General features: G+C 37.0%; 1 protein-coding gene across 2 annotated transcripts; it reads left to right on the forward strand.

Annotated features, from left to right (window-relative positions):
• The first annotated feature begins 14,442 nt into the window (after positions 1-14,442).
• Positions 14,443-111,387, forward strand: MDFIC (MyoD family inhibitor domain containing). Of its 2 annotated transcripts, none has more exons than XM_012512115.2 (5): positions 14,443-14,924; positions 15,215-15,415; positions 34,892-35,014; positions 72,513-72,788; positions 108,323-111,387. In XM_012512115.2, exons 2-5 carry the CDS (start codon positions 15,322-15,324, stop codon positions 108,568-108,570), a joined length of 741 nt encoding a protein of 246 aa, XP_012367569.1. In that variant the 5' UTR covers positions 14,443-14,924; positions 15,215-15,321; the 3' UTR covers positions 108,571-111,387. The 2 variants fall into 2 exon arrangements, with proteins under 2 accessions (XP_012367569.1, XP_012367570.1); XM_012512116.2 differs by having other exon boundaries at positions 14,808-14,924; positions 15,218-15,415; positions 108,323-108,932.
• Positions 111,388-121,896: the final 10,509 nt, after the last annotated feature.

A 121,896-nucleotide genomic window follows, 5' to 3' on the forward strand; every position in this document is an offset into this window, starting at 1 on the left:
GCCAGGTCAGCCTTGGTGAGTGGAAGTCCATGTTGCTGAGCCCATGTGCAACCTCCATCCCTGCCACCATGGCCACTTTGTTCATGGGTCCATTGGGCAATGACAGGGGTGGCTAGGGAAAGAGGCCGACTGGTGTCCACAGATCAGGTCATTCTATCCACTTGATTATTAAAATTCTCCTCTGCTGAGGCACTCATTGGTGAGCACTCACATGGGATATAAATATCTTTACAGTTTTTGACCACTCAGAGATCCATCCTTATACCTCTTCTCCAAATTTCTTTGTCACCACCTTGTGATTGTGTAAGTTAATACTTAATAAACTCCCATATATAGATCTATAGATATAGATATCTATGGGAGTTTATTATATAATATATATATATAAATGCTGATACTCTGGCTACTGCTATCACTGTGATTAATAAACTCTTCTTCTCTGACGGCAGTCTCTTGTCTTCTGCTAACGTCCATGCAACTATGACAGGTTATCCTGTTAGCTTGCAAGTAGGTAAAATCTCAGATGCTACATAGTTCCTGAGAAACATACTTACTAATAAATACAACAAAAATGTGCCTTGACATTCAAAATTGTAAACATTACTGACATTAAAGAAAACATAAATACATAGAGAGACATAAGATTATTATTGATCAAGAGACTCAGTATTAAGATGTTCATTCTTCCTATATTGATAGATTCAATGCAATCCCTTTCAAAATTCCAGCAAGCTGTTTTCAAGAAATACATAATACACAAGATCATTCTAAAATTCTTATGAAAAGTTAGAGCATTTAAAACAGTTAAATCGATTTTGGAGAAAAAACATTGGGAGACTTGAACTATATGACTTTAATGCTTACAGTAAAACTAGAGACAGGGTGTGGTATTCATGTAATGTCAGAAAAATAATTGATGGAAGAGGCTAGAGTCCAGAAACAGACCCAAGGATTTATAGCTGAGGTTTGACAAAACTGGCAAATTCATCGGATGAGGGAAAGAAATGTATTTAACACATTTTTCTGGAACCACTGAATGTCTATATATAAAAAAAGTTAATCGAGACCCCATCTCAATTAACATGCCCAGAAAGAACGATTGAGATGGATTACAGACCTAAATTTAAAAATTAGAACCATAAAGCTTCTCAAAGAAAATTCACAACCTCAAAGCTGACAGGCTAAGATAAGCATAAACCATAACATTTAAAAAGAGATAATTGGACATTATCAAAACTTAACATTTTGGTTTCATCAAAAGACACTGACAAAAAATTAATAAACAAGCTACTATCTGGGGAAAATATTCACAGCATATACATCTAAATAAAAGACTTATATACTATATAATTACAATATTATATCTAATATTTCATATATAATACACACATACACATATGGCAATAAAACTCCAAGCAACTCAACATAAAAATCAGCAAGACATATATGAATGGTCAATAAACACATGAAAAAGTGAATAACCTCATTATCTATCAAATAAATTCAAATTAATACCACAGCAAGACATCATTTTTAACTACTATGAAGGCTAAGATAAATATGACTGAAAAGATGAAATGTTACCAAGGATGTCAGTCAACTGGAACTCTCCGAAATTTCTAATGGGGTTATAAAATGGAATAACTCTGACAGTTTTTCAAAAAGTTATCTATACGCTTACAAAGAAATGCAGCCCCCAGGTACTTACCAAGCACAAATAAAAACATATATTTACACAAAGACTTGTACTCAAATATTTATAGTAGATGTATTCATTATAGGCAAAACTTTAAATAACCCAAATGCCCAGCAGTAAATGAATGAATAAGCAAATAGTAGTATATCCACTTAAATGAAATAATCTCAGCAATAAAAAATGAAACTACGAATACATTCTGCAACATGAATAAATATAAAAATTATAATGTTAAGCTAAGTGATCCAGACACAAAACACTGCACGGTGTGTTTAAATCCATTCATATAAAATCTACTTAAGGCAAAGCTAATATATGTTGATAAAATTAGATAATTTAGAGTTGGAGAGTTGAATGGGAAGAAATAGTGACAGAAAAAAAATTCAAGAATAAATGTTCTAGGGTAATGGAAATATTCTATGGCTTTTTGGGTGGCAGCTAAATAGATATATATAATGGTTCAAAACTTATCAAACTAAACATTTATGCTCTGTTCATTTTCTTACATATTACTCATATCTCAGTTAAAATATCGTAATATCTGTTTTATGGAAGTAGAAAAATTCACTTATTTATTCATAGGTATGATGGAAAATATTCAGACTCTAGTAAAGTAGGTACACATTTATCATGAAATAGACTGAAAGAGAACTCCTGTGTTTATTTGGTTTGAGAAATAAAGGAACAATGATCCTCTGCTTCGGCAATATCAGCATAAGTGCTGTGCAATAAGACAATTGCCAAGGCTAAAGCTCTCTCCTTATAGTTCTAAATGGTGTTCTATTGTACACTGCAGATTTAGATAGAGACAAGGGGCTAAATGATTATATTCATTATCTATTGTTGCATTGCAAATTACTCCAAAATTTAGTGGCTTAAAACGACACCCATTTGTTATTCCACAGTTTCAGTGGGTCTGGAATCTAGGCAAGGTTTATCCAGGTTCTCTACTTCAGGGTTTCTCACAGGCCAAAATCAAGTTGTCAGCAGGCTGTGGTCTCATTTGGAGGCTCAACTAGGGAAGGATTTTCTTCTAAACATACTCATATGGTTTTCAACAGTATTCACTTTTTCAAGGGCTGTTGGCTGAAAGCCACCCTCAGTTCCTTGCTGTAAAGGAGACAGAGAGAATAAGTGCCAACATGAGGGGGAGAGAGAGAGATAGATAGAGAGAGAGAGCAAGAGAGTGCAAGAGAGTGGAAACATACAAGATGAAACTTTCAGGCTTTTGTAACCTAATCCTAGAAGAAATATTTCTTGATTTTGCCTTATTGCACCCATTAGAAGCAAGTCACTGGGTTCAGCTACACAGGAGGTGAGGATCATTAAAAATTGTCTTAGAAGGCTACCTGCCAGCCTGGGCCACAGAGGGAGACTCCGTCTCAAAAAATAAAAATAAAAAAAAAATCTCCATAGCCTTGTTTTGAAGGCTTACTTTTGAAAATTACACTTAATTTTTTAAATGCCTTTACAAAAGTGATACTAAGAAAATTTCAGACCTTCTCCAAGGACTAATTTATCAGAAGGAAAAAATCTGGGTGGCTTTAAGAAGTTGCTTCTGTCTGGTGTTGAAGGCATCAGCTCCTTTGTATGAAAGAGACTTAGCGTCTTTAACACTGAGCAATCACAGACAATGTCCGTCAGTCAGTATCTAAGAGAAGAGTACTGTAGGTCTGAGTGCATACCAAATGAGATATTCTAAAGTCATTCCAGCAATTGTAAATCGAATGGTTTCATTTTGTAATGGTTAGTTTCAACCTTACCTTTTTATAATCTTTGGCATTTATGTTTATGTTTTACATGGCTTATATATTTCTTTTGACATAGTTTAATAATTATATCTTTATAAGCACCACTCTCTTTCTTTTGTTAAAAAAATTATCTCTTACTCATTAGCGGGCTTTCAAAAAACCAGCTTCTTGGTTACTGAGAGACCCAGAAGAAATTTGTCTGCTCTTCAGAAACTAAAAGATAAAAAAGTATAGGATAAAAAGAGATGGACCAAGGGCCTCTAGCCGAGGTCACACTTTAACAACACTATGGAACCTATGAAGTGAAGCAACACTATTCTAATATTGGTGGTGCAGTTTATAATGTTAATGCAAGTGAGCCTTCTAAGAATACTGTTTTTTTTTTTCTATCATGTGAATTTTTGCCAGCAACACGCAGCCAAGGGTATCTTGGACATACTTCAAATGGGTTTTTGTCTGATCACTTAAGGGGAAATTGCATGAATGGTCTCATTGTTAGGGAGTAAAGCCCTATAATAGAATTCTGAGATGAACTAAAAACTTCTGGAATGTATAAATGCCCTATTTTGATACGCGTTTTAAGAAATACAACAGAGCAGTCATGAGATTTGTTCTCTGAATGTCTCGCTTCTGTCTTCTGTATCTTTGCACACGCTGCATTATTTTCTCTTCCTTTCCTTCTTTCCATGATTAACTCCTACTCAACCAGGGTGTCTTTTCCAAACCCGTTTTACTTCTCAAATTCCTTTCTCTTCAGGTTGGGTTTCGTACTGCCTCTTCCTTCCTTCCACAGAACCTAACTCCTACCTCACAGTGTGAATCTTCCATGAAAATATTTTTTAAGATGAAAATCTTATTTTAGTCTTCTCTTTATATCTTGATCTTCTCTTTACTTGGCCCTTTCCCCTACTCTACTTTTAAGTTCTGTTAGAGCAGGGGCTTTGTCTCTTATTTATTTATTTTTGAGACGGAGTCTCATTCTTGCCCAGGTTGGAGTGCAGTGGTGTGATCTCGGCTCACTGCAACCTCTGCCTCCCAGGTTCAAGCAATTCTCCTGACTCTGCCTCTCGAGTAGCTGGGATTACAGGCACGTGCCACCACACCTGGCTAATTTTTGTATTTTTAGTAGAGAAGGGGTTTCACCATGTTGGCCAGGCTGGTCTCAAACTCCCAACCCCAAGTGATCCATCCACCTCGGCCTCCCAAAGTGCTGGGATTATAGGCATGAGCTACAGTGCCCGGTCCTTTGTCTCTAATTCTATGTGCCTCCTACACATTCTCCTAGCATTCCATCATTTTCATCACTAAACGCTATTTGTGCTTATATATTTACATGTGTGATTACTTGATTAATGTCTATCTGCCTCATGACTAAGCTTTATAGAGCCAGAACACATCAGCTTTCTTTCCCATTTTATTCCAGTGTTTGCAAAGCAACGAATCTGTGTTGTTGAACAAATATATTGCTAGGACCTAACAGGAAGTCTGGTGTACAGTATGCACTCAATATATATCTGATAAATAATTAGATGCGAATTTCAGTCAAAGTCCAAGCTTTTTAACTTATAGAGTGGAGATGACAATACATTTAATACCAGTTACACAGAGTTATCCCAAGGATAAAATTGAGTGATGTGTGGTTAAAAAAAAAGTGTACATTTTAAGGGACTCTGTATATGAAAGTGATTATAATGAATGCTAAGAGATGGATTGGAGCTGCAGAGGTATTGGGACAGATATATGTCATCCTCAAAAAAAGGTTTTTTTGATGAAAGGACTGAGCTCCTTCAGGAATTCAAGAGTAAGATTGCTTTTCTTCTTGATAGGGAAAGAACAGCAAAATTTGAATACTTAACATTAGCACACTGAGCCTAAATCGTCTCAATTTCACTATTCATAAAGACAAGTTGTATTGGTTTCCTGTGGCCACTGTACCAAATTACCCCAAAATTTGTAGCTTAAAAGAACAAAAAATTATTCTCACAATCATAGAGACCAGAAGTCTGAAATTGAGGTGTTGAAAGGCCATCCTCCATCTGGAGGCCCTAGGGGAGAATCCACTCCGTGACTCTTCTGATTTCTGATGGTGGGACAGCTTCTTCTGCTTGTGGCCATTTAACTCTAACCTGTGTGTCCATCTTTATATCACCTTCTCCTCTATTTCTGTCTTCTCCTCTGTGGGTCATTTATAAGGATATTTGCCATTTAAATTAGGGCCTACCTGGATAATCCAGGAGTATCTCTTCATCTCACAATATTTCCCTTAATTACATCTGCAAAGACTCTTTACCCAAACAGGTAACATTCACAGGTTCTGAGGATTAGGACATGGACATATCTTTTAATGAGCCACCATTCAGCTCACTACAACAGTCTATAAAGGGTGAGTATCCCTTATTCAAAATGCTTGGGACCAAAAGGATTTTGAATTTTGGATTTTTTCAGATATTGGAATATTTGCATATACATCATGGATATCTTGGGGCTGGGACCTGAGTCTTAATATGAAATTCATTTATGTTTTATAAAGACCTCATACATGTAGCCTGAAGAGAATTTTATATAATAATTTTAATAATATATGTGACCTGTCACATGAGGTCAGGTATGAAATTTTCCACTGTGGTGTCATGTCGATTCTTTGGATTTTGGAGCATTTTGGATTTCAAATTCTTGGATTAGGGATGCTCAACCTGAGAGAGCTTAGGTAAAACAAACAAACAAACAAAAACCTCACCTTTGTATAGATTTGCTGTTTCAACCAAAATTTTCTAGTGCTGCTGATCTTAAATACAGCCAAACTAAGTAGTTGCTTCTACCTAATTTTAGGTATTTTAGGGATATGTGTAAGGTACTCCTCCCCCAATGTATATCCCTACAACATCTTCATTTCTTCTGATAATTTTATCACATTGCCTGATAATCTATCAATACAAATTCATGTAACACTTTTATTATGATGATGATTATTTTTGGCAGTGATGGTGGTAGTAGTAGTAGTAAAAGTCGTCATAGTGATGGTCATAGTCATTATTTTGAAGCCCTAGAGCAGAGTCGAGTTAATCAGCACCTTGGTATATGGTACATTATCTTCACTGGTCTGTGCAAGGCCTCCCTTTTTATGCCTATGTTTGTCTGCATGTATTTATTTGTTCTCTCTAATTTCCAGTCTCCACTCTCTTCTTTGTCTCCTCATAGGTTAGCATTCTCAGATGTTTATGTACCTTGTTTGTGTGTGTTCTTATAAAATGTGCTCTGCTTTCCCTGCACATATTTTTGTTATTAATTGGTTCTGAACAAAAATCACATTCTGCTTCTTACATGTTTCACTAAGTATCATTTTCAGATCTATTTTGTTTCTACATGTGTTTATCATCTGTTCCTTCTAATAGCTACACAATACGCCATGCCCTTCATCTACATAATCAACTTCCTGCTTTCCAAAGGATGGCTGCCTAGGTTGACTTCAACTCCCTGCTACACAAATAGTGTGGCAATAAATAACCTCTTTATGTCTCCTTGTGGTCTTAAGTTCGTTTTTGAGGGTCTGCGAAGATAGAGACATAACTGTTGCGGGTAGAATTAAGAAGATCATGAGTTATTCATATATTTGTATTTAACATTTAAAATCAAATTTATTCCGTATAATGCTTGGCCCAGATTTGCACACTGTCTAAAGTTGAGAACCTATGGTAACAAGAAAAGAATATACAGCTGCAAGTGCCGGGATGACAGATGGGCTGTTCGAAGTAGGAGAGAGAAGGATGGGAGGTGGAAGGATATTCAGGAAACCTTGACTTTTTCCCAGAGTTCATTATAGGTCCCATGCTTGGGTGAACAATATACAGTCATGCATAGCTTAATTGATGGGGGTATGTCCTGAGAAATGTGTCACTGGTTGATTTCACTGTTGTGTGAGCATCATAGAGTGTACTTCAACAAACCTAGATGGTATAGCCTACTACACCCTTAGGCGGTATGGTATAGTCTATTGTTCGTAGGCTATAAACCTGTACAACAGGCCAGGCATGGTGGCTCATGCCTGTAATCCCAGCACTTTGGGAGGCTGAGGCAGGTGGATCACGAGGTCAGGAGTTCAAGACCAGCCTGGCCAAGATGGTGAAACCCCATCTCTACTAAAAATACAAAAATTAGCTGGGCGTGGTGGCAGACATCTGTAATCTTAGCTACTTGGGAGGCTGAGGCAGGGAATTGCTTGAACCTGGGAGGCAGAGGTTGCAGTGAGCTGAGATCATGCTGCTGCACTAAAACCTGGGGGACTGAGCAAGACTCCATCAAAAAAAAAAAAAAGAAAAAAAGAAAGAGAAAGAAAGAAAGAAACCTGTACAATATGCTACTCTACTGAGAACTGTGGGCTATTGTAACACAATGGTAAGTATCTGTATATCTAAACAAAAAAAAAGGTAGAGTAAAAATACGGCGTAAAAGATAAAAAACGGTATGCCTGCATAAGGCAGCTCTGTTACAATCTTATGGGACCACTGTCATATATGCCATCCATTGTTGATTGAAACATTGTTATGTTGCTCATGACTGTAATTTTGTTGCAATCCTGCTTTCTAAATTTAGCATGTATTTCTTAATACAAAATTTGGAGAAATACGGGCACTGATTCAAATGTCACAGTGGATATTTTCTTTCTTTACCTGAGAATTTAAATGAGTTTAGGGGTTATAGTAACAAAAGAATCCTCATTTTCTACACCATTTTAAACATTTTTGTCATGATCATCAAGCTAACATTATTTTCAACTGCAGTTTCAGCAGATCGGTCATTATTTTCAGGAGCTCCTTGTATTTAAAACTTTTCCACAATTTTTATTCTCCTGGTATATCTAGGTTCAGTTTCTAAGTATGAAGCAAATGGCTACTTATTGTCTACTGCATATGTTATGGCCATTTTCATTTCTGTCTTCAGTCATGTTGCTTTTATCTGACAAGTGCCACTATATGCCTTAACATCTCCCTCCCTTCCTTTAAAACACAAGAAGGAAAGTACAGTGACAGCAAGGAGAGACCCTGAAGGCCAGTGCCCCAGGCCAGAGAAGTCAGCCAACTGAAAGGGACACTAACTGAGACCTTGGAGAGGACTAATTCAACAACAAGAGATTGTATGCCTGGTTCTTTGGTTGCCCATTCACAATAGAAAATCTTTGGAACTTCAAAATATAACAACAGGCATGACATTACTTTGCCATCACTTAGAAATGATGGATTCATTTACATGCGTTATCCAGATAGCTGGAGCAAGAAGCCTGGATAACAAGAAATTTAGGCTCCTAAGACTGGCTCTGTAATTAATCCACGAACTGACCTTTGCCAAGTCATTTAACTTCTCTGGGGCTTTCACATTTCTTTGTCTTTGTAAGTGTTATTTCTATCTGGAATTCCCTAACTTCTTTGACAGACAAACTTACTCATTGACAATACTCAGTTTGGTATTATCTTCTTTCTGAAATGTACCCTGACTCTCCCCACCTACGCCCAAGCTGAGTTAGGTAAGTGCTACTTCCTTTTTGCTCCTGCAGTATGGTGTTTGTGACTGTTCTGCTGCTACATTGCTGCCTTCTTCTGCCTCTGGCCTTATAGACTATGAACTCCCAGAAGACTAAAACAGTATTTCTTCTATACTTGAAACTCTAGTGTCTGGCATGTGGTTTGACATATAGTAAACATTCAATATATATTTGTTGAACCTAGTGAGTAAACTGTATGTCTTTGTATTTTTCTATATGTTAAATGAAGGAGTTGGGTAAGACTGGTGATTTTTAAACTTTTAAAAAGTGGAAGAACCAGTTGTTTCAGTTAAAATTTAAGAGAAGGACTAATACATTATGGAGAAAAGGAAGAAAGTGCTCTACTCTAAGAGCAGGGTTCCAGAAACCTGTGCACCTGACCTTCCCTGCACCTGATTGCACCTGACACAGTACTAGGAGGTGGAACAATGTGATCAAGACAGCTTGGCCTGGAATCATGATTGCTAATTTCCCTTGCAGCTGTAAAATTGTCATTCTGTGGAATTTACTCTTTCAAGTAGCAACCTTTTTTAAAGGAATTTTTGAACATGCTTGAAGGAGTTTTCCCTGCAATGTAAAAAGATTGACCAGACCCCCTAAAAACAGAATATAGCACTCACATAACTAACTGACTCTTTCCTTAATGACTCAGGCTCTCATTAGGAACACGGACTATTTCACGAAGCTGAATTCACAAAGGCCTTGTTACAACATGTTTATTTTCCTGTATCTTCCTTGTCTGTCAGCTGTCATCTCTCCTGCTGTCCGTTTTTCTGACCTAATAGCTCCCTTAGCTAATCCCTTCCCCTCAATGTCCCTGTGCCCTAAGTTTTCTTCTTCTAAAACAATGTGAGCTGAAACAATAGAAAATAAAGTTTGATTAGAGGTGTCTATTCACAAAAGAACAAGTAGGATTTGAGAAGGATTATGTCTTTTGTGTTGGCAGTTTCTGAACATCATGAAGGTTATTTTAGGTATTTAGTATGTTGCTGTCATTTCCTGGTTTCTAGGTCATTGGGTTTGGGGAATTGCCAAAGTGCTGCTTCTAACATAAATTCGGTAAATACATTTTCCAGAAAAACTACCTTTGATATAATCTGGGAATGACTCCTTAAAGGATTCAAAGCATTTAAAAGGTTTTTTTTTTTTAAACAAAGAAACAAAGTATCTGAATGTGAACCCTTAATGTATGTTTACTTATAAATCATACCCAAGTACTTTTGTATGAATGTGCAATACACTGTATAAAAACATACTCAAAAATAGAAATTAAAAATTACAACATAAAAACATATATAAATGCTCACTCTAATATTTTCTGCCCACATTTCAGTAGATTGTCTTATGCATCCCTTGGAATGCCCTTACAATTACACACCCCAGTTGTAGACCTCTGGTTTAGATATCTATGTAAGGAGATTAATTTTGACTTTACTAAGCAAATAAGCCTCTGCCCAAATGAAAACTAATTTAGCTGCTTTTCAAGACATCAAATCAAATTTCTTTATCTCCAGAGCCTAATATGTGGCCTAGCATATAGTAGATGCACAATAAATGTTTGATGAATGTTTAATGAATGAATGATGAAGATTAAGTAGTCCATAAGGATGCTTTATAAACTCTTTTAATTAGTTCTTTATGTTATTTGCTTAGCTCATGTCAGACCTCTTTCACAATGTGTTCACATACTATTATATCATCATTAGTGTGCACATCACTAGGCAGGAATGGTTGTAAGGCACACAAGAATTTCAAAGGCAAGGGGCTTTGATCCGGGCCTAGGGCATTGAATTCCACTGGCAGGCTGATACCCCTGGAGAATTTCCACCCACCCAGATTAAGATAGCTTAAGACATGGCAAAATCTAGCTTAATAAAGACAACCCAGGGGGATCTAGGGTAGCAAGTGGGACACTGACAGTGGTAGTACCTAAACAGTAGTGGTTCTCCAAGCCAAGCGGATAATGGTATTATGTCACTGGGAAGGATGTGGAGAAAGGGAGAGAGGCCAGTAAGGATACATGTGGATTGAGTTCCAAGGCACAGCTGCATCTCAGGGCTTCTGCTTGTACTCTGCACACTTGCCTTGGGCATTCTTATAACCTGCTAGTCAGCAAAGTATCATTTATATGCTTATAATCCAGTCCCATGTCCAGCAGCCTATGCAGGACAGTTCCAATTAGCTGTCTCACACATGCTGCATCATTTGCATGATTAGCTCAGCAGCTTTCCCCAAAAGTGGCTTCTCCTGAATGTTTTCATCTCTGTAGGTCATACCACCACCATCAACCTAAGTGCAGAAAGCTGGCAGTTGCTCTCGATTCCTCTAGCTTCCTCATCCTTTATCCCTATCTACTTGGCTCCATTCCTTCTGCCAGCCATCAGCCCTGGCCTCCAAATTGGACTCCCTAGATCCACTCTCAGTCCTCCAAACAATTTTACGCATAATACCAGAGTGGCTTTTATAAACAGTAACTTAGAAAATATGTCTCCCCCTGCTATAGTCTGAATGTTTGTAGTCCCCCAACATTCATATGTTGAATCCTAATCACCAAGTGATGGTATTAAAAGGTGGGGCCTTGGGAAACTCTTGTGTGTCTTTTTTTTTTTTTTTTTTTTAAGAGACAGGGTCTTGCTCTGTTGCGGAAGCTGGAGTGCAGTGGCTCCCATAGCTCACAGTAACCTCCAACTCTTGGGATTCAGTGATCCTCCCGCTTCAGCCTCTAGAGTGGCTGGCTACAGGAGTATGCCACTAGGCCCTGCTAAGTTTTTTAAAACAATTTTGTAGAGACGGGGTCTTTCTATGTTGCCCAGGCTGGTCCTAGAGTGCTGGCCTCAAAAGATCTCTCTGCCTTAGTGTGAGCCACCACACCTGGCCTCTTGTATCTTTCTGTAAGGACATTAATTCCATTCATGAGGGCTCCACTCTTATGACCTAACTACCTCCCAAAGGCCCCACTTACTAACGCCATGACATTAGGGGCTAAGATTTTAGCATATGAATTTTGGGGAAACACAAACTTTTAGTTCATGACACTGAGTGAAAGAATGAGAGATGAACGTACTGGAGTGCTTGTCAGGAAACAAACTAAGCAATCAGAACAAGCAAGTGCAGCCAGAGATGTGGGAAATGGGAGGCCTGAGGGACACTCAGGAGCCCACACTTAACTCCTGGCATATCAGACACCAGGCTAATGGCATTAAGACTACTTCTAGGTCCTCCAGAAGGAAGACCTGAGTTACCTAGGGGTGCAGGATAGCCTAGAAGAGAGACAGACCTGAGTTCTAATCCTGAAGGTACAATCCTGGCAATTTACTTAAGGGCCGATGGAAGAACATTTGTGTCAGGTGCATGGCATGACAACCTGGTATTTTGATATGACCCTTTTGATACAGTCATTATGCCATGCTCAGCTTTACCCATCAAGATGCTTCTGTGTATAACAGTAATAATAGTTGATACTTTTGAACACCTTTTCCCTTATTTGAGAGTCTTCCAAATTCTATAGGAAAACTACCTTACTTAGTGCTCAAAAAGAAACTCTATGAAGAATTTCATTCTCATATTATGAGGCAACCAAGGTATACAGTGGGTGACTAACTGTCCAAAGTCACACAGCTGAATGAGGTACAGTATTTGACAACCTTGATGATTCTACCCTACAGCTTCTCATTTGCTCCTAATGTTATTTTAATTTTGTGTCTTCTCCATTAAAGAGAAAGATTTTAAAATTTAATTTAAGGAATATCTATGGAATCACCCACCACGTGTGCAATATTAAGGACTGTGTGAAATTAAATGAACAAATATTTATCATTGATTATGACTTTCTAGAAGAAAGCTGTAACTTCTTTATATTATTGGACCTTAACATCTTTGTGAGAGAATTTTAAAAATAAGGCAAGGAATGGTACAGGGATAAAACAGAATTTTCCAGGGCAGGTAAACAACTCCTTTGAGTGCAGATGATGCTGCAGTGGACTCTGAGACATCCTAAATGTTTGTTCTCTAGTGGTGATGAAGTCATCTTCAGAATTGATCTGCTTCCATCAAACAAATTCCAAATAGTCCAGGCTCCTAGACAAGTTTTCAAGAGAGGTAATGCACTTGAATTCATACATTTCTGAAATCTCCAAATGAAAAAAAAATGTTAGTTATGGGTCATGGGGCAAAATGTCATTTGTCTTTTGGGGAGAATGGTCTGAATGACTGTCATCAGCAACTTTGAAAGCTGTTTTATTTATTTTTATTTTTATTTTTTAATGGAGTCTTGCTCTTGTCGCCCAGGCTAGAGTGCAATGGCACAATTTCGGCTCACTGCAACCTTTGCCTCCTGGGTTCAAGCGATTCTCCTGCTTCAGCCTCCCAGTAGCTAGAATTACTGGCGCCCGCCACAATGCCCAGCTAATATGTGTATTTTTAGTAGAGATTGGGTTTCACCATGTTGGCCAGGCTGGTGTCGAACTCTTGACCTCAGGTGATCCACCCACCTCGGCCTCCCAAAGTGCTGGGATTACAGGCGTGAGCCACCGCGCCCGGCCGAAGGCTGGCTTTTTTTACCATCATTGAAATCAAGTTAGAATGCACTGTCTCTTCATAGGTAACAAATAAATCTTTGTAATCAATTGGAATAAATTCCAATGAGCTTTTTGAAACAATGAAATTTCTGGGATATTATTAATGATGCACCTAGAAAGACAGTGAATCCAATGTACATTTTCTTCAATTTTGATAACGTTACTGTGATTCCTTGCTTGTCCAAGAGAATCGAAGAATGAGTTCGTTCCAGCTTTCTACAAATGAATTCTGCATTTCACTCACAATGAAATAAAAGAGCAAAAGTTATCTGAGTATACCATTAAAGTACTATATGTCTGTAAATTACTTTACACTTGCTATTCTCGGCTCATCAGATTAAGCTACAATCAGAATGTCTCATTTACAAACGGAAAGTTGATCAGCTTTTTACTTCCGACCACAAGTTTATCTCCCCTCAGATACCACTGATCCAGTGAGGCATTCAGCTTGCCATGGGCCAGGCCCCAGGGCATCCGCAAGGATGCCAACCTTGTTTGTCTGGATGCCTCCAGCGGATTCGCGAAACTGCAACTGGTTTTACCTGATCAGGAATCCTGTTTGACCGAAGAGTATTTAGGAGCCAGAGATGAAGTGAGTCAACGTTCAACCGAGGGGTCAAGGTTTCAAACGCACACTTTCTCTATCCCACCAGGAAAGTTAGATACTGTAACAGTGTTTTCGTTTTTCCTTGTCCACCCTAAAGGTTTTCCTCAGGATATTCCCAAAGCCTCCGTCGGTCTGGGGGCAGGAGTAGGGAGAAGAGATGAGGTGACTTTTTGGGCGGGATGGGCGGACGTCTGGGCAGCCAGGGACCTGCCCATTCACTCCCCTTTCCCAGCCCCGGGAGGGCGCAGCGCCCGGGTGCGGAGCCCGCGCCAGCTCAGGCCGGCCCTGGCCTCCTGACCCAGACAGCGCAGGGCGCGAGAAATCGCGCGGCCGAGCCCGGGTCGCGCCGCCCCCAGCCTCGGGGCCGCTAGCCAAGTGTTCGAGGCCTTCCTGATCCGGATGTGATGAAAAGGAGCAACAGAGGGAGAAGTGTTTCTGGATTGTAGGAGTGGAAGGGGGGAAAAAGAGGCAGAGAGTGGGAAGGCCCCCTCGCAGGGGAGCCGGCTGGAGTGAGCTGGCTGGAAAGAGGGGGCGGAGTGCGCGGAGTCAGAGCCGCCACCGCTGCCGCAGTTGCCGCCACTGCGGCGTCTGGGCTGAGCCGGAGGGAGGCGGGAGGGACGCGCAGGGGCGGCCGCCGCCGTCGTCAGGCCACCGGGGCGAAAATGCGGCCGCTGCCGGAGCCTCGCTAACTTTCCGGGGCGGAAGAGGAGGAGGAGGAGGAGGAAGGGGCTTGGAGCGACTAGGGAGGGATGCGGAGGTAGGTGGTGGTCTCCGGGCCGGGAAGAGGAGGGGTTTGATCCCCATTCCCGGGGTTCTCCCAAACCCCATCTCTCTTTCCAGCCCCTCCACGCTGGGTCCACCTCGGACCCCCGGGACCCCGCAGCTATCAACTTGCTCTGTAGCAGTTTTCCTCGCTAGTTTCAAATCAAAACTTCCCCGGGGTGGAGTTTGAGGGAGGGAAGTGGAGGGGGAGGGAACGTCCCACAGGGGTGGTGTGCTCTTCTCTAAAAACATTTTTTTTAAAATTTTTGTATATTTTTCCGCCAGAAGCAGTCAGTTCCCTGCACCCAGCACCTCACAGCCCTTCCTCCGTGCGCCCTGCCGGGCGGCGAGCTAGGCGGCAGCGGCGCGGCGCGGGCTCGGCGGAGCGGCCCATGTCCGGCACGGGCGAAGCCCTCGCTCCCGGGCCCGTGGGGCCGCAGCGTGCGGCCGAGGCGGGCGGCGGCCGGCTGGGCTCCACAGCCCAGGGTGAGTGCGCACTTGCAAGTGGCAAGCTTCTTTGTCATTGCTGCATTTTTCAGTTTGCTCACACGTGTACAGATAGGGGTGGGGGGAGTGCTGTGAGGAGGGGCTCCCACTCGTAGTTGAGAACTTTTGCACAGTTCGCGTTACTAAGGCAAGTTCTTCAGGATCCTTGCCCTAGATCAACAACCGGGTAAGAGGGCGGGAACCGTTGGTCCCTCCACTCCCCCTTCCTTTGGTTGCGAAGAAACAGGATGACAGGATTGCTTCTTTCTTAAGCATATGCATGTTTGGGCCTAAGACTCAATGTGTGGGTTCTGAGGCGCTTCTCCTCTAGGTCTCTTCAGCAGATCCAGGACTGCCGCAGCTCTCTGAACAAGCATGCACTCACTCCATTTCATCTTTCTGTTTCTTGTTGGCTCCTCTACGACTCAGTTGATAATTCAGGTTTCTGTGACCAATAGCTTTGGAATGGCTTATGCATGTTTTCAATAACTGGTTTGTTTTGAAATAAATAAACAAGGTTTATAAGAAACACTTTCCAAGAATGAATTAGCTTCTTTGAGTTCTTCCAAAGTGTAAACACACACACAGCCTATAAAATACTCTTGTGTCTGGGAAACTTCCATAACAAGCTTCTAAACGAGTTGAACCTTGCTTCTCTTGAAGGCAATATACTTCAGGTTTCCACTGGTGACAGAGAGGAAGGTTCTTAAACTTCTAATGCATTTTACTCTAAGGATGGTTTTGAGCTAAAGAATTCTGTCACTGATATATCAGAACTAAGTAATTTTTCCAGTGCTCAAAAACCTACCATATACCCCTGATTTTAGGCATAAACTGATAGCTTTATTTCCCACTTGTACTAACGTAGTGAATCTTAGGGATTTTTTTTAAGGCAGCAAAAATTGGGGAAGGAGTTAACTTTCAAGCTACAATAGGTAAAAGCAGAAAACATCTGTGGTTAAATTAAAATGTTCTGGCACCCAGGGCTGTTAAACTGAATTACATGTATCATTATTTTTTGCCTCTAAATGAGTGACTCAGCTTTCTAAACAGAGAAAATAAAAATGATTAACTGCAGAAAATCAGAGAACTAGAATGATAAACATATGTTTTCTGAGAAGCAGCCCGTGTTCTCCACATTGTATTGTCAGCACAATCATTTTCCTGTCATTAGGCATGCCCTTAGTAGTCATATCGACTCATTGATGAGCTGTTTATGCTCACACTTGAGCTGCTAATCACTATTGTTAAACTAGGCTTATGTCAAAAATCAACATCAAACACCCAAGGAAAATGAATTTGATCTGGAAATAGCTAATATCTACAATATCCAACTTTAATAGTTTGCATTTTTAAAATCATCTGGGAGAATGTGCAGTGGTACTTAATGTACCTGTGCATTAGGATGCTGGATGGTGTCACATGATCTGAACTTAAGAACCTGAGCATCTAGAGTGGCCTGAAGTAGCACATTTGTTGGGTACGACACACATTATCAGTGTAGAAACTCTTGGGTTATATTTTACCTGAAAATTGCCTTAGCTTTAGCAACATAGTTATACATTTTTATTATTATTAGTTTTTAACTTTGATCCAAAACTTTCTGTAAATAGAGATCAGTTTAATTTAAATGTAAAGTTGATTTTTAAAGAGAATCTGCAGAATCTTGTTAAAATATGATGCCTTAAACAGGCAGATGTCATAAGATGTATTTAAAGAAAGAAATTCTTGGAGCAAATGGGTAGAGGAAAGCTTCAAGGGAAGCTTGGTTAGATTGGTTTTATTGATAAAGACATTTATGAAGAAGCTTTGCTGGAAGGCCACTCTACTCTTAAGCCCTTTCTCAAGTTCTTTTATCCTCTTGCTTCTGTCCTTGGATTCTTTATCATCCTTTCTGAAGAATAGCTTAATAATTCTGCAGTAGGATATGGCTGCTTAGTTAACAGAAACCTAATTTTTAAATTCTTTATATTAAAGTCAGTAGGAAAAGTGGAATTTTAAATACAAATTAACAGAAAAAAATATTATTTCAGGAACATGAAGGATACGATCAAGTCTATCCCTGCAAAGTTAAATATACATATATAGGTAAATAATGACATTACAGGCTCTACATTTATTACTATACTATATTGTGATGAGCTATCCATACTGTTAACCAAAGGCATGGAACATTACAGTTGAAAGTAATTTTGGGGATTCTCTAATCTGAACTCCACACCAAGTCTAAAATTCACTTCCACATCCTTTTAGGTGTTTTGTTAAAAACCTGTAGTGCAGCCCATTCTAGTATTAGCATTAAGAATTAGAAAGGTTGTTCATATTAAGAGCATACTCTTCCTCCTTAAAATTCCTACTTTTTTGTTGTGATTCTGCAAGCCTTTCTATTGTTTTGAAAGCATTAAAAAGCATTACAAATCTTTCCCATGTGTTTTGAAAACAGTTACAGAGCAGGGACATAAACTTACATGCTCCAGGCTGTAAGAGGGAACCAGGATAGATGTCAGACAGTATGGAGCAATGGGGATTTTGGGGAACTGGAGAGCTCATGGGCCAGGAAACAACATTCCTCAGTTTTAGCTAATTGTTGCCATGTGGGTTAGTATCTTCAGATATTTCAAGTGATACTGGAAATCCAGATTTTTATGTATCATCTCTCTGTTTTTAAGAGTTTGCAACTAATTAAACACAAATTTTGTCCAGGCCAAACAAAACAACCACAACTGTAGGCTGGATGTGGCCTCTGAGCAGGTAATTCGTGATCTCTCATACAGAAAATAGAAAGTAAACATGTAATTTAAAGCTATATTCTTATTTGTTACTACCTTGTGAAATATTGATTTACTTTCTCATGCAAAGTACTTGTATACATGTCTTGATAGGTGAAAAGCCATTTCAGTTATACTTTATTTTAAGAGATAATGGATCTTGTTTGTGTGGTCCCTCTAATTGCCATTTGTCTTGGTTTGATTAAACATTTTAAAATTCATGTTATGGAGCAACATTGAAAATGTAGGTATTTGCCCTTTGGTGCAATAGTTACTAGAACTCCTATAATCGAAAGAGCCTTTGAATTAAGTGCTTCTTTCATAAGTTTGGGATTTGTAACTAGAGGGGTCTTTAGAAATAATTTAATCCAACCTGCTCATTTTTTTCGATAAGGGAAAGGATGTCCAAAGAATTTAAGTGACTTGCCCAAGGTCTCATACACAGTCAGTAGCAAGAAATCAAGGTAGAAGCCCAAATTATAACATAAATTGTATGTCATTGTGATAAATGCAGTTGAAGTAGAGAATCAGTTCAACTTTTTTATAGGGCTGGATGCATTAACAATAGGCTTGGGATATTGTGAATCACTTGAGCTTGTTCCCATCCCTGTATCTTTCCCCCAACCCCCAAGACATTGCATTTGTCAAGACATAGACAGTTGGACTCTGAGTGCTGGAATATACTTTAATGTGATAATGTGTGATTTAATGCACTCTTCTCTCTTGGGAGAGTCCTCTGAGACTATTAGGCGGACTTTTCTTAGCAGGATGCAAAATGCCAGTGAAGTTAATTAAAAATAAAATAGAAGCTGGGGAGAAAATCAAGTTGAAATTACATAAGAAGAGCTTTGATTTAGAAGTTTAGCTGAGTTGTCAGTAGTTTATAGAGGCTAATCAGATTTTCTTTTTGGGAATCCAGTTTATTTCAATGTATATAATGTATACTTGTAAGTATCTGTATTCTTCTATTTTTATCATATTATTTTATCCTTTTGATTAAGGATGGCATTTCACAAAAGTGTCATCTTTGAACAGCTTCTAATCCTGGTTCTCTACTGGGGACAATTTTGCTCTTCAGGACACATTTGGCAATATCTAGAGGCATGTTTGGTGGTCGTAATGGGGGTGCTACTAGCATATAGTGAGTGGAGGTCAGGGACACTCCTGAACATTCTGTAATGCATAGGATAGGACAACCTTTACAAGAAAGAATCACCAGTAATGTTGAGATTGAGAAACTCTGCTATCCTTGAGGCAACTGACGTTTTTGGTTTCATCCCAGACTTACAGAATTAGGATCCCTGGATGTAAGAGCCAAGAATCTGCATTTTAATCAAGCTCCAGGTGCTCCTTAACTCTAGTTGAGAATCATTGTTTTACAGGCTTTAATCTCTAAAAAATGTGTTATAGTGATAGACTTTTAAAAACAGTCCTTTTTTTTTTTTTTTGGGAGGGAAAGACTTCAGAAAGCTTTTTAAAAGTTCACCTTTTCAAGTTCCAAAGTTCAAATTGTTATCACTCCATGTAAACTCTTTAATAATCCTCTCTACGATTTTTTATCATATGCTTCAATTCATCCTCAAAATACTGCTGCATAGTCATCCTCAAAAAAGCTTATTTATTTTCATAATTATATGCACTATAATATAAATATATTTTTAACATTATAAAAGAAATGCAAAAGTAAAAATTAATAAGGATGAGAGACTAAATAAATAGAATTTTAATACTTTATTTCACTATCTCTGTAGATATTCTTGCTACCCTACACTTTGGAGACTCCAACATATGGCAAAACAAGGAAAGAAATCTCGAGTTTTCACATGAGTTGTGTTCCATAAATTGGACTTTTGGAGCCTGGATTCTACTTTCTCATAGAAACAGAGGGATAAATTATATTTAGTTCCCCAATAAATGTCAAAAGATTGTTAGAATTAAGTTTTATTAAATTTTGTGTGCTTATAATGATAACTCACAGAAAACATACTATTATAAAACTGGCAGCAAATACAAATAACCAAGAATAAAAGTAAACTGAATAGAAATTGGTTTAAAACACTTTTTGAATACAGATGCTTGAGGAAGGCCAGGCTTAATTAGAAAAATATAGAAGGGCATGTAGATTTGAAAGAGGATTTGGGAACATTTTCAATTTAGAAAATGAATCTTAGAACTTACACTTCTAACTTTTTATGTCTAAAGGAACTCATGTACATTTTATGATTTTAGTTATACAAGTGGAGGGCTTATCAGCTGGGCATATTCATTTTCCCTTTGTTAAGAAAAAGAACCAAATAAGTAAGAGAAGGAACTGGGAAAAAACTAAAAAGGGAGGAAGGAAGTGGTTAAAGAAGATATATCTGTAAATTTAAGAAAGCATTTGGAGAGGTTGAACTGTTTGAGTTAAGAACTGTGAAAAAAAAGTTCTAAGGAATAGCATGGTACATGCTGAGCCTGTGGCTGGCATGTTAAGGAAATCAGTGCCATAGTAGAGGCACAAAGAAAGTGTGATGGCAGAACATGGGCGAGAGAAAATATCTCTAGTAGGGGATTTGGAAAAGCCTCAAGAAAAGTTTTGATTTGAGTTGGACCAGGAAGCATAGCATGGTTGTAGGACTCAGCTCTGTGGAGACACATGGTAGCAAACAAGGCTTGGGGGAGATGATTACAGAATATTGGGTACTTCACCAAGACATTGTTGGGGCTGTATGAAGGGTCAGAGAACAAGATAGCCTAAAGTCAGTTTCAGGAGGGCCCTGATTTTCTTGCTGAGGAGCTTGCATATCTCTTCTGTAGGAGTTGGTGACCACTGAAGTCTCTTAAGAAGAAAAGGACAGGAACCACTTGTGTTTTTAGGAAAACTGTTCTGGCGACAGTTCATAGAATGGTTTTGGAGGAAGAAGCAAGAGTGGAGGCAGTGATTATAATAGGCCGACAAAAGATTAGAGGACTTAGGGCAGCACTAGTAGGAGTAAAATTGAGGAAATTTATTTAAAAACAATAGCAAAAGTAGGATAGAGCTTTACTTAGCTGTGAGAACCCCTGAGGGAATAGATTTTTACTTATTCATCTTTGTTTTTTTTTGTTTTGTTTTTTTGAGATGGAGTCTCGCTCTCTCACCCAGGCTGGAGTGCAGTGGCACGATCTCGGCTCGCTGCAAGCTCCACCTCCTGGGTTCACGCCATTCTCCTGCCTCAGCCTCTCCGAGTAGCTGGGACTACAGGCGGCCGTCACCACGCCCGGCTAATTTTTTTTGTACTTTTTAGTAGAGATGGGGTTTCACTGTGGTTTCGATCTCCTGACCTCGTGATCCGCCCACCTTGGCCTCCCAAACTGTGGGGATTACAAGTGTGAGCCACCGCGCCCGGCCTACTTACTCATCTTTGAAAGTCCTGAGACCAAGCACAGTGTCCACATTTTGATGAATTGATACGGTTGGGTAAAAAATATAGATATAGATATATAGATAGATATAGATCTATCTATTATCTATCGATCTATCTATCTATCATCTATCATCTATCTATATATTTTGAGCTGGATTCTTACCCTGTTGCCCAGGCTGGAGTGTAGTGGCACGATCTCGGCTCACTGCAATTTCCACCTCCCGGGTTCAAGTGATTCTTCTGCCTCAGCCTCCTGGGTAGCTGGGACTACAGGCACGTGCCACCAAACCTGGCTAATTTTTTGTATTTTTTAGTAGAGACGGGTTTCACCATATTGGTCAGGTTGGTCTCGAACTCTTGACCTTGTGATCCCCCTGCCTCAGCCTCCCAAAGTGCTGGGATTACAGGCTTGAGCTACTGTGCCCAGCTTCCATTCCTTTTTATAATGGAGTTAATAGACTGCCAGTTAAGGGACCTGCTATAGATATGGTGTCTCTGGATTTTGGCAATCAGACAACCTCTTTCATGATAGTTTTCTCGCCTAGCAGGTGGTTGGGTAAAATATTTTATATGGGAGATGGTAGAAAAGTAGAAATTTAAGGTAATCCATAAGTTTGCTTTGGAGCCTGAGTGGAAACCTAGGAGGAGCTGCTGAGTCTTCTTAGTCACAGGAGCATTGGATATTTAGTGGATACAAAAGATGAAAAGAGTTTTGGTTTGCTTAAGAGAAACAGGGTTCATGGAAGACTTCTCTTGCTTGGATGGGTGGATTGAACACACTCACTGTGCACTAATGAGAAGAAAGCTGGAAGATAGAGAGAAAATGAAGATGAAAGGAGATGGAGGAAGGAGGAAGTGGTGCAGCAGGTGTTTGTAAGGGAAAGATAAAAATTCTGGGATGGAATGGGATGAAGGGACCAGTCTTTGGAAAGTTGGGAATATTCCTCTTTAAGATGGAGGTGGGAGAAAAGGATAGGTGATAATCTAGAGAAAATTTGATGTGAAAATGAATATTGAGGGCCTAGATCTCAGCAAAGTAAATGTTAACATTTTCTGAGAGCAAAGGAGGTTAGGATGAATCAAGAAGTTTGAGATGTCTGGAAATGATTTGGAAGAGGGAAGAATTAAAGAGGTAGTCAATCTGGGGCAAATAAAACGCCTGCTGGGTAACACAAAGAGATTAACTAGGACTGAATGGCGTGAATTCTTAGTGGAAGTGATCAGCATGGTTGATTGTCTTTCTCAGCCAGGGAGCATGCAGGAGTTTGGGAAGGGAAGCAGATAGAATGGATTTTGCAATTAGCATAGGGTTGGAGGTTGGCAGGGTGGAAGTGATGAGAGGATGACAAGTGACAAGGGATGCGCATCACGCATGTGTGGGAAGTGTTTATGTTAACTGGTCTTGTATTCCAGGCTGGGAAGAGAATCCAGAGACCAGAAATGCAATTGACAGGCTAAGACCTCTGGCAAGAAAAAAAATTATGGCTGTTGCTTTGTTTGGTCAGTTCACATACGAGGATTTAATATATATGATTGAGTGACCTTTACATGGCTATGAGGAAAGCTGTGGAATTTTTGGGTGTGTAAAGGCTTTTCCTGTTTCTTTGAACCTCGTTTCCTGGATCTTGTTGAGATGATTTCATGGAAAGAAGGCCTAATAACAGTGTGCAATTATTTTATTGGATTATGTTTCTATAATAATAAAAGGCTTGGGAGTAATAAGGAAACATCAGTTGACACAATCTAAAGTTAGGCCATATGCAAATACAAAGTTATTTAGAACAACAACACATGAAACAGATAAAAAAAATTCAACCAGATTATCTTTCTGAGACAATATAAGTATTTTCTTGTACAAAGGCAGAGGATAAATCAAGTGATTTCTATGTTTCTACTTCTAAAAGCATTCAGTTTTTATTAAGAGAATACATTCTATACTGACTAGATTCTAGATTTTGGACAGTTTAACTTCAGTGATTCATGGAGTAGATCAAAGAAAGATGCGGCCGCCCTTCTGTCTTAATCAGTGCTATGTATACGCACCAGTATTTTGGATACTTGATCTCTCTCTCTCCCTCCCTCCCCTTTTCCTCCTCCCTCTCTCTCTCTCTTTGTCTTTCCAGTAACACTTTATTGAAGTTACTTAAACTTTTATTATCTTCTTTTTACATTAGCCTACATGTCCTGAAGGAGGAAAGCTTTTTAACCTTAAGTTTTTGAAGTCTAGTTATATTTTATAGATTCTTCTTCTAATCACTTAGGGTTTGCTAAGTAGAAACTATAAGAAGAGTTATTTTAACATGAATTTAATTTCGTTTGTGGTTTTTACTTACAGTCTACTTCTGTTTTCAGATTCACACCCACATGATCTCAAGTGAGATGATTCATATACATGTGCTTTTATGCCCAATTTTTGGTAGTTTCAGGAATAAAGTCTGAAATTAATTTTTATGCTAGCACATGTGTTTTACTATGGAGAGATTTGAAGGGGAAAACCCTGCCCACAAATATTTTTAGGTGTGCCTACAAGGTCCTGTGAAGATTAAGAATGTTTAGTTTTGCCCACAAGGAATTTCTCAACAGGATGAGAAAGGATGAGACACAAATGTTTACCAAATTAAATTTCAATCTCTTACTGAAATATCAATTCAAGATTAAAATAACAGCCATGTGACAGATTAATTTATGGCCAGATGCCAACTAACTGGTATCATCCTGGAGCAGGTAAATTTATAGGTTGAGAGAGGATTTCAGGATCGCAAGAAGGAATCAGTTTTGTCTAAGCTGGACTGCTAGTGACCATAGTTGAAGAATATACCGTTTGTAGGGTTTTTTGGTGAGAATTATGCTGTGTTGAGCCTTGAAACTAAGGTATCTTGTGGTTGAGCAGGTGACAGGCTCTCTGAAACTAGGCGGCAGAGTATGAAGGAACCAGCTTCCTCTCTTTACTTTTGCCACTCCGAGGCATAGTCCTCCTACTCTTTTACAAGGCGAATCAGCACTGATCTTTAGGGTGTTTGTAAACGTAGACCCTGCTTTTGGGTCTCTATAAACATAGTTCTTATTTCTTTCATTACTCAGGCAATACATAAGATCTGAGGGGTTGTACTATTTATTTCTCATGGGGATACAAGATAAAATTATTAAGCATGGGAAAGTATAGGAGTTTATAATATAAAATATTCTAAAATATCTATGTTCAAATAACTCTATCAGTTTTTCACCAATATGCAAAATGGATATAATTCATACTTCAGCTAAGGAGTAACATATTTAATCTTGGTGTTAGGAAAGTATTTTTGATTGGAGGGTAAAGAGACTGAGGCACTGGTAGTGGGTGTAGAAAAGAAAGTATAGATTTGCGAGAAATTGGGGAGTTGTTACTAGCAGGATCTGGTAATTGATTATTTTGGAATAGGCGACATAAAAAGAAAATAAAGAGTTGAAGGTGATTCTGTAACCACTATTAACTAAGACACAGACAACAGTTATAGAAACAGGCAGGAAGAGAAGAAAAGTGGTGATGAATTTTGGGAAATGTTGAGTCTGAGTTGCTAAAGATATATTTATGTAGAGTTAAAACTTCAAATCTGTAGCTCAGGATAGGTGTCAGGGCTAGTAAAATGGATCTACAAGTTATCTCCCTGCAATTTACTGAAACTGTGGAAGTTGATGAGACTGCAAAGATGGTAGAGCCAAAAGAATATAGGTTGTGGTCTTAGAGGTCTTAGAGGAGAATCCGAAGAACTCATTCTCTACAGCAAGGGTGGGGAGGACCCAGAAATTGAGAGGCTGAGTTAGTGAAGTTTGTAAGTTCCTGATTTGGGCCTTTATGAAAATTGACAGACGACACACCTTCTGATTTCAATTCCATATCTACCATTCTGAAGTCCCAGAAATCAATTTCAGTATACTTCAAATTCACTGACAATTATCTTATTTATGCCTTCACCACTATTTGAAAAGCTCTTCTCTGTCCTCTATTTATTTAATTCAATATCAGACTCAAAGCATAACTCTGAAATGCTCTTACAGATTAAACAACCCCCTTTGATTCACTTTTGATTTCCACTAGCCTTCATTCTTGTAAGAGTGCCAAGTAAGGGTTCTTTGCTTAACTAGAGAGCTCAAGACTAAAAATGTTCTTCATAAAATAACTCTGTGTAACTGAGAGGTAACAGAAAGGTTTTTAAAACTGTGGTGCATATGCAAGTTATCATGCTGAAAGACTAAAGATGGGTGTGAATCATCATTTAAAAAGGGGAAGATGATAGAGTCTTCCATTCTTTTTTTTTTTTTTTCCTTTTGAGACGGAGTCTCACTCTGTCACACAGGCTGGAGTGCAATGGCGTGATCTCAGCTCACTGCAACCTCCGCCTCCCAGGTTCAAGCGATTCTCCTGCCTCAGCCTCCTGAGTAGCTGGGATTACAGGTGTGCGGCACCATGCCCAGCTAATTTTTGTATTTTTAGTAGAGATGGGGTTTCACCATGTTGGTCAGGCTGGTCTCGAATTCCTGACCTTGTGATCCGCCCACCTCGGCCTCTCAAAGTGCTGGGATTACAGGTGTGAGCCACTGTGCCCAGCCTCCATTCCTTTTTATAATGGAGTTAATAGACTGCCAGTTAAGGGACCTGCTATAGATACGGTGTCTCTGGATTTTGGCAATCAGACAACCTCTTTCATGATAGTTTATTCAGCAAGATTAAGAAGGCTATTGTGTCTATAAGAGTGATTAGAATGTGATGCCTCTGAAAAGCCATTGAATCAACTGAGCATATTTAGCACAGAGAAGATAGAAGAACATGAGATACTTTCTAATATGGCACTGTCACATGGAGGGAAGGTTAGACTTTGATTTTTTTACTTTGATTTTGCAAAAAGCAAAATGTGATGAATCAGTGAAAATTTTAGGGAAGTAGATTTTAGCCAAATGTGAGGATGGTCCAAATAATTAAAACTCCGAAAGTGGAGTAAGCTATTTTCTGAGGCCGTTTCTCTATCCCTGTAAGTATTCATATCTACAGTTCTTGGCCTGTTCTTGGGAATGTTGGATGTCGAATGTTTTCATCTGAATTTATTTTATCAGCTTGTCAGAGGGACCTCTGAGAGCACATCTAACTCCAGATTTCGTAAGGCTATGAATGTTTGGCTTTAGTATGAACATATTGTTTGGCTGAATAAACATAACTGAAACTGTATGCGAGAAGGAAGGAGTTTGCTGTGCCTCAAGGTCAATCATCCTAAACATTTATTCTTAGGGTAAGGTACAGTAAGTTTAGATGAAAAAGATGCAAGAGACTAAGACGACTGAGATGTGTCCTGGTTCTTCATATCAGATTGCTGTTATCCAAATGCTTATTTTCTTAAGTAGAAAGTACAGGATTCTTCCTTCTCCCTTCATGAATTTGGAGCCCTGATTTATTGAGATGTATTTTAAATGATTGCTGCACTTTGTACCTATTCCTTTGCATATTTATACTCAATTGGATTTTCATATAATTTTGTAATTTGTTTTCCAATTTGCTGTGTACATATTCCATTCCTTTCCTGTGTACCTATCCCATTCCTGTGTACCTATCCCAAACCTATAAAGTGATTGAACCAATATCATTTTCCCACCATTCTTTTGGGTCTAAATATACCATAAGCTTCTAAATACATAAGAAGCCCTTCAAAGGAATATATTTTAGATCTTGCTCAGAAGTCTTATTATTTTTCAAAATACTGAAACAATGAATTAATTAAATTACGTTGATTTTAGCATTTGATTTACTCAATAAACATTTATAGTGTATGATTATATAACTTCCTTGTGTTTGCACAATCTTGAAGTTTTATGCATATGTTCACTCATCTGTTTAAATGCTTTGGTTATCTTAATGTGTATTTTTGGACAATGCGTTTTTAATCCATTTTAGAATGTTAGGCAAAGCAGGTTGGTTTTGCAATGTTCCTTAAAGGTCATTAGGCTTGAGGGTTTTTTTGTTTTTTTTTGGATCAGTGAAGAAGTAAAATTCCAGAGCCTCAGGTCTTCCTGAAAGCTGCCTTATCTTTGGTTTTTTAAAGGTTACAGTTGGGAAACATTAGCAGAATTTCCACATTATTCTGAACTGCTGGGAAAATACAGACCTAGATTTTTTTTTGTTACTTTTCCCAGAGATTTTAGTCTCAGATTACTTGAAATTTCATAAGCTAGAATACATATTGATCATCTGTAACAATGCTGGTTTTTTAATGGAAGAGTAAATATGAAATTGTTTAAAGCAAGTTTGTTATAGATAAAGGAGGTATGAATATAAACTGTGTATCAGCAATAACAATATACATAATATGCAGATTATAAATGCTGTGTCATAGATTATCATCAAATATTTAATTGAAGTGTATGAGAGCTAACATGCAAAAGTCTCAAAATTTAAACACAAAGAGAACTAGTTATACTCCTTTTTATAAGAATATAAGTATATTTTACACAGATTAAGTTTTATGAGGTTTTATAAAGATTCCTGCCAAGCAACATAATTTGTGTTAGTCTTTCTTGAAGTAAGCAAATAAAGTATGGGTAACAAGTAGAAAATGTATTTTTATTTTTTGTTTTTGCTTTTTTGGTTTATGAGTTTACACACACCTCTGCCTGGTTCAGTAGAATATTTAAGGTGGCTTATAAGAATACTTTTTAAAAAGGATTAAAACAGAATAATGGTAAATATAAGTGGACTAGGAAACCGAAGTCTGGGGAAATCAGAATATACAGGTATAGGCTGTGGGGTCAAACACAGTTATTCAATTTTGAATGTAGATGTGTGTTCAAAAGAAAACTTTTGGGGGATATACTTTTCGTTGTCTGTAAGGAAAAAAAATAACATACAGCTACTCAGAGGAAACAGTATTTTTCCTTGTATTCAGTCTAGAAACATACTTATTGTCTGGTTTTTCATATAGAGATCACTGAATGGATACTGCCCTCACCAGCCTCCTTATGATTTATTTATAGCATGTTTTAAAAAGGTGCTTATTGCAATAACACTTAATGTAATAATAATGGCCAGTGTGAATGAGCTCTTATTCTCTATCAGACACTGTGCTTTCCTGGCTTGATTTCATTTATTTCCACATCCACCTTATGAGGTGAAGACTGTTGTTATTCCCATTTAAAGTTGAAGAATCTGACAAAGATTAACTTGCCCAGGATCCACATCGTTAGTGGTGGACCCAGGCACCCTGATTTTAGATCTTTTGCTTTTAAACGCTTCTCTAGTGCAGTGTAAAATTTGGTGAGAGTCCTTCTGTCCCAGAGATACTAATGAGAATCATTTTATCCATCAGAAAGGCTTCAAGTATTGGACTTTTAAGTGGCAATATTGCCCCCAATTTTTTGGAAAACTGTGACGTGTACAGAAATTTGAAGGAACATTCTCAGGTTCTTCTGTTACTATAATATTATTTGTTGAAAGCATTCAGTTATGGAGATAATATTACTGCTTGATCATAAATTGTTGGAAAAATATCCCTCTTCAATAGTTTGAACAGTTGTCTTATAGAAAAGGTAAAGCGTACATTTCTACCTACAAAGGGCAGAACTAAGAGTAGTTATAAATGACTTGATAGCAGATTTATGTTTAAAAAAAAAGAATAACTCGTTAATGCACCAACCTGACCGAGAATAAAAGTTGTTCCCTTGTGAAGTAGCAATCCTTGAAATTTTGGAGAAGGGCTGAGTATTGCGATAGACCTTTCTACACTGGGTGGGATGTGAAACTAGCTGAGCTGCAGAGGATTTTATCATCCTGTTTCCAACTGAATATCTATCTCTGAGACTGTTTTCTCATCAGTAAAACTGAGCTAAGTTTTTTTCTTTATTGCATTGTTGATGGTTCTGAAGATCAAATAAATATTAAAGTCCTTTGAAAACCTTTAATATTGTAATTGCAAACATTGATTATTCTTTCAACAAAGAAAATTTTTATTTTTTAAAACTTATGTAACAAACATATTAGTTGAATGGCTATTATATGGCATATATCATATTTTGTATGTTATTATCTAATTTATTATTAATGCTCTTAGATTTTTCTGTCTTGCTAATCACCATCTTAGTATTTTATTCCCCAATGTTGGAGACAAGTAAAACTATCAAGTTTTAAATTTAGATAATGCCAACTAGGTAAAATATTATAGAATTTTAAATTAAATGGAAATTCTATTTACCTGAATATTTTTCATTCTCCTTCAACAGGAAGAATTGAGATTGGAGATTGTTTCTTACCATTCATGCCCTTCTTTAGAAACAGAGAAATAAAGGGTATTGATTCTGTAAGATAGATAGTCATTTCTGAGTAGGACATATTGTATTTGAATTGATCATTTGGGACCCTTAGTTTTTCCATTTTCTCTTGCTCAATTCATGTTCATCACTTTCTTTGAGAATTAATTCAAATCCAATGCCCTACAATGGCTTTTCTATGATTTCCTCTACTCCATTCTAAACACTCTTCCTCGTGTGTATGAGAGTTTGGCTCTATTGTTTAGCTCTTGTGAAGAATCAGATTTGCAGAATTTTAGAGCCAGAAAGGCCTCTGCATTCATCCAGTTCAACGCTCTCGTTTCCTGATGAAGAGGATGAAGACAATGAGTCCCAGTCACACAGATGGTCAGCCTTTGAGCCAGAATTATGACGGAGCAGTTGTCACTACCTTCTGTTTTGCAGTTGCTTGATTGTTTATGTGTGTGTGTTTGGTCTTCCCAGTGAGAGGATTTGTTGCCAGGGACCTCGCCTTTTTCCTCATCCAAAGGAAAGTAGTTCTTCCTCACTTCTTTGTCCAGAGTAGACATACTAGGATGCTCAGGAGCTAGCCTTTGGAAGAAGATGCCAGTGGTGTTCAACTATCCTTTGATCTAGTACTATTTTTAATGCATCTTACATTTTTATTTTGATATCTAAAACATATTTCTTTTATCCCATTATTAGTAGAATTGATTAGCATTATATATAATTCAGATTTCGTATTCTTTTTTTTTTTTTAAATGGGATTTCGCTCTTGTTGCCCAGGCTGGAGTGCAGTGGCGTGATCATGGTCACTGCAACCTCTGTCTTCCTGGATTCAAGCGATTCTCCTGCCTCAGCCTCGCAAGTGGCTGAGATTGCAGGAATGTGCCACCATGCCCAGCTAATTTTTTGTATTTAGTAGAGACGGGGTTTTACCATGTTGGTCAGGCTAGTCTCAAACTCCTGACCTCAGGTGATCCATCCACCTTGGCCTTCCAAAATGCTGGGATTACAGACGTAAGCCACCATGCCCAGCCAGATTTTGTATTCTTAATAGTTATCCTTACATAGAGACGGCAATAAATACCTCTATATTAATTAGATGATTAGATACAAATCTATTTTCTAGTACTTGGAATACTGTGACAAGGGGATGAGTAGCAAAGTCTGTATCTCAATATTTGATATACCTAAGTTTTTTTTTAATATAAATAGTTGTATAGTACAAGATAAGAGTTCACTTAGAATAGTGCCCCTCAAGCCTGGCCATATATCATGATGACATCACTCCCCCAGCCCCATACAGCCCTGAGTTGAAATCTCTTAGGTTGGGCCTGTGCATCTTTATGTTTCAGGAGCTGCATAGCGGTTCTAACCCCGAGCCAAAGTAGAGGACCATTGGCTTAGAAAGACAGCATTGTTGAGATTATGAAGGCCCCCTTTTAAGAAAAAATTGCTACTTTGGGTTGGGGGGGATGTATGCATGTTGGACATGTAAATAGAAATCTTATAGAAAGGTACAGACTGATTTCATATGTGACTGAAATCAACTGATTGCCTATGGGTTGTCTTTCAGGTCTACCTACTAGTTGAGTTGCAACTACAAACTTCCATTATCCAGAGTGAAATTTCTTAAAGCAGGGCTGAGTTCTCTGTTTCTCATTTCAGAAATAACATAAAAAACCTACTCTAATAATAAATTGGTTACTAGAAACTTCCATTTTGTTATTGTAATGAGTAGTGGCTGACTCAACCAATTGAAAGCTTTAGTAAGGTTTCATGTTTGGATATCAAGATCCCCATCTTACAATTATCTATCAATAAATTCTGCTCTCTTTTCAGAGCATTTCTTCAGTGTTATATGTAACTGCCCACCATTTATGAGACTGCCATATAGGTAGCTCATTGAAATGAGTAAATAGTAAGACTATATTAATAAAATAACGTGCATACATTAGAAAGTCACAGAACAGTCAAGTGGTCACAGAAGTTTTGTTTATACAAGTGGAGAATTGGCAAAAGTCAATTTAAATTTTTTCATTGGGAACCTTTTCTGAATCTTGCTTTGGGCTGGGTGCTGCGGATCACAGCAAAACCCTGAGACCAGCTTTTGAGCCAAGACATTTAGTTTTCAAGAGAAGCAAAGTTGAATAGACTGAGGATAGTGAATTAATAGTAATTGCTTATTATTTACTATTTATTGAATATAATCAGACAGAGAATGATAGTTTTTTCTTTTTTGACCTGAGATGGACACTGGGAATCACCTAATTCTAGAATTTCACAGATAAGGAAACTTTCTTAAAAATGTGATAAATTGTCCATTAATAACAATTTAGAGCAGGAAGAACTTTATTTTTTGCCTAGAGTGGGTTATATAGTTGTACATCTGTGTGTATATGGACTACATGGCATTTTCATTTATTCAATGGAGAGTTGAGAGGGTCTGTGTTTAGCACTCGAATATTGGACATGATTCAAATATGAGTCAAGTGTGTCTAGAGGCTTTATTCATACCTATTTTCTTTTAGTCAGCAATGCTTCATAATGCCTTGGTTTCATGAATTAATTTTAATGGAATTAAATTTGAACAGCTCAAAATTATATAATTAATTTCATTCAGCTTCAATTAAAGTTACTAATTGAATCAAGCCTACTAGCATGACACCTGGCGGCAGTCAGCTACATGACAATGGCAGCAAGTATGTAGGACTCTGCTGATGAGCTAGTTCGTGTCTACTAGTGAGTTTCCATGAAAAATCTCTTTTATTGATAATCTCAGCATGATCTTGAGTTGACTGTAGCAGTGGAAAGATTTCTGGAGTTGTTTAAAAAAGTAAAGATTTTAATTGAAACTAACATATCTCATGAAGATTGCATTTCTCTATGATAATGCTGAGTAAATGTTACATAAATCTAGAACATATTGGTTTAGCATATTTTCAATTTATATTTTACTGCTATTTGAATATGGTTTTGTTTATAAAAATCCTTGGAAGTTAAGACCCCATTTGGTTCAGAGACTTTAGCCTGTGGACTCAGTCCCAAGTGGGTGTCCATCTATTTTTACGTGTTGAAATTTGTTTCATGGCAGAACTTTTTAATTGTTGTGAAATCCCCATGGTACATGAAAAATTTTTGCATGTGCAGAAATTTTTTTCCTTCCACTGGAAACGTTAACACGGTTGACTAACAACTTCTGTTTGAATCTCTTTCCTTTCTTTGCTTCCATGGCTTGACATCATGCAGTTTTTCTTACTTCTCTAACTCCTTCCTAATTGTACGGACTCTTCTTGGTACTTGGTACTCTTCTTGATATTTCTTAATATATTCACTCTTTTAGTGAGCTCATTAATTTGAATGGCTTTGGAAATCAAGTTTAGAAAGATGACTATTTCTAGCTATATCTTTTTTTCTGACTTGCAAATTCAAATGTCCAATACTTAATTCATCCACTAGACTGTAAACTCCAAGAAGGCCTGGGCAGCATTTCATAATTCATTGTATCCTCATCACCTAGCACAATGCCTAAACATCTACTATGCAAAAATATATATTATTAAAATAATAAATTGGTCTCCTGATTTTTAGGCTTTCCCAGTCAAATCCAAACTGAGAACTTGGTCATATCCAACTCCATCTTCCTTGATAATCTTTACAAACCTCTAGTTAGTTTCTCACATTTACTCCCTATTCCATCTGTTATCCAGGTAATTAAACTCTTATCAACTTCAGTATGGGCTTTGCTAAGTCTCTCTTTTAGTTTCCCTTACTGTATTCTCCCTCTTAGGTGTATCCATACTCCAATGGAATCATCTGAGTTCAGCCTCTTCTCCCTCAGTTGAAATAGAATCTTTGATTCTGGTATCCAGAAATATGTTTTTTGTTGTTGTTTTTTTTTTTAGTTCTAAAAATACTTACAAAAAAAAAAAAAGAAAAACCTCACCAAATGAATTTAAGTGCAGCCAGAACTGAGAATCACAAGTGTGCACAAGTTTATTAATCTTCCTAAGGCGTGGCTCTGATAAGGCATTTCATAAAGCTTCAGTGCCTAGTTTGACTTATTTTTCTTGCTTTTGAATTTCATCCAGATTTCTCACCTTAGCATTCTAATATCCACACAATGTCTCTAATCAAACCTTCACAGTCTTCTCTCCTAATTTGCCACTCATAGTACTTCACAGTCCAAAGAGTTGGAACCTTTGCCCAAACGTCTGCTTTTGGAGTTTGCCCATGCTGTTCTTCCACGTTTCTCCCATCTGGACTTTTGGAAATCCAACTAATCTTTTAAAGACCATCCGACATGTACCATTTTCTTCAGTGCTTTTCTTGATCTCTGAATCCTGATGAGTATTTTTTCTTCCTTTGAATCTCTTTAGTGCTCTGGACCTCTCATAGCATGCATTTTACCTTGTTGCCAGTTTGCTTTTGGCTTGACTTATGCACCCCAAAGACTTTACGTTTCCTTACATGTTGGCTTTCTCCCTGAGAACCCATAAACCCACCTGCGAATCTCTCGTCCTAAATACTCCCTTCTTAGAGGATGCATTACACAGTCCCTGACTTTTTCTTCACTTTCTAGAGAGAGAATGCTGTACTTGCTTTCTATACCTCCTCACTACTCAGTCACTCCTCACTCAGCTGCAGGCTGACTTTCGTCTCTACTACTTATCAGAGCTTCTTCTCTTTCACCACTTTCCCTGCTGCTCAACCCCCTACATGCATGGACTCACTCACTTTCAGGCTTCCTGTAACCTTTCCACATTTCTCTATCATGGCACATCACTTGCTTTGTTAAAATTACTTGTTTACTGTAAACTTAACAGATTATTTTTACCATGAACATCTCTGGTTCTTTAATGCCAAGCTGATAGTAGGTGCTCAGTAAATACCTGTTACTGAGCCAATAACATAGGCAGCAGGCAATAGAGGTATACCTGTTCTATTTCCTTAAATTACGGCAGACTTGGAAGCATTTAGAAAAATGTATATACTAAAAAAGGATAGAAAAATATATAAAATCAATTATATTAAATGTATCTTTTTTAATTCAGGAAAATCTGATAAAGACAATACTGAGAAAGATATAACTCAAGCTACCAATAGCCACTTCACACATGGAGAGATGCAAGACCAGTCCATTTGGGGAAATCCTTCAGATGGTGAACTCATTAGAAGTAAGTATTTTTAGAAAAAACTTTGAGTGATTTTGGGATATGACTATGATAATATATTCTTTGTTAATTGTCCCAGATAATTCTGCTACAAACCCATAAATCAACAGAGTTTATCTAAAAGTGGTTTCATTCGTATTTTAAATTACAGAGCTAAAGCTAGGATATACATAATGCTGTCAGTGTTGTCTTTCTTCAGAAATGAAGAATTGACCCGTAAATATTGGACTCTTCTCAGAGAGATTTAGTCAAAATTCAGTTCCTTTCCTTCCACTTCCTAAGTGGAAGTCAAACAGCTCTAAGTATATGTGGATGGGGAAACTAAAAAGAGAAAGATGGAGCTAAAAGATTAATGCTACTATGGTCTCTGTTCTTCTAGCTGACTCCAAATTTTTTATGATTAATATTTTATCACTGTTTGTTAAAAAATTTTTTTGTGATATTCTTCTTCCTAAAATTGCATACAAAAGCTTTGATCTATTTTCATGTTATTCTTTGAATGCCCTGTAATACCATGTCTTTTGGGTGCTGATCAGAATGCTGAGTCCATGTGAGGTTCTGCTCTTGAGCTTCTGGAGTTTACGTTCTGGTCACTAAGTTCCCCTAGGTGTGTTCAAGATGAATTTGCCATACAATGAATCATTCAACATAGCAAACATGTACGTGGTAAAGATTGCTGCTAAGCCACACCTGGAAGAGCACAGGGAGTAAATCTTTTGATATTCCCCTTTAGAGTAACCAAAATACCATGTTTCCTTCTCAGTTTTTCAGAGTGGATAGAGGAGAATTTACTTCTGGGATCAAATGTTTATTTTATTTTTTAAAACTTATTTCTTTAGTTTAAGTAACTTCATACTATAGATCCTTTACAGTCTTCCACATTACACTTACTTTGAAACTTAGAACATTTATTTCCTCTCTAGAATGCCACTACCTGTCTCTAACTGAAAACTAAACAAAATAAATTAGAAAAAAAGAAGGAAGAGAGTCCAACTTAGGAGAAAATAACAACAATAAAAACACTATTGAAGGAAATTTCCAGGCTTCAAACAAAAGCTCTAAAAATGAGTATGTTTTAGGTTAATTTTAGGACCATTTTGGTTTTTATACACTTTGGTCTTGGAGAAGGGAGTAGGAAGGAAGGAAATGAGACTCGGAAATTAGTGAGGAGGAAGATTTATGTAGCTTTATCCAAAGAATAATATAAACATTATTTCAAGTAAACATTTATCTCAAAAACATATATTGATTAGCGTTTATCTAATATTGACTCTGCTATTGTGAAACACATGATTTTGTGGAATAACTGGCCTATTTTATCTCTGATTTCCTAGCAACCAGAGTTAGTGAGCACTAGAAGAAGTTCTAGAGACAACTTTACCTCTATCTGTTGGGAAGCAAAATGGTTTCCTCACTTTTTTTTCGGTAGTAACAATGTTAAGTGTGTGCTTCATTTAATTGGTTTATTTCCTTAATCTCTTTTCCTAGGGCCCACAATATGAAAATGTGAATAAGATTTCTTAGAACAACAACAACAACAAAAATACAAACACTATTAAATAAGAATATGGAGAGTCATGCTAATGTGTTAAATTTGTTTATATTATTTGATGAAGCTCATATTAGTCATAGAATCCATACCATTAAAAAGAATGAATTAAAATGATTTACTCTCTGGTTTCATTGGTTAAGTGGGTACCAATCAAATATATTGTAAATTGCATGAGTTTCTTTATTGAGATAATGATGTACCCTGTGCTATGGGACTTTGGAACATTAGGAAACAACTGTCTAGTTTCTTACTAATATTTACTGAAGGAATGAAGAGATACAGAAGTTTATACCCCCCTCTGAAAGGGCTGCTGGGGAAACTGACAGTTGAATGGATATACAAAAGATGCTGGCCAAAGATAGCAATGCTACTCCTGCCTGAAACATAAGCTGGCAAGCATTTCCAAATATTTGTGGGTGAAATCTGACTCTGAATTTTGATTATAAATTTCAAAAACTCAATTTTTGTTATTTTCCCAGTCACACTTTTCTAGACAAAGTCTACTTTGTTGGATCAACAGAAAAAATTTGATATCTGGATTTGCAGAAGTGGAACATTTTATATCATCTTTAAAACTGACTCAATTCTGGATAGCTTTTGAGAGTTTTGTATTGTGGTAGCTTCTGCTATTCCAACTCCTTTGATATTAAACTCTCAGAGCTGCCTGACTTTCCTTCTTTGGCCGTCCCCACAGAGTCATTGGCCATCTCTGTGTAATTTAATGTCTGTCTGTCTTAACTCTGAAGTTAGGAAGATGTGTATTTTCCTCTTGCTTAAGCATTTCGCACATTTTGGGGGCCCAAAAACTCTTTTGTAATAACAATAGGCCCTGGAAAAGGAGACTCTGGCTCAGAGCTTCATGGGAGGAGGGGAACATCTGTGTTGAGTCAGGCCCGGGCTGGCTCCCATTCCAGGAGTCCTGTGTGGCTCTCTGAGCACCGTGGAAGAAGCAGACAGCTGCTCTCACGGAATTGATGTTAGTGTTCCCACTGTAGCGCGAGTTTGGCTGAATAGAGGGATCATCAGAAAAATGAGGCTGGCTGGGGTATGGGAACATTTTCAAATGCACAACTCACTCTTTTTCCAAGCTTCCATGGGGCAGCTCAGCTGCATACGCAAGAAGTGAAGGAGACAGACGCGGTCGAATGTGACTTCTTTTTCTTTATTCTTGAAAGTGGTTAGTGAGGGCTTGGCAGCTCGTGTCTCTGTTGTGCCGGATGGCTGCTGCCTTCTTTGCCGGACACTTAGGGCATAATTTATAGGGGACTGTTAGCTGTCAGTGTAATGAGGCTGTTTTTACTTTTCTTTGCTGAGAATAACTGAGCTCTGGAAAGTCAGGGAGTGGCTGCTTTGGAAATTGTATTCTAATTAAAGGGTGTATTCTCAGGCCTCATAAGGGATATTCAAGCTGAGAATAATTTCCAAATTATTCTATGAACTTTAACCCTGACCTTAGCAGACTACCTGCGTGAGCTCATACTTGGTTCATGCTCTACACAGAAGTTTGTACTTAGTCTGCTTTCCCTGGTCCACCTAGAAAACATTGCAGGTGGAAGACCTGGGGTATTATGGTTTTTCAGGGTGTGGATTTCAAATTGGTTGCCCTTGAATTGCTAACATATTACAGAGAATACATTCTAGAAGTAATAAATAAAAAGAAGAAACTCATATGGAATCAAACATTTCGAATAAATAGGCCACACACAATCTGGTCAGAGAACGCACATTTTGGTTCTCTTTCTTATGAAATTTAAATTTAAAAAGACAATTCCAACCACTTAAATTTGCTTAGAAATTTCTAAATCAAATTAGTAAAGAATTAAAAACAATAGAGGTTTTATGAAAAAAAGTTTATAATTGGAAATTCTCTTTTTTTGTTTTATGACTTTTTATCCTTTTTACAGTTCAAAAGGCTTTTATACTCTTAGAACATATTTTGGTGTATAATTTAATTTCTGGAAGGTGGCTTAAATTTTGGAATTTATAAGCGCACCAACTAAGCCTTTGGCTTTTCCCTTCAGATTAGCCTATATGGTATTGTATATAATTTGAAGCTGTGCCTTGTTTTAATTGTCACTATTCCTCTGACTTTGTAAAATAAATGTTACAGTGAAGCGACACCATCAATTAATATTAATTTTTCTATTTAACCCGTAATATGCATAAACCGATAACAGGCAACAGGCAACATTTCATGTTTTAATTAGACAAGAAAAGGAACAGAAGCAACAGAAGCAACATTTTGATCTCAGTCTTTGGGGGGATTTCTAAGGTAGGAAGAAGTGTGTGTGTGTGTGTGTGTGTGTGTGTTACTGTGCTTACACTCAGGCATGGGTAATATTTTCCTTTAATTTAGGTCAAATTCTACTATTCTAATTATTTCCTATAGAGAGCTTACATTTTTCTTTGTTCCTCTTTATAAAGTGCCTCAGGTCTCTATCTCAGGTTTTTCTAGGTCTTTCTGAAAATTCTTATTACTTAACTTTATCCTTGGACATTGCTTTTACATAAACGTCTCCTAATTCTAAATGTCATTACTTAACTCCAGAAATTTTCCTTAGCTTCTCTTCTGAAATAAATTTCCCATTAAATGAAACTGTTTTGTTCAGCTAATTCTCTCCTTTGTGATTTTATAGAATTCCCATGATCTGAAGCAAAGTTAAAATGCTCTACTTAAATGGTAATCCCCCTTCTATTTAACCCATTTATTCATTTTGAAGAGTTTTTAGCTCTCATAATAGTAAGCACTTAATTGGCAGTAGAATGCAAGCTCTTCTCCAGCTCACACTTGCTCACCCTTATGGAACTGCTGTATCATGCCTTTTCACTCATCCTGCTACTTGAAACCTTTCTCTTGGCATCATCTGCAATTCCTCTCAACATCAACAGGCTCTGTTATTAGGAGCTCTATTATTTCTTTCCCTAGCCTTTGCCAACTTAATGCGGATCACCCCTTAACGCATACCATTTCATCACTTTAGGGAATGCCTCCTTTATGTAAAATACTGAAAGAAAAGCAGATACTCAGGTGTGCTATTTATATACTTAGAACATTTTTACTTTGTTGGTAAGGAAAGAGCATTGAGAGGTTTGTATTAAGTTTATTTCACAGCTCTCATTTGAAGGCACATTTCAGTAAGTGTTAATTTGGATTTCTTTAGAATTCACTTTATATGGAAAAGGCCATCAACCAGCCCCTAGATAACTATGACCTAGTTAAGACTGGAAGATATAGCTATCGTATTATGTTTCTTGGGTAATCTAGGAGGTTTTTCCCTAATATTTCATGCTCACTCATTTTTGGGAGCACATGTTGGAAGCAAATAATTCTGACTTTTGCCTTGCACCATGTCTTTTCCTCCTCCATTTGGCTCTCAGAAAAATTCTCTTTTTATTCAATATGTTGGACAAACAGTTGTGTGGCTGTAGTACACATGCTTTGATTATTGTTTTAGAGGAGGATCTTTATGGTCAGTTATTCCAAAATCAAACTAATCGTTTGGGTTCAAGATTGGGTGGATAATCCTAAGTCAGTTTTGATGGGCTCCTGTATTTATCTCATTGGTCAATGGCAGCCATTAGGCTGTATTCTAGAATGGAGGTCAAGTTACTTGACACACTTCTTCTCAAGCTGCATTATTCCATCCTCATCTGGCTTCTGCCCAGAAGCTGGGGAGAACCATTTCATTTTGAGCCGATTTTTGTTTTGAGTATTTAATGTTCTGGGCCTGAGAGGTCAATGGAAACTGACTTCTAGGAGTCAGACCGTGGCTGCATCATTACTGCTAATGCTGGGTCAGTTACCTAGGACACTCTGTGAGCTCTAACTTCTCATTTTTAAAAGGGAGGTGCTAACACTTTATGCCTAATTGTCATTTTGATGATTATACAAGAAAATGCCTATTGTATGCTTCTTTAGCATATAGCCAGATGAGTAAGCACACATTGAATTTGTTGGTTTTCATTATTATTATCCTTGAGCCCAACTATTAGTTCTAAGGCTTGTTTCGTTTTGTTTTTTTAAGTTCATCATGGCTGCATTGAGTTACATGTCCAGACAGGCTGGATCCAAAAGGTCATGTCTTTCTGAGACCCTTGATATTGTCTACAACAATAACCAGCACATTGATTGCTGCATGGTTTATGCTTAATAAATGCATGATGACTTAAGTGTATTGAATTAATGAGGGGGAGGGAAGAGATGCTTTACCTACCTTGCCTCTATTATTTCAGATGTTAAAGTCCTGAGATGAAGATTCTAAATCACTACAGTATTCCATTTATTCTTTCTAACTCCCTTCTTACTCCCAGGCTGCACATGGGGTATTCATGTCAAGTTTGAAGTATGTATAGGTGACTTTTATGATATTAAAGCAATCAAGTTCTGAATTTGACTATCGTTTACTGATAAGGCTACTTTGAAGAGTTTTCAGTGAAGTTCTTATGGTAGTGCTCTGTATAACATTCATTTTCTGAGGAGGGGAATAGGAATGACACTTTATTTATGGCCTTTTTCGCATCCAATGTTCCTTATTTTTCTTGCCTACCTGTAAGAAAAAAAATTCGAGACGACCTTAGTTCCCTCCCTGCCTTTTGCATCCCTCCCTCCAGCTTGGATGGACTTTCCTTCCATGCTTCCTTCTCTCCCTCCCATTCTTTTGTCCTCCTTTTCTTCCTCTTTTCTTTCTTTCCTCTTTTCTTCTTCTTTCTCATATTATTCTCTGCCTTTCTAACAGATGTGTGTAATCCTACTGCATATATAGATACTGTTCATGAGTATAAAGGTATATATAATGAAGTCCATTACTATTTAAAGATTGTAATTGGTAATAAATTCCTTCTCATATTTACCTCTAGTTCTCTGGATTTGTAAATTGGAATTTGCTCATGGATTTTAATGAGTTGTGAAATGACCAGTTATATTCAAACGAATTTGCAGAGTGTAAGAATAAAAAAGAGACTGCTTTACAACTTATGGAAGTAGATGTTTCTATGTATACTTCTCTGCGTTTTCCCCCAAACAAAGCTTCTTTTTGTGTTTTTCTAGATACTTTCCATTGTGCTTAAGTGATCAGATTTGTTTTCATGAAGATTGGATAAGAATATTTTTAAAGGGCTTTGTATACCATAAAGCACAATGTGTGCTGTTATTATTGTCTTATTATTATCATTAATATCATTATTCTAATTTATTACTTTACCTTTCACTCTTATTATATTCGATGACATTTGATTTGTAATCTGTATCCTACTTCTTTGGTTAAAGGTTTTTAATCTCTTCCTGTTATTCCTAAATTATTTGGGTCATTATTGGGGGAAATGAGATGGCATTAAAGTGTAAGTGGTGGACAAGGGCTCAGTGAGGAGGTAGATTTATTCCTCTCCTATTTGAGAGTGTTTCTGAGCCTCAGGAAGGAGCTGAGGCTTGGGAACTGGCTTAGAGATCATCCCAAAAATGCTAACCACTGAAGAAATAAATAACATTTAATGATCAAGACCACAAATGCTGTGGTCTAGATAATTTTAGTTCTCAAACCTCAAACTTCCTGCATCTGAACACTCTGTGAACTTACACATAAATTATGTTTTTGCAGATCATGTTATTATATTGAAATTTGTGAATTAGGAATTAAAGAGTAATTTTAAAAACAAAATTAAAGATTGATTACATGAAGACTGAATGCTTACAGTTTACCAGCTGAGTTATGTTGGAGATAACAGTGATGGGTGTGGGTTCTGCATTCAAAGTTTACAGTCTTGTGGGAGAGACAATTTATTGTGATATGATAATGTGTATTATGAGTGCTCCAGTGGGGAAGTGCAGGCTGTAGTAGGTTCTCATGGGATAACACAAACCCTAATGTGGGGAGGGGGCCAGAGAGAGCTTTCCAGTGGAAGTGTTGTCTGTGATACCTAAAGGGAGTCCACCAACTGAAGCCGTTCATGGGAGGGGCTGAAGCTGGGGTGTTGCAAGCCCAAAGCACAGCACACTTACAGTTCTAGAGGTAAGAGAGGACATGGCCATTTTGAGGGGAGCTGGGGAAGTTTTGTGTAAACTGGGATGTAAATGTTAGATGAGGCGTGGAGAGAGATGAGACAGAAACTGTTAAAGACTTAAGGGAAGATAGAAAGTATTGAAGGGAGTAGTGACCTAATCAACATTGTGTTTTAGTTTGGCTATATTTTAGGATGATGACTCTGGAAATAGTGAGAAAATAAATAGGAATGGGAAGGACTGAAGGCATTAAGAGATCAACTGGAAGACTGTTATGTAATGTCTCTGAGAAAGGAAGGTGTCTTGGACTGGGGTAATGACAGGTAGGATTACAAGGAGGAGATGGATTCAGCTTTCTATGGGATGTAGCCAGTAAGATATATAGGGTTAAAGGAATGACAGGTGCTGAGAATGAAGCCCAAGGTTTTAGTTTGGACAAGTGATAGTTGTGATGAAATGACAGTGGGGCAAGTGATTTGTGGATATTGTCCAAAGAGGGTGTGAAGTGATGAGCCACGGCTATAAAATGGGTAGGGAAGGAAATAAAGACAAGAAGGGCATCACAAATAAGTAAAAACATTAGAGGGGTTAATAGTCCATAAGTTTCCTGTTGTTTCAGAAATAAAACAGGTATAGATATAGTAAATGAATGGAAAACATGGGAAGAGAAGATGCAGTATGAGAATGAGAAATATGAATTTAAGATTTCTGAGTTGGAATAGTCTCAGGGGACGTAAAGGCTCAAGGTATAGTCATAAGGAGGATGGGTGACTGAAATAGTTTCTCCTAAACTAAAAGTGCTCTATTCAGAAAGGGCTGCATAAAAATTGCCATATATAACAGCTGGGGAAGAGGAGATGTAGAGATTTGTTTTAATCAAATATATCCAATAATAGGTAAAGCTGGGTTTTTAATCAATGTTTCTTGAATTTCAGATGCCTCATTGAACATTAAAGGGTCAGAAGGGGCCAGGTGCAGTGTCTCACACCTGTAATCCCAGCACTTCAGGAAGGCAAGGCATGAGGATTGCTTGATTTCAGGAGTTTGAGATAAGCCAGGGCAATGTAGTGAAACCCTGACTCCATAAAACAAAACAAACACAAAAAAGTAATTAGCCAGGCATGGTGGTGCCTGGCTGTAGTCCCAGTTACTTGGGAGGCTGAGGTGGGAAGATAGCTTGAGCCTAGGAGGTCGAGACTGCAGTGAACTGTGATTGCATCACTGCATTCCGGCATGGGTGACAGAGGGAGACCCTGTCTAAAAAAGAAAAAGAAAAGAAAGACAAATGGTTTAGGAAGAATAGCCAGTTGGTCTGGTCATCTCTGGTTCTTTGCTGCTTTGGCCTAAGGTCAGTTACCTGTTGGGGATGAATGGAATAGTAGTTTGATATTCTCTAAGGTGAGGTCCCTGAAATGAATGGAAAAAAAATTACAGATTTTTTGGAACCAGTCTTCATTAGTCTAGTAGATATACAAAATGATAATTTAAAAAAAGACATACGTCATTATGTGTGTGTGTGTGTATATATAGATACATATGTATATGAAGGAAAGATTAATATCAAATTATACATGTGTGTTTATTTTTTTTCTTAATGCAAGATATAGATCCATTTCCTCACAATAGTTACCTTTAGGGAGTTATATGAAGTTGAGTGAAAGCATATGGGTGAAGAGGACTCTCACTTAATATTCTGTATTCTCTTTTCTGTGTATTTTTTTCCCATGAAGTGAATTATTTTATTATGTTAAAATAAAAAGAAAATTATCACATGATATGGCAAAATATCAGGGTGGGCTACCACCTCTCTGAAGTAGCATTAGAGCTTAGTCACCTGTAGAAGATACTTCAGGTTATAGGTAGACCAGGACATTCAGCTTCCTTCAGGTTCTGTAGGAGACAGGACCAGCTACATGATTCGGAAAATGGAGGGCAGTGCAGAGTGAGAATGCAGGGTCTCTTGTTAAAACATTATTATGAATTTCAAGAGAACAACAGCAGAACATTAAGCCAGGCATGGGGGTCCTTCTAAGCACAGGGCTTTCCACAACTGCATAGTTTCGCACCCATGATGCTGGGCCTGGCTGCAAGCATTGAAGGAGTGGGACTCCATTTCTGGTCAACATAAAGTAATGTTCTATACCTATTTTTATGATTGTTTTATCAGTAAATTCCAAGAATTCAGGAAAGAAGGAGTTTTTCTGGGTTTGGGCAAATCAGTTGCTATTCTAGTCACAAAGATGAGAAACTTGTATAGCTATGTGAAACAATTGCCATGAGCAAGCTCCGGAAGGCAGTGGTTCTCAGCTCTTAGCTGGCCACAGCTAGCAGAAGGCAGGAAGACCTGCTTCCAGTTTTATCCAAGGCTCAGTACAGCATGTAGGGGTCTATCAGAATGAGAGGGGCTGGTGGAAATCCCTCTCTAGCAAGCTGAGAATCAGTACCTGATTTGCTATATATATTTTTTTTTTCAACTAGACTTTAAGGAGTTAGTGACAAATCCATGCTCCACAGTTTTCCACCAAAAGCTGGATTTTTTCCAGGTCCCTGAGTTCTGCAGCAAGATACACAAAAGTCAAGGGAAATCTCTTCTAAAACACACAGATGCTGTCTTAGAGGGTGAAAATTACATTAAAGTGAACCATAGAAGAGAGTGGGTGGAGAAATTTGTTCTGCTTTGGAACATTCTTTAATTAAGTATATTTTCCATGGTTCATGAGAACTTGTGAGAACTCCGATTAGAAAATTTAAGAAAAAAAAGATTCCCACCATCTCAAATTGTCATGAATAATTGATTCATGCCAGTGTGATCATAATAAGATCATACTTCCGATGCTGCCCATCATTCCCTGTCTTTATGAAAAAGATATTAATGTATCATTTATGTGTAGGCCTGTCTTTGCAGGTTATCTTGACGATATTCCTTCAGCATTGCAAAGGCGCTGTCATAATTACAAAGGAGACTGATAATGTAGGCAGCAGTGGCAACAACACCACACCCAATGAATGGTGTGATTATTAATAATTACCATTTTCTTCCTATTCTTTGTGAGTTGGGTTCTTATTATTACGCTTCTCCCATATTCAGTAGATTTTTAAGTCTTATCAAATGGTTTTGTGTAAAAATATTTACTACTGAACATGGAAGACTAAACCCATATTCTTACATATTTAAGTTTTCAGTATTTTAGCCAATTTATGATAGTTGATTTTTAGTGTAGCTTTACATTTTTTAAATAACAAGAACAAGTCATTCAGCATTTTTAATTCAAATACATGTAACTTGTTTTTTGATTTCTAAATAAAAGGTTGTCTTTTAAATTTATTAAATTTCAAATATTTTACCCCAATGAAATAAAAAAATATGTATATATAATAAAAATCTTTTTTAAAAAGAGGATTGGAATAATATTGATTTTTGCCATAAAGGCTACATGTGTTTGGACTAATTCAAAGCAGATTGAACAATTTCAGGCTACAAGAACTTCTGATTATTTGAACATTAAATTTGAAGCTAGTTACCAATCTGGGTCCTGGATAGTTGATATGAAGGGATGTTGATATTATATTAATTCCCAGGTGTCACAGAAAATCAAATAGCAGTACCTGAAATTAGTCAATCAGTCATTGTGTGAAACGGTGTTGAGTGTGATATGGCTGTGACTCTTTATGCCTTTTGCTCCACTTTCTAGCTATATGATCTCTACTACAGTTGTCCCTTCGGTATCCATGAAGGTTTGGTTCCAGGGCCCCTGAGCATACCCTAATATTCAGATGCTCAGATGCCTTATATAAAATGGCATGGTATTTGCATAGAACCTATGCATATCTTCTAATATATTTAAATTGTCTCTAGATTACTTATAATACCTAATACAATGTAAATGCTATGTAAATAGTTGTTATACTATATTGTCTAGGGAATAATTAAAGAAAAAAAGTTCGCACATGTTCCGGATAGTTACAACCACCTTTCTCCCCCTGCTGGATATTTTTGATTTGTGATTGACTGAATCCACTGATTTGGAACCCATAGACAGAGGGAGCTGATTTTAGTGTCTTATTTGCCCTTCTAGGTCAGGATTTCCCAGTCTCAGACTGATGTGGAGCTTCTTTTCATTTCTTTGAAATCACATTGATTCTTTAAGTCTAACAGCCGTACCTATTTCACTCATTCCACCCTACACAACATATTGATATACCTTGGACTTTTTTATTATGGAGATCCGCTCCATTCTAAGGTTTTGAAACCAGAAATTCACATTCTTATTTCTCCCTGTCCTTTTCCTTAATAATAATTGTGCCTAATCCGCTAATTACATTCTTTTCCTTTGTAGTATCTTATCCCCTTCTTGACTTCACCTGACTGTTTTCATGTTACTGGAATCTGCAAATGATCTTTCATGATATCCCTGAATTCCATAATCTTATGGCATTTCTGCCATGCTTATGCTGAAACTATGTTAACAGACCACTCATCGGTCAGTCTTCTCACTTCAGGTTCCAAGCCTGTGGGGCATAGAGGAAGAGTGTTATGTAATGGAAGGATTAATTATAGAATAAATATGTGTTCTCTAATCTCAATTGAAATGTCTCTGCTTCTCAGTTTTTAGTTGGTTTCCATTTTTGGTTCAGTATTGCCTTTTGATTTTATGACACTTACTGTTCTGTAAGGATTCAGATTATATTCTAGTCCTCTCATTACTGGGTCATTGTAGTTTATATTTAAGCACAGCTCCTGGTAGTCAAATCCAGTTCTGGTCTACATGCCTGATACCTTAAGCCATCTTGGTCTATGTCCTGGAAGAATTAGTAAATACTACTACAGTAGTGTTTTGAGACTGATAGGTCGTGTTTCCCATTTAGTGCAGTGGGCTCTTCTCAGTCCTTATTCTATCTGTAGCATTTGACAGGACATGTTTTCTGCTTGAAATTCCCTCCCTATCCTGCCACTCCCCTCACCACTTTCTGTCTCTATAGTTCATGCTGACTTCCTTTCAGTCTCTCAGATGCCACTGGGTTCCTTTCTGCCTCTGGTCTGTCTTTTGCATACCAGATCTTCCTTCAGGCTTGTCCCTTCAGAAAGGCCTTCCCAGACCCCCATCTACAATGGTTTTTCCTATTTCTCGCAACACTCTTTCCTGTTTAGCTGTTGCCACAATTCATAATTTATTTGTGCAATTCACATGTCTAATGTCTGCTGGCTCTAAGTTGTAGCCCAAGCAATCAGCATAATTCCAGGACCACAATAAACTTTCATTAAGCAAATTTGGATGATTGATTTTAAAAATTAAAATAAATTGATTTTTTTTCTCTACTACTGCCTTTCATGAACTTTTGCCATAGCCAAAATATGTTATTTGCACCTCTGTCCACTTGTCTAGTATTTTCCTTTTCCCAGGCTTCACTCGTGTTATCTGTCTCTCCACATCTCCTGCCCAACAAGCAAGGCCTGTGTGATTTCCGCCTCATCTGGGACTTGCAGTGTTTAACTGTATCTCTCCTAAAGGACTCATTAATTTCAAAATTGTAATACAGGTGTTTATGACCCTCTTCTCCATTACTGGACTGAGGACTCCTTAAGGGTAAGATTGGTGTCTTATTCAGCTCTGTAGCCCCCACATCCCTCAGCCCAGGGCCATGCACATAGTTTCCCCCAAATACATTTATGTTAATTGTTGAATAAATGAAAGTCTTTACCTTTTGACTACATTTAGCGTCTCTGTAGGAGACTGACAGCTTTCAATTAGTTAAGCTGTGGTAATTTGTCTAAAATGTGGATTGACTATCTTTGCTTCTCTTAAGGAGCTAATTTTCTCAGTCCACAGTTCATGCATATTAAAGGATGTTTTTATTAGTAATATTAACAATGTTATTACCATAGCTTTTTACAGTTAATGAAGTTTTTCATATATTGATCTAACCTGGCCTATCAGCAGCTCAAGCATATGGGATGAGTATCATTATTATTTATCTATGAGACTGAGCTCAGAAAAGTCAAGCAAGTGGCCTAGGGCCATGCAGCTAATATCTTGATTTTTCAGCATACACCCTTAACCCTAGAATGATTCTCAAATGGAGAGTGGGGGAGAGATAAGGGTAGGGTAGGGACTTTGTGATGTATATGGTCCTCTAGAGAGTGTTAGAATCATAAGAGAGGGGACAGTTTTTCAAAGTTATAACCTTATTCCAAGCTCCCAGTTCTAGTCCACTTTCCTAGTTGAAAATTACTGCTCTTTTACCACTAGTATTAATAAGACTGCATTCTGCCCTTGTGTTGGCAAGAGAAAAGTTGGAAAAATTGCAGTATACTATACTCCTTCAGAACTTCATCTTTGTTGTGCTAAATTCAAAACAGTTCTTGGGCTTAATACGTAAATATTATATATATATATACACACACACACGTATATGTACACACACATATATATATTTGACATCTTAGAAAAAAGGCTTTTTTATTCTTTAATACCATTTACTTATTGCCTCCTGGAGAACTTGGTCTCATTCCAACAGATAGGTAGAGAATCTTAGCATATGCCATTTTTAATGTGTGATAAATATGCATTTTCCTTCTGCAGCAAGGCAAAATCTTATCACTGAAGCTGATGATATGAGGTGGGGAAGGCATTATGATTCTATAGTCATATCCTTTTCTGTGAAATAATGGTTCTCAACTCTTTATCTTGGCTTAAAATACGTACCGATGTGCAGAACCCACCCCAGACCAATGAATTTAGAATCATTAGGGGTAGCGCTTGGGCATTTGTAAGCCCCCAGGTAATTCTTAAGTGCAGCACAGATTGAGTATTAAGGTTTTTGATTGAAAAGATTGCCCTAAAACAAAGCTTGTAAAATAAGTTGAATATTAGTCACTTATTTGAGTACTTAAAGACCTTGTTTCAGAAAGTGGTTTCTTACAGTTATGACTGACAGCCCACAGGAACTGATAGGTATGGCTCTCTGTTTGGGATAGTCCATGTATTGGCTCCTTGGCTTAACCCTTAGCTCTTTTGGGAAGTTGTTTTTTCAAGAGATGTCATCATTGTTCAGAATGTGTTTCTTACTTTTAGTTTTACGCTATAACACTTTTACCTAAGTTTTATAATATTACAAAAGAATGATTATAATTTGCACAGGTAGTCTTGCTAAATGGTACAGTGAAAGGACTTCAAAATCTTTCAGATGTAATCATAAGAAATTATTTGATTATCTTAGGATTCTTGAGATATTAAATCGAAATCAAGGTTTATGTTATATTTGAGTAAAGTTTTCAAGGATGAAAACTATTTTGCCTATTTTTTTCTGAAGAATTACAAACACCTGCTTCTTTCATCTTCCTTTGACACTCTGTTCCTGAATTGGAGTAAGCTGTGCTTTTTAGTTAAAAATTTCTGGAATAAGCAGCCTTCCAATCAAGTGTTTGTAGCTATATTGGAAATAATGTCTCCTTAACTATTATAGCTAGAGTTTGTTCTTGGTGTAAAGCAAAGTCTCTTATAATAGAGATACAGTTTACCTAAGAGTCATATTAATAAGTAAAAAAAATCAGCTTTTTGAATAATATATGAATTCATATGGTATCAGTGGTATCTAGGCATTTGGGACAATACATAATTAGTTTCAATTCCCTTTGAGAGGGAGATGTGGATGTTAAAATAAATTGCTGATGAAGCATATACTTGGGAGAACAGTGTGTTTCAAAACTGTGCAATATCAGCTTTTTCTTTCAATAGTATGGAAATATAGCATAAGACTAAGAAGATTTATTAGGGGCAGCTTTAAGCCATTCTTACTGTATAAAAGTTCATAGTTTGCTTATTTAGGAGTAGTTACCAAAACAAAGATAATAGCAAATATTTATAGGCCTGCTAGGGAAACATTGCATCTATACAACTTTTGGCACCATTATGGTCAATAAGCCAATAATAATTATTTGCTTGTGTAAGAATAATCTGTATCACAATATTTAAACATTCAATAGGGTTTGGTCATTTAATTATTAAAAGTTACTCTTTTATTAAGTGAGTCATGGACTTACTCCAGCAAAACTAGCACTCACAAAGTAGGAAAACTTATCATTGTGAAATAAATTTGTGCTGAGAAAGAGCAGAAGGAACACAGTTTGTAATAAGTTGATTTTATTAAAAAAGTGAAGAAACTGCTTCTGTGGAAGGAACTATTTAGCTACCAGGAATAAATATTATAAACTAAACTGTTCTTGCAGAGTAGAATTCTAATCACTCTCACGTTGAGGGAGTTCCTTCAATGGCTTTAGTGTTTCTGTGGAAACTAATTAGGATACAACATACACAGTCCATGTAGTATAAGACCATATGCAAGCGCAGTTTACCATATACTCTGGATTTTTTGGAGACACACAAACAAAATACACTCTCTTCTTATTTTTTGCATAATTCTGTGAAGTCTTTACTCTGAAATTGATGAAGGTTATCACTGTTACCTTAAATATGTTTAAAACTATTTTCCCGGCCGAGCGCAGTGGCTCACGCCTGTAATGCCAGCACTTTGGGAGGCAGAGGCAGGTGGATCACCTGAGGTCAGGAGTTCGAGACCAGCCTGGCCAACATGGTGAAACCCATCTCTACTAATAATACAAAAATTAGCCAGGCATGGTGGTGCACACCTGTAATCCCAGCTACTCGGGAGGCTGAAGCAGGAAAATTGCTTGAACCCAGGAGGCAGTGGTTGCAGTGAGCTGAGATCATGCCATGCGCTCCAGCCTGGGCGGCAAGGGTAAAACTCCATCTCAAGAAAACAACAACAACAACAACAAAATAACAAACAAACAAACAAACAAACAAATGATTTTCCCTAAAATATGCAGCCCATTACTTAGCTAAGGATTCACCACTCCTCATTTGTTATCTTCCTCAGGTGCTTATTTTGATAAACATTAGGTTCATGATCAGTTCCTTGTCCTCATTAAGCCTAGAGGAAATGAGGGGTTTGTTGTAGCACTCACTGGGAAGAAGTCTTCAATTTTGTTTGTTTGCGTTATGACATCTACAGTGTTAAAGTAAAAATATTTAAATGATACAGTTCACAGAGTACATACTTAATGTGCAAAAAGCACAAATGTGTGGGAGTGTTCATTTTCTGAATTTAGTTTTTCTTTTTACTAAAAATGAACAAACACAAGACCAACTATTACTTCTTGAGCCTAAAAAACAAAATTAGATAACTAAGCTCTCAGAGTCAGAATCTACAGCTCTGGCATGACTGAGTAGGTGTGATCATAGCCTGGTCAGTAATAATGACAGATTTTAGTGTCCATTTTAGTGTATGAAACACTAAATTACAGTGAATTGAAAAATGGGTGGTTTATAGTCCTAGAATAATATTTCTCAGAGAGCAAATAAGACATTAAATCATTTGGGGATGGTTTTATTCTTCCTTGTAATTGAAGGTGTAGTGTCATTTTCACATCTCTGTACATTAATACAAATGTGAAAATATTTATGAAAGTTTTCTTGGAAGACAGGCTCATTATCATGTTCATCTCCACTTTTGACATATCTGCATGATATTGTATTGGCATACAACATTAAAACCTAGTCTTTTGGAAAATGCCATAAAGAAGTTTCATTACTCAGATAACTGAATTTCAACTTAGAGAGTTTCCAGTTAGTCAGGCCTATTGCAGTCCACTCTAGTGTGCCTTGGGAAGTAACTGCTGAAATTTCACACACATAGTGATTATGTAGGAAGACTTTGGAATAAGTGGAGGCATCAGTGACTATAGATACAAACATAGAATGGTGCTTAAAAAAAATAATGGAAGATATACGTGTGTTAAGCTGATTATCTTGACTCCCACATTCTAAATAGACTAATAATTATAATAATAACGTGACTGGAGGAAAAGTGAAAATAAAAGAATGGTTAAAAGTGTACCTTTCTCATCAGCCACTTCCTATTTAATAGGAGTGAGGCACTTAGTTAGACATTGTAAAGGTGCAGGCAGCACATAACACCAGTGTACAGTGAAAGACTATGTGCACCTACAGAAGGTGAGGTGTGGAGCTCTGTGATTCGGATACTAATCCTCACTAAAACTCATTCACTGTGGGACACTGGGTGAGTCACTTTGTCTTTTAGCTTTAACTTTTGCACCTTTGAAATGTACTTGGAGAAAATCCCTTTCCTCATTACCTCATGGGGTTGGTGAAGGGTCAAATATGAAAATTGAAATGGAAATATTTTGTTAAGTCTCAAAGTATCTAGATGGATATGAGTTACACAGAGTGATGAGAATAACCAGCACTTGGTTAAAGGAAGAAGTACAGGGCCATTGTGAGTTATGCCATGGAAAGCATAGAACCTCTTCCTTACTGCATTTTCAGGCTGATCCAGAGATGCTAAGCAGAGAACCAGGGAGAAAAGTAGAGCTTGACCCCTGGATCCTCTCACTGATTATCCAAGAGTAAGTGGGAAAGAGTCCATCCAGTAGGTGTACCATGGCCTTTTTTTTAATATGGTCTTAAAAAACCCGGCAAACACATATCAAAAGGGATTTCTACATATGAGGAAATGAGCCACTGCACTGAATAGACCCCTTTTATTTAAAAATTAATTTTCTTTTAAATATAATGAAAGATCCCAATCAGAAAAATATGCACAAAAATATTATAACCACCAATGTCCCAGACACTCAGATTTAATAAGTGTTAACATTTTGCCAAGTTTTCTGGAGTTTTTTGTTTGCCTCTTAGGAAATAAAACATATTTTGTTCAACATGCAGATTCAATAGGTATATTCTATGATTTTTGAAATCCCACTTAAATGATAGTAAATTAGTAATACATTTTAAAAAGGTATACGTTTAAAGAGAGGCACAGACAAGGAAACAATAGTGGATCAAATATGTGAAGACATTTCTTCAAGGCGGCAAGTAGATGGAGAAATAATAACTAATTTTATGGTTCTGAAAATCTGGAACGTAAATGTCAATATGACACAAAACACAGTACTACCGCAAAAGGCTCAAGATTTGGAGGACCCAAGGCTCTTGGAAGATGGGATGAAATTTAGACTTGAGAAGAAGAGTGTGCAAGATTTAAAATATCAGGTTTCCTCTGCACGACCCCTGCCCACTCTGGGCACTAGGCATGGCAGAGCAAGCATGGGAGTGTCATACTAAACACAGGGTGCTCAGTGAAATTGACTACCTAGAGGACAAGACACAATCCTTTCCCCCCACAACACATGAACAGTCCTAACCTCTTTCTCTCTTGATCAATGATGGCAATGAGCCAGAGATTATGAATTAGAAAACGTCTTAGTTTTCATATTCTCTTTTATTCCCTAGTTCTTTAACTCGAAGCAAAGAAAGGAAGAGATTTAATCTACCTCCTCCTGGTTGCCATTGTCACTAGTAGCAGCCCTGAGCTCCTGACACCAGGCTGAAAGCAGAGGAGATTATGACACTAGTATAGTTAAGAATTGTTGGCTGTAGGTAGACAGAAAAGTGCTCAATCACTACTATTACTCCTTATATGAGTCCATTCTTACACTGCTATAAGAAAATCCCTGAACCTGGGTAATTTATAAAGAAAAGAGGTATAGTTGTCTCATACATATGCATGCTGTACAGAAAGCATAGCTGGGGAGACCTCAGAAAACTCACAATCATGGTGGAAGGTGAAGGGGAAGCAGGCACATCTTACATGGCTGGAGCATGAGGAGGACAGCAAAGGAGGAGGTGCTACACACTTTTAAACAAGAAGATCTCATGAGAACTCACTATCATGAGACTAGCAAGGGGGAAATTTGCCCCCATGATTCTATCACCTCCCATTAGACCCCCTCCTACAACATTGGAGATTGCAATTTGACATGAGATTTGGGTAGGGACACAAATCCAAACCATGTCACTCCTGCAGGTTAATTTCACTCTAACTGAATGTTTCGATTGAAGATATCATACCTTCCATCCTCTGTTACTTGTTTTTCTAGAAAAAGAAGAAAATTTTAATAATGATGTTGATAAATATTATTTAGACGACTTAGATTCTGAATTGCAAGGCATAATGAAGTGGGTCCTTACATTGATTCTTTCTAGATTTTTTTCTAGATATCATGTCATATACGCATTGTTTTTCTACATGTTGACAATAAATCAGGGATCTATACTCTTGTAATTTAAAGATAGGGAAGGTGATCAGAAATCAGTGTGTTCAACCTCTGTGTTTCTCAATGGACAAATTGAAGCAGAGAAGTAAGTAGTTTGCCCAAGAATACTCAGATAGTGGCAGAGCCGGAGCTATAACTTTTGAAAATGATCTTTGATAATCAATGAGAATATGTAGTAACCACTTGCAATTTGTAAACCATGATATGGGATTTGAAAGGCTATATTAATAGAAAGTAATTACTTGAAATTAATGGGAGTTTTTAAGTTCCCAGATATATAGACATTTAATTCACTGTCAAGTTGCCTATTTTGTTCTCCCATAAGGGTTTGCCTTTATGATAAAAACTGCCCTTGGTCATCATTCTAACCATCCATGTTCCCAGTATTAGAATTATAATTCTCCAGTGAAGTGCATAAAGCAGGAGACATAAGAATCTCTGGAGGAGGAGTCTGTTTTTTTTGAACCACACAGGATATTACTAAAGGATGTGCAGTGCTCAGATAAACTCTGTGGAGTTGGAAAAAGATTGAGAACTACTGCTAGAGAATTATGTGTTTTAACCAAGTAAAGGAACCAGATTTACAAAATTAGACAAAAATATGAAGTTAGATACAAATCAGAGTAATAGTGTCATTTCTAAAATCTGAGCAGATTCATAAGAATGGCAACATGATGCTCTCACAACTATTCATTTCGTTATTAAAGCGCATCAAATCATTCATACTATTCTTTCTAGCCTAAGAACAATTTTCATTCAATTTCAATATAAATAAGTTTGTATATTTCAGAGAAATGAATGTATGTGTTTTTTTCTTGGAAAGTAATTAAAGTATAAAATTTCTGTAAGTGTTTTCTAATATTCCAAATTGTGGTTGTATTTTACATTTATATACAGTCAATGGCCCCTTTATGTAACTTCAAAGAATCTTTTATTGGGAGTGTCTTAGTTTGCAGTAAATATTTAAGCCAATTTCTGGTCAGTTATACTGAGAGTGGTCTTATAAATGAATAATTTATGATGGTAATGGCTTATATGGTAAATAAGCACAATATTTGGGAGACTATTGCCGGGAATGGTTTATGGCAGTACATTCTGTGATTTTTCTAATATATTTGTTAATGTTTATAATTTGAATTAGGTATTAAATATACGTCCAGAGGACAGTGTGTGTATTCTCTAGCCACACTGGCTTTCCATCAGGTCAGCAAATGTGCTGAGCCTGGTTCGGCTTCAGGGCTTTGCAGGTGTTGTTAGTCTGGTGTGAGACTCTGTTACTCCTTGTCTTTGTGAGGGCCCTTCCCCTTCAGATCTTTGTTGAAATGCCATTCCTTGCTATCCAAACTAAAAAATTTCCCTTGATATTCTCTCTGCCAGTAGTACTTTTATACAGTTGCCATAATTTAAAATTGCGTATCTGTTATTTGTTTGTTTTTGAGGCAAGATGTGTCAGCCTGTCACCCAGGCTAGAGTGCAGTGGCACAATCAAAGCTCACTGCAGCCTCAACCTCCTGGGCTCCAGCTATCTGCCAGCCTCAGCCTCCCAAGTAGCTAAGAGTACAGGCACATGCCACCATGCCTGGATAATTTTATTGTTTTTGTAGAGATGGGGTCTTGTTATGTTGCCCAAGCTGGTCTTGAATTCATGGCCTTAACTGATCCCCCCGACTTGGCCTCCCAAAGTGCTGGGATTACAGGTGTGAGCCACTGTGCTGGGCTTTGTTTACTTAGATGTTTAGTGTATTTTTGTTTATCTTTATTTAACTCATCTTAGCACTGTGTCTGGTACTTTCTAGAAAAATGTCCAGTAAAAGAATGCATAGCATAAATAAAACATTATTTTATATATAATGGGTATTTCAACTTCCTGTTTTTCTTCAAGTGCTGAAATCTTTTTATTGTTCTATTTTTTTATTAGCTTCATGTATTATTCATGTTTTTGTCTACTGTTGAAATACAGAGTTATATTTTTCTAACTATTGATGAAATTAATGTGAGGTCTATGGTGATGAATACATTTGACATTGTCATTTTTCCAACTAATTTGAATTAGAAATAATAATTGGCCTTATGAATTATGTGCACAGGATGGTTTATAGGGGTTTGAAAGAGGCAGACACTTGCTACACGTTTTAAAAATCATCAGGGTTAAGTAGAAGAAGTGTTATATCAAGGAAGTACAGGGAAAGGCAATTGCATTATTTTTCTTAATTTGCTTTTCTAGGTAAGCAATATGTACTTATTAACATTTTATTTAAACAATTGAAATGGGGAGCTGCAGAAGAACATTATTGTTTCTTTCTGTTCTTCCTTGATGTCTCCCCCTCCCCTCCCCTGCCCTCCCCTCTCCTCCCCTCCCCTCCCCTTCCCTTCCCTTCCCTTCTTGACAGAATCTCACTCTGTCGCCCAGGCTGGAGTGCCATGGCACGATCTTGGCTCACTGCAACCTCCGCCTCCTGGGTTCAAGCGATTCTCCTGCCTCAGCCTCCTGAGTAGTTGGGATTACAGGCACCCGCCACCACGCCCAGCTAGTTTTTGTATTTTTAGTGGAAACAGGGTTTCCCCATATTGGCCAGGCTGGTCTTGAACTCGTGACCTCATGGTCAGCCTACCTCGGCCTCCCAAAATGCTGGGATTATAGACATGAGCCACCATGCCCGGCCCCTTGATGTCATTTTTCTAGGTGGTCACTGTTCTCAGTGCTGGATCAGAAGAATAGCACTGTATGTATGTGGGCTTCCATGTGTCATTTAATAAATGTTTGTTGAGTGACTATATGAATGAAGGAGTGGAATGTTTCTTGTTATGGAAAAGCATACAGTTTGGTGGAGAGGACAGATCTTTAAACAAATTTTGCTCTAGAGGCAGAGGAGGGAGCCACAAGGTTCCCAGGGGAACAATTTAGCAAAGGCAGATAGTAGATGACATTTCACCTAGGTGTTGATGTAAGAGTAAGAGGTAGTGAAGGGCATTCCAAGGAGAGGAGTAGTAGGTGCAAGGCCTAGAGGCATGAAAAGATTGTGGTAAGTTTGGGAATTAGAAGAAATTCAGTGTAGCTAGAGTGTGGAAAAATAAGAGAAAACAGTGGCATAGGAGTTTGGAGCAATACTGTGAAGGGTTTGGAAGAGGCTACTGAGTTGTGATTTTATCCTGGAGATAGGTACATACTGCAGCTTTCATCTAGGACATTTGTGTAAACAAGTTTTGTTTTTGGTTTTATTTTTTAGAAATGTATTTTTGGTAGTGAAATGGAAGATGGGCTGGAAGAGAAAATCCGGAGGCCCGGAGTTCAGGTTAGGAGACCAAGATAACCTAAATAAGAGATGATGAGGACTTAAACTGATGTCGACCAGGAAGACGGAGGGGAAAGGATGGATTATGGAACACAGTTGACATTTGAGAGATACTTGTGTGCAAGGCACACAGCAAAGGCTACTGATTCAGTTAGTGATAGGTGGTGGGGGATGAGCAGGGATGGGCCAGTTTTGTAATCTGGGAGAGTTTTCGAGATGTATTCCCTCTCTGACCTCTTTTAACTAGCACAGAGTCTTCTGGATATTATTAGGTGCACAATAAAAGTTTATTATATGAGAATAAGTAATATTTTCTTTATCTCTCATTTGGTTGTATCTTTCCCTACTTTTTTATTCCATTTCTTCTTACATTTCTCCCTTGTGTTCTGACACTATTTCTTAGTTTTGCCTTTGTTTTCCCCAGAAGAGTACTTTGGTTAAAATGTATCACTTACAAAATAGAATAACACACCGCCATACAGTGTTGCTTCAGGTTATAATTTTCCATATGTGTACAGTATGCCAAAAGGATGCTGTTTCTAGAGAGAATGTTAAAACTCACTTCTCTAGATTTCTTTAAAGTTACTTTAGTGTTTCACATATTTGCCAGATGTCATTGTCATTGAAGATAAGCATTGATTAAATTTCAGAATTTAATTAATGAAAGCAATCTTTTGAGCAAATTTAGAAAATAAATTTAGTTTTGGTAGGGTATATTATTTATTTTTTGTAGCGAAATTATTTCTTCATAATGTCAAAGATAATAGTCAGTGTTTTACATTATCAAAGTAAATTCCCAAAGGTAAAGAATGATTTGCGAGTGCCACTGGGCTTGGCTGTGCTGAAATTGTGAGCCTGTTGTTACTTCTGATTTATGACTGGGAGAGTCTGTGTTCATTGTGCTCACTCTGATTTCCTAGTCAGGAAACAAAAAAAAAAAAAAAAAAAAGAAAAAGAAAGGAAAAAACACCACCAAACTGGGTGATGTCATTTTAATATGGTTATTTTTTCTATCTTCAAGACAAAATCACCAAGATAACATTTTTGAAGCACCAACCTGCACTTCAGCCTGATGAGTACTAGTGGAAGGCGTCATCTTGGAATTTTACAACCCACAATCACATGACTACAGCTCCCACCAACAATATATCAAAAAGAACAGGTTGTTTGTGTCACTAAACACTATAATAAAAGAACAAAATAATATTTACAGAATAACAGTTTATACTAGAGCAATAGTTTAAAATCTGGTTGTATATCAGGATTACCTGAAAGCTTTTTTCAAATATTGTTTCTGGGTTCCACTCCCTGGAAGACTTTGATGCCACAGGGCAGGGTTAGGCCTGTAGAGTGTATGTAGAAGTTGATCTGGGAAGCATGGTTAGCAGCAATAGGACGATAGGGAGGACAGACTATTCTAGGAGATTGTTAATGGACAGAGTTTAGCTTCTTAGTGATGTTAAAGGATGAAGGTGCTAATATTCGGTCATTCAAAAAAGCGTATTGGATCTTTTTTTAAAAAAATTAAATATATCTACTTAAAGCAAATATGTAAAAAGTTCATTAAAAATTCTGGTAAATTTCTGGGTGTTATATATTATTCCCAATACTTTTCTTTGTTTAAATTTTTTAAAAAATGTCGATGCAGTTGAAATTGCTTGTTGCTCTCTGAACATTTGCATCTTTCTGAAGAGATTACAGATTTTGTTCAGATGCACAAAAGTCAGGTGAAAAGATTCTGATTAGTTTCAGCCAGTCATGGTCATCCTGTTCCCCTTGCAAGTGATTGGTTTGGGGGTCAGCCTGTGACTCAGTGCTGACCAATGAGATGTGAGAGGACATCTCCTGGAGGGTTTCTGGAAAAGGGTTTTTAAATATTTTTAGAAAAAGACATTAAGGGAGAATGCCCCCTTTTTTCAAGGCTTGATGTCATTCTTTGATGAAATGCCTGAAGCTGCATCATAGACTCATAACTATGAGGGCAACAGTCAGATGAGAAAGTTGACATGCTGGAGATGACTGTAAACATATGGAACCTTTGTCTTTCATGATATGAAACTGTGAAATAAATAATAGTAGAGCTGCCCTATTTTCGAATTTTCTGTTATATAAGATGATAACTATTTGTAAGTTATATGAGAGCCAGGTCTTTATACATTTATTCTTTGTAATATCCCTTATTCCAAGAATGGTTCCTGGCACCATAGTATATAAAACAAATATTTTATAATAATGTATTTAAGTCGGTTTGCAGCCAAAGTTACCTTGAGAGATTTAGTGGGTTTTAGTAGCACAATTAGAGGAAAAACATCTGTGTAAATGGTCTCGATCATGTTAATCTTTTATTTCTTTTCTTTTTTTCTTTCTTTTCTTTTTTTTTTTTTGATGGAGTCTGTCTTTGTTGCCCAGGCTGGAGTGGTACAATCTCAGCTTGCTGTAGCCTAGACTTCCCAGTCTCAAGTGATTCTAACACCTTAGCCTCTCAAGTAGCTGATACCACAGGCACATGCCGCCACACCCAGTTTTTTTTAAAAGACAGGGTCTTGCTATGTTGCCCAGGCTGGTGAAAAACTTGTGGGCTCAAGGGATCCTCCTGCCTCAGCCTCCCAAAGTGCTGGGATTACAGGCGTGAGCCGCTGTGCCCAGCCTCAATCGAGTTAATCTTGAAATGTGGTTAATGAGTTTGTCTCTCTGTGCCATTTGCAGATGCTTGTATGTTAAGTAACATTTTTTTTCCAGGGAGTTTAAAATCGTCTTGCTACTTTGATGAAGACAAAATCTAAAATTCAGGCGGGGTGTGGTGGCTCATGCCTGTAATCCCAGTACTTTGGGAGGCCGAGGCAGGCGGATCACTTGAGGTCAGGAGTTTGAGACCAGCCTGACCAACATGGAGAAACCCTGTCTCCACTAAAAATACAAAATTAGCCGGGTATGGTGGTGCATGCCTGTAATCCCAGCTACTCGGGAGGCTGAGGCAGGAGAATTGCTTGAACCTAGGAGTTGGAGGTTGCAGTGAGCCGAGATTGTGCCTTTGCACTCCAGCCTGGGCAACAAGAGCAAAATTCTGTCTCAAAAAAATAAAATAAAATAAAAATCTAAAACTCATACTCCTCAAATCATGCTCCAAAAAATTAAAACATGGGCAAGATTTTAATCTCAGGAGAAAGCAAATGAGAATGAGAAAATAGTGTCATTTTTACTTATTCATTTATGTGCTAGAAATTTCCATTATGTTGAACCTATCTTTCACATATAAAAAAGTATTTAAAATTAGTATATTTGAATCTACTTCTGCAAGTTTGGAAACTTTTGTTGCACGATTTATCGGAATATTGTTGTTGATTATGTGGGATAAGCAGCTTGTTCATTACTTCTTTATGGAAGAAACTCACCAGGATTTTCTATATGGGTTGGACAAGATAATTAGCACCATCCCAGTTTTTTCCTAAGTCAATTCTTAGAACTTTGCTTGCAGTCCTAAATTATCAAATTATGTCAGACAGAGGGTCATCTATAATGACAACTGTTATTAGAATTAAAGCACAAAGATTTCCTTTTTTCAGTGCATTTTAAAGGAATTCATGGAAGCCCTCCTAGTATCAACTACTCACCAATGAACTTTGAGGGCTGTGAGCACTACTTTTAAAGTTTTGGAAATGTATAATAATAGAATTGATTTTCTTCTGATTTGCCTTGTGTGAACTACCAGAAATAAATTTAATTTTGTAAATGTTCAGTTAGCAATCTGTATGTTCCTCTATGTAATTCCGTATCTCATAACTGGAACTTCATTTACATTCCCACTGCCCTAATCTCAAAGAGATACCAGTTTCACTTGTATATTAAGTTGGGTTTGCTTTTATTACAAGGAGGAAAAAACTTTTAGATACATAATTTGACTTTGACTTTTCTGACGCTGTTTTCAAAAAGGTTACTTAACTAGTATTTTTCATGCATTTCTCTACACATAGTATGATATCTGTAACTGAATCTTTAATTCCCTAGTTACAACAGAGTGAATTTCTTGAATCCTTGCTACACTTCCACCATCCTCATATTATGCTTTTACAGCAATTCCCTAGACTCATGAAGGTGAAGGATGAAGTTTATAATGGTATTGAATACCAAACTGTTGCTTGATTTATTCAGGAAGGTTGTTATATGCTGGGATCAAGTGACAGCTTAAAAGCTAGTATAATTCATCATCATCAGTTAATTTTCACTGGGTGTCCACTGGGTGCTGAACATCGTACAAGGCTCTTTGTCAGCATATATGTGTCTGATACGGTTGATGGAATTCTAAAAATATAGGATCTTGTACTGAAGGAACTCTATATAAATCAAGGCAAGTCAGCAAATGCCCAGTATTGTCAAACTCTGTGTACAAAATGTATTTTATTAAAAATACTTTATTTTTGTGAAGGGTTCATGTCAGTAAATTGAGGTCCCAGACGCAGTATCTATACTGCTACCAGAAGAAAGGGGTGATATTGGATAGACCAAGAGCAGTTATCTACTATGGTCTTGTTTTTGGCTGATCAGCAAACATGCAGATAATGTCACAATGTTTCTACTTAATGAGATCCAATGATCCCTCACACAAACATATATGTACTTCTCTCCCTAATGAGAAACAAATCAAAGTAACATCCAGATGAAGCATCTAGAGCTAGAGTCATGTTATTCCACAGACTTCTAGGTGATGTTTGTTCCTCCTCTGAAGTAATTCAGAAATCTGTCCTAAATCAAATTTGGAAGTAGCCGTTCATGATCCTGCAACATATGGCTTAAAACACCTCTGGATAGGCAGAATGTAGGATAGCCACAGTGCAAACTTTGAAGTACAGTGCTGGTCTAGGGAATGCACCATTTTTCCCTGGTTAGGGCTGGTACAGAAGATAATATGGCCAGGGACTATCATAAGCATCTTGTTGTTGAGTTTCTTCCCTGACCTTGGTCTGGGTTCTGTCCCAGTGGATTTGTTTACTGCAGGATTATCTGTTAAGAAGATGCCCCTTGTTTGGGGACCTTCATAGCCATCTCTGAGAAGGGGTTCAGGGAGGATTCCCTTGGAAGGGCCTTAGCAGTTCTTTCTTTGTTGGCAACAAGGACTTGTATTCAGATTCCCTTAGGGTAGAACAGTCATAAGCCTTTATTTGCTAGGCTGGGGATGTTTCTAGCAATACAATTTCTTTATTATTTTTGTTGATTGCTTATCTATCTTATTTTTTGGAGGTGGCAGTAGAGGATTTCATTTTCTGGTTACTGGCTCCAAATTTGTGTCAAATAATGATCTTTGACTCTGGTTCCTTGCTTCACCACTTTCGTTTTTGGGCTCTGGGCTATCCATATCACCTTTTGTATCAATTTAATAGCTTCCTATCCCTAGCTCTACTTCTGCAAGTGGTGAGGCTTGACCCGGGTTGCTGCACCTTCCCCAGGATTTACTCCTTGTGAATGAATGATCTGAATGACTTAAAGGCAGTGATTGGGGGAGGCACTTGATTGAGCCTGGAGTTTCAGTCTTCAATAGTTCATTCTCCTCCCTAATATTTCCAGTACTTTAGTTAGCACACTAAATTCAAACAAGTAACTTGGCTGCTGAAATTCAGCTAACATGTATATGATTATTATAACTTTAGTGGTCCCAGATCCCTGGCTACCAAGACTGTTCCTTAGTTTGTACATGTGTGAATTGCATAAAGCCAAGTGTGGGCTGAACTTCAGTTCTTCCTCTACTTACCAGTGCTTGAACCACAGCAAGCATGACTTTTTGAAATGTGTCTATACAGAGGAGAGGACCTTTTTGAGTTTACACAATAACAAATTTATTTGCACGTTGCTGGCTATGGCTGTATCATCTGTAGGTAAAAAACAGCTTTTAATAAAGCTGTCTACTTTTTCTAGTTGGCTTTTACTTCAACTAGTTAGAATGAAGTTTATTGTTTTGTTGTAGGAACTTCTGAAGGCGATAAAAAGTCTAACATACCAATACATGGGCAGTTTTCTGCAGAGTACCGTGAAGATCCAGTCTTGGTATACACATTTCAAGAACTGATGAGCTGCTCTTTAATATTAACTGCTGATTTTTGAGGATAGGATGGAGTAATCTCATTGTTCCCATTCTTGCCTTTACTTAGCTAACTTCACATTTCAACAATCTACTTCTGATACAGGTGTTTGTATTAGGTCAGAGTTCTTGGTTTCAAACTTTTTGATATATATATCCTTGTTTTATCAGAGAGCCTGAATCACAGAGAGGAGAGTAAAGGGATCCAAAAGCAGGGCTGGGTCTGGGACCTATATCGGAAAAGCGTTCTGCATCTATCTAAGTTTGTCAATATATTCATTGAGTTGAAACCTCAGAGTGCTGCATGCTTCTTAATGGGAGGTCTTCTTGCATGCTTTGTGGCCTCTATTGCTTGCTTTTATGCTTTTATCCTCAAATGAATGACAAATTTGGCTTTATATCAGGCTAGCTTTTGTACATCATAATTTCTAGTTAACTTCTCTGGATAATAAGCATTAGAGAAAAGCTATACTTGGATAAAATATAGTGGATTTTTTTTTCTTCATTGGTTTACTATCTGGGGATGTTTTAATAATACATGCAGATCTTAAAAGAAAATGCTGATTATTCTCTTTGAAACTCTTTATATTTGGATTTACTTTTCTATCACATCATAGTTTTTCTGAAAAATGAAAGAAAATGTTTGTGTATTAACTTGAAAAATGTTTATTTGCAAAAAGGTTTTGGGCTGATCTACGGAAAAAAAAGCTAATAACACAGAATAAAAAAAACAAAAGACAAATAGTAATTCAGGAATAAATGGGGAAAAATTATGTAGAGGAGGATAAGGAAAGGGAAAAACAAGTGTTAGGGGCTGGGAAGCTAGGCCTCCCGGTACATAAGAGGATCTGTCATTTCTCTCATTTGCACATGAAGTCCTAATGTGGGGGAGGGAGGGAATGTTTAGGGTAAGGGGTGAAGTAACTTTTGTAATACCGCAGAAATGGGAAATACTGACTCTAGCATTCAAACCCTGGTTTGTCTTATTCAAAATCTACAGGCTTACCACTGTTTATTATTGCCAATATCTTGTTATAGGAAAGTTGTTAGCAGTTATGCATAAATTACTCCTGATACAAAGGTGATCAAATCATCCCAGATTGCCGGGGACAGACCTGGTTTAAAACTAAAAATTCTTCATCCCAGGAAGCCCCATCCCACTCCACCACCCATTTAGACCTGAGTAAACTGGGATTGTTGGGTCACCCTATCTGATATCCTCCTAGCCATGATTAGGATGGAAGTTTGAGAAAATTTTATATAATGGTCTTCAAATGGCAAAGTAAGGTGGGATGGATACTTTTTCTACAAAACTATGTGATATCATTATTATACCTCATTAATAATTAGACCTTGCATTGTAAAGATTGTCAACTTTCTTTTTCTTTTTCTCTCCTTTTTTTTTTTCTTTCTTTCTTGAGACAGGATCTCCGTCTGTCACTCAGGCTGGAGTGCAGTGGCCTGATCATGGTTCACTATAACCTTGCCCTCCTGGGCTCAAGCCATCCTCCCACCATAGCCTCCTGTGTAGCTGGGATACAGGCATGTGCCATCGCACCCGGTTAATTTTTTATTTTTTGTAGAAACAGAGTTTCACTATGTTGCTCTGGCTGGTCTCGAACTCCTGGGCTCAAGTGATCCTCCAACCTCAGCCTCTCAAAGCGCTGGGCTCTGCACCTGGCTCAGATTGTCTACTTTCTAAGATCCACTGTAGCTGTGGATTTAGTAGTATTCTTTCTACTACTATTAAGAGTTTGTTTATATGTTATTAATAGATTGTTTATATTTTTAGCTGATCATCATTGAAACATTTCCTTCTTGTGAAATTTGGCATATTTTAAGTCATTTGGGCTAAGGGCAGTTTATGTATCATGTGGATGTATATATATATATATATATATATGAATATATGTGTATTATATGTATATATTCACCATACGTAGTTGTTAATAGGCCTTGATAGAAGCTATTAATGTTTTATAAAGTCTCAGCATTAATTATGTAGTTTAAATAGCATAAAAGTTAATTCCTTGTGGAACAGTAGGAAATGAGCATTCCAGGTCAGTGAGAGGCTCCCCTCCCTGCTGCCATACAGATTCCTTTTGTTTGGTCTCTGGAACATCTCTTAAGATATTTCACTCAGCTGTGGTCAAAACTGGTTTGCTGCCAACTGCAAAAAAGAAAGTATTGAGAGGGCACACCCAGGTTTTAAGGCCCAATCCTAAAAGTGGCAGAAATAATTCCTGCTCTCATTCCTTTAGAGAGAACGTAGATACATACCTGAACCTAACTGCAAAGGAAAGCTGAGAAATGGGACTAGCCATGTACTCAGGACAATTGGGAAAATTAATTTGGAGAAGAATCTCTTACTCCAGTCGTTATTTAAATCTAAGTACTCTCTAAATGTTCTTTATGAAATGCAGAAAAATTATTGCCTCTCTAAACAACTTCTAAAGTTTTATCCTTTCTTTGGGGATGGGGGTAGTTGTACTTCCTGTTGTCATCTGGAGATTTATTTTGCAATCATTAAAACTGAACTAATGTTAAAAATTCTGTAAGATGTGATATAATCATAAAACAATTGCCTCCTTTGTGAGTTCCCAGCCAGGTATTACAGAATTTGACTGGGATCCTTAAATTGATCAATGTTCCAAAAAATGTCAGGATTCCGAAACGTATTTCAGTATGTTAAATGTATACATCAAATAAAATAAAGATGGAAAATATGATGTCATAAAAGAGTCCAGAAGCTTAAGAGGTAAATTAAAAAAAGATTAGAAGGCCCTTGCCAGGGAACTAAAGAAACAGATACAGAAAGTGTCAGAAGCTTCTAGACTATGTTAGTGTTGGGATATAGGGTCTCCATATTGAGGAAGATTTGGATCAAGTTGATGAAAAGAGTTGGATATTAGGATGTTTATTTTAGTTGATTTTAGCCTAAATTCACATTATATAGCAATAAAAATGTAAGATAGTTTTTAGTTGGGTATTAGGATGTTTATTTTAGTTGATTTTAGCCTAAATTCACATTATATAGCAATAAAAATGTAAGATAGTTTTTATCATATTAGTTCATATTGAAGTAATTTTTCATCTTTTAAAGCTGTTGTATATATGCATATAATTGCATATATGTGCTATATATATATATATATCTTCTACTATCTGTGTGTGTATTCGTCCCATTGTGACCATGGAGTAGCAAAGTCCTGGGCACCAGTAAAAGCTTTGTTGCCATCCCTGGGAAAAGTCATTTAGATTTACACCAAGTCATTTTCCCCCTCCATATTCTACATTGATCATTTTGTTACTGACAATTTTACATCCTGAGCATTGAATTTTGATTTTTTATGTGTACAACAACCATTTAAACTGGATAGCATGAGAATTCTTTTGTAATTTTATTAAATCTGACTTGTGTAAAGAGACCAGTGGCTGAAGATGATTTGCACATGCTAATAGATTATACGCTATAGCAAAATGTTGCTTTATATTGCTACTCCAGCAGCTGTGGCTTCAAGTATAGTTATTACTAGCTACAATATCACCAGTTTTTTTTTAAAAAGAATTGTCAAAAGAAGTTCATGCTATTGACTCATTTACTCCCATATTTATTATTCTTATTGAAAATCACTAGACCTAATTCTATTGGTTTCCCTCCTGGTTGAAAACATTTGAACCTAGAAAGTGCAGTATTTCTTAAGACATTTGTAACTATTCATCATGGATATTAAAATTACAATCATGCTGTATTGTGTCAGCAATGGTTTAAAAAAAAAATCTTTACACATATGCTAAGCCAGTGACCAATGCTATCCAGGTTTGAAGATGCTGAATGTCCTTATAAGTGGTATTTGAAATTTTGATGTGTATTGCATTCATTACTGAATATCAAGAATACTTTTTTTTTTGCTAGTATTATGGAGTAAATTTAAAATGGGGTCTTTTGTAGAAGCACCCATCCTGTTTAGAATGATATAACAGATGCTGAATGTTCACATATCAAACAAAATGCCAGCTTTCTGTAGAAAAGAGGTGTCAAAAAGTTTCTTTGTACCTTTAACGCATGTGATTATGTAGTACAAAATGCAGAGTTTGTAAAATTTCTTGAATATACAGGCAAAAAAATGAATAATTCAAAACAACTCATAAGTTCTACATTCTATTGTCCCTTTATAACGCAGGCAGAAGATAGCAGTGCGCTCCCAATAGAGCTGAATTTGCACAAGTTACACCTCTGAAAAATGCCAGATGGTCTATGGACTACTTTTGAGAGCTGTCACATATGTAAAGATTTGAAAAAAGAAAGACAGCTGAATGAGAGCAGTGGATCATTAAAGGGAGAGCGAGGGTCCCTAGGCATCACTTGTGTTTTAAGAAGCATTGTGTCGTTTCCATATTAGTGTGCTTTTTTTTTTTTAAAGCCATACACAACTTTGACACAATAAGGAAGGAAATCTGTTCAAAGCCAAGTTGTTGTGGTTTAATCAGTCAGGCGTTTTTGTTCTTTATTTGAAAATAAAATCATGTTTCCAACTTGGTTTTAACTGTAATTTTACCATAAGATTCAAGTCATACCCATAAATAATTATCAATAAAGTTAAATTTAATTTCTGTTGAGATAGCTAATGTATTTAAGGCTTATCCAGTTTTGATTTGACTTATATAATCCACACATCTGGCAAAGTCATTCAACTAAGAAATATTTTAATGTTAAAAAAACTAGAGTAAAGGGATAATACTTGGTTATCTGATCATAATCCAAACTATAGTGAAAATAATTAGGTGACAGTGAAACAAAAATAATGTACGATTATTTATCTGCCAACAGAAATGGATATCATTTTGAAGACTGAAATGTAGATAAACCATTAAGGATGCGTGAGAATATCATCACTCCAGCCATACCTAGTAATTTGCAAATAGTCAATTTTGATAGTAGAAAAAGGTCAAATATGTCAATTTTAGAATTTGGTAGCCAGGATACAAGTGTCTTTTACCACTTTTATTTTTATTTACTAAAAATATTTATTACATAGTAATTCTAAGTTTATTTTGAATTATGAAATACGACAGGATGTTTTTGATTGACAAGGAGTCTCCCCAGCTTTGGTCAATGGCATTTCAACTCAGTCAAGCTCTCAGATTGCTTGAATTATTCTTTCCAGAGGAAAAAGTGGCTTTCCAGAGGAAAAACCAAATTAGGTTTAACTGTCTTTTTTGGCATCCTTTTAAATACATATGCATAACTAGCTTTATGTTCAATAGTGGTCATTAGAATGTCATTCTAGTTGATACAAGAAGTTACAGAAGCAGCAAATTCATCTCTAAATCAAACCATTGCACACCCATAAGAAATAGATCTCCTTTTACAGATGCTTTGTAGGTTTTAGTTATGAAAAGGGCATATATAACTGCTAAACAGATGTTTACTTTTAGACTATTGTTCCTCTTTATCACTAAAGAACTGAAAAACTATAACAGGATGTTCTATGTTAGTTTTTATAAATCAGGTATTAATGTTAATAGACTTGGTATGAAAGTGTGCATTTAAGTAAAAAAATCCATCTTTTTCTTAAAATATGCTAATAAATGAGTAGAATATTTTGATATGTTAAGATGTTTTTCTTAACAATACATAGGATGTATGAACACGAATTGAAGTAAACAATGGCTTACTAAAGACATACTCAGATGCAAACTGTCTTTTTTTTTCTGAAAAATGCCTGAAGTCTTATGTAGTCCCCAAAGATAATAAGTCCTCTTTAGCACATTTATCAACCCCATGTATAACTGTTACAGCCTTAAATGCAATACTTTTCCAAGTGGAACAGTTCTTCATAGTCTTATGCAATTTACATTTCATAATTGCTCATAATCATGAACAGAAAAAAAGACTAATTAAAGCAATAAGTGTTAGATTTTGAAATTCCAGGAAAGTATAGCACAGTAAAATTTTCACAATGAATGTTTTTTGTTGTTGCTGGTGTTTTTGCTGAAAAGCTGTGATATATAGCTTTCCTTAAAATGTATATAATGAAGATAATGATGATTTTAATACTTAATATAAACATATTATTTTGGGGGGCATCAGGGCTTTTAGCTGCAAAAATCTTGGCTAATTTAAATAGAAAATAAATTTATTAGCAGCACATAGATGCTCCCAGAGTTATACAGACAAGGATCATGTCCATCCATTCAGGAGGGCTTTTCTGTTGAAAACCCCACTGCTGTAGCAATGGGCCACTGTTTTGCTAGAAGGTGAGGGACACCATAAGTTGTCCCTCACTGCTAAAATCAACAAATACCTCTTCACTCCCTGTGTTGAGAGGCTCCACTGCCCTGGTGTGGCTAACAGCTTGCCTTGATCACTTCCAAATGCAAGCCATATTTCTGTTTGGCAGAACTTAGATCACATCCTTATCCTCTAGCTCCAGAGTAGCCTAGGGTGTCATAGAGGAATTTACCTAACTCCATGAGTGTGACCAGAAATGCTGGACAACACAACACAACAGGTGAATATTCACATTTGTTTTATGATTCATTGTCTAAAAAATCATATTTGTTTGTGCTTATGCTATTAAAAGTCTCCTCTGTTTACACTTTAAATAAAAAGTTTTGTTTTTTATATATAGGCATTTAATACATTTGGAATTTATATGTACTAATTATATTGTATTAAGCACACTATACCCAAATATTAATTGTATAAATGTTAATATTTATATAATTAATTATATTATTTATATATTTATATATCATATAAATATTATATAAGTATTATATAATTATTATATAATACTTGATATATATGATACAATATGTCATATAAATTACTTGATATATATGATATATATCATATAAAATATGTAAGTATTATGTTTATATAATCAACATAATTATATTAGATTATATTGATTATAAACATTAATATTTATATTACTATAATTATATTAATTGATAAAATAAGTCTGCATATTAATTATATTGTACCCAAATATGTAGGTGTGTGCATGTCTACCTTATATTAATACATGAGTCCCATATTTGGGGCTCAATAATTTCATAAGCTTCATTGGCTTGTATGTCTATGCCTGGTCCAATGCCATACTGCTTTAGGTACTGTGATAGAAATATCTCATATGTAAAATCCTACAACCCTCTTTTTCTTCTTAAAATTTCCTTGGTCTTTCTTAATTACTCTTCCATATACATTTTTGGATCATCTTGTCAAGTTCCATAAACAAGCCTGTTGGAAATGTTATGGAAATGGCATTAAATAATAAATCAGGGAGAATTAACCTAATTAACATATTTATACTCTCTCCACTTATTTGGGTTTCTTCTATGCCTCTCAGTAGTGTTTTGTAATTTTTGCCATAAAAACTCTGGCCATTTTTTTCTAGTTTAATTCCAAGATATGTATAGCATCTTTTGTTCATTTGTTGGCTTGTTCTTTCTTTTTTGCTATTGTGAAGTTATTTTTCTTGTATATTTGTTAATTGGTTATACTGTTTGCTTACAGGAGCATTGCTGATTTTATATGGTTGTGTATCAATCTTGCTACATTTTTAGACTTTCAGTATTTATAGTCTTAAACTTAGATTATATATATACTATATATTTGAATGTTCCCCAGAACATTCAAATCTGTGCACATCTCAAAAATTTTGTTCATTCCTGTCTAGAAGTCAGACCTATTAAATTTCTTTGTCTTGTTTACTGCTTGTACTATGATCTCCTGCATAATATTGCAGAAGTCACATAAGGGTGGGCATTTGACATACTTCTAAAGTCCTGACATTTAATTTTGGTAGATATGTTTTATTAAAGAAATTATCTTGTATTCCTAACTTTTCATAACTGGTTTATTTAAAAATCAAATTAAAGAATAAATATAGAAAAGATTTTCTTCTGCAAGATTCACAATGGGATTTTTTTTTAAAAAACACTGTATTTTTCTTTGTATTGTCCAGCTTTGAATACCAGAATTTATCATTTCTTTCCTTTTATTTAAAAAGACAATTGAGTAGTTTGTTATTAGTAGTAGTATTGAGATAACACTGTTGTGTCTATGCACAAAGAGGGCTCAGCATATAGAAAATAGTCAACATTCTCTGAATCAGTCTTAAATTACCTTTTCAGATTTCTCACTTAAATTGTCTTTAAAACCACCCAAAACAGTATTTCTCTGGTCTACTTTTTATATCCTTGTACAAACCCACTTTTGATGACCCCGTTCCCATTTTCCATTTTAGTAAATTATACTTTCTCTATGTCTATGTTAGTATTTTTCTTTCTTTTCTTTGTTGCCTCTTTAGTGTCAGTATCATGGGTAAAACCCCAAATCTCTGTTACTGAATGTATTTTCATTATTTTAAAATATTAATTTCTTTTTCTTTAACTGGCTGCCTTTTTCCTGTTTTTAATTTAGCCCAACCTCAGCGCTTGCCTCAGCTTCAGACTTCAGCACAGGTGCCGAGTGATGAGGAAATAGGCAAGATAAAGAATGGCCACACAGGTCTGAGCAATGGAAATGGAATTCACCATGGGGCCAAACATGGATCCACAGATAATCGCAAACTTTCAGCACCTGTTTCTCAAAAAATGCATAGAAAAATTCAGTCCAGCTTGTCTGTAAACAGCGATATCAGTAAGAAGAGCAAAGTAAATGCTGTCTTTTCCCAAAAGACAGGCTCTTCACCTGAAGGTAAGTTTGAGATATATGTAGATTTTATTTGACCAGATGTAAAATAATATTTCCTGGTAATTATTTGATCAAGCAAATATAATTGAAGAATCTTGCTTATCCTTCAGACAAACAGGAATTTTGGTAAAATGCAGATTAACTTTCCCAAAGGAAAGCACAAGATAGAAAAGGAAGCAGTGGCAGCTGACATCCTGCTTTTAGATAATCGTCTTCTAGAGTGAATAGTCATTACTTTAAATATAACTGCTATACTTCTTTTTTTAATGCCACATTTAAAAATATAAATACAACATTTTGATGGCATACATGAGTGTGTGTGTGTATTTTTATCCCTCCCTGATGCAATATGTTATTCTATAGTTCGGAGATAAGATTACCTGCTTGTATTTTTGTCTTGCAAATCAGTTCTTAAATAGACAAAGCTAAAATGAGAGAAAGATTAGGTAATTTTCACGTTCTTGCCAGGGAATAGGCCAGGTGATTTCTGTTGCTTGACTGACCAGCATCTTCCAGCCGCCATGTTGGCCAGCACCGCAACCATCTCCACTCCCATCCCATTTCAGCCTCACTGTTGTCTGGTCTTCAGCTCCTCCTTTAGAGACACTTGGCTGTGTTCTCTGTCCCCTGGGGAACTAGTTATTACCTCTTCAGTTCTATCTCATCCTGCCCTTGGCTGGGTTAAAAGTAGGTTAAATACTATGAACCTGGGAAAGTTCTTTATTAATCAAACAAATTGCACATGGTGACAATTAAAACAGACTCCCTTTACATGATTCATTGTATTATATTTAAAAAATAAAAATCTCCTCCCATATTTAAGGATCTGAATTTCTTTCCACGTATCCATGGTTCTCTGGTTTTCCTCCTTTCCCCTTTTAGCATTTATTGGATGTCTAAAGTCTTGAATCTGTTTTATGTATCTGATATACATATATTTCTCCTTATTCCCCTTTCCTTTCTATTTTGCTATGAAATCTTAAGTAAGAGAAATTCTGTGGGATGCCTCTGTGAAGTTGGTCATGCTTATTCATAGAGACAAATTGAGTTGTAAATAGGAAATTGTATTGAGAATTACCAGTAATGAGTGGGAGAAAGGATATTACATTTTGGCTACAGGTGTCTCAAACTCAACTGAGATAAAGCGTTAGGTTGATCAAATGATATGATAATAAATGGTCTGCATAGTTCCAGGTCAGTGACACTACTTTCCAAACTAATTAGATTGAAAGGGACTTGATTGACACTTTAAAATGAGTTTGACATGTAAGCTGCATGGTCATCTCTGAAGCATAGGTAGGCTGTTAACTAAACTGGCTCTCCAAGGAGTTGGGAAGGCAATGCAATTTTCTTTAGAGGATCTTCGCTTCTAGGTGATTGGGTGAAATAATTGAATGCAATTGAAATCTACTTGTTTTATACATTTGAATTTACTTATTATGTCCCTAACCTCTTATTTTCCATTTGATATTTACTTATTTTTGTATTAAAGAATGGTAACATTTGCATATCACTCCTAACTTGAAATAGCTTATGGAATGTTTGTAAATTTTTTTATTATTGCTTGCCTTTAATACCATGTCTGAATTTATTTGTAATGTAGGAATGCAGCTTCATAAGTAACATATGAGGGAGGAAGAAAATCACCAGTATATGAATGAGATATAGTTTTACTCTTCCTCTTTCTCTCCCTTCTCCTTTATTCTACTCATTCCCTCCATCTTTTACTTTTTCTTTCTCTTCTCTCCTGCTCACATTCACACTTAGGGCCTACCACAGAGCTCTGGATAAGGAAAGTCCCTTGTAATCTGTGTAATCTGCTTTTATCACAAAATATGTTCCAGATTGGGTTGGGGACATGAGGAGCATACAATACAAATTTAAATGTATAAACATATTTTGCAAAGTCTTATCCATATCTTCATTCTAAGACTATAGAATTTAGACAATTGTAGGTTTGTTTTATTGTGATTGCTTGAATCTAGATTAAAATTTGTCCATGTTTTTCTCAAAGTTCGGTATCTTCATGATTTGTCACTATTTAAGGTTGTGCCCTAAAATTTTGTGTTTCTTCTGACTTTCAGTTTTGAAGTTAATGTTTATTCTCTGGCAATGTGCTGTAATAAAAACCAAAACCAAAACAAAACAAAAAATCCATTGAACTGGTAGATGGCAAATTGAAAGGAAAAACATTCTTAATTCTGCCACCAGCTTGCTGGGGTACTTGAGTTTCTATGGGCCTGCTTTTTCTGTGGAATGAAGGGTTTGGATTAGATAATTTTAAAAATTAAGTTCAGTTCCAAGATTCTGTGAGTCTCTTTTTACAGCACCTGCTTTACTCTCAGGATAGATCTCTTGCTCTGTAAAATATGTGATCTCTTGTTGAGGAAACACCTAAAACCTGATGTGCTCGAACGGGGCAGTGGCAGAAACAGCTGTGGTGAACAGAAATAACACCTGAATTTCAGGAGGCCCATATGTCAGAACAGTAGGCCTTGAATAGGCGGCATGATTTATTGTGCAAATAAAAATGGATGGAAATGATTTTTTATAAAGCAATAAGAATGGGGAGATTTAGTGGCTAGGTGTCTTAGTCTATTTGTGCTGCTGTAACAAAATACCTGAGACTAAAGTTTGGTCAGATTGGCTCATACCTATAATCCTGGAACTTTGAGAGGGCCATTGGGGAGGATCCCTTGAGACCAGGAGTTCAAGACCAGCTTGGGCTACATAGCAAGATCTCATCTCTACAAAAAAGAAAAAAAAAAATCTAGCTGGGCACAGTGGCATGCACCTGTAGTCTTAACTACTCAGGAGGCTGAGGTGGGAGCATCATCTGAGCCCAGGAGTTTGAGGTTACAGTGAGCTGTGATTGTGCCACTATATTTCAGCCTAGGTGACAGAGTGAGACCCTGTCTCTAAAATAAATAAATAAATAAAACACCTGAGACTGGGTATTTGATAAAGAGCAGAAGTTTATTTTCTCTCAGTTCTGGAGGCTGGGAAGAGCAAGATGAAGGTGCTGGCAGGTTAGGTTGTCTGGAGATGACCATTCTTTGCTTCTAAGATGATGCCTTGTTGCTGCATCCTTGGAAAGGGAGGAGCACTGTGTTCTCACATGCTGGAAAGCAGAAGGGCAAGAGATCAAAAACTGCATGAAGCTAATCGTGCCCACTTTGACAATGTTTTGTATGTCTGGGTACATGGTGCTTGTGGTTGTGATTTTTGTACTGCATGTAAATTTTATCAACAACTGGAATAACATTTTTTTGGTTCAGATAATGGAATAAAATATTTAAAAATTTTCTAGTGTTTGATTAAGAACACTAAGGGCGTCTTTTCTAACCAGGATAGCAAAAACACTGCTAAGACATGATCCATTGCTTATACAGAGGTAAGGTTTGAACCAGCCATAATTGAGTCTGTGAGTTGGCAAGATGTTTTAACGTGTCTTTAACTGTTGAGTGTCTGAAGACCTGAGATCAAAGAAGCCTGCACTTCATCAGGTACTTTTTTTTTTTTTTTTTTTTTGAGGTGGTGTTTCACTCTGTTGCCCAGGCTGGAGTACAATGGTGCGATCTCGGCTCACTGCAACATCTGCTGCCCAAATTCAAGTGATTCTCCTGCCTCAGCCTCCTGAGTAGCTGGAATTACAGGCGCCCACCACCACGCCTGGCTAATTTTTTTGTATTTTTAGTAGAGATGGGGTTTTGCCATGTTGGCCAGGCTGGTCTTGAACTCCTGACCTCAGGTGATCCGCCCACCTTGGCATCCCCATCAGGTACTTTTTAAGCGATGTTGATTCATATAATTAGAGTGCCTTCTATGTGCTACTTGCTTCTCTCACATGAACTCATTTAGTCCTCCCAACAACACTGCAATTCTATGAATTCTATGAAATTATCTAATTATAAATGAGGAAACTGAGGCACAGAGAAGTTAAAGGAAACCACCAAAGGCAACAGGTGCATGGTAAAATTGAGACTCAAACTCAAAACATTCTGGTTCCACAATCCATGTTCCTAACCTCTGTGCTATTTTGTGTGACTAAAGTTTTCTGAAAAAAGGTAATTTATCAGACATTTCAACATGATATAGGATGTTAATGGTGTTACAGCTGTGGGCCAAGCAGGGATCTTCTTCTTAGTATACATTTGCCTCTTAAAGCCCTTCTTACCACGGTTTTAAAAACAACTCTCACGCTTGTGCTCTCTGTTTTCCTTTTCCTACTAGACTGTGAATTCCCGAAAAGGCTGGACTGAATCTGAGTCAATTTTTTTTTTATCGTACAGTGATGCCCAGCATAAAAAAGTTTCTCATGAGTTAATAAGTGATACAATGCTCTATTCCAAATCATTTTATCCTACCCTTCCTTAAAACCAGCCCTGGAAAATAAAATGTGTGCTCATAGTCACACAAAAAAATGTTCTTTTAAAAAGTTCCATTTTTGCAATGGAGGAAAAAAAACCCATGTGGGAAAAAAATTGCACATTTTATTTAAAGGTTATTAAATTTGTAGATTTCTACTTATTTTGTATAATTAAATATTTTCATACATACTTTAATTTTCTGATTGCATCACCCAGGTGGAGAGTTTTAAGACTAAATGTTTAAGATTCTTGACCTTTGAAATAATTATAGTATAATTTAGTATCATATAATATTCAAATTGCCAAGGGTTTTCATTAGATTCAAAGACAGTTTTCTTATCATAGGAATGGTAAATCTTAATATGTTTTACATGTGCCAGTTACATCTATATATTTTTGTAAAAATTAAGTTCCAACAAAATGCTTTTAAAGAAATTTTATACTTTTTAGGAATTTTTGAGTTAATTTACACTCCATACTTGATATTCTACATTTAGTATGCATAGAGAAATACATATCCAGTCCTGGTATATCATTGAACATAAATGCTGAACAAGACAGTGAAGAGCATTATGTAGATGGAAGTAACTACAATCATCTCATTTTTAATCACATAGAAGCAGTGTGGTGTAGTAATTAGAGCACAGACTCTGTAACTAGCCTGGTTGGGATCAAATATTGGCTTTGCTACTCACCAGTGATGTGTCTTTGGGCAGGTTACTTAGCCTCTTTTTGCATCAGCATCTCATCTCTAAAATGGGGATATTATTAGTACCTACTTCATAGGATTGTTATGAAGAAGACTTGAGTTGGTACTGCTTAGTGCTTAGAATACAGACTGGCTCAGATGAAGTGTTCGATATGTGTTGGCTGCTGTTATGATCATTAGTATTAAGGTTCATAGAGGGGTCAGGAATGTTAGCTTCTTGGAAAAGTCAATGCCTGGATGGGGACCTGAAAGACAAGACAAAAATAGTTTAGGGAGTTGAGAATAGAGGGAGGCATTCAAGGCCAAAGGATTTTGTTTTTCTTTTTTCTTTTCTTCGTGTGTGTGTGTGTGTGTGTGTGTGTGTGTGCTCTTTGTTTGATAAATAAGGTTTGTTAGATAAGTAAACGTGTGTCATGGGGGTTTGTTGTACAGATTATTTCATCTCCCAGGTATTAAGCCTAGTGCCCACTGGTTATTTTTTTCTGATCCTCTCCCATCTCTCACCACCTCCCTCTCTGAAAGTTCCCAGTGTGTGTTGCTCCCCTCTATGTAAATTCATGAATTCATATGTTTTATTCAGAGAACTACAAACAGTTTGCTGTTGTTGAAAAGCTAAATTAGTAGAGAAGATACTAGATGAGTAGGAATGAACCAGTCTATGGAGCCTGGGATGGCCTGTTCTTCTGAAGCTATTAATATCACACAGATCTATATGATTTATCTAAAGGACATCATATCCCATATATACTTTTTTAAAAAATTATGTTTTCTTTTCTCTCTGCAATACAAAAATTCCATGGTTGGAATTATATAGAATCAGCGTGCTTTCTTACCTGTAGCCAATACTGCTATGTATTAACCTGCCCTACTGTCTGCACCCTGATTACCTTTGCAGTTTTTTTTGTACATTAATAATGAACTGTTATCGAAAAGGAAATGATGAATTGGTTTTATCCATGTTGAGCTTGGGATGCTAATGAGCTCTACAGGAGACATTTGGACCTATGGAAGGACTGAAACCCAGTTTGTATTTTACAGGCTTTTCTGCTTTCTTTTTTTTAAACTATTTTTTGGTTTCTGAGGTCTATGACCTTTCTTTGTTTTCTTTTTAGGCTTTGCTTCTTTGTCTTTTTGGTGCATTTTCTCTTGCATTTATAGCAGAGGAATTTTTCAGAATATACCAGAGGGATAATGCATACTCCCCACCAGTAGGAGTACAGCCAAGATTCTCCAGGAGACAGTCTGGGTAGGGCACACAGCTTTAAAAAGGGATTAAGCAGAATTGGGCAGGACAATTAGAAAAGCCCATAAAGTGATTTCCCCTCCTTCCTTGTGAATCACTGGTAAAATGGTAAAAATATCTTTCCTTGACCTTACTATTTCCCCTTCCTTTTACCATCTGCAAACTCCAAGTCTAACTCCTTGCACTTGGAATTGTGCCTCCACTGTAATGCATAGACATGTCTGTACACATGGTCAGGTGAAACACTGCTGAATGCCTTTGTTTCTTCTCTCCGCTCAGCCTGCTGTGTTCTCATAACTCTCTGCATTCTTGATCTCTACACATTTTTTCAGAACTCATCTTAGTCATCATCTCCTGATGCTCCATTTTGGGCGAATTGCCCCTTTTTTGGGTCTCCCACAGCAGGCTTGGTTGATCTATTAATCTATTAATCTATTGATCTATTAATCTGCCTTTCTGTATTAAAATGTAATCTCATTGAAAGCAAGATTCTGTCTTACTGATCTTTTAATGTTTAGCATACAGCCTAGTGCCTGGCTTATACAAGTTCAGTAAAAAGTGAGTTAGGAGTGTCAACTGGAGAACTAGACTTGTACTTTATTACTCCATAGACATTGTGGTTGAAAGGGCAGGAATGGCTGAAATTCTTAAGGGAGAGAATGTGAAGGAATAAAAGGAAGGGCAAATATTTGAGCTAAAAGAAATGCAAAAAGAGACCCAGCAGAGGGAGGACTGTAACTCAGAGATCCTACCTCCCGGCCCATCAAGTTTTCTCACTATTCCATATGGGTTTCAAACAACCACATATTCTTGAATCCTGAAGCTGGGAAAAGAAATTAGAAAGGTAAAATTGAAATTGAGTTGTTTGCTGTTAGTTTCAACAGTATTGTAAAATCTTATATTCATTTTTTCCCATAAAAAGCTTTTCCGTTTTGCCTGTAATTGTAGAAGTACTACAGTAGTATTTTAGTGGAAAGATAATAATAGGAGCGCATGATATGACCATAAAGTTATAATCAGAGCTTCCAGAAACAAATTTTCTGTGACTTTGGCAAGATATGTCACTGCATTCCTCAAAATACTTAATTTGCTTGGATGATGTTTTGTTTTGTTATGTTCTGTTTTCTCAGGCGCAGTGCCTTCCATCGCATGTCACAATAATGGTGTGGGCGAAAGGTTTAGAATTCTGCTTTCCAATGCAATATTTGCTAGTTCTTTGGAAAACAGGACTTCAAGAAATGTCACTGCTCAGCCAACATATTAAATTGAAAAATAGTAATACAATGAGGAGTGTGTGTGTGGAGAGTAGGCATGATCAAAGTTGACTATATCAAAGTGTAAATCATTCTGCACATATAAATCATTAATTTTCGTTTACCTGAAATATTTAAATTAGCTATTTTTTAAAATAAAGCAATTATCCATCAGAAGTATTTATAAATAGTAAGTGTTTCTGTAGGGCCAAAAGTAAACATTTAAGTACCTTATCTTAAAGTTTAGGAAAATAAGTTAACTATGTAGTTTGTTCTCATACGTATGTAGTTGTTGAGGAGCAAAGAAAATATTTTACAAGGTTCTGAAAAATATGTAGCTTAATATTGAAACATAGAGATAACTCAAAATATGCCTCAAGCCTCAGAGCTCTTCTTTTGTAATAACCAACAATTTATAGGCCATCTTAAAGAAGAGATAGAAGCTATCAGCTATGTATGGACTTCACCGTTGGTTTTTTGGGTTTGTAGACAAGCTATCTTAGGTCACTGCTTTAGCAAATTAAATTAGCTCAGCATTCACTCAGGAGATGGGTGGGGAGGAAATAAAACAATGGAGATACAGATAGATTGGCCAGGAAGCTTCAGGGTGTGGGGTAGTTGGATGCAGAGGCTATTTAGAAACCGGGCTTCAGAATAATGGAAAGAATTGAATAAATCCTATGACTCTACTAATGCACCAAAGTTTTGTTTTGTTTTGTTTTTTAGCACAGTGATGAAATGTTAGGTGATTTTTTTTAGGTTAAACACAATGTGTAGGCACAGCAGCCAGACTGGAGACGAAAGTTTGTTAGTGAGGGATTCAACCCCAAGAGCTGTGTCAAGGGCAGGCAATAGAGGAATTGAAGATTTACTTTAGAGTTTCAGGATTAAATGAGGTCCAGAGCTAAATCTGGGTAGACTTGGAAGAACAGTCAGATATGTATTATTCTGAGCAGGACTGTCATTAACATTTTAGTTCAATTAGTTTGGAAATTGAATAGAAATTAGGAAATTAGGAGGAATAGCTGAATGTAGTTTGGAGAGGATCATGAGTTGAGTTTTAGATCTGTTCAGTTTTGTATGATTATACATAATTCAAGAGGAGAATTCCAAAATGCATTTGGAAATACACAACTGGAGCTGGAGAGAAGGAGTTAGAGGCAAATATAGTTATTTATATTTGTTCTCATAGAGGAGACACTTCACTATAAATCTGGATGAGTTTTTTTAAAGTAGAGATTTCAGAGAAAAGGTCAGATGGCTGAGAACTGAGTGACTCAGCGATCACTGGAGGCCAGCCAGTTTGGTGGGATGGGAGTGTGGGTTCAGCTTGTGTGCTTGGGAGGCAATCCCAAGGAAAGTTCAGATTTTTCTCCAGAGGTGATATCAGATAGACAGTAAGTCAGAGTAAGGCCATACTGATAAAATAGCCTAGAGGAGAGGTCACAGTGCAAAGAGAAGAGGATGATTACCTGGCTGAGAGGAAACAAAGAAAGATGAGAGGAGAGACAGACTGGAGAGAATGATATCACAAGACAGGGAAAGAATGTTTTTAAAAGAGGAAGAGAACTGTATCAAGGTGCACCAGATATTGATGACAGGTTCAGTAAAATGAGCACTGAAATATTTCTGTTGGTTGTGACAATGTGGACATCATTCAGTGACCTTATTAAGAGTCGTTTTCATGGAGAAGCCACAGTGATGTGGGTTGTAGAATGTGTAAACAGATCTAGAAAGGCCAAAATTCAGGGCAGAAGTGCAAGTCCAGAAGGGTTGTTTGTTTGGTGTGTATTATTTTGTTTTAAGACAGGAACAATTTCAGTATGTTTACATTCAGCTGGAAAAGATCCAGGAGAGAAGGAACATTTGAAGATATGAGAAGGCAATAATGATACCTTCTTGACAAACCAGCATATAGTGTATTTAGACTTTAGATCTATAGTTTAATACATTGAACTAAATGAATGCATTGACATTGTCAAAGCAAGAGAATTGAGCAACCAGAGAAGTATTTACCGAATTGTTAACCTCGATGGCTCTGCTCTGTAAGGGCTATGTGGTTGATTAATTTTAGAAGACTTCTCAGTAACCTCTATGGAATGATTTGGTACGAGGACATGTAACCTTTGGTGATTAAAAAGCCTTTTTCAAATCCCTACTCCTACCTCATTCCATGAGCATTCATTGAGTTTGAATGGAGGGGATTGATAGGGCCTTAGGATTCTGAGTTCCAAGTCTCTGACTTTTGTGTTTTGGATCACAAATTGATTAAAATCGATAGCATCTTATACTTTATGTTCATAAGGCCCTTAATTGAATTTAATCATAGCTTTTACACATAGTATAGTATAAGAAGTAAAAACAAACATAGCTTAGCAAACAGTTAAAAAGAAGAAAATATAAGTAAAGAAACCACTGCATAATGCAGACAAATGGGAAACAGTAGGTTAATTTTAAAATATATTTAAAGTGAATTTATGCTTTAGTATGCCCTACTCATCATTGAATTACTATCACAAAGGCTTGAAAAGGTTATGGCTTAATCTATAATAAAAAGGAGTTTTGATTAATTGTGATAATCTTTTACACAATGATTCTGATCATTTTTGATCACATGGGCTTCTTTGAGAATCTGACAGGAGTTATTATTTCCCCCTGCAAAGTTTGAAAGACAGGCAACAAGATCCCGTTAGTACTGTTATTCTTCTTTTTTTTTTCTTTATACTTTAAATTCTAGGATACATGTGCACAACGTGCAGGTTTGTTACATATGTATACATGTGCCATGTTGGTGTGCTGCACCCATTAACTCATCATTTATATTAGGTATAGCTCCTAATGCTATCCCTCCCCCTCCCCCCATCCCACGACAGGCCCCAGTGTGTGATGTTCCCCTTCCTGTGTCCAAGTGTTCTCCTTGTTCAGTTCCCACCTATGAGTGAGAACATGTGGTGTTTGGTTTTTTGTCCTTGTGATAGTTTGCTGAAAATGATGGTTTCCAGCTTCATCCATGTCCCTACAAATGACGTGAGCTCATCCTTTTTTATGGCTGCATAGTATTCCATGGTGTATATGTGCCACATTTTCTTAATCCAGTCTATCACTGATGGACATTCGGGTTGGTTCCAAGTCTTTGCTATTGTGAATAGTGCCACAATAAACATACATGTGCGTGTGTCTTTATAGCAGCATGATTTCTAATCCTTTGGGTATATACCCAGTAATGGGATGGCTGGGTCAAATGGTATTTCTAGTACTAGATCCTTGAGGAATCACCACACTGTCTTCCACAATGGTTGAACTAGTTTACAGTCCCACCAACAGTGTAAAAGTGTTCCTATTTCTCCACATCCTTTCCAGCACCTCTTGTTTCCTGACTTTTTAATGATCACCATTCTAACCGGTGTGAGATGGTATGTCATTGTGGTTTTGATTTGCATTTCTCTGATGGCCAGTGATGATGAGCATTTTTTCATGTGTCTGTTGCCTGCATAAATGTCTTCTTTTGAGAAGTGTCTGTTCATCTTCTTCGCCCACTTTTTGATGGGGTTGTTTGTTTTCTTCTTGTAAATTTGTTTGGGTTCTTTGTAGATTCTGGATGTTAGCCCTTTGTCAGATGAGTAGATTGCAAAAATTTTCTCCCATTCTGTAGGTTGCCTGTTCACTCTGATGATAGTTTCTTTTGCTGTGCGGAAGCTCCTTAGTTTAATTAGATCCCATTTGTCAATTTTGGCTTTTGTTGCCATTGCTTTTGGTGTTTTAGACATGAAGTCTTTGCCCATGCCTGTGTCCTGAATGGTGTTGCCTAGGTTTTCGTCTAGGGTTTTTATGGTTTTAGGTCTAACATTTAAGTCTTTGATCCATCTTGAGTTAATTTTTGTATAAGGTGTAAGGAAGGAATCCAGTTTCAGCTTTCTACGTGTGGCTAGCCAGTTTTCCCAGCACCATTTATTAAATAGGGAATCCTTTCCCCATTTCTTGTTTTTGTCAGGTTTGTCGAAGATCAGATGGTTGTAGATGTGTGGTATTATTTCTGAGGGCTCTGTTCAGTTCCAATTGTCTATATCTCTGTTTTGGTACCAGTACCATGCTGTTTTGGTTACTGTAGCCTTGCAGTATAGTTTGAAGTCAGGTAGTGTGATGCCTCCAGCTTTGTTTTTTGGGCTTAGGATTGTCTTGGCAATGTGGGCTCTTTTTTGGTTCCATATGAACTTTAGTTTTTTCCAATTCTATGAAGAAAGTCATTGGTAGCTTGATGGGGATGGCATTGAATCTATAAGTTACCTTATGCAATATGGCCATTTTCATGATACTGATTCTTCCTATGCATGAGCGTGGAATGTTCTTCCATTTGTTTGTATCCTCTTTTATTTCATTGAGCAGTGGTTTGTAGTTCTCCTTGAAGAGGTCCTTCACATCCCTTGTAAGTTGGATTCCTAGGTATTTTATTCTCTTTGAAGCAATTGTGAATGGGAGTTCACTCATGATTTGGCTCCCTGTTTGTCTGTTATTGGTGTATAAGAATGCCTGTGATTTTTGCATATTGATTTTTATCCTGAGACTTTGTTGAAGTTGCTTATCAGCTTAAGGAGATTTTGGGCTGCGATGATGGGGTTTTCTAAATATACAATTATGTCATCTGCAAACAGGGACAATTTGACTTCCTCTTTTCCCAGTTGAATACCCTTTATTTCTTTCTCCTGCCTGATTGCCCTGGCCATAACTTCCAACACCGTGTTGAATAGGAGTGGTGAGAGAGGGCATTCCTGTCTTGTGCCAGTTTTCAAAGGGAATGCTTCCAGTTTTTGCCCATTCAGTATGATATTGGCTGTGGGTTTGTCATAAATAGCTCTTATTATTTTGAGATATGTCCCATCAATACCGAATTTATTGAGAGTTTTTAGTATGAAGGACTGTTGAATTTTGTCAAAGGCCTTTTCTGCATCTTTTGAGATAATCATGTGGTTTTTGTCTTTGGTTCTGTTTATATGCTGGATTACATTTATTGATTTGTGTATGTTGAACCAGTCTTGCATCCCAGGGATGAAACCCACTTGATCATGGTGGATAAGCTTTTTGATGTGCTGCTGGATTCACTTTGCCAGTATTTTACTGAGGATTTTTGCATCGACGTTCATCGATATTGGTCTAAAATTTTCTTTTTTTATTGTGTCTCTGCCAGGCTTTGGTATCAGGGTGATGCTGGCCTCATAAAATGAGTTAGGGAGGATTCCCTCTTTTTCTATTGAATGGAATAGTTTCGGAAAGAATGGTACCAGTTCCTCCTTGTACCTCTTGTAGAGGGTAGAGCTATGAATCCATCTGGTCCTGGACTTTTTTTGGCTGGTAGGCTATTAATTATTGCCTCAATTTCGGAGCCTGTTATTGGTCTATTCAGGGATTCAACTTCTTCCTGGTTTAGTCTTGGGAGTGTGTATGTGTCCAGGAATTCGTCCATTTCTTCTAGATTTTCTAGTTTATTTGTGTAGAGGTGTTTATAGTATTATCTGATGGTAGTTTGTGTTTCTGTGGGATCAGTGGTGATATCCCCTTTATCATTTTTTATTGCGTCCATTCGATTCTTCTCTCTTTTCTCCTTTATTAGTCTTGCTAGTGGTCTCTCAATTTTGTTATCTTTTCCAAAAACCAGCTCCTGGATTCATTGATTTTTTGGAGGGTTTTTTGTGTCTCTATTTCCTTCAGTTCTGCTCTGATCTTAGTTACGTCTTGCCTTCTGCTGGCTTTTGAATGTGTTTGTTCTTGCTTCTCTAGTTCTTTTAATTGTGATGTTAGGGTGTCAATATTAGATCTTTCCTGCTTTCTCTTGTGGGCATTTAATGCTATAAATTTCCCTCTACACACTGCTTTAAATGTGTCCCAGAGATTCTGGTATGTTGTGTCTTTGTTCTCATTGGTTTCAAAGAATATCTTTCTGCCTTCATTTTCTTATGTACCCAGTATTCATTCAGGAGCAGGTTGTTCAGTTTCCATGTAGTTGAGTGGTTTTGAGTGAGTTTCTTAATCCTGAGTTCTAGTTTGATTGCACTGTGGTCTGAGAGACAGTTTGTTATAATTTCTGTTCTTTTACATTTGCTGAGGAGTGCTTTACTTCCATCTATGTGGTCAATTTTGGAATAAGTGTGAAATGGTGCTGAGAAGAATGTATATTCTGTTGATTTGGGGTGGAGAGTTCTGTAGATGTCTATTAGGTCTGCTTGGTGCAGAGCTGAGTTCAATTCCTGGATATCCTTGTTAACTTTTTGTCTCGTTGATCTCTCTAATGTTGACAGTGGGTTCTTAAAGTCTCCCATTATTATTGTGTGGGAGTTTTAGTCTCTTTGTAGGTCTCTAAGGACCTGCTTTATGAATCTGGGTGCTCCTGTATTGGGTGCATATATATTTAAGATAGTTAGCTCTTCTTGTTGAATTGATCCCTTTACCATTATGTAATGGCCTTCTTTGTCACTTTTGGTCTTTGTTGGTTTAAAGTCTGTTTTATCAGAGACTAGGTGTGCCACTCCTGCCTTTTTTTGTTTTCCATTTGCTTGGTAGATCTTCCTCCATCCTTTTATTTTGAGCCTATGTGTGTCTCTGCATGTGCGATGAGTCTCCTGAATACAACACACCGTTGGGTGTTGACTCTTTATCCAATTTGTCAGTCAGTGTCTTTTAATTGGAGCATTTAGCCCATTTACATTTAAGGTTAATATTGTTATGTGTGAATTTGATCCTGTCATTATGATGTTAGCTGGTTATTTTGCTTGTTAGTTAATGCAGTTTCTTCCTAGCCTCGATGGTCTTTACAATTTGGCATGTTTTTGCAGTGGCTGGTACTGGTTGTTCCTTTCCATGTTTAGCACTTCCTTCAGGCGCTCTTTTAGGGCAGGCCTGGTGGTGACAAAATCTCTCAGCATTTGCTTGTCTGTAAAGGATTTTATTTCTCCTTCACTTATGAAGCTTAGTTTGGCTGGATATGAAATTCTGGTTTGAAAATTCTTTTCTTTAAGAATGTTGAATATTGGCCCCCACTCTCTTCTGGCTTGTAGAGTTTCTGCCAAGAGATCAGCTGTTAGTCTGATGGGCTTCCCTTTGTGGGTAACCAGACCTTTCTCTCTGGCTGCCCTTAACATTTTTTCCTTCATTTCAACTTTGGTGAGTCTGACAATTATGTGTCTTGGAGTTGCTCTTCTTGAGGAGTATCTTTGTGGCATTCTCTGTATTTCCTGAATTTGAATGTTGGCCTGCCTTGCTAGTTTGGGGAAGTTCTCCTGGATAATATCCTGCAGAATGTTTTACAACTTGGTTCCATTCTCTCTGTCACTTTCAGATACACCAATCAGACGTAGATTTGGTCTTTTCACATAGTCCCATATTTCTTGGAGGCTTTGTTCATTTCTTTTTACTCTTTCTTCTCTAAACTTCTCTTCTCACTTCATTTCATTCATTTGATCTTCAGTCACTGATACCCTTTCTTCCAGTTGATCGAATCGGCTACTGAAGCTTGTGCATTCATCATGTAGTCCTCGTGCCATGGTATTCAGCTCCATTAGGTCGTTTAAGGACTTCTCTACACTGGTTATTCTAGTTAGCCATTCGTCTAATCTTTTTTCAAGGTTTTTATCTTCTTTGTAATGGGTTTGAACTTCCCCCTTTAGCTTGGTGAAGTTTGATTGTCTGAAGCCTTCTTCTCTCAACTCATCAAAGTCATTCTCCATCCGGCTTTGTTCCGTTGCTGGCAAGGAGCTGTGTTCCTTTGGAGGTGGAGAGGCACTCTGATTTTTATAATTTTCAGTTTTTCTGGTCTGTTTTTTCCCCATCTCTGTGGTTTTATCTACCTTTGGTCTTTGATGATAGTAATGTACAGACGGGGTTTTGGTGTGGATGTCCTTTCTTTTTGTTAGTTTTCCTTCTAATAGTCAGGACCCTCAGCTGCAGGTCTGTTGGAGTTTGCTGGAGGTCCACTCCAGCCCTGTTTGCCTGAGTATCAGCAGCGGAGGCTGCAGAACAGCGAATATTGCTGAACAGCAAATGTTGCTGCCTGATTGTTCCTCTGGAAGCTTCATCTCAGAGGGGTACTCAGCCGTGTGAGGTGTCAGTCTGCCCTTACTGGGGGGTGCCTCCCAGTTAGGCTACTCGGGAGTCAGGGACCCACTTGAGGAGGCAGTCTGTCCATTCTCAGATCTCAAACTCCATGCTGGGAGAACCACTACTTTCTTCAAAGCTCAGTTGGAAATGCAGAAATCACCTGTCTTCTGCGTTGCTTATGCTGGGAGCTGTAGACTGCAGCTGTTCCTATTCAGCCATCTTGGAACCACCCAGCATTGTGTTATTCTTGAAGGTGACTGAAGAGATTGGATAACTTCAGATCTAAAATCAAACATCTCTAAGAACTGACCAGATAATGAGGTGCCTACTGAGCCATTGTAACGTTTTTGATTTTGAGGTAGGAAAACTGCATCAGGCTATGGCAGATGGCTGACATGATCTGACTTACCATTTTTAAACATCACTTTGCCTTTTGTGCTGATAGTGGACTACAGGTACACAAGGTCCAAAAAAGGGAGACCTGCCATGACACTATTGCTGTGATTCATGTGGGAGGTAATAGGAGTGGATTGGGGTGACAGTGATGGAGGTGATGAGATGTTGTTGCATTTGGGTGTATTTTGAAGGCAGAACAAGATTTGCTGAAGAATGAGATTTTGGTGTGAAAGACAGGGATTAAGGATGACTCCAAGTTTCTGGGCCTGAGCAGTTGAAAGTATGGAATGGCCATTAACTGAGATGAGAAGACTATAGGAAGAATGGGGTTTGGTTCATGGAGGAAGTTCATGTTTGGTTTTGAATATACTGAATTTGAGATACCCATTATCTGTACAAGTGGTGATGTGGAGGAGGTGTTTGGATAAGGGAGTCGGTAGTTCAAAGGAAAGGTCTGCAGCTTGAGTTATGTTTTGTGAATTTTCAAGGTGCAGAATGTACAGTGGATGAGATCACTGGCAACTGGGCTTCTCAACCCTGGCCTCTGGATATTTGGAGAAAGAGCTTTAGGGCAAAGGGAATAGGAAATAAAATACAAATCAGTGATTATGATTCATTTGGAATGGAGTGGGTCCAAGGTGTCAGCATCCTTTAGAAGCTCCCTATATGATTCTAATTTGAATGCAGGATTAAGAGCTCTTGCCCAGAACATAGATCAAGTGCAAAAGTACTCCAAAAACTGAGCCCTGGGCCATTATGCCACAGTAGAAAATGAAGAGAAACCATCAAAAAAGTGAGGATGAGTAGCTAGTAATGGAGAAGGGATAAAGAGGGGCAGCTTGGAAACCAAATGAAGGAAGTATTTTAAAACAGAGGGAGTGATCATGTGTCAAGAGCAACTGAGAAATCCAGTAAGATGAATGAGAAGTGACCATTGAAATTGTCATGTAGAAGTCACTGGTGACCTTCACACTTTTGGTGTTGTGATGGGGACAGAGTGTGATTGAGATGGATTCCAGAGAAAATGAGAAAAGAAAAATTGCAAATTGCAAATCTGGATTACTCTATCAAGGAGTTTTCTGAAAGGAGAATAAGTAAAAAGGCTGGGATATAAAGGTGAATGTTTTTAGAAATGGGGTACATGGTTGAGTGCTATTGGTAATGAACTAGTAGAGGAGACACTGATGATGCAGGAGCATGATGTTTTTGAGAAGGTGAGAGGGGAGGAGATTCATTACAAAGTACCCTGTGGTGTTGTAGGGGAGTGTATGTGCGTGCATGCATGTGTGTGTGTGCGTGCGTGTGTTTTATCTCTCTCAGATTTTAAAGAAAGGGTCACCTGGGGCAGTGGCTCACATCTGTAATCCTGGCACTTTGGGAGGCCAAGGCGGGAGAATGGCTTAAGGTTAGGAATTTGAGACTAGTCTGGACCTCATCTCTACAGGAATAAAAAAAAAAAATTAGCCAGGCGTGGTGCTGCATGCCTGTGGTCCTAGCTACTTTACTTAGGAGGCTGAGACAGGAGCATCACTTGAATCCAGGAGCCTGAGGCTGTAGTGAGCTATGGTTGTACCACTGCACTCCAGGCTGGGCAACAGAGTGTGAAAGCATGACCCTGCATCTAAACAGAAAAAAAAAAAAAAAAGAAAAGAAAAGAAAAGAGAAAGACAAAAGAAAGGACCCATGCCTGCAGAGCACTAATTTTTACAGTGACTTCTTTAGTTCTGTGTCTTACACATATGAGGCACTTTCAGTTTGTTCAATTGGAGCTCTTTCAAGTGACGGGTAGGATATGGCATAGTAGATTTGCAAGTTTTGGAGACTTTCTACCTAAGAAAATATTTTATCATTTGGGACGATGAAAAATACACTAAAAGTTTCCATTCATTTTAGAACCATTTCAAAAAATTATTTCTTAGTTACAATAATAGCACTAGACACTGCATAATACTACAATTCAGAGGAGGAAGTTTTGGGGAAAAATACAGATTGTGCAGGATGTTTGAATTTTCTGACAAAAACTGTCTAATGACTCATGAGTGTCTTGTAGTTTATAAAGAGTATACATAGAGAAAAATAGTATCAGAGTATTATTCATTGAATATAGCTTTCAACTTCAGTTATTTGGGATAACCACCTATAGTAAAACCTTATCTCAGATGCTCATGTTAAATAAAAATATTTTCTTTATATTTTGCGTTAGTCTCAATTTTACTTTAGCTAAAATATTTTACCTTTTCGAAAAATGAGTTGCATTGTTGAGGGTGGAAGAGTGAGTATATTTAAATCAGCTGGACTAAAGAAACATACTGATGTGTAATACATGCCTTAATTCATGTCCAAATGCCACATGATTTACCTTTTGGAAATCTGGAGAACGGAGAGCATTCTAAATTTTAAGCTTAGATGGATTATATTTGTATTCTTTGTCATTAACTGAAAGTACTTCTTGTGATACTGTACTTTATATTTTTTATTATTGCCTTTGGTGCCTTTATAAATTACCTGTTTTCCCCCCAACGTTTTGCTGCTATATTCTTTCCATTTCTTTTTGTGTGCTTCCATCTCTGTATATACTTAAAAGATCTGTTGTTTGCCTGGCTGAATTGACACCAAAATGTTTTAAGAACAGAGTACGTTAATATTTGGGGAAGATTAATTTTGGACATGAAGTTTTTAAAAAAGAAGATTTTGAAGGAATAGAAACAAAAGGGTACCACTCATGTCGAGGGGTGTGACTGTTTTATGCTCTAGTAGGAAGAGCATCTATCTTTGCAGATCAAGCCTGCCACGTCCAGAGTTTTGGTTATCTCATTTTGGTTGTTACTCCAAAGTACACCTTCCATATCTCTGTCTGACTGTCTCTGTTCCCTGTGTCTCTTCCTCATCTCTCCTTCCTCTCTTCTCTCATTTCTCTATTTCATACTTTCTCTCCCTCCCCTCCCCTTAACTGTTTCATTTGCAAACTTTACATGATTTCATTTAATTATTGACTACCATTTATAGAAACCCAATGGCAGTGATGAATGACACTTTTCATAATAATATTTTAATACTTTTTCACATAGTTTTATTCTTAGCTTATATGTTTGTGAGTTACAGGTACAGAGCTTAAAAGAAATAGCTCCAAAAATCTCCATCAAACACCCGGAACTTTTCAACAATGTTTTTTTTTTCTAGATTGAATTAGATTCTCATAGTATTTGAATTATTATTCTTTCAAAATACATACTTATTTAGCTATTTGCTATTTTTTTAATTACATTCCAAGATGACCCACCCTGACTCCCAAAACTAACTGAAGCAACATAGAAATACTAACTTTACTTAGAAATGCTTTTATTTTTTAAATTACTTACATAGTGTTAAACTATTATGGTTTTGAGAATATTTTATAATTAATATATATAATTCTCAACTAGTATTTTGTAAAATAGTATAGAAGGAACCTCATAGTTTAAAGTTGACATATTTCTTAAAAACTCTTGTAAGGGAAATTTTTTAAAATATAGATGGTTTAAGTTGAATATACCAGGAAGGTATTAGGAAGATTCACTTATGAACCTCCAGCTCAGGGGTCCTTAGCATTGGGGGAGGGCCCAGTGTAAGTCTGAGAAAAGATAACCAACTTAATTTTACTAATTTCTAAACTTTAAATTAAATTTAGTATTTCTCTCAATTATACATATAGGCAATAAACTTCAGTGGCATTAGTAGTACCTGTGCCTTTGTTGATGACATTTTCACATATTAAAGTTGTTGCAGAAATCATGAAGTATTGTTTATACTAATTGCTACTTTTAAAATAGTACTTATCAGATCACCACTAGAACTTGTTATTAATGTCTTTAAAAGAAGCACATATTTATTCTACCTCAACTTTAATATTATCAACTATAGTCATAGGGCCACATAACATTTCATTCAACTATGAACCACATATAGCATGGCGGTCCCATAAAATAAGAACATTGTATTTTTACTGTACCTTTTCTATGTTTACATATACAAATACTTACCAATGTGTTGCAGGTACCTACAGTACTCAGTACAGTAACATGTTGAACAACTTTGTAGCCTAGGAGTGATAGGCCATACCACATAACCTAAGTATGTCATTGACTATACCATCCACATTTGTGTAAATGCACTCTCTGATGTTCATACAATGAGGAAATCACCTAATGACCCCTTCCTCAAAATGCGTCCCTGTATTTCAGCATAATTGGTTTCCTTCAAAATCCTGTGTATTCTATTTTATGGATTTAAAATACTTTATCTCCATGGCACACCACAGAAAACTAAAAATGCCTGCCCTTGCCCCTCAGAATCCAAAGCATTCTTTATAGTAAAAGTAATTTATTTTGTAACATACATGTTTTATAACTTTGCATTTCTGTATGTAATTTTCACAATGCAGAGAACACAGATTTTTTTTTTTGAACAGCTTCTTTTTGCTTACATTAAATTGAAATGATAATAAAGGACATATTCAGTTTCTCACCTTAAAAAACGATGTTAAATATTAAATTCCTAAGTAACTTGTTTTCATGTTTGCATTTTAATGTCATGCTTTTACCAGTGCATAGTCAGCAATGCCAGGATGCAGAAGAATGGAGAAGATGAACTTCTTGGGTTTTATATGCCACAATTTAGATAGTCTTAATTTAAATTTCCATAAATAAGTGCAAGAGAAAACAGAGGAAGTGCTTCGAAGTCAACAACCTGGTGACACATATTTTTCAGGGTTTTCAGGCAAATCTTCCCATGGGATTTTAATTGATATGCAACATAGTGTGGCCTCAGGCCCCCTTCCAAGCACAGGACTCTGGTAATTTGTACCAGCTTTCCTTCCTCTTGTATACTTGACTGAAGGGAAAAATGGAAGATGGTAGACATCCTCTCAAGTGGATGTAGGAGGTAATTAGGAGAATAAAATTGAATAATTATTAAGTAGTTTGCTCAAGGATATTAATCATTCTGCCCACTTTGAAGGAGAAAAAATATTCCTACAAATAAATAGTATTTGTCTCTTAGAAGACTGAGAAATCCAGGAGTTTGGGGAAAATGTGAATATAATTGAAAGAAAAGAGCAAAATGGATTAATATATGAGTTTTCCAAAGAAATATTAAACCTGCCTAAATTTCCACTATAGCTTCTCTTGGGAAATCAAACTGGAGGAACTGGACCTCTTGGGAATAATATCACCATAACATAACATAATTTAAAGTTGACACTAGAAGTTGAAGTTTATTTTTTTTCCTAATAATTATGCTCAGGGAAGGATGCAGAAATTGCATTTTGGAATGACAAAAGAGTAGTTATTTTAGAAAGAACATTTTAACATCTATGGTAGATATCTCCTAGAAAATGTATTCTGTGGAGTGACAGGAGAAGCTAAAACCAAAAGTCATCATTACCTTAGGCCATAAAACTGAATTGCATGGAGTCAACAGGTGTTTATTAGACTGGCCCAGGCCAGTGTGCTGGAGTTTGTAGAGAAGTCCTGTTTTATTTTTTAATCAAGTGCCTTTGATTTTTTGTTCCTGTTGCTTTTAAAAATTACCCCCTTAGTTAGAAATAAGTATGAACCTACTGGCTCTTGAACTCTAATTAACCATGAAAAAAATATATATGTATGTGTATAAATATGTTTAAAACTGGCCTCCTGGCCCGGCACACTGACTTACACCTGTAATCCCAGCACTTTGGGAGGCCAAGGCGGGTAGATCACCTGAAGTCAGGAGTTCGAGCCCAGCCTGGCCAACATGGCTAAACCCCGTCTCTACTAAAAATACAAAAATTAGCCAGGTGTGGTGGTACATGCCTGTAATCCCAGCTACTTGGGAGGTTGAGGCAGGAGAATCGCTTGAGCCCAGGAGGCAGAGGTTTCAGTGTGCCGAGATTGTGCCACTACACTCCAGCCTGAATGACAGAGCAAGACTGTCTCAAAAAAACAAACAAACAAACAGAAAAAAACTGGCTTCCCGTTATCCAGAATTGGATTTCCTGATGAAACATTGAACTTACTTGCGACTCTGTCATTCTGGCATACCATCCTTTCAGAACCAAAAATCTGGATTCTCTGTCTTTTCAACTCCCCTGTCTATACTAGGGAGCTAAACACTCCTGAAGAAACCTTGATGACCATAAAAATCACTATCACTACGCATGTGTGGTCTCAGGTCTCAACCAGAGTCTCAGAATTCCTCCACAGAACTTCAATATGTCCCAAATTCCTGCCACAAATCATTCTTGAGCACTTACTCTGTGGCAGATAAGTGCCACACTCTTCCAGGTACAGTTTGGGGACACAGCAGTGAACTACAAAGACAAGCAGACCTGCCCTCTCCCATTTTCCACAGTGGCCATGTCATTTTGGTGCTGTTGTTTTTAAAGAAGCACTTGGCAACTTGCCCTCCCCCTCAGGGGAAGAAGAGGCCATCCAGCTTTTCCTCAGGGTCTCTCCACCCTGGGCCCTACCTGCAAACTTACCTGATTCTGAGCCTGTTTTTACCTTCCATTCAAAGGAGGAGATACAGCTCTTCCTGTTGCAGCACACACCCCATCACTGCCCATCTTTTCATACATTCACTCCATTGAGTAGCCCTTTCTGCATTCGGTTGGAACTTTCTTCTGGAGAACAGTGAACATACGTAAGTCTTTCCTGTCTAAAAATGTATGTGTAGTGAGTGTGTGTAGGTGGGAGTGTATCTCTTCATGGACTTTGCATCCTCAGTTTTCTCCTTCTGTTTACAAATAGATGTCTTGGAAAGAGAGCTGTGTGTGTGGTCCCTGCTCCCTCACTTTTCAGTCACTCCTCCCGTCACTGCTATTCATTTCTAGCCGTAACACATCGCTAAAATTTCTCTGGCCAGAGTATCTGATACAACCTCCTTGAAATATTGTTATCTCTCACTTCCATGGGATCTCCCTTTCCTAGAGTTTCTACTTCCATGTTTACTCCTCTGTCTCCTCTGCTAGCTCCTCCGTTCCGTAAATGCTTTTGTTACCTTGAATCCCTTGTCACTGAGTACATCCTCCCTGGGTGGCTGAATAAGCCCATTCACTATGACAGTTTCAGCCACCTTTCATCCCCTAGCCCCAGACTAACTACCCCTGAAACTCCAGATCATGGTCTGCAGCTCCTCTTGAACATTTCCATTTGAGTATCCCCAGACTTAGCAAGTCTCACACTCAACATATTTTAAACCAAACTGATTTCTTCCTGGATTTCTTCCTTAGTAAATGGCTTCAGAAACCGGGGAGTCACGCTTGACTCTTCTCATCACTGCTTCATCCAAGGTCTTATCAACTCATGCTAATCCTACTTTCTTGATATTTCCTCAAAGTCATCCTGTCTGACCCCACTGGCACTATATTATCACTGCATGTCGTTCCTGCTTCCTCATTTCTGACACGGAAAATTGAAGATGTTTTACCTGGTTTCTTTAGATCCAACAAAAATATGGAGCCACTGGCATCTCTAAAACTGTCTGCTTGCCTCTGTGTCTTTGCATAACTTCCCCACTGGCTGGAAAAATCTTTGCTTTTATTTCATCTAACATATGCTTCTTCTTTAAGACATAACTCAGGAATCACCCTTACTTTCTCCTTCTACCCTATGCTCTCTCCTCTTCCCTTTCAGAGCTCCATCTTACAAATCTGAATTGGATATTGGATATTCCATCCATTTGTGCCTCAGTTTTTCATCTGTAAAATGAGGTTAATAATAGCATTTATCTCATACAATTATTCTAAGAGTTTAGTGAGTAAATATTTATAGACTACTTACAACAGTGCCTGGACTGTAGTAAGCACTATATAAAAGGTTGCTAAATAAAAATTTAAAAAATAAAATAAAATATGGAAACACTATATATTGGTGATGAGAACAGCCTTTGGAATCACATAGATCTAAATTTGAATCCCAGACCTCCCCTTAGTAGCTTTGCACCTCAAGCCACTATATAAAGATTTTGAACCTCAGGGTCCTCACCTTTAAAATGAGCCAAATGTTCACCTTATGAGATTGTCGGTCATGCAGAGGTAATGCCTGCGAGGCACTTACTAGGTAACACTCCTTGCTCATTATTTACTCCAGTTGGGCATGGTGGCTCATGCCTATACTCCTAGTAGCTCATGCCTGTAATCCCAGCACATAGGGAGGCAGAGGTGAAAGGATAGCCTGCACCCAAGGAGTTGAAGACCTGCCTGGGCAATATAGTGAGAAGCTGTTCTCCACAAAGAGAAAAGAAAAAAAGGACAAAAAAATGAAACAATTGAACTCATTACTTACTCTACCAGCACGATGTGTTTGTCCAAATCACAACAGTTATCACACTATATTGTAACTATATTTTTATTTACCTACATTTTACGTTCCTTGATCTTTGTCTCTGAATTTTGGGCAGAATCTGACATGTAGTCAAATGCTCAATGAAGACTTGTTGAATGAACGTTTAACCATGAAGGCATTGTCTCCAGGCTTCTACGCTGGTTAGGAATGAAGACTGTATTATCCCATTTTTTTTCCACTTCCTATACACTCTCTGCTCTCAGGGAGTCTTTTGTGGCTAATTCCATGTGCCTCTAATGTCTTTAATGGACCAGAGTACACAGTTCACACTTTGACCATTGGCCATTATTTATATGAAGCCTACTTTCCAGGCCCACATTCAGCATCTACGACAAGGCAGGCAAGGCCCTGTCTTTGTGGGGTTTCTGTACAGTATGGCTATTTGCTCTTGGGGCTTAGCCAACTTACAGTCAACTTGTATTCCACATTAATTAACTTTCCATTCTGTTTTGAATATTGCATTAAACCCAGTAATGGTCCTGTTCAAGGTCAAGAAAATACCCTGTGCTAGATTTAACTATCTATTGGTTATAGAAAATCGATTATATCTTCCTAGAACTTTAGAGCTTGAAACAAACTTAAAGAGCATTTTCCCTTTCCTCATATGTGTATTGACACCAAGTGCAATGACCTCTTCAGGATACTCACTCAGCCAAGTAGTGACAGAGCCAAGACCAGAAAGCTGGTTTTAAGTCTCCAGCATCACAATCCTTATACATACGCTGATACTTGACTGTCTTTGCCACTTATGAAGATGGAAGGGTGATCATTAATTGAAATACCTTTGTTTTTGTGCCCCAACTATGTTGTGTCCCTGTTGCTAATTGCCTTATTTAAACCAAACAAACAGCTGTAACAACCACAGACACAACCCTTTCTTTTTGTAGTTCTGGCATTAGCTTGCCCAAATGGTAATAGGAGGTAATGAGCTGTGACAGGAATAACTCAGTTGGGGAGTGGCTCAGATGAAACGCGGGGAATTGGAAAGCACCTCAGGAAGAGGGTTTTAATTTTATCTTATTTTCCCCAGTTTAAAGTAATAATACACTAGGCCACAAAATTTTTATTGCATAAGAAAACTAGGTTTATCTGTTTTCAGCAATTTTAGAGTATACTTGCAAACAACATGTTCATAGCTCGTTTTTGGCTCTGGAATTGTTTGTACACTAAATTAAGGCAGAGGTATAAATACCTTATAATTTCAATGTCATGCTGTCCTGTTCATCTGCGGCTTGCAATAGTGCCTTAAAAAAATCAAATGGTATTAATAGATAACATGGGTGGAGAGGGAGGGATGTGGAAAGAGTAACAATGCCATCATTGATTCACAAATTAATTCCATAAATAATAGGATTTACCTCCTGTGCACTGCTTTGAAACATGCTTTGGTGTCTCATTTCACTGTAACATTTCACTCTGCTTGCTTCACTTCATCTTGCCTGGCCTGTCTGTTAGACCGCTGTGCTTCTTTGGTTGGGGCCTGTCTCTTCTGTCAGGGCTGGGGAGTGCATCCTGGGTCTTCTCAGGCGAGGCTCCTCCTGCCTGTGTGAGGTCTGCACCTCCTGCTGGGGATGCTGCCCTTGCCTCCAGGGGTCCTACAGGAACAGTCACTGCTGGGGACCTCTCAGCCCTTTGGATTGCAAAAGTGCCCTTTGGACTCTTGCTGAGCCCTAGCTGGTCAAGTGCCTGGAGAATTGCTGTGTATGATCCCAGTCCTGTGAATATTGTCAGTATCAGTCAGCCTTCTTTTAGTGTGTTTGTTTCCTTCCATGCTGCCATAAAGACCTTATGTCCTAGGTGACCTGGCCAACCCTGTGCATCTCTGTAGTAGGCTAATATCAGTGACTGAAAACACTGGATATGACCAAGGTGTTATTTTACTCATCATCATCATCATCATCATCACCTTTTACAGAATCACCCAGTGGGTACATTTTGGTTTAAGTTTTGTTAACAAGACAAAACTGATTTATTTTCATTTGTTACTTGCACAATGTATAAACCAAGGACAAATGAAAAGAGATGAAGCTGAAATGTGAATTGTGAAATAAACACAGTTGGGAAAATAAAATTGGAAAATATATTAAGCATTTGGGAGAGATTTTTTGGATTATTTTTACCCCAATATGCATTTTCATTAAAACTAGAGGATTTACTTGCATGTATTTTTGTCCTAGCCATAAATGGTATTGTTACCAACTTGAGTGAACTGTTGCACATTGATCCTTTCTGGGAAAATGTGTTTAAGATCTAAAGTAGATTTTATTATCCAGAAATTATATTCAACTTTTTTATTATTTAAACTTCTTATATTAGAAATATTTCAACTGGCCAACTGAAAATAGCCAGCACCGAATAGGTTCAAGTAAAGTATAGTTTTATTGATTTTGCTTTCTAGCTTCTGGAAAAAATAAATAGATAATAATTGAAATATGGAAAAAATAGGTTATTATTTTTAAATCTTCTGCTGTAGCCAAACACAAGGTTACTAATTCTCTCTGGGCAGACTTATGCTTCACTCCTTTGCAAATTCTGTTTCTTAGAGTTGCCTTCTTGGTTCATTCTTTCAAGTGTTGGAGCTGTGGTCAGAGCCTTTTACAAACCTCCTTAGGTTAAAATAGAATGGCCCAATGTCCGTGTGGTAATCAGAGTAAATGGAACATAGGTAGGTGGAGAGGTGTGGTTTTCCTAGAATAAATATTTTGCTATCATCTTCACTGCTGTCACAGTAATAATATTTAGTAAGCACTTGCATGTTAAATCCTTTATTAAGTACTTAATGTGCATTATCTCTTTTAGTCTTCATCATAACCCTATGAGGACAGTAATGTTATTACCAGCTATTAAGCTTGTGATCTTAAAATGTAGAGATTCAGTAAGTGAATGTAAATATTATTTGCACCATTGATATTTTCTAGCCTTTCTTTCCATCCTTTCTGCCCCAAAACTGACTTTCTGGGTAAAAAAATTTTAAATAAGCACTTCCAATAACTAAACTTTTACCCCTCTTCAGATTTCTGTGTCAAGCTTCTAAGAATCGAAATATTTTCTGAGATCTATCTATCTGTCTAGTGTGTGTGTGTATATATATATTTCCTGGACTTTGTTATGTTTTGCTTTTGATATAGAGTCTCACGCTGACACCCAGGCTGGAGTGCAGTGGCATGATTATGGCTCACTACAGCCTCGACCTCCTGGGGCTCAGGTGATCTTCCCACCTTAGCACCCCCACCCCCCCACCCCCTCCCCAAAATAGCTGGGACTACAGATACTCGCCAGTATACTCAGCTAATTTTTTTTTTTTTTTTTGGTAGAAACAGTGTTTTGTCATGTTACCCAGGGTCGTCAAACTCCTGGGCTCAAGGGATCCGCCCACCTTGGGATTCTGCCCACCTCAGGATTCCGGGAGTGAACTACTGCCCCCGCGCCCCCCGCAGCCTAACTTCCTAGACTTTGTAAAATGCATCTCTTTAGAAAAGACTACTTGACCAGTGCTAGAGTTAAGTCATGACCAACAATTACTGGATTCGATCTCTCTGAGAGTTTGGAATATTTAATGAATCAACCACAGATCAGGCAACGGGGTAAACAAATAGAAGGAAAAAATCTATGCTATCCACTGGCTGTTATTTAAAATATAAAAGCACCTCCCATAGGATGGAGATGGATTTTAGGATTTGCACCTGTGGTAGGAAACTTATTGAGGAGTCACTTTGTGGGGTGTGGGAGGGCAGTGCTGTTTTTTTTTTTTTTCCCTAGGTTCTTTTGACTTTATTGAGAGGAAAGATAATAATAAAGATTATTGTTCAGTTTCCCAAAGTATGGTGTTCTTTGTCCTGCAGTGGAAAATGTAGCTTTTCTCTAACTTTCGTTTTACCTCCTGACCCATCTCACTTTGTTCCCCACTAGGAAAATGTTGGCTGGATTCTGGCTAAGATTTGTGGCCTCTTGGGAGAGTCTTGTGCCAGAGCGTTCTGTGTAGGAGGCTCACTTTAGGCCAATTTATTCAGGCAGCAGGTCAGGCTAGGGCTGTTGGCCAGAAGTGCTGTGCGTCCTCTGTCTTGGAGACATGGAGCTACTTGGAGCTGAGCTACCGTGTGGTATTAGTAAACATTTCCTGCCCCCACACACACTTGAGGAGCAGAACTCCCCAGAGATGTCTGTGTCTGGTCCCTCACAGCTGGGTTTTCACAGAGGCTAGATGCTCACTTAGCCATCTCGGCTGTGATTCAGGATAACCACAGCCTGCTTCTAGCTTGCTTTTTGATTTTCCTATTGGGAAAGAACAGTCGCAGTGAAGCATTATCTAGGAAGAGGAAAGCCTTCACCCAGTCAGACTTCTGCACAGGGTCTTGTTATAGCACCACTGGGCAGATGATAGTCATAGCAGCTAAAGAATGGGGAACAACTGGGGGTGCTCTGTGGCGTTGATGTTAAAGCTACAGAGTCTGGTTTGACCTCAAAGCAATTTCCTAAATTACTAAATACACAAAACTCTTATTGCTCATGTTTTAATCCATGGTCTTTGGCATATTATTGGCCTGTTAAATGCTAATAAACCTTTGTTTCTCAGCATGTAGTTTACATGATGGGGACTTGATTAAGAAAGTACTTTCAAGCATCTTATTTCATAGGAAACTTTGTTAGAGATAAGATAAGACCCATTCAAATCTGCATTCTCTTAAAAATGGGTTGTGGGTTATTCTCAGAATTCTCTGCTGTCTGTCCTTTCCTGTACTCCACTTTAGCTGTTTGGTATCTCTGTTCCAAGAAATTCAGAGCACCTGTCATACCACATCTTAAAAGGAGGAAATGAAAGAGATAAAAGAGGCTCGTTTAGAGGAGAGCTGAGTTTATTGTGTAAATAGTTTTCTAACGACTCAATCAGGGTTCCTTTCACTTTAATAAACTGCATTCCTCATATTCCCTAGTGTAATTTGGCCACATACTGATCAGGTATCCCTATCAATTGGGATAATTTCATTATAAACTTACTTGTTTTTACAAAAGCTAATCTTCACTCTCATTTTAAGCAGCACAGAGTTCCTGGGATCAGTCACAGACATTTTCACCAGACTTCTAAGATGCTGTTTAAGTCAGTTCCAATTGTTACTTTAATGCTGTTGAGATGCTAGAAGCTGTCCAGATAATAGGCCAGCTGCCTGAGCGTAACACTGATGACCTTTCGTAGGACTCAAAGATTTTGTTTGGGATTGTGTCTTCAGTAATTCATAACAGGTTTTGTTGCTTTTTAAATCAAACATGGTAAAGATTTCCTTTTATGCTCTCCTTTTAGCTACTTGGCTTCTGGAGTGTTACTTTGTTTTCCTAAATTTACAGTAGCTGCCAGTCTTGTGCTGAGTTCTCCTCCAAGTACACTGAATTGTGCAATCTTGCTTGGCCCAGTTTGGACAGGCATCTTTCCCAGAACCCAGTGGGCTTCTCAGAGGTTAAACAGTTTTGGCAAAAACTGTAAATAATGACTGAATAAAACCATAAAAGCTGAAATCTCAAGAACAGGGGAAAAAGATGATTCCTGACTGCAAGCCACATGGATGCAGAGGACCCATTTTTTTAAAAAAAGTTTGTTTCTCTCTTCAAGCCTTCTTAAGTTTGATCATTCTTGTGATCTTCTCTTTGCCTCAAATAAAACCACCATTATCGTGCCTTTTATGATCCTTGATTCCTGTTGGCAGTAGTAGGGATAGGAACTATACTAACTGTTTATTCTTAGTTTATTTTAACCTTTTCATTACCCTGAGTCACAGTCAAACTATGACTTAGAAATAGAAGGTTACAAATAGAAGGGTTTTATAAAAAGACCCACCAAAAAAAAAAAAAATTCATTTTTGACAAGGAATAACAATCAGATCATTTAAAGATTTGGTAGAATTTAAGGAAATTTTTGGCTAATTTTTTGTTGTAATTTCTAGATATTTCTCTATTTAAAAAATACAGCATATGAATGTGTTTCTGGTAGATACTTCTGTAGATACATCTTGTTTAATATCTCTATGATCTTGTAAATGCATTTTGGTTTGCGGCTTCTCTAGATGCCTGTTAATAGATTTGTTTTTTCAGAGTAACCCAAAGTACTTTTCTAGTAAATTATAAAGGACTTTGTTTTAAAACAATGTCTCCATTTATTAAGTTTTAATATTTGCATAAATAGCTACTGCATATGGAGCTCTTGATCATGTAACTGCAGTCTTTAACGTTTATGTTTTAAATTTATAGATTTGTTTCTTTTGATTGAGACATCATCTCCCTCCACACTGCCTTCTCTCTTATGTCTATCTTAACAATGCAACTGGCAGTTTATTAGTTCTTCAACTTAGTGATGACGTTGTTCTTACATATTGAAGGGTAACATTTATTTTCAACTTTTTATTAAAATGAAAATTCAGAATAATTTTTTAAAAAGAAAAGGAACACAAACCAAGGCTAAAAACAGATAGATGAACAAAACAAATCAGCAGAAAGTTTTGGATTTGTAACTGATCTTCCTCCAAGGAACATCAATCCAGTGTTAGAAGTGACCCACTCCTGTAGCAGCAGCATAGCTTGCTGACTGAGAGCATGGTCTCAGGAGGTTAACTGCCTGGGTCCTGGTCCTGTTTCTGCTACTCACTCCCTCTATGACCTTGGGAAAATTTCCTAAATTTTCCGTGAATCAGTCTCTGCATTGGTAAAATAGGCATAATACCGGTATGACTTCTTAGGAGTATTATTGGAATAAAATTAATCAATATTTATAAAGACCTTACAAGAGAGTTTAGTACAAAGTAAGTTTCTAATTTTTTTCAAAAATGAAAAATTGAAAACATCTCTACTTCTAAGATAATATGTTTCTCAATTTGGAAACAGCAAATAAATACTTTCCCTGCATTGAAGCTAGAGCCCCCATTCTAGTAAAGCAACCACTAACACCAATTAGTTATCGCAAACAGGTTTTGTTGAAGAAGATAAGTTAGCAAAGGAGTGTTTGGCATATTTAGACCTAAGAACTTAAAAAAATTCTTTGTCTACTAAAAATAAAATGATATTTTAACAGGTAAATTAATTTGTAAATCTTGTTTACTAAAGTAGGAGTTATGAGAGATTCATTTCTTGGCTTAAGGCTTTTAAAATCTTAATGATGTGTCATTGTAGTCTAAGATCTGGAAGAAATATTAATTCTCAAATGAATATGTCCTTTGGGAGGCAACTAGTGGTTTAGTTTGGAATGTCACTCCCATCTCTCTTCATCCTCAGGGCTATTGATCTCACACTAATCACATCCAATCTCTCTCTCCTAATTGCCTATTGGTTTCTTCCCCCTTTCTGTCATTGGCATAGCTGAGTTCCTTGTTTTGAATCAGACACTAAAACTTTTTTATTTCATTCTGCTATCAAATCTTATTAACACCTCTTCTTCTTTTTGCTGATTAATTATCAGATTTTTCTATCTGTCACTTAACTTCCTCAGCCATGTAATCCCATATCCAGTGTTATCAAACAAGATTTAATTTGGCTTTCCCTTCCTCACCTTAAACTCTCCGAGTTCAAAAGTTAACTTATCTCCCTTTTTTAAGTTTATTTTAATTAAGACAAGTCACATTCTGAGAGAAGACAATCATTTAACAAAGGACCAGTATCTTGAATATCTGAAAAACCTTTACAAATTAATAAGAAAAAGGAGGCAACCCAACATAAAAGTTAGGGAAAAACATGAACGCTCACTTCAAAGAAGAGAAAACATGAATGGCCAATGAACATGAAAAAATGTCCAAACCTATTAGGAAACAAGGAAAGGCAAAAAAATAAAACCACCATGAGATGCCATTTCACACACAACTTGCACATGTTAAAGTTTCAAAGATTGGTGAGAATGTGGAGTAATGAGCACTCTCATACTTGGTTTGTGGGAGTAAATTTTGGAGCAACAATCTTGGGAACAAATTTGGCATTATCTAATAAGATTAAAGATGAGCAAGCCTGTGACCCAACCATCCTACTGCTGGTTACTTAGCATGTATGTTAGGAGACTTGGATAAGATTGTTTCAAACTGCAATGTTAAAAACAGCAATGTTAAGCACACTAAAAACACTGGTGATGACCAAAATATCCATAAATAGTAGAATGAGGCTGGGCACAATGGCTCACACCTGTAATCCTAGCACTTCGGGAGGCCAAGGCAGGTGGGTCACCTGAGGTCAGGAGTCCGAGACCAGCTTGTCCAACATGGTAAAACCTCATCTCTACTGAAAATACAAAAGATTAACCAGGCATGTTGGCTGGCACCTGTAGTCCCAGCTACTGGGGAGGCTGAGGCAGGAAAATCGCTTGAACCCAGGAGGTGGAGGTTGCAATGAGCCAAGATCGCGCCACTGCACTCCAGCCTGGGTGACAGAGTAAGACTCTGTCTCAGAAAAGAAAAATAAAAAATAGTAGAATGGATAAATCAATCATTGCATATTAATTCAATGGAATACTAAGCACCTAGAAAATGAGTGAACTATAGCTACACGAATCAACATAGGTAAATCTCAAATACAGGATGTTGAGCACAAGATGCTACTCACAGCTATTTGCAGAGTATAGTTTCCATTCTGATACATTTTTTAGGGATGTGTACACATGTACTGCTGTGAAAAATACAATAAAAAGCAAGGGAAAGATCATTTAGTGTTTAATATTTAAGACAGTGGTTACTTCTATGGAGAGGAAGATGGATTCAGGAAAGGACCAAAGGAGGCTTCAAAAATATTGTAACCGTCTATTTCTAAGGCTGGACGAGACATTCTTTCCCCTTTAAAATGGATAGATCCATTGTATATAGTTCTATGTCTGATAAATTTTACGACTAGCATGTAAATAATTTACGTAATCAATAACTACTCTTAGGCTTTTAAAAATATTCAGTTAAAGGTTCTTCAATGTCAAGTGGGTTTTTGTAGAGTTCCTCTCTCAATCTTGATATTTAAGCATTGCATAGTGGAATAGAAAGTTAAGGTTTCAGTGAGGTGTTGTTGGAATTAGATAATATGGATATTCACTTGAAGATACATTGAATAAAACTGGCTTGCTGCCAGTTAAACACTATCTTCTGAGTAATAATGAAGCTAGCTGTTTATAACATTACAAATATTTTACAAATCATGACGATAATGTAATTCTGGAAAAACTCAACTGAATAGAGTCATATAAGACAGATGCTGAGATGAAAGAATGGAAACAGTGTTTATAGAGGGAAACCATGAACACTGTCTAGAAATCCAGAACGTTGTAAGGTCATGGGCCTTTATTCATGTAGGTGGATTTTAGAGATCCCCTGAAATGATTGGTTACTACCAGAAATCAATATTAGGGGAAGATGGAGAGACCTGAAAACTCTCACAACTCTGTTTTTGTTTTTGTTTTTACAATTGCTGCATGGACCATCATATGTAAAAGTGGGCTTGGCACTAAAAAGAAAGGAAAGAACAGTGTGTCCTTCTACAAACACAACTCTGGAATTTCCCTTCTGAGTTCTCTCTGACCCTTCCTCCTTTTCACCATCTGGCAGGTGGAGTGTATGACTTTGTGTTTCCACATTTTCTCCTTTCATCCTCTGAATTCTCTACAAAGTTAGAGACTGCAGAGAAACAGAGGGGTGTTCAAGGAGTTAGGGAGTTTATGATGGGATGCTTAGGGATAGGCCTGTAGAGTTAAGAGACTGCTGTAGGTACGCTGGTGTTTGTTCTTCTTTACCTGAAGCATTTGTAGCTGAGGAATTTATAGTAGAGGGATTCTGTCAATTCACATCTACTTGCAGTTATATGGCATTCTATAGAGAAGAGCATGATTTTTTATTATAGCATGGCTGCCAAGCAACAAGCTGGTTTTTCTTTCCTTCATCTTTGGTTTTCACAGTTTGCTGACACTCCATCGAAGGCACTTAATTTTAATGCCAAATACAGAAACACAAAGGACATGTGACAATGGGAAGAGGGTGGGGTTGTTGTGTCTTATCGCTATTGTAGCTTGTGGAATCTTCTTATTAAAACTTACATTATACAAAATACAAAAACAAAAAAACAAGGAACCCACACAAAACAACCCAGAATTAATTCTGGTAAAAATTCACAACTATTTCTGATATGAGGCAAATGTCTTATAACATTGGTTTTGAATGATGTTATTACATGTGTTACAGTTATCTAGAAATAGAAATTTCCTTCCATTACTCCTCTCACTTGCCCCAGAATTATAAAGGAATGGACATTAGAACAATAGAATCTGATTTTATTAAATTATAATCTTTTTGATTTCTCAACTTTTTTATCAGTTTATGAAGTTTAATGAACATTGTTGTTTAGAGAGGCATTACATTGTTAGAGATGTGTCAGGAGATAACAGAGATGTTAAAGTTCTTTGCCACCAAAGGAAGTGAGAAAGCAATGTTACTGTGTCATTATTCACATTTGCTAAGATACAAATTCCTTTGTTAGAAGTAGGCAGAAGAACCATTCTAGAAACGATAGTTGGACCCAACCAGAGAGTCTCACTGTTATTATTTAATATTTGTGAAATAAAAAGCCTAAAACCATGAAATTGAATCATTTGTATTGGAAAGTGAAGTCTTAATGGATTCTAGTTTAACTATTGAATTAATTTTTCAATAATACATAAAATATTTCTTATTTAAATTTGTTCTTTTCCAATTTTAGAGCAGGTGGGTGGAGCAATTAAAGGAAATTTCTATTTCTGAAGGACTTTAATAACTATAATGCAATTGTTTTAGCCCAGTGTTATGAAGAGCAATAGGATATAGAAAGATGAGTAAGAAGGATAGAGAAGTGGTATCTAGGACCAAGGGTCATTGCACAGTTTGTGAGAGTAATAATCTAATACATGTGAACACATGTGTGTACACACAATACTTTTTTTTTTTTTTGAACTAAGTATCTACTTCTAAAGATCACTCATCTAGAGTTTAACTTAAGCTCCTTTTTGAGCTTCCAGCTCACAAAGCAAACTTCATTTGGGTTGTGGATTACTTAACTATTTTGCTCAATTCTTATTGAGTCAATTGATAACATGTATTTTGTGTTCCTCCTTTTTCTCACTATATGGTCTCCTTATCACTGAAAATGAAGATTGTTGTGTCCACTGTATCCTGGCTTGCTTGTTCTGCGAATTCCTGACCCTTTGCAATATTGTCCTGGGACAAGCGTCATGTGGCATCTGCACCTCAGAAGCCTGCTGCTGTTGCTGTGGAGACGAGATGGGGGATGACTGTAACTGCCCTTGTGATATGGACTGTGGCATCATGGATGCCTGTTGTGAATCATCAGACTGCTTGGAAATCTGTATGGAATGCTGTGGAATTTGTTTTCCCTCATAAATATTTATCTTTTGTTTGTGTTAAAACTGGAGAGTGTTTAAAAATTTATTTTTGGGGGGAAGAAAAGCACATTGTAAGATTCTCATGAAACAACATGGAATTTGCACTGTTAACTCATTATTGTAAGTAATCTCTGAAAGCCTTTTTACTTTAACCAAATCTACGTGGTTTAATATGTGAAAGTTTAACTACTTTAACTAGTTTTATAAACTTCTTAATATGTTACAATAACTTAGGGACATTTTGACAGTCCCCTCCCCAAATGTTAAGTGTCTTCTCCTTTTTCCTGATATTTCTGTTACTTCTAACCATTCTCAGGAGCACTTTGCTCCAAATATATTATTTTTCAGTGTGTATTTAAACCAGGCAGTTTATTTCGATATGTATCTATTCGTGATTGAAAGAAAGCAGTCTTGGCCAGGCACGGTGGGTCACGCCTGTAATCCTGGCACTTTGGGAGGCCAAGGTGGGCAGATTGCCTGAGCTCAGGAGTTCAAGACCAGCCAGGGCAACATGGTGAAACCCCGTCTCTACTAAAATACAAAAAGTTAGCTGGGCGTGGCGGTGTGTGCCTGTAGTCCCAGCTGCTCGGGAGGCTGAGGCAGGAGAATTGCTTGAACCCGAGAGGCAGAGGTTGCGGTGAGCCGAGATTATGCCGCTGAACTCCAGCCTGCACTCCAGCCTGGGCGACAGAGCGAGACTCTATCTCTAAATACATACATACATACATACATACATACATACATACATACATACATAAACCAGTCTTTATTTTAAAAGAAACTTTAGGAAACAAACCCACATAATAGTTGGGAACCAGTGTTGATCTCTCTCCCTTACCTTCTCCACTTGTTCAACAGACGCTGAATGCCTATTGTGTAGACTCTCTTCCTCAGACTGTGGGGACAGATACAATTCCACTCCTGTCCACAGGAACATGAGACTTAGCAGACTAAGGAGATCTGTAAAGAATGAACCATACCACAAGGCATACTGAAGTGAGGATTGTAAGAGAAATAAACTCAAATGCTGTCAGAATATGCAGAAAATTGCTACCAGAATATTCAGTAAGGCTTCAGGGAGAATGTGGCATTTGAGGACTCTCTTAGAATGAGTGATTCATCTGCTATTTAAACGAATTATTTAGATTTTTGACAAAGTTTTAGGTGGACACCCTAAACTGTGTGTGCCTTTAACCAGTTAAAAGAACAGTGCTTTCAGCATACTTTTTTATTAGTTGTAGGAATACAGCTTTTTAAAAAAGCTATAAAGTTTAAATTAACTAAAAATATGCATTTCCTTACACATAATTTAAATGTTATCATACTTTTTTGATGAAAACATAATGCCTTAGTAAAATAGCTCTATTTAATAAAGAAGATTGAGTACTCTGACACATTTCATTTAAATTAGGAAATTTTTAATATTAAAATCCCAGTGTTCTAAGTTATTATTGAAAGACTTTCTTTTATTTTGAGAGCTTTAGGTCTTTTTGGGATGAGAACATTTTAGTTGCTTGGTTTGTTTCTTAAGCAGTGCTATTTTTTGTAAACACAGATAAATGGAAACCATTCTTTTCAATGCAGAAGAAATCTAGATATCCACTACTGTGACCAAATTTCTGTATTATGATTTTATGTTAAATTAAACTAATATGGCAGGTTATAATGATCCTTAAGTGTAAAGAAATCAGTCAATTACAAGACTAATTATATAGTTATTGAGACGTAGAGTGTGTGGCTTAGATGAAAGGGAGAGTAAATTTTCATACCATGCACTTTCCTGCTCAGTTTGATCTCTCTAAAATTGTAGTTTGGTTTGATTTAATATACTTCTTAGTAGAAATTTTGAAAGTATGCTTTGGGATTAATAATTATTTTTAATTTTTCTGGCTGAATATCAAATTGATAGTAACAACAGAAGCATAATTTTAGGAAGGCTTTTGCAAACCTAGCCTTTTAAGAGAGGTTTTTAACCTGAAGCATGAGAATATATCACCTGTGTTTTTTCCTTTGCGATGAAACCAGTTTCTAGTTATATCATTACTTAAAGGGCTTAAAAAAGAAAAAACTTAGCAAACTTTTGAATCTTTCTTTTATTGCTATTTACACATACATACACACATACAAAACCTTTAAATTTTGGGATCTGAACATAATTCTGGTAAACAGCTGTCTTCATTTTTACTCCTCTAAAGAACTTAATTCATTTGTTACATAAAATATAAGGAAATCTTTGTACTATTTTACAGTAATCACAATCTAAATATTTACATATACCCAAAATTAACTTATGCTCATATATTAGGATGTGAGAATATCATCTGTTTATGGACACGTGAAACCTCCTAATGACCTGTAATTGTTAGAATATTTGACTTTTTATATGCAAAGTTTTTCAACCAAGTGATTTGTCTAATATTTAAACATATGCTGGCACAATTTGTGATGAAAATATTAGTACATTTGAAATAATGTTTCTCCATAACAGAGAATGTTAATGGATACCAGAATTTTATTTTTGTATTTGTGTTCATAGTACTTTTCCTCTTGTCTACTCCAGACAGTCATTCCATAAAGCATTTTGTATAATTAAAAGGAAAACAGAAAAAGGAAAAGTAGGCAAATGTGAAAATAGTTTCAATATATCTTGTGATTTCTTAATGTAAAATGTTTTGTTGAAGTATATGGCTATCATGACTAAGTGCTAGAATTTATAGTTATAGGTGGTGTCCTTTTAAATGTGGAAAGGCTTTTAAAATATTTTAAAACTGGACCTGTATTATCCGGAATACACTATTTTGAAAATTTTTAAAAATGACTTCTTTATTTTGCTTTACCATATGTTTATATCTAATTGACATATTGACTAATATTTGAAAGAATTCAACCATAAGTTAAAACCTGAAGGTTGTCTTTATCCTGTTTCATCCCTGTCTGAAGATTTCCTAGTCTTCTTATGTAAATCACATGATTCATGTCCATAAATGAACTATGAAAGATATCGATCAGTTTATGATCATTGACATGTGATTTCAAAACACAGTGTTCTTTGAAAAATATATAATATGTCAAAATACAAGTTTTTTTCACATCGTTTTAGTAAATTAATTTCATTTATTTACTTTGGAGCTGTATTTCCACTTAGAAAAACTAAGGTAATTTTACAATATATGCCGAGATTAAAAACCAAGGTAAAAATGCTCAAACATCTATGAAATTGAGTCTTAGATTTAATGAATTTCACTCGAAAATAAATCATCAGAAGAATTTTCATCTAAGGCATAGAGTGGCACAATTTTTGTAAATGCTTGCAGTTAGCATCTAACTAAAACAATATAGTATGACTTTATTTAGGAGAAGGCTTTTTATTTAGAAAATTATTTTTTCATTGTTACAGTGGATCAACTGTATCCATTTTCCTCACCTGGATAGTCAATGTTATCTGAGCAGTTCAAGGAGTAACCAAGGCAACCTTATGTAATAACTTTCCATTCTTTATCCATACAAACTCTTTCAGTGCCCTAGATTCTAATGTTATAAACGTCAAACATCATTGCCTAACATAAATAAGACTCTAGCCAAGAGACTCTGTATCTTGCCTTCTTGAATGCTAGTTAAATGCTTAGATTTACCTAACTGCCTAATGAATCAGGTTGTTTATTAATAAGATAATTTTTCAAATTATTTAAGACCTTTGTGCCCCTTCCAATTACTTGTGATTTGTAGGCCTGTAGGATTGCTGCATCTAATCTGACTGGCAGCAGAAAATGTCATCAAATACTATAATATCCATTTTGTTTTCTTTTACACTAATACAACAGAACATATCATTTTTGTTTTAAACAATGGTTAATATATTAATAGGGTTTGTTCCACACTTACTATTTATAGTTTTTATAATCAAGCATTGGGTATTAAAAGAGAATCCTTTCAACCCTTCATCTCCATATGCCCATACAATACATTGCAATGAGTGTTTTCTTTGTGCTTGGATTGGTACTAGGCACCTCAAGAAAGTCACATAACCCTCAAGAAGTTTCAACCCAGGGAATAAGTTTGGCACCTCCCGTGAGAAAACAGTTTCAACAGTGAACCTGCCAGTATTTACTTCCTTATTTAAGATTGCTTTTAGAGTTTGCTTAAAATAGAACAACTTGTGGAGAGGGGATACTATTGTAATGCAGCCCTAACATGGAGGGTGGGTGTTGCAAAAACTGTCATTGGTGACTAAATCTTCTACATACATTGCAAAATTCTCAGTGGACCATGACTGCCCCTTTTAAAACACTGTAACTCAAAATATCATATTTATGGCCAAATTTTTATGAAGACAATAGATAATCTGGAAATGAAATAAAGCCACAGCCGAGCCCCACCTGGAAAGCAGTGTCTCTATGCAAACAGAATCTGCACCACCCATTCTTCACCAAGCTGTCATAATAGCACGCCACTTTCCACTACAGCCTCAGCTGTAACTCTTAAGTAGCCAGATGTCAAGTTAAGTAGCTTCCTGCCTTCTGACTGAACTGTGGCTAGTAGTTCTACTTCCATTGTTTGTTTGTTTGTCTGCTTATGTCCTCAGTTCCTTACCACATCCCATTTAGTGCTCACTGAAAAGGAAGCATTAATTTAGTTGTGAGGTGACCATGAAGAAATCATTTCAGATAACCATCCTTTGACACATTACCAACATGGGGTATAGATACATGTGTTAAAGACAAAGTATAGCTCTGCAATTAGGTGTTCACTTCCAGGCAGGTCTTTGTGTGAGGTTTAGTTGAGAACGTAATTATTAGGAAAATGGTGAAAAGCAAATTCAAACAAATTCTAAGTTTAGCTTGAAAAATGGAAAAGGTTCTTAAGTTCTGTCTGATGCATAAAGGGGTAGAAGCAAAGGAATTATGCTCCAAAGCCAAGAAAGAGGGTGTACAAAAGCAGCTGATCCACTTGACATAGTTCATAGCCTTTTGCAAAGGAATAAAAGCCTGTTGAGCAGGGAACCAAAAGATCTCATTATAGGATGAAGCCAAGCCATATTAAAGCTTGTGCACTAGTAACTATGTCTAAAAACAGCCTGCTGTTTTATATTGAACCAATACATTTCTTAACTTGGTAGGTTGCAGTGTAAAGATGTACAGAGCCTGTCTGCTGGATGCTACGCCAATTACAGATGTGGCAGAGTGGTGTCAAACACCTACAAACAGTTAGATCGCAAGCAATCTTAGAGTGAAACAAAAGAAGTTTTAAAACGTCACCTCAAAACCTAGTTCATCGTGTGTGTTTGACTTTTAGAATCTTGAAATCACCTTTATTATATAATTTCATGTGGACGTCATATGCTCCCTCAATCAGAATGCACAATTCTTTCAAGGACATGAATAGTGCCTGAGAGATAAGGAGAATATCTTTTAAAAGTAACATCTTTAGATGACAAGGTGTCTCTGATCAGCTCTGCAGAAAACTGTGTTTTACTGGTGCTGAGGTGAAGGAAGAGTAAAATACTCATGAATACATATTATATTAGATTTTGTTAGATCATCAAAAAGAATAATTGGGCATATTTACACAATTACATTTTAGTAAACTGTTATGCCAGCTTAACTATAATACATATTCTGTTAAAAGTACATTAAATCGCAATCCAAAAGCAATTTAGCAGCTGAGGACATTATTTTTTATCTAATTATTCACAAATTAATGAATAAAATTAAATTCCAATCACTGAAGAAAATGAAGCAATGACGAGAATCAGAAGTACAGATTAGTTAAAGCAAAGATATGCAATGCATAACAGAATTAAAGCATTTCTTTTATTCAAACTCAGTGCTTAAAAAAGAACAAATCCATCATCTTGAAATTTGACTTGTAGCTTGACATTAAAAATAATATGAGTAGAATTTTCAGTGGGGTAAGCACAAAACTAGTTCAAGTTGTGTCACTCTCAATTACTGTACTCAGGTGGTGTACCCATTAAAATTCCCACTTGTGGGTTCCGCTCGCTATGCAAATGGGGTCATTACCTGGAGAATTTAATTGGTTATGACACTGGGAGTAGGACTTTTCCTTTCAAAATAAACCTACTTACACACATTTTCACTAGAAATTTGATTGTTATATATAGTTTGCATTGTTTTGCTCTATAAATATTTACAACAATTAGACTGCCCTTACTTATTTTTACAAATAATTAAAAATGGGTCCAAATTAATATGATATGGTTTATTTGTCTGTAAGGCTAGTTAAAATGAATCTTTTGTAAGTCATGTCGCTTATCAAAACATTATTTTAAAAAGCCTGTGTATCTTCCCAATCATACGTCAGATGTGGGTACATTTCCAGCAATGTTTTTCATCATTTAATAGTAACATTTTCTCTTTTATAATAGTTCTAAATATTTAATTTGAAAGGCTTCTTCTATTTTTCTCCTTTTTTGTCACTTTAAAAAATATGCAGCTGAAGAGTTAACCTACCCTTAGATTATATATAAAATATATAATATGTAATATTGCTGAGGAGCCATGTCTATAACATTTCCAAGGTCTTATATTCACTGATAGCACTGAATGGGGGCGTTATGTTGTCAGTCAGTCCTAGAGACGCTTCCACTGTTAGCCATGAGACTACTAAATTTAAAGCGAAAAAACACCAAATTGGTGTGAAAAGCACAGGGCTCCATACAATTTTAATTTATTGTGGCAACTTCAACTAGAGAACGCTGTTTATTAGCCACCTAACAAAAACATTGATAATGGCCTGAATTTACAAGGAGCACTGAAATTACGGTGTGGTTTAGTGCATATGATATTAAAACGAACATCCAAGAATTGAGTTCCTAGACACTAAGAGCAGTTCCCAGAGTGAACTTGAAGTAGGAACAGAGTTGCTGTAAGTATTCATGGGATAATCTCAGGGAAGCACTAACAGTTTCTTGAAAGAGAGGGGTTACACAGTCTAAATTTTTATTACTACATCAAGCTGTACAACAAGCCAAGTTTTTATCACTAGTTTATCTGGACCTAAAGGGAATATTTTTCCTTTAATGTAAAAAGGAAATCAGAGAAAAATAATTCCAAGGATATAGAAAAGGAAATATTATAAATTTATAACTGGACCATTGGGCAGGATTTTTAACATCTGTAACTATGGGGAGTTTCCCATAGAATATCAAATATGGATCCAAGTCTCTGACATTCATTTTTCTATGATATTTCTAATTGTGCCCGGAGGATAAGAAAGAGTTGGCGCATCCAATAAATATAATCATTTACATGCACGGAGCTCCCTTTGAAGTTAATAGGACCTATGGAAAGGGGAGTTAGGCACCACGAAAACGAAGTTCAACGTGAATCTAGTTCTTTCTTTTTAACATGCAGTGGTATTGCCAATGCATTTGGATTTTCTTGCTGCTTATCTTTCCTTTGTGTGTGATGTTTAAGTTGGAGTTGAGGGAAGTGCTCCATGTGTAGAGGAAAGATAGCTCGAAAAAGAGGATGTGGTGATTGGCAGCTTACACTCAGGGACAGCTTTAGGAGATAGCAAAAGTGATAGGGCTGACATTTGTAGAGCTTGTTTAACTTTTCAGAAGAAAACCCTATCCGTTTTCTCATTTGATCTTCACAAAACTATGATTCTTCTAGGATAGACGTTTTAACTTTCATTTTACAGATGAAAATACTGGGATAGATTGCTTAAGTTTACTTTTTAAAGTAACATTGTTAGTTACTGATAGACCTAGGAAACCTAATTTCTATTTCTGGACCTTTCCATTAGACGGGTATATTTCTTATATAATTTTGCATATTACCAAATATAATAAATAGATTCAATCAAAACAGCTTGGCTTGAAGCTGGGTTGGAAACACATGGATCTGAAGTCTTGCCTGTCTTGTTTCTTGTCTCCCATCTTTCCTACCTTGAGTGAATATCATGACTTGGGCTCTAAGGGCGAATAAAATTCATAGCTACTGTACTATTTATCTTTCATGGCATGCATTGACCCAAAAGTCAATGAACTCACAATGTGTTACTGTTCTGTGCCTACTTATCAATGATGTCCATTGTTTTTGGGTGGATAAAGAATCAAGAGTTAGATGTTCTTCATAAGATTAGGTGTCATTCATTTTCCATTTACCACCCTCAGATCAGTTTTCTCTTTCTGCCTGATTTTGTGCCAGGGTATCTTGCTTTCTGATTTCCAGTTGGCTTTGGCTGATGGTAGGCACTGGTGGGAAATCAAAAGATGGGAGAGAAGTCAAGGTATTAATTCCCACCTCACCCTTGCCCCTGTTCCTTCCAGACAGTGTTTGATAGTAGCTCTGTTCCTCCACATTAGGGGTTCCTGTGCAACGGCCCCTCTCCCATAGCTACAGCTCTCTCCTGGTACCTCTTCAGGCTTGGAGAAGTAGAGGTTTTCCAATGTTGTTAGTTCTGGAACTTTAAACTCCTTTGTTGGTCTTCTTACAACTGATTTGTTTCTCTGCTAACAGTCCCTTTTATTAATCTCCCTTCAACTAAACCCTATGAGGGAGCCATCTGTTTCCTGTCAGTACTCTGAATAATGAGGTAGTGAGAAAAAGTGATCTTGTTTGTGTGCAGACGCACATGTCTGAGTTCAATCTTGTTATCATGTATTTCTAAGATTTATGAAAATATAAATCCTGGGGTATCTTGTATATTTGTGTCTATTTAACATTGACAGTTACTCAAATATAATAATACAATAATACAAGAACTACACTAGACACTCCAGAAATTTAATAGTTTTGGTTCAATGCCTACATATCCTCCTTGTTAACGTTTGCTACTGTAACTATCTGGGGATGGGGGACAGGGAAAGAAAGAGGGTATCAATACCGTGAGTGATACAAAGCTTATGGTTGAGTTACAAGGCTTTAGGATCCCCAAAGGTGATGAAATTTTCCTTTATTCCCCACAACCTAAAATGACTCAGTATCACTATCAACATAAATATACCCATAGGAGAAATCTTAGCTTACAGCTTACAGATCCACCCAGAAATGCCGTATTTGGGGATTCTATATAAATGTACCAAATGGTTAAAAGTTAATATGGCATCTATATGCCTTTGGTACCAAACATTTCTAAACTAAGGTGGGTCTGTTATCAGATCTTAACCACGTAGTTCAATCCTAAGTTAGAAAACTCACTACTTTTTTTGTTTGTTTGTTTGTTTGTTTTTTTTTTGAGAAGGAGTCTTGCTCTGTTACCCAGGCTGGGAGTGCAGTGGTGCAATCTCAGTTCACTGCAGCCTCCACTTCCAGGGTTCAAGCGATTCTCCTTCCTCAGCCTCCTGGGTAGCTGGAATTACAGGTGTGTGCCACCACATCGGCTATTTTTTGTATTTTTAGTAGAGACAGTGTTTCAGTATGTTGGCCAGACTGGTCTCGAACTCCTGTCCTCAAGTGATCCACCCACCTCGACCTCCCAAAGTGCTGGGATTACAGGTGTGAGCCACTGCTCCTGGCCTAAAGAGACAGAATGCACATTAATTCAATAACATTAAATGGTTGGAATAGAAACAAATATAATTGCAATGAGAGCTGAGAAGTGAGAGTGACTAAGTCTCCCTAGGAGAATCAGGAAATTTTCTCAGAACAGGAAGCATTCAAACTTAGATTTGGAGAAGTTTTCATCCATGCATTATTTATCCATGCATTGTGTATTTACAGTTATGTTGTGGCAGGATGGAGAGTAGGGAGCGATAGGAAAAAGCAGAACTGAGTCCAGTGAGGCAGCACCTTAAACACCTTGCTGAAGGTTCCCAATATTGTCTTGTAGGTGATACGAAGCCTTCTGAAGATTTGAATCAAGGAAATGGTGAGAACAAATTTATATTTTGATCACATTTTTATGGGGGCAGCAGTGTGGATGATGAACTTGAGGAGATGAAGAACGAACTTGGATAGGCAGTTGAAAGGTTTTCCATTCATTTACAAACACAAAAGATGGTGAGGACCTGATTTAACACACATTGGCTGTAGGGACAGATGGGTGAGAGGGAACTGAAGTAATACCTTTCTGGAAGGATATTGAAAGACTATCCTAGGTGAATAAACATATTAAATGTGCCCAGTGTTTGCATACAAACTGACTATCTGAATGTTAAATAAAAGTCAAGTTCGTAGAAGTTATGAAGTACATTCATGTTTCAGGTCACAAATGTTACATTTTCCTTAAGCAATGCAATGGATTTGAAAGTGATTCACAGGCAGTTTCACTAACATTAGGAACTTTCATCATAATTCCTATTAGGGTTTACACGATGACAGTGGTAGTATATGTGGTGCTGAGGTGGGTGAACTAGTAAGATAAATACCAGAGTAAAATCTTCCAGTTCCCTAGTATGCCAATGTTGTATGTTAGCCAGAGGGTGCAGTAAGCAGAAGTGAGAGAAACACAAGGAGCCTGGGAGAGATGGACAAATCATATCCAGAGTGCCTGGTATATAAGAGATGTTCAATTATATATTTGTTGGTTTTCAAGTGAATGAATGGGTAAATATATATGCATATTATAGTATGAATAACCTAAATAATGTGAACAATTGGATATGTAGTCCCAAGATGCATACTGCATGACAATTGCAAGCATAATAATTGAAAGAGAGAAAAAATTTCCGCCAACCTATATGCACACACTGACTTGGCAATTTTTAACTAAATCAACTGATTGCTAATTGATTTTTAACTTGCTTAATGAAGAAGTTCAGTTCCCATCGTAAGTCTTAGGTACTGTATGATCCAAATCTCTTTGGTTGGCCTCCAGCAGCTCTGCAATTAGTGAGTAAATCTTCCAAAAGTATATTTTTGCCAGCCTTTGTCTTTTTACACAACCTGATTCAAATTCTCATTTGGGCATGTTCCAAATTTTGTGTTAGTCTGGGAGGGTGTTTACTGGCCCCAAGAGATGGCCTAATTTGTCATAAATTGTGTGCATCACACATTTTGTTTTCTTAGGCTGAATAAAATGATCCAAACATGCTTTAACAATTTTATCTTCACAATAAATTACAAAAGGGTCATGGAATGAAAATTTGTTTTTTTTCAAAAATAATTATGCTAAAATGTAAATATTTAAACTTGCATTGGGAATACAAGTGAAATTTCAAGGTCTATAAAATACAGGTGCTTACTAAGAAAAATAAGAGAGAAGAGGAGCCACTAGGGCAAAAGCAAGCCACATGGATTATTTCTGTCTCTAGTGGTAGAGGATGATACTTAAAGGAAATCACAAGGCAGCTTCCCAGGCAGATGTGCAATTTGCATCTGGCAACTCGATCATCAAACAGGAATAAAGAGATTTTATCTGTTCTTGCAAATATTTATTTTGAAATAATTGTCGAAAGCATGGGAGACAAGGCAATGGGAATCCAAACCATAATATAAAATCGTAAATTTACCAGAATCTTGAAAGGTTTTTTATTCTGATTCCATGAGTGTCTTTGTGTTGAGTGAATGCCATAGATTAAAAAGAATAATGGCTGAGGCTTTTCATTTGTAGTGAAGTCAACAGGTTGCCATTCATTTGGATTACATTTTCTCTCAAGCAAATATTTTTAGGCTCTTGGTCCTAAAATATGATGAGTTGTACTAAATACATAGGTAATGCAGATATTTAGGCAGAGGTTATCACAAAGTCTATCTATTTTTAAAATATTTCAATACTCAGTGCTAGCACTTTAATTATTTCTTCTTCAAAGAAGAGCATCCATCTCTGACAAATAACCATATCCATGGGGACCAAAGTTAATATTTAATAAGAGAAAACATTTCACTTTTATGCTCTCTTAAATTTCAGCAAATATATAATTTTGAAAAGTATCAAAATTCCAGAATATCTTTATGATAAAAAAGTTGTATCCTTTCTATATTCATTTAAAAATTCCCATTGTTTATAAGTTGTCAGACTGTCTTCAAGAAGGTTTTTCTAAATGAAAAAAATATGGCGAGATAACATATTGCATAATTACATTCCAGGTTTGCATTAATAAAGTATTATACTTGTAAGTTTTACAAGTAGAAGTAACACTGTGGTTGTCATATATTACAGTACACAAAATTTGATTGTTACGGAGTAGACATCTGCCAGAAACATTTCAGTTTAGCATGATGAATTTACCTTAGCCCTGTCAAGAATCACATTACAATGCCAAAGTATTGCTTTGAATATATGTTGAAAAACAGAAATAAATTTGTTGAGGTAGGGTTTCAAATCCCCTCAGAATCATGTCATTACTGGTATTGTGGCTAGGCACATGTGAGCTCAAGTTACTCTGTGGGGGATTTACCAATAGTGAATGTCACTCATTTAATCAGGACAGCTAAAGAAAAGATATTGTTGACTGTGGGTGATGCAAAGAGTTTATCAGCATCACAGCAAGGATTCTAGCATACTAAATTTACATAAAAGTATAAGGATATTTAAAACATAATCCCTTTCCAAGCCACTTAAACATATTTGCATGGGAAGTTGCTTATCTGTAGCCCATTTTTCTGCTAATGGTATACTCCTCTGAAAGAATTAGCCTAATAACTAATAAAGGCTATATTTACCTCAAAATACTGAATTGTAGCCTTTTTTGTTGTTGTTGTTCAAATAGTGGAAGGTACACTTTCCTTGTGTGTGAAGTACAAGGTTATTATAAGGGAGACAGCAGGAGAGGCAAACCACAGGCAGATTGTTCCAAACTCACGCAGGAGCTAGTGACACATTGATTTCCAGTGTCGCTGGGAGCCTTGCTAGATCACTGTCTCCTCTACAGCGCACTGTGGCAATGCCAGATGAAATTTTACTCTAATTTCTTGAAAGACCTGTGAATTCTATCAAGAATTTGCTGCACACTTTGGAAAGATTTTACGGTGTAGACATGACCACATGATAGGCTTCTTATATCCATAGCAACTTTTAAAGTCTAAGATGCAGAATAAAGACTACTGCCTTAATAATACCAACGGGCCACATCCACATAGGCAAGATTGTGAAAGGTTCACAGTTTAACTACCATAAAATTTAGCTGCCGCTTTCATTTGAGAAATGTGGCAGATAAAAGCAGTTTCAATATTGCACCATTGCATTAATGTAGATGTCTCACAGATATATTAAATTTTTTCCTCTCAACACCATGCTCTAAGAAAGTAGTAAAAGTATTATGTTTGCATGATACTGATTTGACATGTAGTCTGAGAAATATATGAAATGTATTTTTAAAGGACTTGGTTTATGAAAAGTCATATCTGAGGGAGTGTGGAATCAATTCTTAGGGATAGTTTATGGTTCAGGAACTCTTATAAGGTAATGGGAGAAA

The sequence above is a fragment of the Nomascus leucogenys genome, chromosome 13 (assembly GCF_006542625.1).
Source record: "Nomascus leucogenys isolate Asia chromosome 13, Asia_NLE_v1, whole genome shotgun sequence".
NCBI lineage: Eukaryota > Metazoa > Chordata > Mammalia > Primates > Hylobatidae > Nomascus > Nomascus leucogenys.

Coding starts and splice junctions, on each gene's coding strand:
- MDFIC (XM_012512115.2), top strand. CDS start 15,322: ATGTCCGGCACGGGCGAAGCCCTCGCTCCCGGGCCCGTGGGGCCGCAG. Junction 35,015..72,512: donor AGATGGTGAACTCATTAGAA/GTAAGTATTTTT, acceptor TTTTTAATTTAG/CCCAACCTCAGCGCTTGCCT. Junction 72,789..108,322: donor GACAGGCTCTTCACCTGAAG/GTAAGTTTGAGA, acceptor CTGAAAATGAAG/ATTGTTGTGTCCACTGTATC.